The 144179-nt window shown below is 47.5% G+C and overlaps 1 long non-coding RNA gene across 1 annotated transcript; it reads right to left on the reverse strand.

The window, feature by feature from the left end:
• Positions 1–2588: 2588 nt before the first annotated feature.
• Positions 2589–113279, reverse strand: LOC147737411 (uncharacterized). Its single transcript, XR_015297247.1, has 3 exons — positions 113210–113279; positions 77603–77722; positions 2589–2661 (listed from the first exon to the last, which is right to left on the reverse strand). It is a non-coding gene; the product is annotated as an uncharacterized LOC147737411 (long non-coding RNA).
• Positions 113280–144179: the final 30900 nt, after the last annotated feature.

Consider the following 144179-nt stretch of genomic DNA (forward strand, 5'->3'; position numbering starts at 1 on the left):
TATGAATGTATGTATGTATGTATGTATGTGATTGGTGAGGGGTCCCTTAGGGTGGCAGAATTTGTGCTGCAGTCTTTAGAGACCCTCTTTAACAACAAGGCATTTGGTACCAGAGGTATCTTTTACAAGGGACTTATATGTGATCTAATGGGGTGACAATCGTGGAAACGACAGGTACACTTAAGGGAAGGAGATCGGGCTCAGGGGACCTGGTTGGCAGGGACCCTGTGCACTTCCAGTAAATACTATATCATTTTCCAGGTAAAAAGTGAAGGCTAACCATGTCCAAAACAGGCCCTTTCCTACATTGAGACATTTTTCCTAGGACAACAGGTCTTGCTCACAGTCCTTATACTGTGACTGCCACTACTGAACATTAATCTTGAATTGTTAAAGCAGGGCCAGGATCTGGACAGGAGCCAATAAACAGGAGGGCAACTCACCAGAGAATAGAAGTCTTCTGTCTTCACACTCACTTAGAGAGAACAATGCCATCCCGTGTATTGCATGAGAAAGAGACCACAACCCTCAGTGAAACACTCACCTCTCAGATGTGATTCGTTAATAAAATGAACATAACGGGTCCCTGGGGACCCCACAGATACACTGTTCCTACCAGTACCATAAATGCTTGGGGTCCCGCAGGTAAACCTAACAGTGCTACGAAGGCTTAGGGGCCCTACAGTTAAACCTTTCCTAACCCAGTGCTACAAAGGCTATGTGCTCACTGCAGCAGGACTGGGCGCTCTAGGGCAGCAATTAAGTTGCTTGGCATTTATCTACCCTTAGCTAAGCCACGTGATAAAGGCAGTAGATCAGAAGTAGCTCTCACTATCGAAAAGGTGGAGACCCTGGTATAACACAAACGCAGACATGCGGTTAGGCTCTACCAGGACATGTAGTAAACTATTAATTTATGTATATGTAAGATTAGATTGCATTGCAAATTAATTCTTATTTCACTATTTTCCGCACACAACATACAACATAGATTCCTCACATGCGCCCCCAGATGAAGGGAGAACCCCCAAAATGAATTGGGCAGACTGAATTTGAATTTACTTGAGGAACAGGGATTTTGAAAGTGATTCTATGAGAATAACTATGCTTAAACTGGAATACAGGTGGATTTGCTTCCAAGGGAAGGAGATATTGATGCACTTTTACGGGTACAAGCTGTGGAGCAGGAGACACAGACCAGATCTAGTCTGGGCTATATAAACAACTGTAGCCATCCACATCTCCCTTCTGGCACGCGATGAGTGGAATACATAAATACTACAATAATGAATGAAAAATACACGGCATGCATAGACAAGGTTTGCTATGTAACATCTGGACTCCTGTAAACCTAAACAAGCACCAGTATGTAAATGTAAAATGTAAATGTGTGTGTCTTGTAAAGCGCACTGCTACCCGGAGGCGTCCTGGCGCTATAGACCACTGGGGAACCCGTCCTGGCTTTCCCTGTGAGATGTTCTCTCCTGGGTATCTCCAAGGTGAAACCAGGCATCCCCGGCGTTTGTGGGGGGCCGTTGTGGAGATGAGGCAAGCTAATGCCCAGAGTTGCCGAGTGTGATCCCTGGTTAGAGTAGGCACCGAGGCAAGAATTATCGAGTCCGCTGACCCTGGTTCACGACCCTGCCGCGTCAGGAATTGAACCCTGGTCCCGGGCCATCCTCTGCTTCTGGGTCTGCCGCCTCTAACCAGTGAGCCACACCACTCTACTATTCTCTAGTATTCAGACACTAGGGACATCACCTGAAGCTCGTAAGATTTTCCTTTTGTTTGGTATCTTGTTTTTGGGATGTGGGTTTTTAGGATAAGCTATTTTTGGGTGCGTCTGGGGGTGGCGTGTGTCAGGTAGCCCCTGTGGTAGACGATGGGATAGAGGATAAGGAGTGCCATGCCATCCCTTCATATATTTCTCCCCTCCTATATTCACAGTCCCCTTTTACCAGTTGTCCGCTTTGCTGTCATCAAGAAGTGGAGAGAGGAGAATCGGCAGGCGGCCCCTTTAAGCCGGAGCTGAGGCCTGACATCAGAGGATACACACTTGAAGAAGGCGGGTCGGAGAGCACGTCAGGTTGGTCAGTAGTTGGTACAGCTACACGCGGAATGGGAACGCGAGGTGGAGAAACCAGCAGGGGAAGACCGGAAAGACAGAGAAGGACTAACAGCCTTACGAGAGAGAGAACCGGAGCCCAGAGGAGGTCACAGCTTGTCGGCGAGCAGAACACTTGAACCTGGCGGAGGAGGGAAAGCCGAAGCAGATGACCAGACCTCACTGAAGGGCGCGGAGTCACCACGCCATGGCCCCGGAGGGACGTGGCTCTTCCAGGTGCGTCGGCGTCTACGGGGTTTTTGGAAGGGGCTGAGTAAGAGAGGGACGGGAGGGGAGGCTGAGGGGTGAAAGGGACCCAGGGAAAAGGAAATAAGTGAGATGGAAAAGAATGCCAAGAGCAGAAATCATCGGCTACTCTTTTTCTTTTGGTTGCTCCAACCTCTACACCCTCCCTTCACATTTATGCATAGCTAATATTTATCCCTCAAATCCTCCCTTGACTAAACCATGAAGCAAAAACACTTACCTGAGTCTTTTCCTTCTGTCCGAGGGACGACGGCGGCCGAGGCTCACCTAAGGGACTGAAGAGGAAGACCCTGTGGGTAAGAAGAATATAACAGAGACAATCAATCATTGTGATTTCCTGTAGTACTAATAAAAAGTGCATACCAAGAAATTATTCAATGCAGTGTGCTCCTTCTTGACCGACTCTTCCACAACGGGGAGCTACATACTTTCCCTACAGGGAATGGGAGACAGAAACACAGAGACCAACAGACACACACAGACACACACACGGGAAAACATAGTAGGAAAATGCTATATACAGTTTTTATATGCTTGCATATGTACATTGTTTTAGAAAGATGGTGGAACTATTTATTCTTTCAATGTGCTTTTTTTGCTAATTACTTTTATCTGCTTCTATTATCATTGCAGTTCGGGCTGGACTGTTCCCATGAAGCACAGGGTCAAGACTGAGTTGCATATGGCCATGTCTAAACTGGGGTGGCATGGTGAGCAAAATAATGATGGATTTAACCCAGATCTCTTGACTGGGGGTGAATGTTTTGATTTGTTCTGCATTCCGTCCATCAATTGTGTGTCTTTTGCTCTATTATCATTGCAGCACTTTAATTCTATACAAGAATTACGATGGTTAAATTAATAATGAAAATGCTAATGATATGTTATTTTAATTTGATATTGCACATGAATTACCACTAAACAGAAACTACTTTAACCCCTTCGATGCTCATGACGAGCTGAGCTGATGACGAGCTGAGCTCGTCATGAACAATGGTAACTCTGTGAGTGCAGCACCGGGGGGGGAAACCTCTAGCAGCCAAGGTGTTAAGGAGAAATTTAGGATTGGTACGTAGAACCACTCAATCTTTGTGAATTTGGAAGAAAGGCTCTTGTATAGTTAATGCCTGAAGTTCATCAACTCTCCTTAGAGAGTTTATCGTTTTGAGGAAAGCAACTTTCCATGACAGGAATTGTAACGGACATTTGTGCATTGGTTCAAAAGGCGGGCCCTTTAGCCTTGTAAGGACTATGTTTAAGTTCCACTCTGGAGCAGGGGGAATACTTGGCGGTATAACCCTTTTTAATCCTTCCATGAAGGCTTTAATCACTGGTACTCTGAAGAGAGATAGGTGTTGTCTATTTTGCAAGTGTGCAGCTACGACTCCCAGGTGTAAACAAATGGATGTGTAAGTGAATCCACATTGCTGTAAATGCAACAGATAACAAATGATGTTCTGCACGAACGCATCAAGATGATTGATATTGTTGTTGTTACAAGAGGCAACAAAACTTTTCTTTTTGCTGCATAACATCCTCTAGTACTGGCTTTCGAGCTTCCTTGAAAATATTCATACAGTCTGGTTGTAGTTGTAAATAACCAAACTCTATGACTTCAGGAGCCAAATCGCTAGGTTGAGTTCTCTGGGAATTGGATGTCTGATTTCTCCATGGCTCTGAGTGAGGAGACAAGGTGTGAGATTTGGCTTTTGATGTGGAACCACTGAGAGTTCTTAGGATGAGATTACCAAGGTTGGCGAGAACATGTGGGGGCTATTAAGATCAGTGAGGGACATTTGTCTGAGCTTCCGAACTAGTAATGGAATTAGCAGGAGAGGCGGAAAAGTGTAAGCAAATATCCCTGACCAAATCAGCCATAGGGCATTGCCTTCGGATGCTGGGTGTGGGAACCTGGATGCAGAGATTGGGCATTTTGCGTTGTGCACTGCAGATCTATCTGTGGAAAACCTCAGTTTTGAACGTAGGGAAGAAGAACTTGGGGATGAAGTTCCCACTCGTGTATTTGCTACTTGTGTCTGCTGAGCAGGTCTGCAATCTGATGGTCTACTCCTGGGAGGTGCTCTGCTAGGAAATAGATTTTCTGGCGAATCGCCCAATCCCAAATGCTTTGTGCAAGGTGCGACAGCTAGAGAGAGGGAGTCCCTCCCTATTTCTGTAGGTAGTACATTGCTGTCATGTTGTCCGTGCGAACGAAGACAGTCTTGCCTACAAGTTGGGTGAGAAAAGCTGAGTGCTGGGAACACTTCTAGAAGTTCCAGGTAGTTGATGTGGAGACGTTTGTGTTTGTCCGACCGCAGCCCCTGGACTTTGCAATGTTGAAGATGGGCACCCCAACCGGTTACTGTGGAATCGGGTCTATGAAAGGCCGCCCTTTTGCTAAGTTTTGAGGGTTCCACCACTGCAGCGAGCGATGGTTGCCACTATCTACCAACACTAGGTCGGGGTCGCAAATTGCGAGGCTCATTAATATTAATGAGCCTCCCACAATTTGCGAGCCCATTGGGAATGCCGCCCTACCAGGGATGGTACCCTGCTGGGCTCAGCAGACCACCATGTCTGGGACTGCTTTTTAATGAAGCAACTTTTTTTTTCTTTCTTTTTTTAAATGCAGGAAAACTTTTTCGTTTCATTCTTTAAGGGCGGGCAGGCAGTGGTCCCTGGGACCACTGCCGGCCCTTAAAAAATATTTTTAGACACAGTCACAAAGTGGAAGGGGTAGCCTGGGGACCCCTTCGAAATAGCGACTGCAATACCACCCTCTTGAAGAGGGTGGTCATTTGCAAGTCTTTTGCGACCGCAATTGTGGTAACAAAACATTCACACATAGCCTTGCGGACGCAATTAGGAAGGGAATGCCCCTTCCTAATTGCGACTCGCACCTCAGGCATACCTCCAACAATATGTGCAGCGACCATCAAAAGCCGGCCTGGACTCCTTATTGGTACGAAGAAGCATCTGCTCCACTCCTGTTAACGGCTGATTCTTCCCTTCTGCAGAACCCAGGAAGTTATCTGGAAGCGGAAGAGCTCACTCACGTAAGAGGCGGGAACGAAACCTCAGCCAGCCAATCCGAGAGAAGAAAGAGGTCACGATTGGCTGGAAAAGGGGGACGACGCTTCAGAAGGTGCGCCGGACAGTCTAGGAGCATACGTAGGAAACCAGAGCCGAAGACTCGCCCAGCAACCAAGCCGACACCTAAGCAGCGGACCGGGAAGACTTCGCAGCCCACAACGCCGGAGCCTGGGGTCCCCGAGACGACGACGCGGAAACGTGGACAGAAGAGTGGTGGATTCCGGAAGTCATGCCCGCCGCCACAACTCAGGCGAGTTGTGGCTCCTAGCGGTACGTGTTGGGGAAAAGGGCTTAGGGAGGGGGAAGGGAGTGTGTTAAGGGCGGCGGGGGGCATTGGATAGACGCAGTGGTGTATGTGTGCAACCAAGGGTCAATGGGTGATCTTAATGCCTGAATCACGCTCTGTCCGACACTTCCTGTGCACTATACTGCCTGCTCTACCTAGAAGCATTACCTCGAATACCCGCACACCCGCCACTATACCCTCAGTCACAGCTCTTTCCCACTCACGTGGTTCATTTTGGTGACGGTATCCTGATAAGAATAAAACAGGGGAATCTTAACCGTATTCTCTCTTGTTTTTGTTTTGAGACACTCCTGGAGATACAACTGTAGAAGCCCCTAATAGGCTTCTGGGCCACGTAGAAGACCAACCTACCAGGGAGCCCTCTGAAACTTGAAGAAGCTACCTCAACTCCTCTTTGTTTGCAACATTTTGGGACTGCGAAGACTGTTACTTTTGTCCACTTTTGTTACACTCCCAAATAAAACCCTTCCAATACTGACCCCATACGGCCTCCTCGCTTCTGCTTCCGACCGTCCCTCTGACATTTCCTAAATAGCGAGTCGCAAATAAACTGCGACTTGCTATTTTGGAATTGTACATGGCCAACAGTGATTTTGCATGTGCAAGCGGGTTCGCAAACCCGTTTGCGCATGCAAAATCATGTCGTACATCTGGCCCCCTGTGATTGATTCCAATGACTCGCTAGACATTGTGGCAGAGGACGCATATGAAGCCTTGCATGAGGTACGATTGCAACGCAGGATGCCATCATTCCTAGCAGATGCATGAAGACTTTGGCTGGTAATGATTGGTTGAGTTGAAATTGTAAAAGTATGGCCTGGATATTGTGAATTCTGGCTATATTGGGAGCGGCTAGAGCATTGAGTGTGTTGATGGAGGCTCCCATATAAGATTGCACTTGTGCGGGACACAGGTGGGATTTTTGTGCAATTATTGTAAAACCCAACTGGTGAAGTAGATGTACTGTTGTCTGATTGTGTCCTTGGTGAGAAAGAGGAAGACCTGGGTGTCGTGGGCGTAGGATACTATACTGAGTCCGTGCTCTTTGACGATGGTGACGAGGAGGGCCATGTAGATGCTGAACAGCGTGTGGCAAAGCGACGATCCTTGTGGTACTCCGCAGTTGATTTCTGTGGGTTTGGAGAGGAAGGGTGGCAGTCTGATTCCTTGGGTTCTGCCGGTGAGGAAGGAACAGATCCAGTCAAGGGCTGCTCCCTTTGTACCGGCATCGTGGAGTCTGCTGGTGAGTGTGCAGTGGGAGACAGTGTTGAATGCCGCAGGGAGATCGAGTAGGATCAGAGCTGCAGTGTGCCCTTGGTCCAGCAGGGTGTGGATGTTGTCTATGGCTGCGAGGAGAGCGGTCTCGGTGCTGTGGTTGCTTCGGAATCTGGATTGGGAGGGGTCGAGATGGAGTTTTCTTCGATGAATTTTGTTAGCTAGGCATGGACGATCTTCTCTGTGACTTTGGTCATGAAGGGGAGGAGGGAGATTTGTCGGTAGTTCTTGAGGTCGGTGGGGGCGCTGAGGGCTTCTTGAGCAGGGGTCTGCTTTTGGAATTGTTTCCTCTATATCCTCCTCTGTAGAAACCTCTAGAGGAAAAGGATTGGATGCTACCTTTGTAAGAGGAAGCATTTGAGTCTGAGGATGATGCTTTGGACCCTGCTATGTAAAATGAGCGGTGAAAGGAGCCTCTATTGGATGGGGACTGGAGTGCTCCAATGGAATTTGCTACTTCAGTGTCCTTTTTCTTCTTTTCTAAGGCTTGGTCAACTACAGGACCAAACAGGTGTTCTTTGTCAAAGGGAGTGTTCAAAATGGACTGTTGAACATCATGCTTAAACCCTGAGATCCTAAGCCATGCACGCCTTCTGAGGAGAATTCTGGAATTGATCTTCCTAGCTGAGATCGTAAGCCATGCATGTCTTCTAAGGTGAATGCTGGTATTGATCTCCCTAGCTGCGGTGTCCGCTGCGTCTAAAGCACATCTCCTTGAGGAGTTAGAAATGAGTTTCCCCTCTTCAGCTAACTGCTGTGCCTTAGTTTTGTGTGAGTCTGGGAGATATTGGAGCAGTTGCTCCAACTCATCCCAGTGTGCCCTGTCGTACCTAGCTAGTAGGCCCTGTGTGTTTGCAATGCGTTATTGAGTAGTGGCTTGAACAGCTACTCATTTCCCCGAGGCATCTGTAAGTTAGGATTCTTTATCTGGGGGAGGTGCATCCCCATAGGTTTGCGAGTTAGCTCTTTTGCGAGCGTTGTAGAGAGTCAAGAGGTAATTGTCCCATAATCAGTCAGTCAGTCAAAAGCTTTATTATCGGTTGATAACCATACAAAGACAGATTTACATTTATATTATATATATTATTATATATTGGTTCTCTTTTAGATATTCTCTGTTTGCAAACAACAAAGAATATAAATATTCTCTCTCTCTTTGGGGATAGTGAAGGATAGGTAGTGTGGACCTTTGTCCACAATTGTTTGAGATCTTCATTTGTCCGATTATTGGAGGACAATCTTTTTTCGAGAACCGCCCAAGGAGGGGGAGGAGAATAGAGCGGACACCGTATCAGTACAGGGGACAGTATCAAAGGAATCATCAACAAGATTATCAGGGAGGGCAGAGAGTGACCCATCAACACAACCAGGCCCCTCAAGAATATCTCAACAAAAGGAGTCAGAGATATCAACGTTAAATAAGACTGAAACCCAAAAATGTCCTATTATCAACCTTTCAAGTCATGTCCTTAATAAATTAGAATTAGAAGTCCTGGAAAAAGGGTTCACATTTGCACCCACCGCAAATGTGAATAAATTTAGTTTAGAAAAGGACTTTAAGGCATTTTTTCGCAAGATCAGATTAAAGGAATTTTTTGAAACTAGGGAAAACACTCAAGCTATGAACATTTCAGGCCTTAAAGAAAAGTCTACATCCACACCAGCAATTACCCAAGTGAGTAAAAATATTGAAATCTTTGAGAAAGTTGTGGAATTGAAAGTCAGAGAAATGTTAAGTGATGCCAACCCAGATACAAATAACATGTCCAGAGAATTGAGGAAGGCCATGATGGATCTTAAAAACAATTTGCAACTTACCATCAAGCCTGCAGATAAAGGTGGGGGGTGATTGTATTCTATACAGTTGATTATGACACCAAGATGTTACAACTACTGGATGTCAAAGAACACTATCAGAAAGTACTGTCTACTAAATTAGATTCCTTGAAAAGGCAGGTAACTGAAACAATCAACACCGCCTAGGAAAATGGGTGGATCTGTCAGGCTGAACAGAAGTTTCTAAATAATGAAAATGCTAGAATTCCGGCAATATACGGTCTCCCTAAAATCCATAAAAACCTTAACAACCCCCCGATGAGACCTATAGTCAGTTGCATTGGTTCACTACTTGAACCTCTTAGTCAATATGCGGACATGCTCCTTAAACCATTAGTAACCCAACAAAAATCCTATGTTCGCGATTCGGCTCACATCATCTCAATGATTGAGGGCATGAATTTTGAATCGGAAAATCAGATCTTAGTGACCCTCGATATAGAGGCACTATACACTAATATACCGCAAGACAACACCATTCAGGTTATTGGTGATATTCTTGAAAATGCAGACCTTAGGGGAGCAAATAAGGACTTCATTATTCAATGTATTAGACTGGTGTTGAAAAACAATATGTTCTTATTTAAAGATGAGTTCTGATTGCTAAGGGGGAGGGCGACAAATATCCGGAGCTGTGGCAACCCTTCTTGACGCTTTTGGCTTCCGAATTTAGAGAAGTGACCTGCCCTAGATACCTACGCCTGTTGCGGCTGTCTCAGCCGGTTGCTACGACCACTGAGGCCTGAGAGAACATTATTGCGAGTTTGGAACACGGACCTGGAACCGAGGTGGGGGCGGGTAGGCAGGGGGGCGGCGGGGACGGGGAAGTTTTGTTGGATTTTGGTTCCTTTTACTGTATTTTGACACTACTAAGCTTTTTGGACATGGACTTGATCGCAGATACCGCTACCTGGAAACGATGCCCCACCATTCATTGTCACCGTCACAGGTGCTTCCCAGACACTCTAAGGGCACCTGGGCATCGGGGCTGGGATCACAAAGCGCACACGTCCAAGCGCTCCTTTTTCCGTTTTCCCTGTTTTCACTCTTTCTTAAAAGCTGTATTGACACTGGCCGAGCTGAATGTTGATGCCACGGCAGCCTGTGAAGCATTTTGGTATGATGCATTGGTTTTACAGCACAATAAACAAAGTTTATACATAAAGATGAGTTCTTCCTCCAATGCAAAGGTACCAGCATGGGAGCCACCTGTGTGCCGAGCCTGGCGTGTTTGTATGTGGCTAGGTTTGAGGATAGGCATGTTTTCAATGAGGCGGCGCCCTTCTTTGAAAATATAAAGATGTGGCGTCGCTTCATTGACAACATTTTTTTCATTTGGAAAGGAAATATTGATACTCTGGAGGAATTCCTAGCATGGTTAAATCTAGGAGATGGGAGCCTCAAGTTTACAGCAGCATATGACAACAATGCGGCTAATTTTTTGGATATTACAATCAAAAATAGTGAAGGAATCTTAGAAGTAGAATTATACATCGAGTCTACAGACAAAAACACACTCCTACACTACAGTAGCTATCACCCCTGTTCCCAACGTGACAATGTACCATTTGGACAATTACTCCGATTACGGAGGAATTGTTCTAATATGGCAGACTATCTAAAGCATGCAGATAGATTGGGTGAAAAACTGAAGGACAGAGGCTACCCCAAGAAATTGATAAAGAATTCTTGCAAAAGGGCACGATTTTACAACCGTGACAGCATGATACATCCAGATCCCAGCTCCAGTAAAATAAAATCTAATACAGACGCCAAGTTAGTATTTGTGAGCCAATTTTCTAACATCAGCAACAGACTAAAGAATGTTATCCACTCTAATTGGAACATTCTTAATGATGGTAAAGATGAAAAGATTCCTAAACCCATTTTTGCGTTCAGACGCAATCAAAACATCCGTAATAATTTGGTTTATACATATAGAGAGGAAAGCCAGACTAATCAGAGAAACATCACAGGGAACAAAGCGGTTGGCAACTACAAATGCGGCAAGTGTTCGATATGTGACAACTGTCTTGTTACTAAAACACTTACCCACAATGGGTATACCATGACACCTAAAACTTTAAATAACTGCAGGAGCAGCAATGTTGTATATCTGCTGCTCTGTCCTTGTGGACTAGCCTATGTAGGTGAAACTGTAAGGGTGATAGGACTGCGTCTAGTGAGAACAGACCCGTGTTGAAAACTAGTAACATGAATGCCCCTATGGTTGAACATTTTACTAAACTAAAACATAATCACACAGAATTTTCTTGGTTCATTATAGAAAAGATCATAAGCTCAAAGAGAGGAGGAAATGTGGAAACCAAACGTAAAAACAGAGAACAGTGGTACATTTCCATCCTCGACACTGTAAACAAGGGGTTGAACACAAAAGCGGATTGTAGTTTAACAACCCTCTCTTAACTTAATTGAAATCTTTGATCAAAGGTGGCAAAGTCACAACGGTGGTGCACTTCACTATGGTTCGTAAAGACAAAAGAGACAGAATTAATTTTATAATTGAAGTTGTCAGGTTACAAATCCAATACAAATAACATATATATAAATAACTAACAGGCCCCAGTTGTCATACTATGAATCTAGAGCAAGTCAAGTCAAGTCAAATAATTTATATAGCGCGCTACATACCCAGAGGGTCTCAAGGCGCTTTGGGGAAGGGTGGGGATTTACTTATCAGGAAGTTGCCCCTGTGCTTTTAAAGTTTTTTTAAGTTTATAAAATTGGTGCAACATTAAATATGACTTAAAAATTTCAAATGTAGATGGGGTTGTGAAAAGACGTAATCTTTAAATAGGTGAAACTTTGTGGTACAAAAGGGTTTAGAAAGTGTATATGATCTGTTAAGTTCTAGTTTGAAAAGGTACGCGATCCGATAAACAACAAATTGGACGCGATCCGATAAACAACAGATCAGACATGGAATACATAGTGAGTGTTCGTTAAGATAAAAACAATAAAGTTATGTTCCAGAAAAAGCCAGAGCGTATTATCCCATAGCATTGACGCCATTCACCGACGCGCTAAAAAATGGCCCCGTAATGGAGGTTAGTCCTTTTACTATTTTCACGCGATCCCCCATACGCGGAAGTAGCAAGACACGCCGGGGAGGTCTGCTGTAGGAGTAAATAGGTAAGGAAATATTGGATAGAACAGTTTAACATTCAAGAGCAAGTGGAAATGGGCATACTTATGTGGTGCCCTTTGGGTATAAATAAATGGCACCAATAGGACCTTGTTTAGCGACCCTGTGGATATACCAATCATTGCGTTAGATTAAATAATAGGCGGGGGATGCAGAGTACGCCAAACTGATGCGGTCACAATTGTCGGGGGTTAGAATAGAGGGTAACGCAGGAAACGTAAATGTGTAAGGATTAAATTTAGAGAAGACTCAATGATAGACCAAGTTGCAATAGTACACAAGGAGTAAAACTACTCATTAATATTTCCGGTAGCAATATTTATCGTCACGGCATGCAATGCTTTATAATCAGGCATTAGCGTTCGAATATAGAGGTCCAATACACCCTCGAGAAAAATTTAAAAAATAGAAATGAGGTCTAGATAGGAGAATAAGCAGGAAATTTTGAGTTAAGAAGTAAACTTGGAGGGCGGAGCTTCGCTAGCAAACAAGATGGCTGCTTAGGCTCCCAGCTCCGCCGACCCCCGCATCCTGCCAGATGATCCTGTCGATAATCCTGTTTTTACGCCCGACCTCTGTGTAGATGAACAGATGCACACTCTGGTGGTGCAATCCTGAAAACTTAACCGGCTTGGTTGACGGAGTTGTATTGAGTTGAAGTTTGCGGCCTAGTCCAGCGGGAGAGCCGGGGCCTCGGGTTTTGACTCAGCTGGGTTGCAGTTGAACAACATCGGCTGTGAGAATCAAGCAGGGTCCGGTCTACCACAGTGGAGGTCTTTTTGCCCGATTTTGAAGGCGATCATTCTGATTGACTAACATCTAGATAGGAGTGACGTGGCACAATAGTGGCTGTGGGTGGAGGTCCCTGTACCGCGGACCCGGTTTGCCGCCGCCGGGGTTCGGTGGGTCGGGGTCTTCGCTTGCGGCTGCGAAGTGCAGTTTGCTGCTGCAGAAACCGATCAGCCTCCCTCCGACGCCGTCCGTTCCGCTCCTATCTGTTCCCCCGGAGAACCCGGGCTCTCTGGGGGAAGTGAACATGATCGGCACTGAGCGAGGAGAAATGGACCGGACGGAGCATGAGCCGTCGCTGAAGACAGTATTGGCAGCCATCAGGGCATTTCACTCACATATGGATGCCCTGACTCACAAAATGATTACGGGCTTAACTGAGAAGGAGTGTGTGGAACCGGACCCTGCTCCACTGCCAGAACTGCTGCCAGCCACGGTTTACATGACGCCCATTTTGATTCTGGACGAGGACCCCTTGCGACAAGAGGTGCCGAAGCCCTCGGTTGGTACTCTGGAGAATCAGGAACCCGGTGTTTCGGACGTATTACTACACGTACCATCATTGCTGACTTTGGGAGAATCAATTGGCGTTCCCTTCCCGGAGACTCCTGTTGGTGATTGTTCTTGGACTTCTGTTTCATCCTTTCCCTCTTTGGTGCCCTTACGATCATGGAGAAAACAACATTGGGACTATCCGTCCATGAGGGAGCGTTTTTGTGCTGATGGAGTTCTTGAGGAATTACCAACTTTAATTTGTTTTGGACTGACTTTTTTCAGATTCTTTATGCACTTTGATTCTCCTGTAGAAGTAGTGGTCCTACCGGGAGGGGTTCGCATGATGGTTCGGAAGGGCCAAGGCTGAGATCGATTGACCGGGGTTGGTACTATGGCCTTAATGGATGTGGGATTCGTAACTGTTGGTTTCATGAGAGGGTATTGGAGCAAGGGAGAATGGGTTTGGATATGTGCAAGGAAGTTATGGCGCTCTGCGTGTTCCTTTGGTTCTGGTAGTAGCTGTGATAGTGTGAGGTCCGGTGCAAGCAGGTCAGGGAAACAAACCCAACGGAAAATCAGCCCCTGCAAATGTAAGGAGATGCCACTCCTGTACCGTATAACATGAACAAAATCCTGTGCACACGAAAGATTTTAGTAGTCTCCAGGTGGAGATTCAAATTTGAGCAATGTTAGCGAAAAGATACACACGATCTGTTTGGTGAAAATGTGGAATTTTAATCGTGGAATGAATGTTCAGTATATCCAAGTAGCAAGTAGTAGACAAATTAGATGAAGCCGACACGTGTTTCGTCACAGCGTGTAGCGGCTGTGACTCATCAGGGCTAAGGGAAGGAGAGACGGTAGGTGAGTTAAAACCAAATTAAACATGGAATGAAAGGTGTGACGATGTGTATCAGTGGTTTAAGAGTGGAGACCCTAAATAAATTAAATGGAACCAATAACAAGTGTAACGCACCTAGAAGTGGCATGTGTGATAATTGTGTGGGAACAATCAGCACGGCTTTCACGAGAGGCTGGGCGGTGTATCACGGCTCCCCCTAATGTACTTTTTCGGAGATTGCAGATAAAATTGTATTTTTATCATAGGGGATGCCTGTCTCTGGCGGGGGGGGGGGAAGGGGACCGGGAGCCCATACGGAAATGCCCTCCCCCATGCTTTCTCTTTTCTATATTTAGAACCTAGTTAGTCGGGGCGACAGGCACACTGCTAGTTGGGGTTAGGCGATAGCCATATGCAGGGGCGCAGGGTGGGGGGATGGGTTTATTGTTTTCTTTCTGTTCTTGTTCTTATGGTTTTCTTTTCTTCAATCTTCTCTTTTGTCTTTCCCTTATTAGTAATATTAGCAAAATATCCTGATTTTGTTTAGATTCCAGTGTCTGGTTGCCATGCCTTTTCTACTATTCTGATGTTATGGGTGGGCGGGCTCTGAGGGCCTGCGCTTAAATTGTTTGTCGATAGTAATGCCACAGATCCTGCTTCGTACTCACTACCGCAGGCGTTTCAGCGATTCTTCTGTTGCTTCACGTCTATCCTGTCATTGTACCTGCGCACCCTATTATTATGTATGAATGTACGGCACCGGATATGTCTATTCCTTTTTCCTTGTTTTTAAAATAATAAAAAGATTTATAAAAAAAAAAGAAGTAAACTTGAGTTATGCATCTTTAATTAGGTTTAAGCAACGCTTTAATAGAAAAAATGTTTTTGCTTTAACCTTCTCTTCGTACTGACTACAACATAGCCACGAGCAAGGATTACCTGGTGTGGGGGAGAGAAAACAGATCTGGATAACTCCGGCTCCCTAAAAACAAGGTGAGATGCTATGTCATCGAATTGATGGTGGAACGCTCGGTATTTATCAATAAAATACCACACAGATATGTGGAATATAAAACGGTTGTATATTTATAGACTTTTCCTACCTTTAAGGTGAGGGGCAAACAACAGAGACCATCTTTCTGGCTCAAGTGAGGAAACAAGAGGTGAAAGAAAAGACACCTAACCACGAGGTAATAATTATCAAAGCCTTTCGATAAGATGTAATCTCAATCGAGAAAAAAACACAGGATTTAAAATAATTTATTTTCTTATAGGGCGAACAGGACGGGTTCTGACCATTGTGCGATAGGAGACCACGCAAAATCACGTCACTGAGTCCAGTGTTACTAAATAATTCAGTAGGTATCCTTCAAACCACTGACAAAGAGGAAATTTCCTATCATAAAAAGGCATGATTTGATATATATTGCCTTATGTCAGCTAACTAGCTGTATTTCATTATATCTGACAGTATTAGGTTGCGGTCACAGAGAGAGATAACTCCATTCACGAGCGGAACCTAAATAAAAGAGTCTCACCGCTGTGCAATAGCACAGGTGAGTGGTGCCTTTTTTATTTAAGAGGGACCAGTAGGAGTGTATCGTATGGGTGTGGTGCTGAATAAGGGATAGTAGGAGTATAATAAATGGACCGGAGTGAAACACTTACAAGGCAAAAATATATATTTTGAAAGAGTAATGTATAAAAAGTAATATGGAATTGTTATCAACATGTTAAAGAAAATATGAATTCACTTTGGTAGCGAGAAGCAAGAATGATGTATTTACAATGTTTAAAAAGTTTTTTTTTTAATTTACAAAATAAAAAGATGTATGCATATAGGCAACATATTCATGAGGTAAAAGATATGTTTTATGTCTATATTAGGTTACACGAAGGATACGGAGAAATAAATATTTTACTGTCCTGAAGAAGGTGGCTCAAAACAACAAAAGCCCCCGAAACGCGTCGACGCACTATAGAATTGTTAAATTTGGAGAAGTCAACAGTTAAAGGGGGAAAGGGAAGCCCAACCCTGTGTTGCCCAGAGAGAGTCCAGATTAGCAACGATAAGACATAGTTGATTGTCTTTCCCTTTTCTCCCGTGTAGTTTCATGAAACATGTTTTTATTGTTATTCTGCTTTATTAACATATGAGTTTTATATTAATTGTACATTCAGTGGAAAGTTTTTTAACATGATAATAAACAGTCTGTTTTTATATAGTGGATTTTTTTCTTTGTAAGTGTTTCATAGTATTGATCAAGTGTACTGTACACCCTCAGGGAAGAGGGGTGTGTGGATTAAGTGGACTGCCTGAATGAGTTTGTTGCTGTTAGTGGATATACCGAAAGGGAAAAACTCTGCTTTTACTTTACAGTAATTTGGTGCTCCATTCCCTTTGGGTGGTAATAGAGCCCCTCTCATTTGTTTTACGATTATACGTCATACCTATCTTCTCCTCACTGATTGGTAATTGGTTCAGCCTGGACCGTTTATTAGAGGTCGAGGAGTGCACCCCTAATAAGGACATGTATGTAAAGTATGGACTAGTCGCCGTAGCTTATAGTAAACTATGGCATAAACACACTAAGAAATATCGAGAAAGTCAGTGGCCACTGATGGGATCTTTTGACCTCGCTAAAATAGAAGCGTTAGAGAAAGCTCTTCGCGAACAGAAAACTACGCCAACTATGCTTGATAGTCTTGGCATGTGGCGAAAAGAAACAATGCCCTGGAAGAAGAAAGACGAAGCAAGAATAGATAAGGAACTATGAAAATCAGCTCCCCTGGCTGGTAAAAAGTTAGAAAAAAGAAATTAAGGAAAGAGAAAAAGCTAGAAAAGAACGAGAATCAGAAATCTCAGGCCAATGCCCTGCCAGAACACCCTCAGCGCTTTACCCTGAGCTACGATCGAAACAAAATCTAAACGATGATCTACTTTTAGATCCTCCGATCATCCATATGCCCCCTCCTTATGCCCCTACTCATCCTCTAGCACAACCCCAAGAATCCCAGAATATAACTGAAGGTAGTGCCAGGGCATTGGTATCCACGGCCTCTGCGCCGACCGAGCCTCTCACGCCTAATGCCTTGCGACATGACACATCAGAAAGAATTGGAATAAAAGGGCTGGTGAGAATCCCACGATTAAGTACAAATGAGTGAGCAGGTATCAATAGGATAGTTAAAACCCTAGTAGACCGGAAAGAAAGAGAGGATTACATAACAGATATATGTAACTCCTATGCCGACAACCGCAAACAACACTTTGTCATGCGCTTTTGTTATTACACACTCACAGCGTATGAGGAAAAGTATAGGAATAAAGGGCCCGACCGACTTGTGACCCTGTACAGTAAGGTAGTTACAGAAGACGAGAGTGAATGCGATGTAGCAGAACTTTTTTCCTATACATTAGAAATCTTCCGCCCCCTCATGGAGCAAGGGCAGGTAGACAAAAATGCAACATCTGCAATGACGGGACCCCCAATAGAGAGAATAGATAACATGATGCCTATTAAGGAAGCTGCTCCCTATTGGGTCCCCCCTAGAGGACAAGGAACTCACTATGACATAAATCACCAAGACAATATGGGAAGGCTATAATTGGGTATACCAGCCCTGGGATAGACAGGACATTCTGACATTCCAAAAATCCCTGCCGGACTTACGAAAGAATCCTACTGCATTTTACACGGAGTTAAGTGCAGCCCTAGGTTCGACAATTATGACACTAGCCGACATCGATTTGTTCTTTGGGCAATGTCTGCCAGCCGATGTGTGGAAGCAGATCAGGAAGGTAGACCACACAGACCTGTTCGGTCATACCTGGGGACAACTCGATGGGCTGGATAAACAGCGAAACCCTGGACAGAAACCCTTGAAAGCCATACTAGACCTCCCTGACAAAATAGTTCAGAAGGTAAAGACCCTGATTCCTGAGACAAAGATAGATTGGTCTATCGTAACAGCTTGCCGCCAGAAACCTCAAGAAGATGTTTCCGAATTCTTCTCCCGGTTCGAGACAGTGTTCTCCGATTATAGTGGACAAGACATGTCCACTGCGACCGGACACCACTTGTTCGTACAGAACTATGTTAAAGGACTGTTGCCAGAAGTCTCACAGAAAGTACAGACCAGTGAGAGCAGTTGGGGGGCCTCTAAACCAGCGGCCTTCCTCCAGAGGGCCCAGTACTATGAACACCAAAAAAACGAAAATGAAAGGGCCAACGAAAAGAAAAAGAAAGATTTGAAAGAAAGATAGCGCAGCTACAGGGTGTAAATTCAGGAAGGGAACAGTACAAGGGCGGATATCAGCAAAATACCCCTAGAGCACCACCACCACCTAGAAATAGCGTGCCTACCCCATACAACGAACACCAAGACTTAAGAGAAGATCAGTGTGCATTTTGTAAGGGGTACGGACACTGGAAATCCCAATGCCCTATCCTGGCAGAAATAAATAAAGAAAAAGGAACTAGTAAATGGACCAAGAGGTAGAGGACGAGGAAGAGGGTACGCAAACGACGTTAGTGAAGAGAGGCCAGGTAGGACAAATGCTTTTGACCGCCCCCAGCAGAACCAGTATCATTAGCAAGTCTTGTTCTATTATATCAATAGCAGATGATACAATGCTGTCCAAAGAATATATTCTGGAGGGCAGAGTTGTTAACCCATTGTCAACTACAGAAAATTATTTTTCCAAATTAATACGATCAATTTCTCGTATTTTCTCTGCAGTTTCAATCTTTGTTACTTTCCAGGCCTCATTGTAAAAGGCATATATACCGGTCCATATGAAATGTTTTTGACGCTGGTTTGCGAGGTCCCATTAAGAAATCTCGCAAGTCAGCACCTTCTTTAAGTAATGTTAAGTGTTGCTTGATTTCGGGAAGTGTGGATTTCTGTACCCATTCAAGGCAAAGTTTTCCTACACTATAAGTGGTGACCATCCCTGGATGTTGTCTCTGGGAATATCTTGGGTCTGACCTGTTTTGAGTCAACCCCTGTGTTATGTTCAGGAATCTATTTTGACAGTTATTAGTGTCTGTGGGCCAGATCAACCATTTTCTCCAATCAGGATTTGATCTATTTTGGTTCAAAATATGGGATACGTCTATCTCCTCTTCTGTAGTTATGTTGCTGTCAGGGAAGGGCTTTTGTATAGACGGTTTGTTCAAATCTTTTATCTTGGCTAGGCCAAAACATGTTGTTTGTTGAATTGCATCATTCAAAAATATTATTTGCTCTGGGATCATGCAAGCCCTAAATAAGGATTCTAAACGTTGCACTTGCCAATCTTTTGAACCCCAGATCGATTTTGTTTCTATGTTTTCTTTCCAGAATTCAAAACCGAATGTTGATTATTGTTCATAAAATTTAGCAGAATATATCTGTTTTGTATTGGTCAACATATGCTTCATTCAAGTCTTGTTCACAGTTTTAAAATAAAACGTTTCTGGGTCTGTTGTGTTATACCCTAAAAAGTATGGGAATTTCTCATAAAATGTTTTAGAGCTACTTTTAGGTGGTGTTGGACAATGTTCCCACTGATTATACATTAAAACATTTCTAGGATTTGCAGATTTATGCAGATAATGATGACCCTAGTGGTTAAAACAATACATTTGTTCGTAATTAGAACATCCTTCTAAGTAGTCATGGTTAGTAAATTTGGCTGACATTTCTAAATCTGACATCATATCATTAATTGTTTCAAAATCCCAATCATCAGCAAATGTATTTGGTGCTGCAAAAGTCAATTAAGGAAAGTATAAAACGGTGTGGATATCTCAGAAGCTCTACAGGGCCCTATAAGTCATAGTTCGTTTCGTCCCATGCTACACCGCCTGGTATTGGTGTGACTGTGATGTTTACCAATGACAGTTCTCTTTTTTCAGTATGGGATGATTTGTGCGGCTTTAGAACCAAGTTGATGTTCTGACTTGCTGCATCCATTGTACTGTATTTTCCATCATTCATACTGCCTAAAACCAAAACTAAAATGAGCCAAAGCAGGAGGAAAATGAATGCTAACACAATCCACAATTCAATCCATGGTGAAATCAGGTATAAATCTCCTAGTTGATGAAAAAGTTCTTTTGTTTTTTCTTTGAAAGTCTTTGTTTCCGGCTTTTCCATGGATTCACTTGGATCCTCTGAGAAGTCATTGAAGTTGATAAAATAGCCAGATGCAGTTCTGTCAATTGTTTCAATTGCTTCCGGATTGTCTTTGATATTACTGTTAGATTCAATTTTTAAGTCATTATTTGATTTTTCTTGAGAAATACTTGTGTATTTGGACGCCACATCATTGTAGATTGGTGATTCTCTATGTGTTGTTTGGATTTGGGTTTCAAGAGACACAAGTTCCATTGCTTTGTTGCAGAGTCCTTCATTTCTCACTGTAGATTTGTCAAAAGTGGTTATTCTCTCAGTTTGAACCTCTTGAATTGTAGCAAGGTTTGGTCTTCTGCTATATCTTGGGAGTCCACTGGGCCTACTACTTATTATTGGCCACATGATTGCGGTTTAACCAGTTCGATTGATACAACTCTTATCTTTTTTACCAGCAAGTGGCGGTAGTACTACTGATCTTGTTCCTCGAATTTCCAAGACAGGTACGGCTTTTCTGTAAGAAGTCCCAAATTCCTTCTTTATCGCAATCTTTTCTCTGACCAGATACCCAATCTTTGGGATCCAGACAGGTCTTGCTGGGACAGGTGGTTTTTCTTCAGTGGCCGTTGGCTTTTGCTTTGTGTTACTCAGACTTCTTCTTGTTTCATTTAAGTCCTGTAAGATAGCCAAACGATCTTTCACATTAAAAGTCTTTTGTTCCACCACTGAAGTATGACAATCGAGGTCTTTGATCAGCATTCTAGTGCCAAACAGCAGTTTATACGGAGTGATTCCCCCTAGAGAATTTCTTGGCAGATAGTTAAGACTACGTTGGACACTTGTTAAATGCTGCTGTTATGGATTGCTTTCTGTCACGTTTTTTTCTTTCCACTACCGCGTTTCCCTCAGGATGGAAGAGTGAAGAATACCGCAATACAATGCCCAAACTGGCCATGGCTTCTTTGTAAGCTCGAGAGTTAAACGCAGGAGCCTGGTCACAATGTAGCGTGCCAATTACGTATGTGCTGATAAAGACTCGCAGATCCTTTATAACAGTTCTGGCGTCAGCCGAGCGCTGGGGCCACATTTTAACTATGTTCTGTCTAAACATTTATGGGAGCGCTTTTGTCTTTTTGGACATTTGCGTGTACACAGCCTTATGCTATCTAACAGGGGTGTCTGGGCTTGACTGACGATATTGGAGTCAGTAATCTGGTCCGGTTCACCACTGCGATCTCTGTTGCAGTTGTCACAATTATGTCTCAATTTTTTGTGAATATATAAGCTTGTACGCTTATTCCCGGCCACCAGTACAATGTTTGTAATTCATCTCTAGTATCACTAAGCCCTTGGTGACGCAGACCCCATCGTGTGTGTGCTTCTTCTATTAATTTTTCCCTCCATTCCCTGTTTGGAATTACTCTGTCACCCACTCCAGGGAGTCGAGCAAAAGGACCGGAATTTGCATCAATTACGTATTTATTTTCTGTCGGATAGTTGAATGGTAACGCTGCATAGCTGCCTGTCATTGACACGTTTACAGCTAATAACGTTTCCCCGTCTATTTTTTTACTGGTACGCTTTACTGTATCTACGGAAACCGGTTGATTGGCTGTCCTTGTGGCTGTGTAAGCCAATGAATTCCCTCCAACGTGAACGCCATCACGTCGATGACTCAGTGCGTCAGTCACGTGAGCCTTTGGTAGTTCTTTTCTTTAAAAGAACTACTTGTTCCCAAAGCTTCTTATGCTTTATTGTGCCACCTTTCGTATCTTTGAAATCGTTTTGGACCCAATTCTGCAAATCTCTGTTGTAATATTGTGCACAGTAGTACGAATCGCACACTATTAGTGTGGGGAATTCGTGATCGGTACTTTCCAGCGCCATCTTAAATGCCTCTAGTTCAGCTCGCTGAACTGTACAGTAGTTGAGTGTTTCAAGTTTAGTGACCATAGGTCTGAATTTACCATTGTGCCATTGACCTTTAGTTATTGAGCACGTAGCATGACAGGCATATTTGCTTTTTCCCGAAAGTTGTGCTGTTCCATTCGCATAGATTATATTTCTGTATTGTTGCAGAGGCAGAGTCTCAACGGGCATAGTATATTCTTCTTCATATTTTAGATGTTCTAGTTCTTTCAACGTTTGGTCAAAGACATGTTCAACCTTTTCTTTAGTAAGTGAGGTAACCCATTTTAACCATTCTTGATCTAAGACCACTCCCATTCCTGAGTTAGGTCCGGTTAGTGCTTCAAGGGGAGATGTAGGTGAGAATAATCTTATCCTATTCCCCCCAGCCAGAGCTCTCTCACTTTTTACAGCAGTTTGAACAGCTCTTATAATCTTCTCTATTCAGGTAAGCTTCATTTCTTCTTCTGTGTACAAATGTGATTTGTAAGCTATTGGTACCTTTTCTCCATCATTTAATGTTAGGTACATGAATCCACATCTTCCTGGGATGACTTGGATTCTTAGGTCATGTTCAGTATTGAGTTGCTGCAGATTTGTCTTAGTTGACATGTCTGTATGCATAGAACGTAATATTTCAGTGTGTTGTTGTGTCCAATTTTCTAGCTCAAATTCAAGGTGATCTAACTCTTGTAAGTGTGCAAACCTAATTTTATAATTTGGAACGTAATATTTTCCAAAATTCAGGAAACCTAGAATTGATTGTAAGTTTTTCAGCGTTTTTGGTGCTTGGAGCACCGCGCACTTCTCTAAGAAGTTATCTGCCAGACGTTTGCCTTCACTTGATAACTCATATCCAAAAAATAGGACTGTGAGGTGGGTGATTCAAATTGGATTTGTACCCCTCAGATGCGAACCCAAGTATAATGGGGTTCACTCTTCCCAAGTGTGTGTCTAAGTCATCGTCTGTGAGATAGATGTCATCGACATAAGATAACGCTTCATCATCATACATTTGTAGTAACTCTGTTACCCTTGCTGAAAATAATCCTGGGCTATTCTTGAATCCCTGGGGGAGACGACAGAATTGTCTCTGGGGCCCCATACTGGAGAAACCGTTTAAATACCTGCTTTCAGGTGCAATGTTTTGACAAAAGAATCCATTAGAGATGTCTAATGTTGTTTTGTACTTTTTGCGCACAATGTTATTCATTAGTGCTGCACTGCGTGAGTTTTGTACTGCAAATGTCTGGCAACAAGTGTTTAAGTGTCTTTAATCCAATACCAGACGATATGAATTGTCTGGCTTAGAGACAGGAAACAAAGGATTGTTCATTTGTGAGGTGCATTTTTCAATCACCCCCTGATATTCAAGTTGATCCAAGAAATCACTGACCTGTTTTTTAGCTTCTTGCTTAACTGTGTTCTGCCTTTGTGCAGTTGGTTGATTTTTTAATTGGATTTTATGGTGAGGAGAGTCCTCATCCCATCGTACATGATTTTTATATAGTGCTGGAGCCTGTGCTACAGCCCATTTTCTAGCATAGGTGTGTATTTTATGTACTGGAACATGTTTAGAGAAGGCAGGCCTAATTATTTCTTCGCCATGTGGGCACTCCCTACCAAACTCTGGTGATCAATCTTTCTCTGCTAGCAGGATGTTAATTTCTCCCCAAAAAGTGTTTTAATTTTTCTAGTTATGTCCCCTTCTATACGGAATGTTGTTTCATATAATTTATGGGGAACACTCACTCTTGTATCTGCAGTTTCCACTTGAATGTGTTTATTCATGTCCACTGTCTCCAGAAGATTCATCAGGTTCTTGCGAATTATCGTCACCTCTGCTGCACTGTCTAGCATTGTTAGAGCCCATTCTCCGTTCTTGAGTTGTGCCCTCAGAATCCTCAGCATGTTTTTACCTTAACGCGTGCTACCTTCTTTTTTTCAAATTTTATTTTTTTACTTTGTAGAGCAGGTTCCTTGTCTTTGGACTTGACGTGCTCTTCTTTGTGTTCTAACCGTCCCCTTCTTTCCGATTTCTGTGAGAAAGTCTGAAAAGATCGAGAGGAACGTGTATCAGTATCTTGATATCTGTCAGGTTTTTCCAAATTATCCAAATTTCTGGAGATCTATTTCTCCTCCGGGGTGACCTTCCTCTGGCTTTGAACTGTTTCTCCCTGGGACCAGTTTCTTTATTACCTTCCCATTTCTTTTTTGTAGTAGCTGTACTATTTTTTATAAATGATTTTCTGTATTATCAGGTACTTGTGGTTTCAGTGGTTTCCCACCCAAACTGTCTCTACCTAATTCTTCATAGCACATTTCCATTATTCTGCAAAGTTCAAAAGGCTGGTCTGCTATATCTGTTTCTTTTAATTTTTGGCGGATCGCCACAGATGCTGCTTCTCCCCTTACGTTTGCTAATAGTATAGCAGAGACTTGTTTAAAGTCTTTCAGTAATTTCATACCTAGATTTAAAGCTGGTTCTGGACCATATTCATTCTGAATCTGCTTCAGAACTTCTGGTATTACGGCAATAGACAGAACACCATGTGTTTTTGTATAGATTGAAGCAAAGACTGTTCCCCAAGTATCACAGTCCTCCACATGTGGTGCAATCCCCATTGGTAAACAGATTGTCAGAAATCTGTGTTTTTCATGAGGTGTACTATCAGGGAATACTGCCTCTATTTGAGTAATCTTTTGAGCTAACCAAATTGGAATTTATTCCTGTTTTGTCGGTAATTTACCAATGACTGATTGTATATGTATAGTCTGTGGTGTTATTTTATTTGTGTTCCCCGGTTGAGGGGTGTGCTGTGGAATTCTTATTGTCTGTTGGACTGTTAGAGTCCTCGTGACATATTTGGCTAATTGTCTATGTATTTTAATCAGTTGACTTAGCTGGACCATTAGTTCATCTCTTAACATTTGCTCTAAGTCAGGATGTGGTGTGTAGCCAGCTAATACCGGCAATGTTGCTCCTGGTCTGCCAAGTGGACCGAGCCTGGTGATGAGACTGTTGTGTTGTAGGGAGCCATTAAACCACAGCTTGTGCTGCTGGTACGTTAGTGGAATTTCGATTTCCTCATAAGGAACGTACTCTGTTGGAGTTACCCCTGGTTGGTAGTAGTGGAACTCTTGTGTTATAGCATTTGTTGCTGGGAATTGTATCCATGAATAGAATACCTCTGTCTGCCGATACTCATGTCCCTCTACCACAAACACAGCTGTACCACCTCTCAATGATACTCCGCTGTGTTTGAGTTTGTAAGTTACATTTTTCCTTACATTTAATGGGATGAGTTTAGCATCCGGTTTGTTTTGTAGAATAGTGTCGTCACCAGCCATCAGCTGGTTAGCCACTTCTCTTGTTCTGATATCCTCTTCGTCGTCTGTTCCCGTAATTTTTTGGACTGAGAACTTTGCAGAGCAAGTTTCAAGGAAACAAAGATTAGGTGCACAATATTTTGGAACACTGTATCCTTCAACGTTGAATAAACCAAAAACCTCTACATAGGATTCTCATCCTACTCAGTTCTGGCGGATATTACCCTTTCAACCACTCCAGACGTCTATGGAGTTTTACGGAAAAGGGGTCTGCGTGAAAAGCACGACTGAGTTACTCTAGCCTCTAACGTTAGATTATCGTCTTACCAAACCGTTGGGCGCCATGTAGTGTAGTTCCTATATTCCCAATAGGCATCTGCGCATTGGAATATTATAGACGGCAGTGTAGACCAGGGACTGAGGTCGACCAGGTCTCTGCTGACTATATTAGACTTAATTATGAATGCCAGCTAGCTCAGAGGTCACTAGAAACTTTCTTGAATGTACAAGAAGGTTTTATGTTTCCTGAATAGACAAAAAGGGATTAGTTTCTGACAACCATACAACATGACAACTTTGCATCTCCATGAATGAGGAGGGAATCTCCAGAGTCGTGAAAAACGATAGATGGTTATTTTACTGAGTCATCTGTGCATGCTTCGTTTCACCAGAAGTGTAGAGAAAGTGAGAGACTGGCGTTTTCAATAAAAGATGTTATTTATTGAACAGTCTGCTTTCTCATACATGAGAAGTGAATTGCTACAATTGCAATACTTGTCATAAAGTAAAGTGTGTACAGTAAAAAGAGTATTATGAAATAATACTGTAAAAGCATGATATGGTTTCTAAGCCATAAGATTCATCTAAGACGGATAAAATATATGCAATGATAAAATGACTAAACGTACTCAACAGGTGCTTCTAAATTACGCCTACCCCGGTGTACCTAACCTAAGCCTAGTACTGGGAAGAAGTAAGTGAGAAGTACCTTAAGTTAAATAGTTTCCTGCCAAGAATCTAAGACCAAGAATTCTCTTAGAGGCTAATCAGCTCCGTACCTGGTTTAGAATGTGGGAGGTCTTGTATCTCTCTCTCTCTCTCAGAACTCGATCTCCCAGCTACCCACAAGGGTGGCTGGGAAACACTAGAGTTAGATTTCTCGGCAGCAGAAAAGACAGCGTCTTTCTCAGTGCGTCGAACGGGAGGGTCGGCTTCCTTCAGCACTCGCAAACCGCAGGGCGTCAGGCAAGTAGTTAGTCGATCTGCTCCAAACCACCGTGTGTCTAACTAGGCAAACGTGGGCATACTTATACTGAAAAGGAGACGGGTTTGACGTAAAGGGTGGACATATTAACGTCACTAGGAACATGAAGTGCGCAACACGCTCCAGGGGTCTGGGACAAATCAATACTGGAGGCAGGGAATTCCCCCGGAGCTACAGTAGGCTGGTCATGTCTCAGAACCTGTTGTACTTTCTAGGATCTTAGTGGCAGAGGAAACGCCATGTTAGGACTGCGTTGACTCTGTCTAAATATGGTCATGATTCTCATGCCCATATAAGGGTATAATAAGTTAGATCCATATTTGGGCATGAATCGGGAATTTATAACAGGGTCCTAGATTCCATCACAACACTCTCTTCCAACACCCCAGGCACCAATATGGGTCTCGACTTACTGAAGCACTTCCGTGCAACTATTCGATGTTCCACAGACGGAGTGCGAGTCATCTTATATGACAACCACCAGCACCAAAGAGATAGTCCACGCATGTATCCCATTTCCAAAGCAGACACATCCCTACTGGACACTTTACCATTGCACTTGTGGGCTAGGGCTGACTCAGACGTAGGACAAATGATGATTGACCCAGTGCGTGTAACAATACGACAGGATGCGACTGCCAAAGATACCGCAGTAGGAAATCTCACCGGAGGGAGAGAGAGCACTCCCAGACATCATTCACTCACTCGTAGAAGCAGGGGTGGTTGAAGAAGTGGTGAGCAACATTTGTAACAGTCCTATTCTGCCGATCATAAAGAAACAGGGAGAGGGATACGGAAAAGCCTACTGCTTTATCATTGACCTAAGGGAGGTAAACAAGATCGTAGTGCCCCAATATCCAGTCGTTTTGTGGTTCTGAAAATTGTGGGCCCTGCTGTAATATGGTACCGAAGTCCAACACTCGTGTCAGAAAATATCATCATACCATGACGAATTTGGTATCGGTAGACCGGTAATGACTAGGACATTACACCTGCGCATTTGCGTCATGATCGAGCCATGCAATAACCTTAAAACAGTAGTTTCTGTCTCGAACCCTCGGGTTCCATTTTGTGAGCGGCATCCATCTTGTGGTTGCCCTTACATAGTCAATTGACCGAGGCCGAATTCGAGCTGAAAGGACACGTCCACCTTTCCTGACTCTTCTCTGACCTGGGCGAGCTGCCTTCACTGCCTCCAGCCAAACCTGTTCGGGCAGTCCCCAACCCACTGGCCGAGCGAGATTAGCATCAAGGCATAACATGTCATAAACCATTCACTGCTTACAAACCACGCTTTATCATACACACACCTGTCCCTGTTTCTTCTTTATGGCTAGTTTTACAAGGAGGAGGTGCCCGATTTTATTGGGGTTTCATCGATATCTGATGGTAGTTCTGGGCCTGGCCGGGTAATCTATCACGAACTGGACATACGAAAATGTAGGCTGGCCATCATGACTTTGCTTTTTCTTTGTTGTAAAAATATGTATATGGTTGCATCGTAAAACAAAGAATTCTTGCCTGAAGTGTAATATTGTGTATAAAAAGAGAAGGCTGGCTCTGTAAAAACGAACAGTCTCCTGAGAATATACAAACAGTGCTGTTGTACTTCTAGGACGCTTGTTACTTGGTTGCAGCCAATAAAACTCGATCTTTGACATCACCTAGAAGACTCCGTGTTTCTGTGGTCCAGAACAGAAAGAACTCAAGAGGTCTTTGGGTGTTTTCCCCTGGCACCACCGGGTTTCTAAAAACCCGGTACCTCAGTTTGGCGCCCAACGTTGGGCGGTATCAAGCAGTGTCGGTCCAAGCCAGATGTTCGTGAGGAGCTTTGTGTGAAAATTCCAGATGACGGCCAGCCACTTCAGCGACCCCTGTATGTCGACGTGGTTCCGAAGGTCTTTGCTGCGAGGTTCCCGTGTCCCGACGGCTACAAAGGACTGCTGCCCTGACTATCGCCATATTTTGGACCCATCGATACTTGGTAGAGCGAAACGATAGACGAGTCTGCTAGTGACGTCATCGATCATCAATACTTCAGTTAAGTATAAGTGGAGCGTCTCCCAGTCCTTAGTTTTGTTCTTAGTTTTGGTATCGTTGAGATACGCTTTGATTTGGAACTTGCAAGCGCCAAAGCCGAGGGACTCGTGTATTCACGAGAATATCGTATTCGATAATCCTTTGAAGTTTGAAGCTAGACTAGTGAGCGAAGATGCCTGGTTTTAGCAGACTTGGAAACTTGTTTTGTCTTGGTTGTAGTAGGGACTCCTGATTAGAGGATTCATGTCCGGTTCCTCCAATTGGAACTCCAACATATGAGCTCTATGTGAAGCACGGAGTAGGCCCCATCACATACACATACAATGACGTGTGGATAAAATACACCAGAAAAGATGGTGTTTTAAAATGGCCCCAATATGGTAGCTTTGATACAGAGATTTTAGATAATCTAGAGGTGAAACTGTTCAAGAAGAAAGCCCGGCCGGCGATGTTTGACTCTTTTCGCCTATGGCGCAAGGAACCAAACAGAAAGAAATGAAATTAGCAAAGAAGAATAAAAGAGGTATGTCAATGGTACAAGCTGCCGTTGCATACAGGGATAATGAGGAAGAGCAAGAGAGTGAACAAATGCTTAGAAGTAAGAAGCTAGCAGTAGATAAATGCTACCCAGTGTTGCCACGTAGAGGACAAGGATCAACGGAGAAAATTGATAGCGATCCTCTAATGTCCCACTTGTTGAGTTCACCACCCCCCTATGCACAAGATGCTACTGCACCCCCGCGACGCTTTGTTATACCGCGCCCCGGCCCACGAACACCAGTTCTTACTCAAGCACCAGCTCCTCTTCAACTGGTTTCTACTTCTCCGGCGCAGCCCTCTCAAGGGCCGCCGCCTTCGCTACATACTCCATTTACTTTTTCTGCGACTTCACCTACTGCTAGAAATTGCTTATCCTGATCCTCTTTCTGCTACTGCCTCGACTTCTACTTTACATCAGCCTGTCTTTTCTGGCACATCTGCCATTCCGCCAGCTTCTCCTTCTGTTCGACAGAGAGTGCCAAGTATTGTTACTGGTCTTTTCTCACTTTTCTTTGGGTCGCCTAAGACGGCCCCTAAAACTGAACGAAGACAGTTGCGGAGTCAACTGCCTGACTATCAAGAGAGAGAAGTACTGAATGAGTTAGCACGTAATTCGGTTACCAATACTGCAAAGTATGACACTCAGTCCGTTATGGAAGTCTTCAGTCAGTGGGAAGCATCTACACAGAGATATGTATTTGAACAGATGTGTGTATATCTCTGTGAAGATTTGAAGGGAAATGATCCAGAGTACAACGTGAATAAATTATTCCGTATGCGATTCAAGTTTGGGGAAGGCATGATTGTGGGTGCCGATGTTGAACCAGCAATCGACATGTTATTGTCATATAGGAGTAAGGGAAGCAATTCCCGATTACTGTCTGAGTATGACATGCCAGGTAGGAAAAAGGCACGACAGTATCCCATGAGAGAAGTTCCTCCAGTGTGGAGGGAAGGTGATGCAAATGCGAATCCAGCAATTCCGCCGCATTTCCAGCGTGTATGGGTACATGTTCCTGGAAAAGATCTGAAGTTTTAGCCCTAAAACAGACATTGCCAGGGGGCGTGGCTAGCGGCCGAACATGGCGGCAGCTTAGAGGACTAGCTCCGGCAGTGGAGCGGCCTCTCCAACTATCCGCACATTAATCCGTGGCTAAATCTCACCTCAGACGGAGGCACCGAACGCCCGAGACCGGGCGGAACTGGCAGCAAGTACCCGGACAAAAATCGAGGGCCGGATGACGGAGTTATCGCCGAGTGCTGAATCGATCGAAGCGCAGGCCTACCTCCGGTGAGTCCAGTGGCGAGTGAAGCCGACCGGAAGTGCAGTCTGATCGGCTGCCCCAGACAGGAAGTGATCGGTACTGAAGAAACACCCCGTGCAAAGACCAGCGAGCAGGGTCCCTGTCTAGGGACGGAACATTTGCCTTAACTGAAAGTGGCTCGTTGAAAGAGGTGCCCGAGAAACTTCAGGAACACCAAAGAAATAATATTCTACCGGGAAGGCGCTGACCATCTGCTCCGTTAAGATCATCGGGGCATTTCCCCCATTGCTGCGGAAGCTTCTCTTTGAACTAGACTGAGGGCCGCGCTGTAGCGGTGGTTGCTCCTGGTGCTCCCTTGCTCCGAAAAACGGTATAATTTCCGTGACCGAACAATGGCCGGGAAGGGTGTTAAAGGCGGTACGACTCAGACACGTATCGAATGATACACAAACGACAAAACCGCTTCCCCTCCGGCGGATGGAAGGCACTCCTCCACGAAAACAGGCGAAACTATGGGGACAAAGAAGGCGACGCTGGATGATGTTATGAAGGCTCTCTCACAGGTTCAGACGACGGTGGGTTCCATCTCGACCGAAATCACCCTCATCCGAGCGGATCTTCACAAGATGGCCGAGAAAGTAAGTTCATTGGAACTGGTTACGAAATCGCTGGTTGAGGATGTATCGGAACTACAGACGGCCATGGAGGCGGTAATGGCGGAGAACAAAATCCTAAAAGATAAGCTGGACGACCAAGAAGGCCGCTCCAGGCGAAATAATGTACGCATTCTTGGTGTTCCGGAGTCGGAGGGCACAAGAGCGATGGATCTGTACGTGGAAGACCTCATTAAAACACACCTTTAGCCTAAAGGACTGTCGCCCTTCTTTTCAGTCGAGAGGGCACATAGAGTCCCGGGAGGTCAGCCTAAGCCAGGGGCCTCGCCCAGACCGATCCTAGCGAGAATGTTTAATTACCGCGACCGGGACGTCATCCTTCAAGCGGCACGGGTCTCACCACCAGTGACAATTCTGAACTCTGTAGTGGCGTTCTTCCCGGATTACACGGCGGAGGTGGCCAGGCGGCGGAAAACTTTCCTGGACATCAAAAAGGAACTCAGAAAACGGGAACTTCCATATTCTATGATCTTTCCGGCCAAGCTCCGGGTGGTGGCGGAGAACAGGACCTGGTTTTTCGACAAACCTGAGACTGCACGAGACTGGCTGGACGGCTGGCGTCCTGCCCCCCACTCTCGCCGCCCTGGACGGACTAAAGGTGGCCAACATCCGAACGACCGGGACGACGCTGGAGACGCTGATATGAATAGTAGCAGAAGCTCACCAGTTAGAGACAATGTCGACGCGAACCAGGAGGTAGACTTATGAACACTCGACAGGTATGAGACATTATTGTTTGGGACTGCGGCTGGAACCACCATGGACACTGGGCCGAGGGCCTCTGCAGAGGGTATGAGGGGTCGCTAATTCCGGAGTGCTCCTCACCCCCAACGAGCAAGTAACTGTGTGTTTTCTTGCTGAAGGAGCCGGCGGCCATTTTGTCGCTGGACGCCAGAATGGCTTTCGATATGGTAGAGTGGCAATACCTGTTTGCAGTTCTGACCCGGATGGGCTTTGGACCAAAATTTTTATCGTGGGTTAGGCTCCTCTACACGGACCTGGTAGCCCATGTGGCGGCCAATGGCCACATCTCTCGAGCGATTCCTCTGACGCGTGGAACTCGTCAGGGTTGCCCCTTGTCCCCGCTATTATTCGCGCTAGTCCTTGAACCACTCGCTATTGTTATTAGGAGCACACCACTGCTAAAAGGTATTAAATGGACTGATGCCTGGGAAGACAGAGTATCCCTGTATGCTGATGATATGTTGGTCTACTTATCTGATCCCGAATCGAGTGTCCCGATATTGTTGGCACTCTGTGATAAACTTGGCTCGACCTCCGGATATACCATTAACTGGACAAAGTCGGTCCTTTATGTCCTGAAAGGCCCTATACCAATCCTTCCTGAACATTGTCCTCTAGTGTTGACTGATGTCTCCTTTAAATACTTGGGCATACATGTCACTGGTGACGCGAGCGTGTTCTATGATTGGAACCTGGCACCTACCCTCCTTCGCCTGAAAGCAGATGCCCGACACTGGAAGGCCCTGCCACTCACGCTATTAGGGCGCGCTGCCTTATTTAAAATGATGGCGCTACCGCGCCTCCTGTATGCTCTGGAGAACACCCCAGAAGTGATACCGCTCTCCTACTTTCGTAAAGTCACCGCAGTGGTGACTACCCTGTTGTGGGGTGAACATCCACCGAGAATTGCCCACGTTAAACGTAACCGCGGATGGTATGATGGGGGAATAGCACTACCGAATGTACAACTTTACTACTGGGCATCCCAACTTAAAGTGATTAATCAATGGATCCACGCACCACACGATGACCCGGCATATTTGGCTGATAGGACCCAATTGGGGACGCACAGTTTGTTGGCCCCGTTATACAACCCGAGTCTTCTTAAGGGACTGATTGGCCCAGCTAAGCATACAGTTACTTTATGGTACAGGGCGCTCACACGGCTAAAGTGGAAGGGGGTCATTACGAAGCTGACCTCACTTTGGGACACTAAAAAATTGGGCTGCCTTAGGTCCAGCAAGGGGTTCACCCAGTGGGATAACATAGGCATTTCAACGGTGGGAGATCTTTGGACGTCCACAGGGGTACTTCCCTTTTCACAACTGCAACAACAATACGCACTAGGCCCCACTGAAACCCATAGGTACATCCAGATAAGGCACGCTTTGCTAGCGGTACTAGAACCGGGGTCCACCATCCCAGAGTCCTCACCCCGAGAAGACCGGCTTCTTACAGACTTTCTACAAACACGTGCCACTTCACTCACATATCGCAAACTGCTGAATAATCTCCCGGATCCCTTGCAGAGTTTACGAGCGAAATGGGAAAGTGAGTTGGGAGCTATGGACGAGACGGATTGGAATGCTGCTATGGCGTCACCAAGGGAGGCGGGGGTATCGGCCAGGTTTAGGCTCATACAACTAAAAATACTACATAGAGTATATTACACAAGGACTACCCTACATAAAATACAAAGGGCTGAAACCCCACACTGCCTCAGGGGGTGTAGGGAGGACGGTACATTATTACACACACTGTGGGATTGTCCGTCCATAAGGAGGTATTGGCAACAGGTCATGAGGACGATCTCCCAGGCTCTTGACACTTCCCTTACACCGGAGCCACGCCTCTGCCTGCTGAATATTTGGGAGGGAACTGACCTTAATCTTAGACAACAGCAGTGGGTTACTATCGGAACAATGGTAGCCAAGCGCAACGTGGCGCAAAGATGGGGGGTGGCGGAGGTACCCACGTTGGCATTGTGGTGCAGGACTATGGATAAATTAATGTTAACTGAAAGAACTGTGTATAAAATGAGAGCTAACCCAAAGAAATGGAACAAGGTGTGGGAGGCATGGAATAGATACAGAGGAGACATATGTGAACCGCTGCCGGAGGACGAAGACGACAACTCGGAGGATGAGGAGGAACTGGTCGATTGAATCGGGGGGTATTCCGGGGAGGGACGGGGAATGTTCCTTTGCTAATAGAGACTTAGACTTTGTTTGGTGCTTGAGGGGGGAAGGGTATCTACCTGGGTAATTGGGATCGGTACACTTAATTGACATCGTTTTCTGCTTTGTGACTATATACCACAGATGAGCCATCGAGTTTTGTTCTGTTAACCTTTTTACACAAAAAACAAAAAATGGACTAGAAAAAGTAAGATTTCATAAATTCAATTATTGTATCCTGATGGCATTCCACATCATTTCCATCGATCGCTGCCGGGCCGGAGGGTTGTCGGCTGAATAGCTGTGTGACAGTACAAACTATTGCATTACTATATGTAGTTTATGACTGAACAGATGTACTGATGTTATTTTGATGGCAATTGTCAATAAAAATCTTACACCAAAAAAAAAAAAAAACAGACATTGCCTGATCCTCGCAAGAATCCTGCAGGGTATTATAAGGAGTTATCACTGACTGCCAGTTCATGTATCATGAATCTAGCAGATATAGACATGTTGTTTGGAAATGTTGTTCCACAGCCTTTATGGGGAAAGATTCGTCATGCAGATCATGACCAAGATTTAGGTGATACATGGGCTAATATTGCTACTGCTGATGCCAGACAAGTTGGTGGCTCCAAGCCCGAGCCTTTAGTTGCAGAACTTCCTTGTAGAATTATCACATATATGAAGACTTTAATGCCCGAACTGCGTGTGAATTGGGACAAATTGTCTGCATGCAAGCAGAAGAAAGATGAGAATGTGTCTGACTTTTTCACGAGGTTTGAAGAGACTTTCGTCGATCATAGTGGTCAGGATATGGCTACCGAGGGTGGCCAAAGATTGTTCGTAGACAAATTTGTACATAATCTGCTTCCTAAATTATGTAATAAATTGAAAGATTCAGAGAGTGCTTGGGCTGTTTCCACGTCAGCACAGATTCTAGCCACAGCCCAGTACTATGAAAATAGGCGCAAAGACGAGCTAGAGAAGTCAGACAAAAAGACTAAAGATTTGAAAATTAAAGTTCTTCTCCAGCAAGCCTATCCGCCTCGTACTGCTAATCAGCACGATAATCAGCAACCTCAACAGTATTCGAGAAACTCGCAAAGAAATGAGTCCTCTCAGCAGCGTTTACCGTATGGTTCGAATCAGTGTGCGTATTGTAAGGAAGAAGGTAATTTCAAGAATAGTTGTCCAGCTTTATTGCGACGTTTGAATGGTGTTTCTGGTGCAAGACGTAGAGGTGTTCAACAGGCTCCCAGAGGTAGGGGCCGTGGAAATTTCCCCCAGAATGCTCCTTCTTTTCCGCCTCAGAATTCTATGAACAGCTTTGATCAACAGAATAATGCGTCTTCTAGGACAGCTCAGTATTATGCTGATGACTATTATGCAGAAAACGAGAATGAGGGTAAAGATTGCTAGGACAGCCATGTACAGAGAGAGGGAGTTGTTTCAGTTCCAGTAGATCAGAATGGACCCTATGTTGAGGTGATTACATCAGGTGTGTCAGAACCTTTTCTGCTGGATACTGGCGCTACAAAGAGTTCTATTATGCACTCAAAACTTCCTGGCGCACCTTCGTCTGGCGAAATGAACGTTTCAGTAGGTTTTTCTGGCGCCCCGGTTAGGAACCCGATCTCTAGTCCTATGCCCCTTTCTGTTGGGCCATGTGAATTAGAAGCACCCCTCATATGGCTGAGATACCCGCCACCCCCTCTCAACACAATCCCCAAGGATGGGAAGACGGAAACGGTTCTGAACTTTTGGAAGGCGGGAGGGAGTTACCCTCCCGGCCGTATTTATTAAAATATGAAACAAAATTAAAACATTAAATTAACAGTTTCATATCATGTACAATTTCATTTACACATTACGATGTTCTTGGCTGACCTTAACACATCTCTAATACAAAGGTTCTCCTAGCCGATACTAAACATCCTGCAAATGCCTTTTTCCAAATTGAAATTGTACATCCTAACATTACGGGCCAACGGCAAGGTCGTAACCGGTGTCAGATCCCCCAATACAGAACTCCCCCCTCACTTGTGAGGGGTGGTCGCACAGAGGGCTGTACCTCTGTGCCTGCTTCCAATTTCCCTTGTCTTAGCGGGGGCCCTCTGTTAACTCGACACCATCTTAGTGGTCGTCCGAGGACTCGTGTGAGGTGTCTAGAAGGTAGCGTAGACCCCCCTCCCACCCCACACAACTTACCACATCTGCCGTCGCAGATGTCCTGGCCCCGGGAAATTCCCAGGAGGGGCCCGTAGCCCCTCCTCCCCAGGGAGGGGCCCATGGCCGCCTTCCCTTTCGGCGTCCCCATCCTTAGAGGGGACCGCCTCCCCGTTTGAGGGGCCAATGGCCGCCTCCCCCCGGGCGCTCCCATCCGTAATGGGTGACGCCCCCACCTCTAGGGATCTTCCAATTACTGCTCACCGATCATGACCTTACCGCCACAGGCCGGATAGTTGACCGGCTATCCGGACCCCCCACAAAACTCCTACTTAAAGGTCATGGCTGCACAAACTCTTTAACCAAGCTATGAAGTCTCCTATGAGTAAAACATTCCCCTCCCGGGACAAGTGGACCCCATCTTCCAGATACATATGGTCCCCCCTGATACATCCATGAGGAATAGAATGCAATGTACCTGTACGGAGCAACCTACCAAGTTTGTTATTCACTTTCTTCACCGAATGATTTATAGCAGACACTGAATTAGCCCCCCGCCACACCTTCCGTGGAATCATATGTGACCATGCAATCGTGCACCCCGGAACCCTTCTCGCCAACCAACTTACTGTGGATAGTATCAATTCGAGAAGTACTCGTCGACCAACGGTCACCAAATCATTGCCCCCAAGATGCACTATGATTACAGATGGCGGTGACCTTGTCCGCCCTAACAAACCCTCCATAAAAGTTTGAAAATGGTCAATACAGAGCCCGCCCCTTCCGTAGAAGGTCACCCTGTACCCGTATTCCCCAGCCATGTGACTCATATCACCTGCTTTGAATACGTCTGTGGCACGCCTCACGTATGAGTGGCCCACGACCCACACCACTCTTTCCACAGCCGGTGATCTGTGACCGCTGGTTCCCAGGTGTCGGGTCGACTGCACAGTCCGCCCCGCCTCGTAAGCTCGCGAAACTGTAAACCAAACAAAAACAAGAAGCGTGAGTGCATGACATTAGCTTCACAACATGTGCAACCGCACATACCTTTTATAACAATTCGAGGACCAACGCCCCAACTGTTTCACTTTTTCAACACTCAGACCCCTGGCTGTAGCCTCTGTAGCAGCCCCTATCCGGAAGGAATGAGTCCCGAACTCGCAGGGGTTCAAGCCCGCAGCTGTGATTGCCATTGTTAGCACCCGCTGGAACTGAAACCTCGTCAGTGGGGTGGCGTCGGCGTGCCTCAGCAAGCTTCCCCCCCATGATGCCGCCCTCTGCGCCAAATACTCCTCAACGCATGCTACCGGGCACATGGGAGATCACGGAATCCGCTGTACTACTACGCTGTCCCCGATCGCTCTCTGATCGGTCTTGGACCTGGCAAATGAGACTACCATTGTCTCCCCCTTAATTTGAACGTGCTCTCGGCACAGACCTCCCCCCGTATCCTGCTTGTTCCTTGCTACCAGTTCGCTTACCCGCATGGCCCCATGGAATGCTAATGCAAAAGCAGCCCTGAATAGCACAGTCTCTGATTGAGATGAACATGTCGCAGGGAGTACGGACAGTAACCGGGCTAATATTTCTAGACCTATCGGGTGCCTCTCATCAACTCTGCTACCCTCAAGGCGTTGCCACCCACGCAGCGCCTTCTGTACCAGAAAAGACGCGGTGGGGTCCTGGAAGCCATGAGCCCGTGCCATAAAAGAAATGGCGGCCCGGTGTCTATTGGCCGTAGCCACTGATTTGCCTGCCCGGTGCAATGATAACAAAAAGTTCAGGACATGCTCTTCTTGGCCCCAAAGCTCCCCCCTAGCTGAACCCAAAAAGGACCAATAGGAACGGAACGCCCCTTCATATGCCTTCCTTGTCCTGGGTGCTAGACTCTCTCCCACGAGGTCTTGTAATCCGGGGCACCGAGAGACCAGAGAGCTTCGGGAAATGGTGCCGCCACCGGGTCCGCTGAGGGCTGAAAACCCCAGAAGGCCTGCATACGGGAACGAGAAAGCGCATCAGCTGCCTGGTTTAACACCCCTGGCACATGTCTCGCCCTAAAGTGGACGTTCAGTCTCATACACAGCAGGACAATTTCTTTCAGCAATCTCAAGATCCATTTGCAGCGGGCTGCCTGACTATTGATACACTCAACCACGGTCATATTATCAGACCAGAATACCACAGAGCGATCACGAAATCCCTCAGGCCATGTTTCTAAGGCCACCAGAATAGGGAACAGTTCGAGAAACCCAATGTTACCTGTGAGTCCATTCTCGTGCCACCATGCCGGCCAGGTCTGTGCTGACCAATGATTACCAAAGATGGCGCCAAAACTCACACTCCCTGCCGAGTCAGTCCACAACCCCAGCTCCTCGGAAGAAACCGCTGGTTTGTTCCACACGACCCGACCATTGAAATCCGCCAGGAATGCCAACCATATGCGCATGTCCTGGCGAACCTCTGCCGAGAGCTTTGTGCGGTGGTGCCCTTCCTTAAGGCCGACCATGGCTTGAGCAATAGAGCGGGAAAAGGGGCGGGCCATCGGTATTACCCTAAGGGCAAAATTCAGCTGACCCACAGCCTGCTGCAACTGAGGCAGATTTACCTTCACCTCGCTAATGCATGTTTCAAGCGATGCCTTAAATTTCGTCACTTTTTCCTTAGGCAAACGGAAGCACCCCTCTTCGGAATCGAGCTCTATTCCAAGAAACTCGAGCGAAGTAGCCGGGCCCACCGTTTTACCTGGGGCTAATGGTACGCCAAAACGATTCATGAGATCACAAAACTCATTCAAAGCCTGTGCACATTCTCTGTCTCCGGCTGCCCCCAGGAATAGAAAATCGTCAAGATAATGCATCACATGTGTAAACCCCGTTGTTCTTGTGAACGCCCATTGCAAGAAACTACTAAATTTCTCAAAATACGCACAAGAGATGGAGCAACCCATTGGCATACATTTATCCATGTAATAGCGTCCCTGAAACATGAAACCAAGGAGACGCTGATCATCTGGGTGTACCGGGAGTAACCGGAACGCCGATTCAATGTCCGATTTGGCCATCAGCGCTCCGGGCCCCAGGCGATTCAACATGGCGACGGCCTCGTCAAAGGATGAGTACCGCACCGAACAAACTTCCGGGTCTATCGCATCGTTCACCGAAAGACCCCTTGGAGCTGACAAATTATGAATCAACCTGAATTCCCCTGGGTCCTTTTTGGGGACCACTCCCAGAGGCGAACAAACAAAATTAGGAACCGGAGGCATGTCATATGGTCCAGCAACCCGACCTCGGGTCACCTCTTTCCCAATCTTTGCTTGTACCACCGCCGTATTCTGCAGAACCGACATTTGGTTCCTACATTGTGCTTTACCCTGAAAACCCCCCGCCGGGATGCGGAAACCATACGAAAAACCATCTCGCAACACCCCAGCAGAGATATGATCCGGATATTCGTTGAGCCAAGGAATCATTGCCATGATGTCAACCGGGGTAGGGAGAGGCGCCCCTCGGACTATTTCAGACCTGTTTGGCGCCCCCTCTATTTCCCGTATCACCAGTCTTGGCTCTGCACATGGTCTGAGGGTGTGAGGACTGCCCACACCCTGCACATTCATGCCTAAACTTGCAAGCCCCTTGCGGCCTAGTACATTTGCCTCTGTTAAAGCTCCAGCATGCCCCTTTTTTACCTGAGTTGCCATTATTCCTTGTGTGCTGATCATTGCTTGACCCCGCCCGAAAGGGCGCTCTGGACGAATGGCGGGAAAACTCGACCACGTTTCCCCCCAAAGATGGCGACTTCGCCGTGCCTGATTTCTCTATCTTCTGCCAGGAAATGGAGTCGAAACAATCCCACGTCAGGGATGTGTCGTACTCCTTGGACTTACGAAATATGTTATCGTAACAAAACCATTGATTACCACTATATGTCTCATAAAATTCCATGATACGTGTGTGATACACGGCTAATTCCACCAATAATTCGGGCCTTCGTTCCCCCATAATTGCAATGAACATTCCAAACGCTCTGCCCCAATTGCCTATCGTTTCATCAACTCTGAAACCGGCCATCTTGGCGCGCCATACACTAGGATGCAGAAACTCTTTTTGATTCTTTACATGCTCAATCTCATAGTGATCGGTCAGCAAGGAAAACATGTTCACATATTTATCAGCCCATATCCTTTCTTTTACCTCAATTGGGATATGCTGAACAACTTTCTCCCTCCTTGAAGGTACCGATCCCTCCCCTGCCCTCGGTAATGGCTGCTTACCTGAACCGGCGACTGCGACCGTAGTCCCTGCTGAACCAACGCCCGATACTGGTTGTTCCACGGGAGCCTGCGGGGAAACAACAGGACACGATGCCTTCGCAGCATCTTTCGATTGCCGCAACTGCTTCATTATCGCTCTGGCTTCATCAGCCGTGGCCCCCTCGTTCTCTTTGCCCAACCATGCCGCCAACTGGACAGCCAGCTCAGGAGGCATATCCTCCCCGTTCACAGGAGTGATTACCACAGGGATTGGTTGCCCCGCGTTCGGGACAGGAGTCGGGGCCTCGATTGGGGTGACCGGGTGCGCTGGGGGCGCCTCGGGAACCGGGGCCTCCCCGCCCGACACTCCCCTCTTGGCCCTTCTACCTTTCCCGTTAGGGACTACTCCCGGCAATGCTGGTCCGATGACTCTCTTAGGCCCTCCCGCACCATTCATTGCCGCCATTTGCTTCTTCATATCCGCCATGTCTTTCATCAGCATACGAAGCATCTGATCGGTCCCGACCCTCTTTCCGACCTTCTTGCTAGGCATCGTCACCGTATGCTCCACGAGGTCCTAGGCCAGGAAACTCCGAAATCACTGAAAGAATAAACACAAAATTAATTTCTCAAAATTGGCTCTTCGTTCCGTCTCGAGCTCACGTGCAACGGGGAGGTGCAGCTTCAGAGCACAGGAACAAGAGGATGCTTCGTTGGCTTGTCGCTCCTTTTATCCTTCTTCGGGCGGGCGTGGACCCACCTCCAATCCGCCTCCGGGGCGTGGCTAGCGTTGTCGGTGTCTAGGACAACCCTCTCTTGGGCGGGAAAGGGCTCCCCCCAGCTACGCCGCTTCGGGCATACCAGCCGGGACTCGCCTCCCGCCCAAAATGGCTTCCCGGGGGGATCGGGGTACTCCACCATACGTTCGGGGGGACCGAGTGGTCGCCCCTTTCCATTCTTACAACTGGTTGTGGTGAAAACTTGTTAGGATTGGATCTGTTAAAGAGATTATATGCGACTTTGTACTGTTCTCCTTCGGGAGTACAACTTACCCTAGGTAAGAAAGTGGTTTCACCAATGTATTTGTCAAGGGAAAATATTCCAACAGAATTGTCTTGTCTTCCGGATGTACTTTGGGCTACTGGTTCTAATTATGTGGGTCTTTTGGAAATAGCGCCATATGTCATAACATTGAAAGCCAAAGTTAGGTTGCCACGTATTCCCCAATACAAGATCTCTAGCGAAGGTGAAAAGGCGCTGTTAGCGATCATTTACGACCTGATTGAGAAAGATGTCATTGAAGAGACAGCAGGTAATGTTTGTAACAGTCCCGTTTTGCCGGTTTTGAAGTGTACTGATCCCTCCCAACCACCTGTGTACAGATTTGTGATCGACCTTAGAGAAGTGAACAAGATTGTTGTGCCACAGTTTCCAGTTGTTCCCGATATCACTGCCTTATTGACTATGGTTCCAGCTTCAGCCACTTGGTTCTCGGTGATTGACTTGAAGAACGCTTTCTTCAGCATCCCTATTGCCGAGGAAAGCAGAGATATTTTTGGCTTCAATTTTGGAGGGCGAAGCTTCCGCTTCAAACGCGCTCCTCAGGGCTACTGTGAAAGTCCATCTATATTCAGTCAGGCTCTGAAATCACAGCTTGACACAATTGTTCTACCTGATGGTGCGACGCTTATTCAATAAGTAGACGATTTGCTACTCGCTGCAGATACTGAGGAGATTTGCAAACAAGCCACTTTGTCTTTGTTGTGTCATTTATGTGACATGAAGCACAAAGTCTCTCTTTCGAAATTACAATTTTGTCGACAAGAAGTGACCTACTTAGGTCACATCTTATCGAAGGAGGGAAGGAGACTGACCACAGAGAGAATACAGGCAATTGCAAATTTGAGTGTCCCAAGGACACAGAGAGAAGTGCGTGCTTTCTTAGGCATTACATCGTATTGCAGACAATGGATACCAAATTTCTCATTGGTGGCCAAACCTTTGGTGGCATTAACTTGCAAGGATACACCGAAACCCATTCCATGGTCTGAAGAATGTCAGAAAAGTTTTCACGAATTACGTGATGCATTGTGTTCGGCTCCTGTGTTGGGTAACCCCGACTACAGTAAGCCTTTTATGTTGTATGTCCACGAGAGGGAAGGTTGTGCATTATCAGTCCTGACACAACCCTTTGGGGACAAACAGCGCCCATGCGCGTACTTTTCAGCAACTCTAGATCCTGTAGCTAAGGCATTGCCAAGTTGCTTGAGGGCCACTGTGGCAGCAGCTGTCTGTATTCGACAGTCTGCTGGGTTAGTAATGAATAATACACTAATAGTTATGGTCCCACATGCAGTAGACATTTTGCTAAACAGAACAAGGACACAGCACTTAACTAGTGCTCGACTGTCAAGTTATGAGCTGACACTGTTAGCGAGTCACATACACATAAAGAGGTGTGATACACTCAACCCAGCGACCTTATTGCCCATTCCAGCAGAGACAGATGAGGTCGAACGACATGACTGCTGTTTTAGGACAGAAGAAGAGACAAAAGGGAGAGTAGACTTACAGGACACTCCTCTTCCTGAATGTAATGATGCTTTATGGGTTGATGGTTCATGTTTCAAGTTGCCGAATGGTGATACGACTGCAGCATATGCTGTGACGACAAGATTGTAGAAACTGCACGTATCCCACACAATTCTGCGCAAGCAGCAGAGTTAATTGCACTTACGAGAGCATGTGTGTTGGCAAAAGGAAAACGAGTGAATGTGTACACAGACAGCCAATACCCCTTTGGCGTTGCTCACAGTTTTGGACGATTGTGGCGTGAACGTGGGTTCCTGACGTCGCATGGTGCAAAAATACAACATGGTCAGCTAGTTAACGAGCTTCTCGAGTCACTGACCTTGCCACTACAAGTTGCGATTGTGAAATGCAGTGCACACAAAAAGATTCAAGATGATGTTGGTCGTGGGAATGCATTTGCCGATGAAGTTGCAAAAGAGACTGCAAGGAATGTGATGAGTCGAATATATGTTGCGGGTCCCGCGAGGTGGATTGGTGATGTTGGCATGTGTGAGGACACAATTGAGAGTGTGAAGTCTATACAATCCGAGGCCACTGAGAAAGAGGTGAATGAATGGAGAGAAAGCAAGTTTAGATTGGATGCGAATGGTTGTTGGGTCGAATTATCAGAGCATCAGAGATGGCTTTTACCCGACGCGTATGTGCTTGCAGTGGTGACAATGGCTCATGGGATGGCTCACATCAGTGTGAAAGGGATCTGTAAGTTGTTGGCCCCAGTATGGCAGAATAGTGGCATCCCAAAATGTGCAGAGAATGTGGTCAAGAACTGTATGGTGTGTCTGAAGTACAATCCTGGCAAGGGAACTCCAACTCCAGCTGGTCATTTTGCGCCTCCAACGTATCCGTTCGAGGTTTTGCAGCTAGATTTCATCCACATGGAGAGGTGCAACAATCTAAAATACGTACTCGTTGCTGTTTGTGCCTTTTCCAGGTGGGTGGAGGCGTATCCCCTTAAGGACAGTACTGCCTTGTCCACAGCAAAAGCCCTGGTCAAAGAATTCTTCCCTAGGTTCGGAATGCCTCGAGTGGCCTGGAGCGGTAATGGGAGTGAATTCTTGGGACGAGTGATGAAGAGAGTGTGTGAGAGTCTAGGCATACACCAGAAGTTCCACGCTGCAAATCACCCACAATCAGCTGGTTTAGTAGAATGCTATAACGGCACTCTCAAGTTGAAATTAGTCAAGATCCAAGCCAGCACAGGCCTTAAATGGCCAGACGCCCAGCCCTTGGCACTCCTATCCACCAGAATGACTGTTCAATCTAGAATGGGACTTAGTCCCCACGAAATCGTGTTCGGCCGCCCGGCCAACATATGGGGAGTGCCAAGGCCCAAAAAGCTCAGTGAGATAGAGCATCCTGTACTGCTTGACTATTTGCACGAATTGACAACTAAATTGCGTGTTTCACACCAACAGGTCCACAGTTCCTCTCCGCCAGCGTCTGATGATCCAGGACACACAATTGAACCTGGCACCTGGGTCCTGGTGCGAAACTTTCAGCGAACAAAGAACGAACAGACCAGGTGGGCCGGCCCACACCTCGTCCTTCTTTCCACAAGATCAGCGTTCGGGTGGAAGGAAAGAAGAACTGGATCCACAGGATCCATTGTAAACGGATCCCTCTACCTCTGCCCTATGACCGGTGGGTCCAGAAGGGTGTCACCGACTCAGAGACTGAATCTGTGCCTCGTTTCTTACCCTTCAGTGATGCACGTTTGAGAGGAACTGCTACAGAAAAGGAGAGTGATAATATTCTGCAAGGATTTGTGCCACCGTCAATGCAGTTGGACACTACAGAACATGAAGTCTTGTTTGAAGACCACACCATACCAGGAAAACAACGATATAATCTGAGGCCAAAAAAAACGAACTAATAAAAATAAACTAACAAAGTTTTCTTTCCCCCAAGAACTATTTTTGATTGTGCAGCTCTCTCATCTAGGAAACTTGCTCATTTTTGATTTTCGAACCGCCATTCGGTTCTGCTGCTAGGGTCCCGGTTGCCACAGTCTTTGGAGTGCAGCTGGAGACGGTTAGGTTGACAGTTCTGGTTGGTCTAAGGGAATTACCTTGGACTGAACAGAAGCACTCCTTAGCAGAATCAATCTCCCACCGCGGGCAGCAACTTAGAGGATGGAGTTTCCAAAGATGGAGAGACCTGCTAGATCAGCGAACTTTGAAAAGACAATATGCACTGTGATGGCAAGAAAACAATTTTTAATAATATGTATTTTAATGATGTGTAGCATAATGATGTTTTTGATTGGTTATGCTTTATTCACTTTTCAAGTTTCGTTTGCATACACTACGCAGCCCACACCTCCTCCTACTGTTTCCCCGCACTCTTTTCACCCTCGGCCTGAACACGAGTCTGCCAGAAGATTAGAATTTGTAAATAACTCCTTCGTCCAGCTCTTACACCAGCACCAGTCTGCAATGAACACCACGAATTGCTGGGTATGTGGCCTCATGCCACACACGACAAACAAGGGTATACCGTATTTTGTCCTGCCATTTGGCTACCATGGTTCTCTGGGGCATTTCAAGCAATGTTCCTGTTTGCCCTCGAACCATATGTCCCAGGAAAAAAATCAAGCAACAAGGCACTAGTGGCGGGAATTAGAAATATGAGTAGGGATATCGACACATATAAAACAATTCCCAGAGATGAATTGACGCCTTACAGCAGATGGAATATAACCCAATATGTAATTTCCTTGACTGATAGTCAGAAATCGAAGAAATCCTCCCCAATCTGGATAGTACCCCACCAAGGTCACCTATGTCTGCAGGGAAATGGCAAAAACCCTGGAGCTCAGTTAGGGAAGAGTGTCTGTACTGAGACTTACGTTTTCTCGTCTCAGACCTCTCCTTCATTCCTAGCAGCTAAGGGTACCTACTTCGTCTGCCACGATAGAGTGTATACATGGTTGCCCCCTGACTTCTCGGGCACATGTTTTATCTCGTTCCTGCTGCCACCCACCTACATGGCCGAGGCAGATTGCCATCGGACAAGGACAGTTAGAGGTGTTGTGAGTAAAGACGACACTGCGGAACAGGAGTTTGGAGATTTAGCAAAAGGTTTTCTGCCGTTTTGGGGGCCTATGGTGAACAGCAGGAACATTCGCCAACTGACGAGGGTAGTTGAATCCGCCGTGATTGAAACGGCTGGTGCCCTTAGTAACTTGACTGCAGAGCTCCAGTCAGACCGCCTTATGACTCTTCAGAACAGGGTTGCCCTAGATGTCATACTTGCAGACCGTGGTGGGGTATGTAAAGTGATCCAAACCAGTTGCTGCATTTTTATCCCAGATAACGCTCCGACAGTTTACCAGGCCATCTCCAAATTGCATAAGATCTCTGAGTCCCTTCATGTGGAAAAAGGGGACTGGTCCTTACTGGGGTGGTTCTGGGAACTGATATCTGCTTGGGGATGGAAAATTCTGATATTCATTGGAATGATCTTAGCCATTCTGTTTATGTTCTGCCTGTGTGTGCAGTGCGCTCCTGCAATATGTGGCCTCTGTGCTACATCATGTGTAAGGAAGCCTGTGTCCAGGAACGAACTGAGCAACAGGATGATGCTACAGCAGCATCTCCATGACTTCATGAATACAGATTTGGACTCAGATTAGCATGAGTTATTGCTTATATAAGGGCAAAAGGAGGGTCTGTGGTTCTGAAAATTGTGGGCCCTGCTATAATATGGTACCGAGGTCCAACACTCGTGTCAGAAAATATCATCATGCCATGACGAATTTGGTATCGGTAGACCGGTAATGACTAGGACATTACACCTGCGCATTTGCGTCAAGATCGAGCCATGCAATCACCTTAAAACAGTAGTTTCTGTCTCGAACCCTCGGGTTCCATTTTGTGAGCGGCATCCATCTTGTGGTTGCCCTTACATAGTCAATTGACCGAGGCCGAATTCGAGCTAAAAGGACACGTCCACCTTTCCTGACTCTTCTCTGACCTGGGCGAGCTGCCTTCACTGCCTCCAGCCAAACCTGTTCGGGCAGTCCCCAACCCACTGGCCGAGCGAGATTAGCATCAAGGCACAACATGTCATAAACCATTCACTGCATACAAACCACGCTTTATCATACACACACCTGTCCCTGTTTCTTCTTTATGGCTAGTTTTACAAGGAGGAGGTGCCCGATTTTATTGGGGTTTCATCGATATCTGATGGTAGTTCTGGGCCTGGCCGGGTAATCTATCACAAACTGGACATACGAAAATGTAGGCTGGCCATCATGACTTTGCTTTTTCTTTGTTGTAAACATATGTGTATGGTTGCATCGTAAAACAAAGAATTCTTGCCTGAAGTGTAATATTGTGTATAAAAAGAGAAGGCTGGCTCTGTAAAAACGAACAGTCTCCTGAGAATATACAAACCGTGCTGTTGTACTTCTAGGACGCTTGTTACTTGGTTGCAGCCAATAAAACTCGATCTTTGACATCACCTAGAAGACTCCGTGTTTCTGTGGTCCAGAACAGGAAGAACTCAAGAGGTCTTTGGGTGTTTTCCCCTGGCACCACCGGGTTCCTAAAAACCCGGTACCTCAGTTTCTGACATTACCACCATCCTGACCCTCATCCCATCCACGGCCACTGTTTTCACTGTTATCGATCTCAAAAACACATTCTTTTCTATACCCATTTATGAGGACTGCCGCTATCTTTTTGGATTTACACTCAGATCCCGCTCATTTAGATTTTGTAGAGCACCCCAGGGGTACACAGAAAGTCCGAGCATCTATAGTCAGGCACTCAAAAGACAGCTGGATGCCATACAATTGCCAGACGGAGTAGCACTGATACAATACGTAGACGACAACTTGCTAGCAGCAGACACCACTCCAATAGCGGCCACTGCCACCATTCAGTTACTTCATTTTCTCGCCAAGAATGGTCACAAGGTCTCCTGCAAGAAACTGCAATTCTGCCAATCACAAGTGACGTATTTAGGACACCTTTTGTCAAAAGAAGGGAGAACGCTCACACCAGACATGATCCAGACCATTCTAGACACTCCTGCCCCCAAAAACCAGAAACAAGTCCGCTCACTGACAGGCCTCACCTCATTCTGTCGACAATGGTTACCAAACTTCAGCCTCATCGTCAAATCCCTTCTCTCCCTCCTAGCCAAAGACACACCCTTTCCACTCCCTTGGACACCCGAATGCCAGTCGGCATTCAAGGAATTACGAGATGCCCTTTGTTCAGCACCTGTTCTAGGGACACCAGACTACTCAAAACCGTTTTCCCTCTACACACACGAAAGGGAGGGATGTGCATTATCTGTCCTGACACAATCAATTGGCCACAAGCAACGCCCCTGTGCGTATTTCTCTGCCACCCTCGACCCAGTAGCTAGAGCTCTGCCCGCGTGCTTGCGCGCTGTAGCAGCTGCAGCAGTCTCCATACGACAGAGCGAGCAAATAGTACTCTCCAACCCCATCACCGTGCTAGTACCACATGCAGTCACACATTGCTAAACCAGACTAAGACGCAACATTTGACGAGTGCCCGGCTGACTGGATACGATGCATGGTGTGCCTGCAACACAACCCGGGAAAGGGGACCATCCCTTTGAGATCCTCCAAATGGATTACATACAGTTAGAGAGGTGCCATAGTCTGAAATACGTCCTAGTTATTGTGTGCACCTTCAGCAAATGGGTGGAAGCATACCCCACTCGTGACAACACCACCACAGCTACTGCAAAGGTGTTGTTGAAGGAATTCTTCCCCCGATACGGCCTCTGTAGAATTTTATGGAGCGACAATGGCCCCCACTTCGTAGCCGAAGTTATCCAACAGATACTGAAAGGGTTGGGAGTAAAGCAAAAGTTCCATGCCGTTTTTCACCCCCAATCTGCAGGCTTGGTAGAAAGACACAACGCCACACTGAAGTTAAAACTGGCAAAGATAGTTGCCACCACTGGACTGAAATGGCCCGATTCCCTCCCACTGGCCTTGCTATCAATGCGCTCCACCCCAACCAGACACCAATTGACTCTGTACGAGGTTGTCTTTGGCCGGCCTATGAACATTTGGGCGGCGCCAAAGCCAACTTTCATCCACGATGTCCCGGACATACTAATGTCCGATTACTTGCACAAATTAATGAACGAACTAACTGTTATCCACCAACAGGTGCAGCAAGCCATACCAGACGCGTCCAGGGGTCCCGGACACAACATCAAACCTGGAGAATATGTCCTAATTAAAAACTTTCAGAGATCGAAGAGTCTGGAACCCAGGTGGACGGGCCCCTGGCAAGTCTTGATCACCACCCGAACTGCGCTTCGAGTGGAAGGAAAGAACAATTGGCTACATGCACATCACTGTAGGAAAATATCACCAACACTGGCAACAAATGAAGACGTGGACACCCAAGAAGAGCTCCAGACCAAAGACCGACCAGCCCTGAGTTGTTACCCTGAAACAGAGACACTTGAACTAACTGAGTTTCCAGACCCCACAGTGCCATCCAGAAAAGGGTACAGCTTGCGACGAAAGGAGAGTGCTCCAACGAAGCAGACCACTAACTAAGTCAAAAGTCTCAGAGCGGTAGCCAACACTACAAAGGCTACCATGAGAAACACTAGACAAAAGTATGTGGTCCTGCCAGTCACCGAGCATCTTGAAGGCGATGGAAGCTCCTGGACATCGGAAGAACCGCCGTAACAACACCAAGACTGCCAAGATCCACAGCATAAAGACAATCATACTCCTCAGAGCATCTCTTGCCAGTCTCTTACTAATGGTCACAGTCTGGATCATCGAAGAGAGTGCTCCTGCTTACCAAAATGTAAATAAATGTAAATGTAAATGTCAAGGTATTTGTAGAGCGCACTGTCACCAAGCGGTTTCCTGGCGCTATTACTCATACCGCTGTGGAACCCTTCCTGGCTTTCCCTGTGAAGTGCCCATTCCTTGGCACCCCCAGGGTGAAGCCGGGCATCCTAGCGCTGTTGGGGCCGGTGTGGAGGTTAAGCAAGCTACAGCGTGGGACCCATGATTAGAATAGGCACTGAGGCGAGAATTATCAGGTCCGAGGAAATTGAGCCCAAGACCCACCGAGGCGGGAATTGAACCCTGGTCCTGGGCCAGAACTCTTCATCAGGGTCTGCCGCTCTAAACATTGAGCCACACTCCTCCACATACCAAACGCTGACACCAACCGTGCAACCCACCACGGAAAAAGAATACTATGTGGTATCACTGTCACCACATCTCCGAGAACGACGCAAGGAGTTCTGGGACAACTCCTTCGTACAATTACAGCACCAGCACAATCTTGCCACCAAGGCCACAAACTGTTGGGTCTGTGGGCTGCTACCTCATGCAACTGAACACTCCATCCCCTTCATCCCTTCACCCTTCTCAGTTCATGGGTCCTGCCTTGCCTCCTGCAAGAGAGCTATTTATTTATTTTATTATTTATTTACAGGTTTATAAAGCGCTGTGAATAGACTCCCGAAGGAGTATCTCCGCGCTGGTGACACCTGGTAGAGAACCTGAGGAGAAGCCACATGGATTAGAAATTGTGTCAGGAGGACTATTAAGATCCATCAGGATAGGAGTTAAAATGAGCTAAACAGAAAGGTTTTCAGACATTTTTTGAATTTAAGGTGATTCCTACATTGTTTTAAAGAGAGCGGGAGAGAGTTCCAGAGGTTAGGACCTACCACGGAAAAAGCCCTACCCCCTAACCTAGATTTGGTTATCTTAGGAATGCTTAACAGCAGCTGTTCACTGGACCTAAGGGTACGGGTAGGAGCCTATGGAACAAATTTATTGGCCAGATACTCTGGTCCCAATTCATTAAGGCCTTTATGGATAATACAGCAGGTCTTAAACTTCACTCGTTGCCGTATTGGCAACCAGTGTAGTTTATGCAGTAATGGTTTAGAGGGGGACCTGGGAGGTGCATTAAGCACCAGCCTAGCTGCTGTATTTTGTACCACCTGCAGGCGGTCCAGAACCTCTTCGTTAGCTCCTGCCAGGAGACCATTGCAATAATCAAGACGGCTGATAACAAGAGCCTGAACTAAGGTTTTCCTGTAGGAGTCAGGGAGGAAAGGAAAAATCCTACGGAGGAGACCTATTACGTGGAAACATGATCCTACAGTAGTGAGGACATGATGTTTCATGGTCAGCTCCGGTTCCAATCTGACTCCCAGATTCTTGATTATTGTTTTGGGCTCAGGAACTGGGCCCAAATCAAGAGGCCACCAGTCAGGAGACCATTGGACCTTCGCTTCCCCGAAAGCATCACCTCCGTTGCATTGGAGGAAATTGGAGGACATCCACCTTGCAACTGCCTTCATCCCATCGGAGAAAGATTGTATTATCTCCGGTGTAAGATGTTTAAAAGGGAAGAGCAGCTGCGTATCATCAGCGTAAGACACTGGATGGAATCCAAAAGCTCTGGTTACATCTGCCAAAGGGGCCACATAGGTGTTAAATAGGGTCGGGCTCAGGCATGAACCCTGCGGGACCCCCTTGGTGATGTTAACCTCCTCTGACCTAAAGTCACCCATGGTGACAGATTGGGTGCGGTTGGAGAGAAAGCTTCTGATCCATTCCAGTGCTGTATCGCCGATTCCACTCCCAGACAGGCGTTCGATAAGGATGTTATGGGAAATGGTATCGAACGCTGCCGATAAATCTAGCAGCACCAGGACAACAGAATAACCTTTGTCCTGGTACAGCCGAAAATCGTCTGTTATCGACAGCAAGGCCGTTTCAGTACTGTATTTTGGCCTGAAACCTGACTGTGATGGATCAAGGCTGCCAGATTGTTCCAGATAGGTGGATAGATGTTTATTAGTATGCTTTTCGATGATTTTCCCTAAGAATGGCAGCAGGGAAATGGGTCTAAGATTAGACAGATTGGTCCAGGGAAGTGATGTATTCTTCCTGATAGGTCTAACAAGAGCTTTTTTCCAGCATTGTGGGACTACTCCAGATGTAAGTGAGAGGTTCACCAGCCTCTGAACGTCAGGGCCCAGAGTACTCCCTAGTGGACCCATAAGTCTGGCTGGAAGCAAGTCCGTCGGGCTTCCACTTTTAATATCCGTGAATAGTCTTTGGACCTCACTCAGTGATATTTCCGGAAAATCATTAAAGGAGTGAGAATTCGTAGCTTTAGTAGATGCTATCTGCACCAAAGCAGAATTATCTTGGCTGCTTTTGTCAATGTTAGATGTCTCTATTTTCTTATAGATGGTATCGATTTTTTCAGTAAAGAAACTCGATATACTATCACAAAGATGTTGTGAGGCCATGTCTGCACTTTCGCAAGCTATGGGCTTCAGAAATTGTAGGAAGGTGGATATCTGACTATGGTTACCCCCAAACTTTTTGCCTGGTGTTTAGCTGGTTTTTGACTTAGTTGGCCTGGGATCCTGCTATTCAGGGCCCCAGGCTGATTGCTCTCTCCTTAAAATGGACTCCATGTACCTTAGGTGCATAACACAATTGGAATTGGTTCACCTTATAGGCCCCTGTAACAGTGTACCATAGGTACCCAGGGCATAGGTGTAGCCAAGGCCTGCCAGGGGCTGCAGCATGTATTGTGCCACCCCTGGCCTGGCCTCCATCTTTGACACAACTGGCTGAACACTCAGCTGGGGTAAGTCGGTGTAACCACCTCTTACTTAGGTACAGTATGCCTGTGCCTAACCCTAAACTGGACACATGTGTTCCTATCAGCCACTCCTATGGAAGGCCTCATCAATCCTGGAGGCAGAGTGCTTGGAAATATGTGAGATGGTGCTCTAGCATGAGCTGAGCCTGTCTGCAGCTGTCGGGAACCACTCCCTAAGCTGTTCCGGGATATTGCCATACCATATACTCTTAAGTGCATTATAATCCTCGCGGTTAAATGCTATCTTTGGTTTGGCTTTATCAAAACATGTCGAGTAAGGTGTCATACGAATTGGAATACTATCCCCTCGCCAGTTCTGGCGACGGGGATAGCATTCCACCCTTCTAGAGGGACACGACATGTGTGTAGCCTTAACCCCGGTTAAAGTTAAACAGAGCCTCAGCTCCACAAAATGGACGCTGCCACCACAGACACAAGTCTGGCCTCCTGCTGCTGACCGAAACTCGGCAGATGGTGGCCTGGACAAAGGGTTTCCTGCCTTGGGAGGTGCGAGCACCACCCCAGACAGGATTTTGTGTATTAGGTAGGACAGGGCTGAAAAGAATCAGACATGCCCGGGGCACACAAGGTGTCCCCGTGCATAGGCCAGCCCAAACCGGTTCTGGGGCCTTCCAGCCCCAGTCCTGGCGCGGAGCTGGACAAAGGAAAGGGGGTGTAACCGCCCCCCTTCCTGGTTCCTCCCAGAGGAGGGACCTAGTAGGTGATCCACCCCCTAGATTGGAATAAGAGGGGGAGCAGTGCCATTGCACAGCAGATCATCCCGAAATCAACTTAAACTAAGAAGAAGACTGGACTTCGACATTCTGCTGCACAGAAGACTGAAGAAGAATCTCCCTTGTGGCCAAGGAGTGACCACCCTGTGAACACAGGTACCAACCAGCAACTCGACGTCTGCTTTGCCGCCGCCTCCCGCCGGAGCCCGAGCCCAGAGCCCGACAAGAACCAGATTCCCAGACCTCTCAGAGCCCGATCCACAGTCCCTGCAAAGAAGGGACCCGTGGAGGCACCGAGTGACGTGGGACCGGACCTCTTGAAAGACACCCGAAAAGCTGACTGCGCAGCTTCTGAGGCATCCTCGACGTTGTGCTTTGGGGATTGAGAACCCCCACCACCGAGCAGCCCTTGCACCGAAGATCAGCCCCCCAGCATCTCCACGATCTGCGTGGGGCCCTTTTGCACTGTGCCACTCGACGCGCCATCCCGGCCACTAGCCACGCGGCCAGCGGCCATCTTGGCGACGAACCCGAAGATTTAAACAGCAGGTCTGGTTGCTCCAGACCTACCCAAGCTCCTGTGAAAAGGAGCACCCGCTCTGACCTTGCTGGTCCGAGTGAACAGCATCTTTCAACTCCTGCGTGGCTTGCATTTGCCAAGGCCTGTTTGCTCCGATCAGGTCGCCGACACCGCCAACAGCGAGAGGCCTACGTGGGACAGCTCGTGACCGACTCCTGGACGTCCTCGACCCCGGGTATCCACGTGGCTGCAGAAAGAAGCTACCCGACAACGCCTGTTTGCACCCGACATCACCTGGTTCCACTCTGGTTCCACGGCAGTCACTGGCTAGTGACTTTGAACACTGTCCCCTCTGCTTTCAGGTCTTCACATCTTCAGATCCACCCTTGGATCCACCGGAACTCTTCTCATCGAGCCGCCTGCAGCATCTCCTGCTCCAAGCACCATCGACCAGCGTGACGAAACCCGACACATCTTCGACCCTGTGCACCCGCTTCCTGTGGGTGAGGTAACTCAGCTCCGCCGGTGCTCCTGCACTGGTACACATCCCAAGGGCCTGTGTTTTAAGTTTCAGCTCCGTAGGTCACTCGGAAGGTTCCTAACTTTCTAACTTTGTGCTTTTTACGCACCATAGACTTTGTATTGAGAAGTGCGTGCACTTTGAACACTGCACCCGAGTCCCGTGGGCCTTTCCCGACTTAGTTAACTCCAGTCTCGAATAGCTCCAGCGATTCCCAAGGCCCTAGGCCTCTTCACTTTCCTCCTGGTATCTCTTATACCACTTATTTAGTATATGGTTTAGGTGGCCCCTAGGGCTCATCCATATTGTGCAACTTTTGTGTATTTTAAACTGTCTTGTGATTTTACGCTTGTGCTTCTGTGCTCATAAAGAGTCCAGGGGATTTTATAGTTAATAAATCAATATATATTTTCAATATATATCTGTGTGGTGTCCCTTTCATTTGGTATTCAAGGGGGTTGTGTATGGTATAACAGCTGGCTTCACATGCCTTTCAGAGTTTAGCCTAAGACTGCTTTGTCCACGTTACCACTAGGATAACTGGTCTACAAGGTTGAATTACAACCATCATCATAAGGGTTGCTTGGCATGGTACAAAGTGATCACTAGAACTAGTGAGCATTATATACCAGGCCAACTTCTCACAGAAATGTATTGACAATCTGGTACAGGTATAAAGACAACACCACATCCGATGGAACAATCTAACAGTTCTACGAGTTCTGGCTGAACAAAACTAGAAGAACGTCCGCTCCCTTTTGCCCTCTGACCTCAAATGCAACCTTTCAAATGAACATTCCGGAAAAAGAACGAATCGAAATACAAGTGTTCAACAACCCAGCCTGACCCACCTTCTCATATCTGCGAAAATGAAATGCTGCAAATCTGACTGTGGCCTTATCTGTGGCCTTATATATGGTAAACGTCTCAGGCCTTGTCTGCATCGAGGGCCACGGGACGAAAATAGTGGGCCACAGCTCCTGCTCTATAAAAAGGACAATGAACACTGCCGATCCTCCATCATTTGTTGCATTACCAAACATGTACTTTGTCTGCAGTACAAAAGCCTACACCTGGCTCCCAAGAAGCTGGGAGGGCACATGCTACATCGCCTTTGTTCTACCTCCAACGTACATAGCACCGGCAGGCCATCACAGAGAAAGGCGCTCTGAAGACCCAGAGCAAGCAGACTCCACCGCATCGCAGTTCCTCGATGCAGCAAAAGGACTTGTCCCTCTGTGGGGTCCGATGGCAAACAGTCAAGCCATCTGACATCTGACCCAAGCAATAGAAACAGCTTTAAACATCACAGCAGGCATCCTCACCAACAACACAGCTGAGCTGCAGGCGGTCCGTCTGGTGGCTTTACAGAACCGTCTCGTTTTAAACGTGGTACTAGCAGACCGTGGAGGAGCATGCCGCATCATCGGTGCCAGCTATTGCACCTTTGTCCATGATAACTCACCTTCCGTCTACAAGGCACCCGAACACCTTCACAGGCTGGCATCAGAGATTCATCAAGAACACGAAGGTTGGACACTTGGAAGCTGGTTTTGGAACATTTTGAAAGACTGGGGCTGGAAACTGTAGATGATAATATTGGTGCCAGTTTTCGTAATATGTGGTTGCTGCCTAGGCATACAATGCATACCGCCCTTATGTTCTCTTTGTATAAACTCTATTTGCCCTAAGACTCTGGACACTAAATTTAAAAAAAATATGAAAGCACTGTATGACAGAGAGATACAGGATATTATGGACATTGATATAAACTGACAAGCTGGCTAGGATATGTTGAAAGAGTGCACTGTTATAAGTTAGATTACGATGTGAACATTACCGGCGCCATCTTGTCCAACTTAGGCCTCTACGAGCGCGTAAGCAGCAACCATTTCAGGATACCATGGCCATTTCGTACATTGCCGATCACCTACACGTCTCCCTGACCTCACCATCATCCCCCGCACGCTGGCAACCCCCAAGCACACATGCTAGATTCATAAAGCATCCTCAGCGCGACCCTGCCCCGGAGCCCCTTCCTGTGCCAAACCCACATGCCCTTTCATCCTCGTGCACAAACAGGCCCCTACGATAGCCTCTTCCCCTACACCTGGCTGTTCGATCCGATCCCAGGCCCTAACCAACCCCTGCAGATACAGTTTATTGCCCCCGTACAATAAAATCTCATCTCCCATCAAAGGGGCCGGATTTGATCAATGCCGCGACCCCAAGAGATCCGACTGATTGCGCATATTTCAGCTCCTGCCGGAATGCCCAGCTGCGCGATAGCAATCACCTGCTGAGATTGGGGTAAGGGACATTTGCTGTTGGGTATGTGTGGGAACGGGCCCGAAGCGGGGATTCCAAAGATGTTTTACGATGCATTAAAGTAATGTTAGGAATGTGTTACCCTGCAATAAAACGATACAAATGTGTATAAAGGGCCAAGCCACGGATATACAGTCAGAACACCTCCTGAAGACATCCCTTGTGTCAGACCTGACGTGTTCTCCTCCCGAGAAATAAACCTGTTCTTTCTTTCCAGTTTCCAGCGCCTGCCTCTTTATTTTGGTAACTATTATTGGAGGAAATTAGAGGCATCTTGCGCCTAACAACCTGGGCATTCAATAGAGATTGGCTGTTTTTCCACAACCCCCCTAAGATAACCGTCCTCCAGTAAACCAGCTGTAATCTAAACAGCTGGTCGGTCGTTGAAATCTTTGCCCGGAATCCTGCCTGAAGAGAGGTTAGGATGTGTTGGTCGTCCATCCAGCTCTGGAACCTAGTTAGGAGGACACGGGCAAAGAGTTTCTGGAGGACGTCAATCAAACTTATGGGGCGGTATTTTGCCAGGTCAATCAATCAATCAATCAATGCATTTGTAAAGTGCACTACTCACCCGGAGGGTCTCAAGGCGCTAGGGGAGGGGGGGGTCCGCTACTGCTCGAACAGCCAGGTCTTGAGCTGCTTCCTGAAGGCGAGGTGGTCCTGGGTCAGGCGGAGGTGGGTCGGGAGGGAGTTCCAAGTCTTTGCGGCGAGGTAGGAGAAGGACCTTCCCCCTGTGGTGGCTCTTTGGATGCGGGGGACGGCGGTGAGGGCGAGGCCGGTCGATCGAAGCTGGCGTTTGGGAGCGTAGAAGTTGAGGCGGCTGTTGAGGTATCCTGGGCCTTGGTTGTGTAGGGATTTGTGTGCGTGGGTGAGGAGACGGAAGGTGATTCTCTTGTTGACCGGGAGCCAGTGCAGGTCTCGCAGGTGTCCGGAGATGTGGTTGCGACGAGGGATGTCCAGGATAAGTCGTGCTGAGGCGTTCTGGATCCACTGGAGTCTCTTCTGGATTTTGGCGGTGGTTCCGGCGTAGAGAGAGTTGCCGTAGTCCAGACGGCTGGTGACGAGGGCCTGGGTGACCGTCTTCCTGGTCTCGTGGGGATCCACTGGAAGTTCTTCCGTAGCATGCGCAGGATGTTGAAGCACGAAGAGGAGACGGCATTGACTTGTCTGTTCATTGAGAGGGAGGAGTCCAGGATGAAGCCCAGGTTGCGTGCGTGATCTGTCGGTTTGGGTGCGGTGCCCAGGGCGGGGGGCCACCAGGAGTCGTCCCAGGCGGAGGGCGAGGAGCCCAGGATGAGGACTTCCGTCTTGTCTGAGTTCAGTTTCAGGCGGCTGTTCTTCATCCATTTGGCTACCTCTTTCATCCCATTGTGTAGGTTGGCTCTGGCGGTGGCTGGGTCGTTGGTGAGGGAGAGGATCAGCTGGGTGTCGTCGGCGTAGGAGATGATGTTGAGGTTGTGCTGGTGTGCGATGGCGGCGAGGGGGCTCATGTATACGTTAAAGAGGGTAGGGCTGAGCGAGGAGCCTTGAGGAACACCGCAGATGACTTCGGTGGGTTCTGATCTGAACGGGGGGAGGCGGACTCTCTGTGTTCTTCCGGCGAGGAAGGAGATGATCCACTCCAGTGCCTTCTCCTGGATTCCGACGTTGCTGAGGCGCTGCACTAGGGTACGGTGGCAGACAGTGTCGAAGGCCACGGAGAGGTCCAGGAGGATGAGGGCCGCTGTTTCTCCGTTGTCGAGCAGGGCTCGGATGTCATTGGTTGCTGCGATCAGGGCGGTCTCGGTGCTGTGGTTGGCCCTGAAGCCAGACTGCGAGAGGTCGAGGGATCCGTTAGTCTCGAGGAAGGCGGCCAGCTGTTTGTTGACGGTCTTTTCGATGACTTTTGCAAGAAACGGGAGCAGCAAGATGGGGCGGTAGTTCTTGAGGTCGGCCGATGGCTTCTTAAGTAGAGCGCTGAGTTCGGCGTGCTTCCAGCTCTCCGGGAAGGTGGCGGTGTCGAAGGAGGCGTTGATAATGCCCCGTAGGTGGGGTGCGATGACCGCGTCGGCCTTGTTGAAGACGTGGTGCGGGCAGGGGTCGGTCGGAGATCCGGAGTGGATGGAGTTCATCGTGCGGACGGTGTCTTCGGTGCTGATCGGGGTCCAGGTGTGGAGGGTGGTGGTGGAGGGCGGTGGTTCAGTCGTGGCGTGCGTCGGTTGAGTGCTGAAGCTGTTGTGTATATCCGCGATCTTGTTGTGGAAGTAGGAGGCGAGGGAGTTGCAGAGGTCTTGCGAGGGGGTGATGTCGTTGTTTCCGGCGTCGGGGTTGGAGAGCTCTTTGACGATGTTGAAGAGTTCCTTGCTGTTGTGTGCGTTGTTGTCCAGTCGATCCTTGAATGCAGTTTACTTGGTGGCATGGATCAGTTGGTGGTGTTTCCGGGTGGCGAGCTTGAGGGCAGTCATGTTGTCCGGTGTTGGGTCTCTGTGCCAGGCTTTCTCGAGGGCTCTGCAGTTCTTCTTAGAGCTCTTGAGTTCGTCGGTAAACCAAGGGGCTTTCTTGCTGCCGGGTCTGTTAGGCGGGGTCTTTAGAGGGGCGAGGTCGTCTGCGCAGTCGCTGATCCACTTCGTGAGGTTGGTGGCTGCTTGGCTGGGGTTGATTGCGCTGGTGGGTGGGTTCTTGCTCAGGGAAGTCGCGAGCTGGTCGGCTGTGATCTTGTACCAGCTTCTGCGTGCAACCTGTTGCTGGTGGTGGTGGATCGTGATCCTCCTGAAGCTGAAGTGGACAGGTCCAGGGGAGAAGCTTTCTTAAAGATGGGTAGAATTTCTGCTCCCAGCCAGGTCGAGGGAATTTCCAAACCCTGCAAGATGGCATTAAAAAAGACGCAAATATATGGGGCCCACACCTTCTGCTCGCCCCGGTAGAGGTCACCAGGAATCCTATCGAGGCCCGGTGCCTTCCCCAGGGTCGGGCTACTGAGAGCCGCCCTGATTTCCAAGAGCGTACAGGGAAAACATTCATGATCAATACCCTTCAGATGGACTGGTTCTGGCATACTTAATTGCTCGGGGAATACCAGACGAGGATCCGAGGGTCTAAGTGAGTAGAGGGGCTTAAAAAGGCCAAGCCAAACCTCTTCACTGAGATTAGGAATAATAACAGACGACCCTACCCCCGAGCCTCCCCGGACCAAATTCCAGAAACACCTGTAGTCCCGGGCGTCAAGTGCCACTCTGATTTTTTCCCATCTATCGTCCTCCCACTCAGACCTGGCCTCTCTAGTCAATTTCTTATATGTTTGCCTGGCGTTTCTTATACTTGTCTGGGTCCCCGTTTTCACCTCCTTTATCAGGGTAGTTTTCGCCTCCCTACAGTTATTGTTAAACCAATGGTTATGGTTGGTTACCCTAAGCCTACCAGTCTTGGTTGAAGAAGAAAAAAATCGGCCAATGAGCTAATAAGCGTATTGTGAGGAGGGTTCACGTTTGCCACTGAGCAGGTCACTTACCACTACTAAGGCCCCTGCTACATGGTTATATATCTCAGCTAACGTGTCCGGCGCTTGCGCAACCTTCGCCCACCTGATGCGCCTACCGCCCGCCGCTTGCAGCAAGTTCAAATTAGTGGAGGCCTCTGCAGCACCCCATGCTTTTTGGTACCCAAAAGAGTTAACCAATTCCATTGTTAATAAATTATGGTCACTATCGACCCTTCATATTACAGAAAAGGCTTTTGCATATCCCCAAAATTCCACATTAACCAGAATGTAATCAATTGCTTTTCCCTGGTCTATTGAAAGTACATAAACCCGGAATGTCTGGAAGGAGTCTGCCATTGCAGGTCCTTAAAGAGTGTGTTACAACCACCTTGTTGATTGCAAGGGGCAGGGACAGCAACCGCTTTTCCGGATACATGGAACATTCTGGGATGAGCCAAGTATCATCCTCTTCCGAAGTGACAGAAGGGATCCCCATGAGCGGTTCAAAATGGCAGTTAAGATCCGCACCAATGATTTTGTGGTAAGACGAAGGGAAGGAAACTAAGAGCGCCTCCAGAGCCTCTAGGGTGGGTAGACCTCACTGATGGGGGTTGGGGCGTAAGTAGATGTTAATCACTGCCACTACCATGCCATCCTTAAATGCGGGTGTAATGCAAAGGATGTCCGGGCAATTGGATTCAACTACCTTTACTGAGCACCCCAGATGTACTGCCACCCAGACACCCCTCCTTGATGGCCTTCCCCTAGGTCCCTGCAGTGCCTAACAGAGGCAGACAGGAGCCAGGTCTCTTGGAACAGACAAAGATCGTAACCATCCATCAACTCTCCCCACTGTGGATTGTGTAACTTTGTCCCCAACCCAGCCACATTCCAAGACACAATCAGTGAAGAGCGGGGCGCCGCTTGTGCTGAAGGAACCTCAAGGGGTTGCAATGCACCAAGGGAAATAGGTGTTATGTGTGAATGTGTGGCCAGCACCCGTTCTCCTCCTAGAGATGTAGAGTTTTGGGATGATGGAAGACTCGATGTGCTGTGCACCTTTGGGCTGGTGACAGGTTCCATAGGCCCTGACGCACCAATTGTGCCTCCCGCCACATATCTCTTGGGTCGGTTCAGGGCCATTATGTCAGCGCCCCTGGTTTTCAGTGGTCAGTCCACATTGCTCAGGGCCCTATATCTGTTACCCACTGGGATATTATACTCTGGTTCGTAATCACCGTAAAAGGAAAGGAGTTGTTCAGACCTGGCTGGTGCCAGAGTTCGTGAGTAAAAATACCCCAAGTGGCTAGTGAGTATTGTACCCACAGGGCCAGACCCACCACTGCCTAATATGTATTTTACCAATATAGGATCCCTGAGGTTACTGATTACGCAATCACCACCGATATCTTTAGGTCTAGTCCCCAACCAGCTAACCCTACGTACAAATATAATCTCCCCCTGGCCAGATCCCGTTAACGGTCTGTGCCTGTTTAGCCAGAAGGTGACCTTATTCTTTAGCTCGGGAAAGGTTTCACCCCGAGGACTGGCCAAAGGTGGTACTCCCGTAAGTACCACCACATATGGTGCTGCCTCTGGGGGAAGCTGGGGGCAGGGACAGGGTCTTTTTGAGCTAGTTTTGTGGGATTTCGGTAGAGAAATAAATTCAGGTCTACTCCTGACTGGGTGCGGGTTTCATGGTACAATCAGGTCGGGATGTGGATCACACATTGTCGGACCTGGTGCAAGTAAAAGTGCGTTATAACAAGCAGAAGCCCAAGAGTAGGATGGTACTGTAATAGGTTTCTGCGCAATTACAGGAGCCAGGGCATTTGAGGGTTTTGCAGGGAGAGTACTGTCACCTGACCTCATACCTGTGGGGGCTGTCATGGTAGAACCCAAGCCGGCTCTAATGTCTGAGTTCCCCGATGCACTGGTTGTCTGGGCTCTCCCTAAGCCTGTGTTGTTAATAAGTGAGGCTAGCCTATCAATCCTGGAGGACACGGATTTGAAATGGGAGGTAATGAGCTGGTCCATGTGGGCCTGGAGGTCAATTAATAAATGGGTTGCCCACACTGGAGGCCCAGTGAAGGGAGGAGAATGACCTGGCTCGGACTGTGAACAAGTAGGTGGAAATGCTTTTTTATTAGCTTGTTTTCTTGCAGGTTTCGACTTTTTGCGTCTAGAGTAGGGCACTTTATAGGGATGAACCACCTGGACATAATTTGTATACAAGAGACCCATTTGCCCTGGTCTAAGAGACATCTTCTAAATGTTAAGGGGTTTGATGCACTGGTATGTTCCGCACAGACCTCCACTGTCAGGGGGGTCGCAATTCTAGCCAAAAGTAATCTGGGTGGTAGTAAGCGCGTTTTAGCAGACACTCTTGGAAGATGGGCAATTGCGGAATTGAAGATAGTGGTAACCTTGTGCACTATTTATGGATCTAATCAAGACGAACCAGATCTTTATTACAAACTAGAAGTGGAACTCTTGGACTGGCCTCAGCCCCTAATAATATGCAGGGATTTTAATATCTCAGCGGAATTTGTGGGTGGTAATAACAGGCTAACTTATACTGGGCGGAAACCTAAAGTGTTTAGAGCCCTGCCTGCTATAATTGATTCACACAGCTTGGTGGATGTCTGGGGAGGATAAGGAGCCCTATAACCCGGGCTTTACGTACTTCTCATACCCCTTTAAAAAATATACTTAGCTAGACTACTTTTTTATATCATCTTCAGAGGTGGCCAAGACTGGGATTATTAAACTGCCAAAGACAGTATCAGACCATAACCCCTTGATCCTAAGCTACGAACATCATTAGGCTACTGTCCCCCCATCAAGATGGACATTTGAGAGAAGGCTGTTAATGGACCCCGAAGTTGTAGACCATCTCAGGAGCTGGGCTCAAAGTTATTTCGATATTAATAGGTACAGTGCCCCCCGGAATTGTGTAGGGGACTCCATTAAGGCAGCCTTACGGGGGAAACAATTAGCTTCTCTGCTAGTCAGAGAAAAAAAAGTAGACAGGCACAGGAGGCGTTAATGAAACAGCTAGCCCAGGCAGAAGAAAAGCATGTAAAAGATATTACAGGTGGGAAGGATGCTGGAGAGAGCTTATCCAAGATCGTGGCTCTTAAGACGGAAGTATACAAAGGGATAGCTCAGAAAAGTGCTGACGATTATCAAAGGCAGAGGGGCAGAATGTATGAGACAGGGGAGCAGGCAGGAAAGCTCCTAGCGCTAAGATTTAGACAAGGATTTAGTAGGAATATGATAGATAACATTTGAATTGCCAACCAGGAATATACGGAGGTAGAAGACATTAGAAGAGCGTTCAAGAACTTTTATCAAAAATGATATCAGGAAACGGATGGGGAGGATTACTCCAGCTTGACCGAGGAAGATCTGGGCCATAGGCTCTCTGATCTGGAGAAAGTTGAATTAGATAAAGAACTGGAGCTGACTGAAATTAGCCAGGCGCTGGAGAATCTAGCTGTAGGTAAGGCCACAGGGCCTGATAATATTCCACTCGAGATATATAAATGCCTCCAGACAATTGTAGCTCCGATTCTACTAGATCTATTTTCTGGCATAATTTGTTCGGGGGTAGTGCCAGATTCTTGGAAGGAGACAAATATAGCTGTCTTTCACAAGAAGGGTAAGCCCGGTTCATATTGCCCGATATCCCTCATAAATACAGACACCAAAATCTACGCAAAGGTGCTGGCAAATCGGCTTGGAGGGGTCATTGGCGGTTTGGATTCCCCGTGGCAATATGGGTTCATTCCGGGACAAGGAACAACAGATCACATTAGGCGAGCTATCACGCTCATTGATGCACATGCTGTCACGGGGGCCAGATCGCCATGATCCTTCTTAATGCCGAAAAGGCCTTTGACCGAGTCACCTGGCTGTATTTGTGGGGGATACTGGAGCGATGGGGTTTCGGTCCAATAATAATAAAGGCAACAAAGGCAATGTATTTGGACCCCCGTGCTAGGTTTCAGTTAATGGGTGGAGGATCGGATGTAATCTATATCTCCCGGGGGACGTGCCAAGGGTGCCCCTGCTCCCCAATTTATTCGCCCTCTATATCGATCCGTTAATTAGGATGATACTGGGGCATGAGGGCATCAAACCAATCATTTGTAATGGATTTGAAACTAAAGTACTGCCATATGCCGATGATTTTGCAATAATGACTCCAGACCCGGATGCGGCTATGCGGGTGCTAAGGGCAATAACTACTGAGTTCAGGCGGTACTCGGGGTACCTCCTGAATGAAAATAAGACACAAATAACATCCTCCCGTAATATAACTAGATAGGATGACAGATATGTGGACTCAGCAATATATCTAGGGGTCAGGATCAGCTCTCCTATAGAGTCTATAATTAAAGAAAATTTCGAGCCATTGATTGACTCAATGTCAAATGAGTTAAAAAGAATAGACTCCATTCACCTGTCCATAATAGGGAGAGCAAACGTGCTAAAAATGTTAATGCTTCCTAAAGTATTATATCTCTTTCGTGTTATCCCGCTTATGGTGAGTGAGAGTGTGTTAAAGTCTATCGAGTCAGTTTTTACAAAATTCATTTGGCATTATGGGAAAATAAGAAGATCCCTCAAATATTTGTCTTTACCGCAAGAGAGAGTGGGTTAAGGGGTCCCAAATATCAGGCTATATTTGGTGTCCTGTCTCTTTAGCCAGATGTGACGTATGGTGTCCCTGGGAATATATATCCGCCTTCTATATTTGAATTATTAGTGGGTAAAGAAGCATTTGGGATCCTATTGCGTAAAACAGATCGAAGATACTATAACAAAAAAGGTATAAGGTATTTGACAGCGTTTGGAGGGTATTGAAGGAGATCCAGAAAATGTTAGGAGTTCCCAAGATCAACTATTATACACCACTGTGGAAATCAAATCTTTTTCCCCACTGAGTAGCGATGGATCCTGGGCATTCTGGGAGGCCCAGGGGATCAGGAGCATTGGGCACATCTGGGAGGAAACGGCACTGATGAAGTTTATAGATAAACAGTGAAGATTCGGTATAACATCGAACCAAGGCTTTAAATATCTACAGGTATCTCAAACCTTAATCAGTGTTAGGCCCTGCATTACACCAGGAGGGAAAAATAATATCTTAGAATATATTTTAGCAGGGGGCATGAAGATTGGTACGATATACGGAGGCCTGATTTCTATGATGCCAGATGATATGGAGAAGGTGGAGGCCTACTGGGCTCTGAAACTACGAGATCCGGACATCGATTTAGATAGAGCTTTATTGATGGCAGGCAACCTATTTCGTTCCTCAAACCTCAGGGCCCAACATTATATGACTTTATATAATTTATATTATACTCCAGCTAAGCTATTTGTGTGGGGGGAAAAGATGATGTCAAATGCCCAAGATGTCTCCAGGGCCCGGAAAACCTGGAACATATGTTTTATCAATGCAAGGCACTAAGGAATGTACAGAGATTGAAAGATTCTGGGAGGGGCTGCTAGGAACTAAAATCACCCTATCCCCTGCCCTTCTGAAACTGGGCATTGATTCTAGTTTGAGATTAAAAAAGGAGGAGGAAGCTTTGATATTTATTTGTGTGGCCTTTTTAAAAATAATATTGGCGGCCGGCTGGAAAGACTCCATGGCTCCTTAATTTCAGATGTGGCTATCAAGACTACTGGGGATCCATAATATGGAAGCAGCACTATATCCCGGAAGGGGTAAAAAGATGCGGGAGCTGGGTCAGAACACCTGGGCCCCCCTCAAAAAGTGGAGGGAAGCTAGAATATAAACTCCTTTTTTAATGTCTTTTTAATCGAGTATGGATAATGACATTTCTGAGGCTTTTTACTGTATATTGTTATGCTTCTATGGCCTATTTGAAGAATGTTGTATGATATACTTTCAAATGTATAGTATTGAAACCATATGGTTATGTAAATGCTATTTGTCGAAATGAATGAATTCTTCTTTTGTATGCACCAGATATATATTAATAAAAAATAATTTAAAAAAGAGATGGTTGTGTTCAACACCTCAAGCAAAATTCCCACCAAATTGCAGGCTTTCAATATGATCAACACGCATGGCCAAGTGTGCATAAAAGGACTGTGAATCCGGGAGGTAGGAGTCAGTGATTGCGCAATAGTCAGTCCACTGAATATTACCTCACCACCACTCCTAATCGCTTCTCCAAATACTTATTTTTTTTGTGGACAGTCTGCTTATACCTGGCTTCCAGGAAATTGGTCAGGGGGTGTGTTATTTGGCCTTTCTTCTTCCCCCTACCTTTACTGCTGTTGGGACACATCCCTTGACCAATCCCCAGCTGCACCATCGTATGCCTAGGGGAGTAATTGAGGCCGATGACACTGCAGGACAGGAGGCGGGGGACTTCTTCAAAGAGTTCCTGCCGTTCTTGGGTCCTATGGTCAACAGCCGCAACATACAACATCTTACCCGAGTGGTGGAGGCAACCATTAATGAAACAGCAGGGGCATTGGGCATTGGGCAACATCACCACAGATCTTCAGGCGGACCGCTGACACTACAACATCCAATGGTACTTGACATCATCCTAGGCCTCCTTCCTACCACTAGCCCTCTTCTTAGAGATGACAGTCCTGAGAGAGGAATCACTCTCAACATCTTGAGTTTCTGTAACCACAGAAGTAGACGTCCCTCTCTGGCTCTTAAAGTCTTTTGAGGAAAAGTCCTGCAGATTTTACAATCTCTCACCTGATGTTCAGGGTGGAGGCAGTAGATACACTTTTTGTGGGGGTCTTCGGAATGAAACCGGAGTTTCCCACAAGACTCACAGTGTCTGATGAGTGACCTCTTTGTAGTAGACAAAGCAGTGAAGATATTCTGAAGAGTTTCTGAAGAGAAAAGGTAGAGATACTGAGCAGAGCTCAGGGAGGCTCCCTTCACACGACGTGCAATAGAAAGTCTGAGAGCCCGAGCCTCTGAGGAGAAGGTTCCAGAGGGTGCTGTTGCCTGATTGGCTGGAGTTTGTACCACATCTAATGACTTGGACAAGTTATTAAAGTGACAAGTGTTTTCCTGTAAACGTCCATGTTACAATACTTCCTATTGCTCTTTTAGCTATGCTTTCGGTATGCTATTGCTATATTTCTATTCTACGTACCGTGGGAATCCCACTTCGCCGACGGGAAATGATTCAAGCATGTGAATCTATGAAAGATACCCCATTAGTGGAGAACAGCAGATTTCTCACTTCTGAAGCTCTTACCCAAGTTGCTTTAACCTTAGTCATCTCTCACATTGACTACATTAACTCTTTACTTTGGCATTCCGGCATATCAATCTAAAAGGATAGGAGAGGGGAGAGGAGTTGGCCTAACGACTAGGGCGCTCGGCTTCAGACTTGGGGATCTGGGTTCGCGACTCGGTAACGACGCCAAACATCCTGCGATTCTGGGCAAATCACTTAATCTCCCCGTGCCCAACAAAAAAAAAAAGAATGTGTGTCTCATGTAACGTAACTGGTGCTATGTAAAGCTCTCTGATACCCGATTCGGTTCGGGTCAAGTTTGCGCTATATACAATTCTGCAAAAAAAAAAAAAAAGACTGCAACTCGTGCCAAACCAGTCTGCTAGATTAATCTATCGCCAGCCGAGAATGCAGAATGTCACCCCTCTTATGAAAAAGTTACATTAACTTCTGGTAGTCGAACGCAGTGTATTCAAGTTAGGATGCCTCCTCTTTAAAGCGCTCCATGGCAACTGCCCAGTGTCTGTATCTACTCGGGTCCAGAGATATATACACACTCGGGATCTTAGGTCTTCCCATTTGAATCCCCTAGCTACTCTGTACTTTAAATGCTAGAAATTGGGGGGACTAAGATTTGCGGTTCTGGCCCCTCAGTTTTGGAATTCTCTCCCTCAGGACATTAGATCGATGATATCATATCCTCAATTTTGCAAACTCTTAAAGACCTGGCTCTTTCGCCAGGCTTATGAATGAATTACTTAGCGGCAGGACTCCCTTGTCCGCAGCGCCATGAAACCTTGTGGTGTGCGCGCGCGCGCTTTAGAAGTATTTTTAACATAACATAACATTTAACATCGTCTAAATGGGACAACCTGGAAAGTCCATCTGCATTGGCATTTCCAGGTCTCTGTTTCACTTCAAAGTCTATTCCCTGTAGGGAGATGGACTACTTTAGCCGTTTGGGATTTTCACCTTTCATTTGTATTAACCATTGGAGAGGCCTGTGGTCGGTTTGAACTAGGGAGTGAGAGCCAAACAGGTTTGACCTAAACTTCTCAAGGGACCAAACCACAGCAAAGGCGTCCATCTAAATGGCACTTCAATGCTGTTCCCTGGGGATTAGCCTTCTACTGATGAAAGCCACTGGCTGATCTTGTCCTCGGTCATGTTTTTTTTTTGGGATAGCACTGCTCCTACACCATGTTCAGAGGCATCAGTCTGCACAATTAATTGCTTGACATAATCTGCAGCTTTCAGAACAGCTGCAGAGCACATTGCTCCCTTCAGCGTGTCAAAAGCCTTTAGACAGCTCACAGTCCAGTTCACTAATTGTGGCATTCTTTTGGAAGTCAGTTCTGTGAGGGGTGCCACAATGGTGCCATAATCCCTCACAAACCTCCTATAGTACCAGGGAAGCCAAGGAAGGCCCTCACTTGAGTCTGGGTCGTTGGAGCCACCCAGTCCAGAATGGTCTAGATCTTGGGTTGTAAGGGTTGAACCTGGCCTCCACTAACAAGGTGACCCAAGTATACAACCTTTCCCTGCCCTATCTGACACTTGAATGCCTTGATAACGAGGCCTGCACTTCTCAGAGCCTCATGTACTTTCCTAAGGTGGTTCAGGTGATCCTGCCAGGTGGAGCTAAAGTCAGCAATAGTGTGTAGAAATGCTGCACTCAATGATTCCAATCCAGCAAGGGCTTAGTTCACCAACCTTTGAAAAGTGGCAGATGCATTTTTCAAACCAAAGGGCATTACAGTGAACTGATAATACCCATCTGGGGTTGAAAATGGAGATATTTATTTAGCTCCTGGAGTCAGACCTATCTGCCAGTACACTGATGTGAGATCAAACATACTCAGATACTTGACTGCTCCCAACCTGTCAATAAGTTCATCTGCCCATGGAATTGGTTATGCATCGCTTTTGGTCACAGCATTAACGCCCCAATAGTCCACACAAAACCTCATTTCTTTCTTACCCTCCTGGTTATGAGGCTTGGGGATTAAGACAACTGGGCAGGTCCAGGGGCTCTCAGAAGGCTTTAGAACTCCCAATTCCAGCATCATGCTTACTTCAGCTTTGATGCTCTCTTTCACATGTTCAGTCGGCCTGTATGTTTTATTCTCGAAAGGTAGGCTTTCATCAGCGTCTACATCCTGGATACACCAGCTAGTCTGGCGAGAGATCAAAACGAAGAGCTCAGCAAACTGATTTAGGTCTTGCCTGCAATCAGTCTCCTGATGGGCAGGTAGGGTGTCTGACAAGACCACACCTTCCACTGACCCATCTTTTTTAATTGTTGGACAGGTCAGGGACAGGGTCACTCTTTGCTTCCTGATCCTCATCTGGAACCATGAGCACGGTCACATCTGCCATGTCATAGTTGGGTGTAAGGCGGTTGACATGGACAACCCTCTTATGATTCCTGTCTGAGCCAGGGTCTACCAGGTAGGTGACCGCCCCTTTTCTTTCTAGGACAGGGTAGGGTCCACTCCACTTACCTTGCAGAGCCCTAGGAGCCACAGGCCCCAAAACCCATACCATCTGCCCTGGCTGGAACTCAACCATAGCAGCCTTTTGGCATTACCAGAGCTTCTGGAGCTCTAGGCTGGCCGCAACGTTTTTGCTTGCTTTTTCCACGTACTCATAAATCCTGGAGCAAAAGCCAAGCACATAGTCCACTATATCTGCTAGTCAAGTCAAGTCAAGTCAATAGATTTGTATAGCGCGCTACATACCCAGAGGGTCTCAAGGCGCTTGAAGAAGGGTGGGGAATTACTTGTCGAATATCCACGTTTTAAGTTGCTTTCTGAATGCTAGGTGGTTCTGAGTAAGGCGAAGGTGAGTGGGACGTGAGTTCCAGGTTTTAGCTGCGAGGTAGGAGAAGGATCTACCTCCCATGGTGGTTTTGTTGATGCGAGGTACAGTGGCAAGGGCTTGGTTGGAGGATCGTAGCTGGCGGGAGGGGGTGTAGAAGGACAGTCGTGTGTTGAGGCATTCGGGTCCGATTTCGTAGAGTGCTTTGTGTGCGTGGGTTAGGAGGCGGAAAGTAATCCTCCTATTGACGGGGAGCCAGTGGAGGTTTTTCAGGTGACCAGAGATGTGTTCTTTACGCGGGATGTCTAATATGAGTCTGGCTGAAGCGTTCTGGATGCGTTGGGAGTTTTTTCTGGAGTTTTGCGGTGGTACCAGCGTAGAGGGTGTTTCCGTAGTCCAGGCGGCTTGTGACCAGTGCGTGGGTGACCGTTTTTCTAGTTTCGGTGGGGATCCAGCGAAATGTTTTTTTGAGCATGCGAAGAATATTGAAGCAAGATGAAGAAACGGCGTTGACTTGTCTGTTCATCGAGAGTGAGGAATCCAGGATGACGCCCAGGTTCCGTGCGTGGTCCGTCGGGATGGGTGCTTTTCCAAGGGCCTCTGGCCACCAAGAGTCATCCCAGGCGGAGAGGGAGGTGCCTAGGATGAGGACTTCTGTTTTGTCTGAGTTCAGTTTCAGACGGCTGTGCTTCATCCATTCGGCTACTTCTTTCATTCCTTCATGCAGGTTGGTTTTGGCAGTGTTAGGGTCTCTGGTGAGTGATAGGATCAGTTGAGTGTCATCGGCGTAGGAGATGATGTTGAGGTTGTGTTGGCGTGCGATGAGCGCGAGGGGGCTCATGTATACGTTGAAGAGGGTGGGGCTGAGTGAAGATCCTTGTGGTACGCCGCAGATGACTTCAGTGGCCTCTGACTTGAATGGTGGAAGGCGGACTCTCTGGGTTCTTCCGGTGAGGAACGAGGTGATCCATTCCAGTGCTTTTCCTTGGATTCTGACGTTTTTGAGGCGCTGTAAGAGGGTGCTATGACAGACTGTGTCGAAGGCTGCGGAGAGATCGAGGAGGATGAGGGCGACTGTGTCTCCATTGTCCAGTAGAGTTCGAATGTCGTCTGTTGCTGCGATGAGGGCGGTTTCAGTGCTGTGTTTGGCTCGGAAGCCGGACTGTGAGGAGTCGAGGGATTTGTTGGTTTCGAGGAAGGCAGCAAGCTGGTTGTTGACAGCTTTCTCGATGACTTTGGCCGGTAGTTTTTGAGTTCGGTGGGGTCAGCTGTGGGTTTCTTCAGGAGGGCGCTGAGTTCGGCATGTTTCCAGCTTTCCGGGAAGGTTGCGGAATTGAAGGAGCAGTTGATGACGTCTCGGAGGTGCGGTGCTATAATGGAGTCTGCTTTGTTAAAGATGTGGTGAGGGCATGGGTCTGTGGGGGATCCTGAATGGATAGAGTTCATCAGACGGATGGTGTCCTCAGTGGAGATTGGGTTCCAGTCATTGAGGATGTTCAAGGGGGGTGGGGGTCCTGCAGAAGGTTGGGTGGGTTGGTCTTCGGGTCGGTTGTCGAAGCTGTTGTGGATGTCTGCAATTTTGTTGTGGAAGAACGAAGCTAGGGAGTCGCAGAGGGCTTGAGATGGGGTGATGTTGTTGGAGTTGGCTGAGGGGTTGGTAAATTCCTTGACGATGTTGAATAATTCCTTGCTGTTGTGGGCGTTGCTATCTAGTCGGTCCTTGAAAGCGGCTTTCTTGGCATTCCGATCAGTTGGTGGTGTATGCGGGTGGCGTTTTTGAAGGCGTCCTTGGTGCTGGTATTTGGGTCTTTTTTCCAGGCCTTCTCAAGGGAGCGACAGAGCTTCTTGGATTTCTTAAGATCATCGTTGAACCAGGAGGCCTTCTTGCTGCCTAGTTTGATTTGTCGTTTTTTCAGTGGTGCTAGGATGTCGGCGCTGTTGGATAGCCATTGGGTGAGGTTAGTGGCTGCTTGGTTGGGGTTTGAGGAGTGGGCGGGGGGGGGGTTTGAAGAAGCGATGAGGAGATCTGGTCGATGGTGATTTTGTTCCAGTTTCTTTGCAGAGTGGGTTGGGGGTGGTTGTTGGATGTGGACTTGTTGTAGGTAAAGTGAACGCAACTGTGGTCAGTCCAAAGGAGAGCTGTGGTGTGGCTGAAGGAGACATGTTTGCTGGAGGTGAAGATAGGGTCGAGTGTGTGACCTGCGATGTGGGTGGGGGTAGTGACAAGTTGTTTAAGTCCGAGGTTTGCGAGGTTGTCCAAAAGCGTGGTGGTGTTGCGGTCGTTGTTCTTTTCAAGGTGAAAGTTGAGGTCTCCCAAAAGGATGTAATCCTCGGAGGGGAGCGCGTGTGGAGTGATGAAGTCCGTGATGTCTTCACTAAATTGTGCGCGGGGTCCTGGTGGCCTGTAGAGGAGGGTGCCTCTGAGTGTGGTCTTGGGGTCGATGTGGATCTGGAAGTGAAGGTGTTCAGTGTTGGCGAGATTGACGTCTGAGCTGGTTGAGATGCGGATGGATTTCTTATGGACGATAGCGATGCCTCCTCCTGTTTGGCCGGTGCGGTCCTTGCGAATGATCTTATAGCTTTCCGGGATGGAAATGGTGATGTCTGGGGCTGATGTGGCGTTCATCCATGTTTCTGTTAGGAAGGCGACGTCCGGAGAGATGGTGTCTAGTAGATTCCAGAGGTCGATGGCGTGCCTGTGGACCGAGCGGGTGTTGAGCAGGATGCATTGTAGGTGGTTGGGGTCGGATAACTGTTGTGTGTTCGTAGATGAGGAGTTGTTCTTGGTGCCGTCGAACTTGCAGGAGTTGCAAGAGAAGGGTCCATGGGTGTGTCCAGGAGCGGCTTGGACGCAGTTGGGGGAACGGCCGGGGTTAAGGGGTAGGAGGGTGGTGGCAGTGTAAGGAATGCGGGTGGGGTGGGCATTACGAGGACCAGGGGGTCTGGCGCTGGGCGCGGTCCAGCGCGCGGCCGTAGCGCGTGGACGCTGCGCGTTGGAACATCTGACATAAATGGAGAGTGGAGGGGGGCGGAGCGTGGGAGGGGCAGCAGGGAGGCGGTAGTGTGGCTGAGGGGCGGGCCAGGGGAAATCAACAACAACAAAATGGAGGGTCAGAGGGAAAGGCAGTCAGGGGCAGCAAAAACGGAAATACAACGAGTGAGCAGCACAATCAGAGCAAATGCGCAGTGTAAATGAAACACAATGACAAACTATCGAGTGAGCAGTGCTCTATAATTAAATGCACAGAAAGCCTACAATGATACCAATAGCCTGAGCGAGGTCGCGCTGAAAGAGGCAGATAGTAGCAGTGGCGCTATGGTGTGAGGCGCTATAAATCAAAGGAAGCAGCAGTCCTGTGTAAAGCGCGCTATTACGATACCAGGGAGAGTTAAAGTTGATGAGCAGGAGGAGCGTGGTGGAGCGACCGTTCTGAAGCAGGTCCAGGTGGTTTCTCCAATTCCTCCTTCACAAGGCACAGTGGAACCCGACAGGAAGCCCAAACATAAGCTAAAATAAGGAGGACCCCACTCCCTTCTGTGGCCCTTCCCAATAGGCAAAAGGCAGGCATGGAAGTAAGACAGCCCATCTTCTTTTGAGTTTTTCAGGAAGTCCAACGATCATGCCCTTCATGGTCTTGTTAAATCTTTCAACAAGGCCATTACACATAGCAGAGTGGCTTTGGCCACACTGACCAGGACTTATGCAGCGGGGGATTGGAGGTTCCACATTTGGACCCCTAATATTATGCAGTTCAATTGCAAGACAGTACAAAAGGGGGTGGTGATGGAGGGAGCATCTGAATCAATCAAACACTCACACCCAGTCAAAAGATCTGGGTTTAATCCATCACCGTTTTTAGCCCACTCTGCCACCCCAGTTCAGACATGGCTATGTGCAAATCAGTCTGACCCTGTGCCTCATGGAAACAGTCCAGCCCGAACTGCCAAGCCATGTCTTCCCTGGACCGGAAACAAGCTTCCAAGGACCGGTTTCTGGCATTCCAGCCATCTTCAGCAAGGCTTGCTTGAATCCAGTGGCAAAGTGAGCAAGGGACTCACGTCTGAGCATACCCTGCCAACTTATGGGATCCTGTGAAATAGTGCGGTACCTACCGTGTGATGTAAATAAATTACATTGCTAATATACCATGTGGGGTGAGTGTTATTAGGGCCTAAGCCTTGCTGATTATAGCAGCTACACAGGCCTTGGGCATTGATCCTATTGAGGATAATATGTGACTGGCCACTGGTGACTGGAGCGGGCTAGCAACAACGCTAGCCTCTGGTATTCATGACAAGCAGGGTAACAATACATGTCAATATGACTGGATCTGGTTGGCAGTAGAGTTGACCTCTGGTTTTGAATATTTGCAGGATTTAAAGATACAGGGGTCACTACTGACTGGAGTTACTAAGCAGGATAATAGGTCTCAGGGAGCCAATACTGACTGAAGCTGGTTAGTATGATCACTAGTCCCAAGGCGCTACTAATGACTCAAGTTGGCTAGAATGATAACAGGTCCCAAGGGCCAGTACTAACAGGTGCTGACTAGTAGGCTTACATACAGGTCCAAGGCGCCACTGATGACTGGAGCTGGCTAAAAGAATAACAGGCCCAAGGGTGGTGGGGTGTGAGTGGCACCAGTGACCGGTGTTGGCTAGAAGCATTGACGACCTTTGGTATTGATTAAATGCAGGATTCCAGGTCACAGGAGGCACCGCTGAATACGGCTGCTTAGCAGCAGTGGTGGCCTCTAGGAAGAAGGAATTGAGAAAGCATAACCGGATATACTGGTTTCTTTAATACTGATAATTGGTTACACATGAATGCCACAATGTGCATTGATATATTACATTACCAAATTACAATATTCTTATATTAATTTGATGTGACTGTTCGCCTTAATATGCCTGCAAAGTTACATGATTCTATTAGGGCCCAGAACCATTTCATTTAGTGATGTCCATCTGCACACTTCCCTGCATCTTGTAGTCAATTGAACATTGACAAACAGAAGTGTTATTTCCAGAAACAGTGAATTCTGCAGCTTGTCTGTGTATCTTTGATCTGCACCTCACGGACTCCTCACATTCCCCTCGAAGGAAGATCCTGCCTCCTACTCATTAGTGTCGTTTCAGTAACTGTTTCTATCACGTGTTCATGTTTCATTGACTTGTATTAGGAGAAAAGTGTATAAAATATATTATGTAGCATTAGCATTATATACTCCAACTTGCTTTAGGGTGGATGCTCTCGTCCATTGCAAAGACAATTGTCACTTGTTAGTTTGCTTGGCCTTTTGCTATTTTTGCATTAAATGTATGATAGATTTGTTGGCCTCCCAGGGTGTTGTGTTTTATTTTACATAGCACAAGAGATGCTGAGGAAAACGACAGTCCAGTATAAACATTCTTCATATAAATCAACTTACAGTATATTGTTCTGGAGGTTCAGTCCCACAGACATTATCTCTAACTGAACGCTGGCACCCTAGGAAGCATGTGCTTTTCAAACCAGTTGCCCTCTGATGCGGCGTCCTCACTATTGGATAAGTCAGTATGTCCTGACCCTTAGGAGGGTTACCGTATCCAGTGCCCCCTGTTAGACAGTGCTCACCTGTGGTAGTAATATGTTAATAGGCACCTTATCACCTATGCACGGTGCAGGGCTTTGAGTTACAGAGCTCCTCACGCTATGGAGAAGATTAGGTCACATTTACCAATTTTCCCATATTTGGTCCTGATGAAATGCCAACAGATTGCTCCATGACTACACACGGCATAAAAAAAGTTGACCTGAAGTATAGACCCCAGCTTACCAGCAGGTCCATAGGTGTTCGATACTTTCACACAGAGATAGGGGCCATTAGTTATTCAATTTCTCTGCCACTGTTTTTAATCTCAACATGGACCAGGAAGATCACATTAACTATATTGTGGCAACTGGTTGATGGTTGATCTTATATTCAGGCTTTCACCTATCTCACATCTTATGACACAACATCCTCTGTCCTACTATGCTCATCCCGAGTACTTAATAAAAGATCTGCAACAAAGTGCCCTCTTGTGGTGCCTGCCAGACACTGTGGTACAAAAGGGGGTGGTGATGGACGGAGCATCTGAGTCAATCAAACACTCACACCCAGTCAAAAGATCTGGGTTTAATCCATCACCGTTCTTTAGCCCACTCTGCCACCCCAGTTCAGACATGGCCATATGCAAATCAGTCTGACCCTGTGCCTCATGGGAACAGTCCATCCCGAACTGCCAAGCCATGTCTTCCCTGGACCGGAAACAAGCTTCCGAGGACTGGTTTCTGGAATTCCAGCCGTCTTCAGCCGGCTTGCTTGAATCCAGTGGCAAAGTGAGCAAGGGACTCACGTCTGAGCATACCCTGCCACACTTATGGCGGCCAAAAGCGGTACAAAAGGGGGTGGTGATGGACGGAGCATCTGAGTCAATCAAACACTCACACCCAGTCAAAAGATCTGGGTTTAATCCATCACCGTTCTTTAGCCCACTCTGCCACCCCAGTTCAGACATGGCCATATGCAAATCAGTCTGACCCTGTGCTTCATGGGAACAGTCCAGCCCGAACTGCCAAGCCATGTCTTCCCTGGACCGGAAACAAGCTTCCGAGGACCGGTTTCTGGCATTCCAGCCATCTTCAGCCCGGCTGGCTTGAATCCAGTAGCAAAGTGAGCAAGGGACTCACGTCTGAGCTCACCCTGCCACACTTATGGCGGCCAAAAGCGGTACAAAAGGGGGTGGTGATGCACTGTAGGAGTATAGCCCAGTGATGACGCATGTCACCTTCAGGTGAGTGATTGCTACTTGCCTTAAAAGCACATGCTTCCTAGGGTGTCTGCGTTCAGTTACAGATAAAGTCGCTGGGACTCAACCTCTGGAACAGTATACTGAGATTTAACAAATGTACGTAGCAGATATTGGCCCTTCCTTGTTTCACAAAAATGATCGGATACCTGCCTCAGAGCGCACTTCTTACAGACGAGTATGGGGTTATCATGTTGCGCGACAAGCTCCTTACCTGTGCGAGTTATCGGGAACGATGCAGGGGGCAGACCCAAACCAGCCACACATGGAGATCAATGACAAATACTGAAGAATTAACTGAGCTTCCAAGCTGGTGACCATCACTTAATTGACCCTGAAAATAAAAGACACATTTTTAGTATTCTGGTAACTCAGGACCATAAAAAACAAAGGTTATAAATTAAATATTGTGTGAAATACTTAAAAAATTGAACTGGATGTGCTGAATCGGATGTTGCCCCAGGTCATGCGTGACACCTTCCACCACTACTGCTTACGGGACTTGTAGTTTTGTAGTTTTGTTTTTCTCATTAAAAGGATGGGTTCTAAAGTCCCAGTGATCTAAGTGATGTTAGTTAAAATCAGAGGCCTGACGGAGGATGAAGCATGACACTGCCCTGTTTAGCAGTGAGATGAATGACAGTTCCCCAGCCCTTCGATTCTTTGACCTACAGAGGCTCGTTGGCCATTCATATTTTTTTGCAACGACAAAGAAACTTTTATTGTAGCTTCTGTCAACTGAAGAGATAAAACCCCTGGGCGTGTTTCATTAACTACTGACAAACATGAACAATCAAGAACATGAGTTTCTGGAAAACTATCAAGCACCCAATCAGAATCAGCCGCCCTTCACACCCAGGAATTCTAGAGGCTTCGGAGAGGATGAATTGCACGTGGTATAAGAGGAACACTACATCGACTCAAAGCTCACTTATCAGGGATGTACTGAACTGCCAGCCTCATGGCACACTTAGCCAGCTCTTCACCTCCTCCTCCTCAAACTGTTGACCAGCTATCAGGGCAAATGAGCCTGCAGCAAAGCATCGCTGGCTTGGTTCCACACCGGACCAGGCAATGCGGTCAACTCCATACTCCTCCAAGTCAGCAAGCACTCTGGTCGAGCCAGTCCTAACCCCACATGAATGTTCCCCATCACAACTATGTTAATGGTACTAAGTTATGTTTCTGCCAAATGATTGAGTCAAAAATTGAAAGGTTTTACTATGAAATGCTGAAAGAGAAATCATGAAGTTTTTCAATATTTCTGAGTCTGCCACAGTACACAGGAGCATTATTTCTCTACAGCAGCAAATCATGAATGCGCCCTGTAGAAAGCATGTTTGAATGAAACATGGAATGCATTGCAGCCAAAAATCCATGCAACAACATAGAGTGCAAGATAACTGATATTATTCCAGCAGAACAAAATGCCATTCCTAATGTGTACGTCATTTTAAAGACGGTGCCAGGAAATGTATGGTCAAGTGTTGTTCTTCTGCCTGTTAAAAGACAATCTCCATTAATGTGTCAGGAAATAAAATACTATGAGAAATCCTACTCTATGGCAGGGTGCTGCCTGCCACTATATTGCAGGTTACTTCCATCATAATCTGATTTATACATACATACTCCAGGGTGCTGCCAGCTATCGGGTCTGCACACAGTAGTCTGGAGCCACTCAGGAAGGAGGTAAGCTCTACATTTCATCTTAAGCCCTTAGGTTACATTCACAGCCCGATGGGTCCGGAGAACGTTATCCTCGCTCTAACTGCGCCGAACAGATGACGTATCACATCATAGTATGTGTTGTGTGCTGGGTGATGCCTGACATGTTATTATAATTGCAAAAACAACAAGTGATGGACCGAATGTGGATCAATGTCACACACTCCCCCAGTCAAAAGATCTGGGCCCAAATCCATCGTTTTTTTGCACTCCACACCACCCTGGGTTAGACAATGTCGATATACAAATCAGCTCTGACCCTGTTGCCCCATGGGAACAGTCCAGTCCGAACTACAAAAGCCATGTCCTTCCCAGAACGGAATCAAGCATCCGAGGACCGGACCGGTTTCGAGGTAACACCTCTCATCAGCCCGGCTAGCTTGACTCCAAGTGGTGTGGAGTGCCTGGGACCCACGTCTGGGCATCCCCAGCGCACTTAGGGCGGCAACTGCAAAAACAACAAGTGATGGACCGAATGTGGATCAATGTCACACACTCCCCCAGTCAAAAGATCTAGGCCCAAAAACATCGTTTTTTTGCACTCCACACCACCCTGGGTTAGACAATGGCGATATGCAAATCAGCTCTGACCCTGTTGCCCCATGGGAACAGTCCAGTCCGAACTACAAAAGCCATGTCCTTCCCAGAACGGAATCAAGCATCCGAGGACCGGACCGGTTTCGAGGTAACACCTCTCATCAGCCCGGCTAGCTTGACTCTAAGTGGTGTGGAGTGCCTGGGACCCACGTATGGGCATCCCCAGCGCACTTAGGGCGGCAACTGCAAAAACAACAAGTGATGGATCGAATGTGGATCAATGTCACACACTCCCCCAGTCAAAAGATCTGGGCCCAAATCCATCGTTTTTTTGCACTCCACACCACCCTGGGTTAGACAATGGCGATATGCAAATCAGCTCTGACCCTGTTGCCCCATGGGAACAGTCCAGTCCGAACTACAAAAGCCATGTCTTTCCCAGAACGGAATCAAGCATCCGAGGACCGGACCCGTTTCGAGGTAACACCTCTCATCAGCCCGGCTAGCTTGACTCCAAGTGGTGTGGAGTTCCTGGGACCCACGTCTGGGCATCCCCAGCGCACTTAGGGCGGCAACTGCAAAAACAACAAGTGATGGACCGAATGTGGATCAATGTCACACACTCCCCCAGTCAAAAGATCTGGGCCCAAATCCATCGTTTTTTTGCACTCCACACCACCCTGGGTTAGACAATGGCGATATGCAAATCAGCTCTGACCCTGTTGCCCCATGGGAACAGTCCAGTCCGAACTACAAAAGCCATGTCCTTCCCAGAACGGAATCAAGCATCCGAGGACCGGACCGGTTTCGAGGTAACACCTCTCATCAGCCTGGCTAGCTTGACTCCAAGTGGTGTGGAGTGCCTGGGACCCACGTCTGGGCATCCCCAGCGCACTTAGGGCGGCAACTGCAAAAACAACAAGTGATGGACCGAATGTGGATCAATGTCACACACTCCCCCAGTCAAAAGATCTGGGCCCAAATCCATCGTTTTTTTGCACTCCACACCACCCTGGGTTAGACAATGGCGATATGCAAATCAGCTCTGACCCTGTTGCCCCATGGGAACAGTCCAGTCCGAACTACAAAAGCCATGTCCTTCCCAGAACGGAATCAAGCATCCGAGGACCGGACCGGTTTCGAGGTAACACCTCTCATCAGCCCGGCTAGCTTGACTCCAAGTGGTGTGGAGTGCCTGGGACCCACGTCTGGGCATCCCCAGCGCACTTAGGGCGGCAACTGCAAAAACAACAAGTGATGGACCGAATGTGGATCAATGTCACACACTCCCCCAGTCAAAAGATCTGGGCCCAAATCCATTGTTTTTTTGCACTCCACACCACCCTGGGTTAGACAATGGCGTATGCAAATCAGCTCTGACCCTGTTGCCCCATGGGAACAGTCCAGTCCGAACTACAAAAGCCATGTCCTTCCCAGAACGGAATCAAGCATCCGAGGACCGGACCGGTTTCGAGGTAACACCTCTCATCAGCCCGGCTAGCTTGACTCCAAGTGGTGTGGAGTGCCTGGGACCCACGTCTGGGCATCCCCAGCGCACTTAGGGCGGCAATTGCAAAAACAACAAGTGATGGACCGAATGTGGATCAATGTCACACATTCCCCCAGTCAAAAGATCTGGGCCCAAATCCATCGTTTTTTTGCACTCCACACCACCCTGGGTTAGACAATGGCGATATGCAAATCAGCTCTGACCCTGTTGCCCCATGGGAACAGTCCAGTCCGAACTACAAAAGCCATGTCCTTCCCAGAACGGAATCAAGCATCCGAGGACCGGACCGGTTTCGAGGTAACACCTCTCATCAGCCCGGCTAGCTTGACTCTAAGTGGTGTGGAGTGCCTGGGACCCACGTCTGGGCATCCCCAGCGCACTTAGGGCGGCAACTGCAAAAACAACAAGTGATGGACCGAATGTGGATCAATGTCACACACTCCCCCAGTCAAAAGATCTGGGCCCAAATCCATCGTTTTTTTGCACTCCACACCACCGTGGGTTAGACAATGGCGATATGCAAATCAGCTCTGACCCTGTTGCCCCATGGGAACAGTCCAGTCCGAACTACAAAAGCCATGTCTTTCCCAGAACGGAATCAAGCATCCGAGGACCGGACCCGTTTCGAGGTAACACCTCTCATCAGCCCGGCCAGCTTGACTCCAAGTGGTGTGGAGTGCCTGGGACCCACGTCTGGGCATCCCCAGCGCACTTAGGGCGGCAACTGCAAAAACAACAAGTGATGGACCGAATGTGGATCAATGTCACACACTCCCCCAGTCAAAAGATCTGGGCCCAAATCCATCGTTTTTTTGCACTCCACACCACCCTGGGTTAGACAATGGCGATATGCAAATCAGCTCTGACCCTGTTGCCCCATGGGAACAGTCCAGTCCGAACTACAAAAGCCATGTCCTTCCCAGAACGGAATCAAGCATCCAAGGACCGGACCGGTTTCGAGGTAACACCTCTCATCAGCCTGGCTAGCTTGACTCCAAGTGGTGTGGAGTGCCTGGGACCCACGTCTGGGCATCCCCAGCGCACTTAGGGCGGCAACTGCAAAAACAACAAGTGATGGACCGAATGTGGATCAATGTCACACACTCCCCCAGTCAAAAGATCTGGGCCCAAATCCATCGTTTTTTTGCACTCCACACCACCCTGGGTTAGACAATGGCGATATGCAAATCAGCTCTGACCCTGTTGCCCCATGGGAACAGTCCAGTCCGAACTACAAAAGCCATGTCCTTCCCAGAACGGAATCAAGCATCCGAGGACCGGACCGGTTTCGAGGTAACACCTCTCATCAGCCCGGCTAGCTTGACTCCAAGTGTTGTGGAGTGCCTGGGACCCACGTCTGGGCATCCCCAGCGCACTTAGGGCGGCAACTGCAAAAACAACAAGTGATGGACCGAATGTGGATCAATGTCACACACTCCCCCAGTCAAAAGATCTGGGCCCAAATCCATTGTTTTTTTGCACTCCACACCACCCTGGGTTAGACAATGGCGATATGCAAATCAGCTCTGACCCTGTTGCCCCATGGGAACAGTCCAGTCCGAACTACAAAAGCCATGTCCTTCCCAGAACGGAATCAAGCATCCGAGGACCGGACCGGTTTCGAGGTAACACCTCTCATCAGCCCGGCTAGCTTGACTCCAAGTGGTGTGGAGTGCCTGGGACCCACGTCTGGGCATCCACACCACTGGAGTCAAGCTAGCCGGGCTGATGAGAGGTGTTACCTCGAAACCGGGCCGGTCCTCGGATGCTTGATTCCGTTCTGGGAAGGACATGGCTTTTGTAGTTTGGACTGGACTGTTCCCATGGGGCACAGGGTCAGAACTGATTTGCATATCGCCATTGTCTAACCCAGGGTGGTGTGGAGTGCAAAAAAACGATGGATTTGGGCGCAGATCTTTGGACTGGGGTGAATGTGTGACATTGATCCACATTCGGTCCATCACCTGTTTTGTTTGCAATGTTATTATCATTGGCGGGAGGATGAAGCTCTGATAGGAGCTGCTACAAGAAGAGCAGAGAAACAGGACCACAGGTAGCCACAGAGCGACAACTGCCCAGAAGCTTATGAAAGAACTCTGGAACAACAAACCTCCTCCACCCTGGAGATTCTCCAGGATAAGCAAATGATGGTAATGAAATGCAAACTGCAGCATTAAGGTCACACACTACAACATCTTTCCCTTTAAACCGAAGATAACAGCCTACAATAAAAAAAAACGAACCAAAAAGCAACAAAATTAGAAAATGCATTTCCAAATGTTTCAAAAGAGAAACAGTTAATACGAATGAGCAATATTAAACTTTGTTGGTACCTTAGTAATGTGCTTGCTTCTGGCTTCACTTCATCTGCAGCAATAGCGCTCTGAAAGGAGAAATTACTGCTATGAGTCTCAGAGTCTTCAGTGTTACTGGTCTCAGTCACGAAGACTGCGATGTCGGAAGATAACTTTCTCTTATTTGGCTTTATAGTTCCCACAGTCACGTCATCGCTTTTAGCAGACATGCTACTGTCGGCAGCATCATAACTTCAGGCAGACCAGCAATGCGGATATCACCACTCACATTGGGTGAACAGACTCGTCTCTGCTACATACATCCACCCTGTTTTCAAATTTGCTTGTGGCTGTCAAAATGCAAAGAGCTGCAATATATTTGTCACACTCTCCTGACTACCTTGTTTTAAAAAGTTGTGACATTCAAGCGTGATTCTTGGTTCATCTGTAAGCTGAATTTTTTTAGAGGTTCTATTGCCACACAATACTATTCCCATATTCCAATTTGTCCACAGGGTGTTTCAACCCTGGTAGGTTATCAACGGCCTGTTTTGCAGATAATTTCAGATCGTTTCTGTAAGAAACTGAATTTTTATTTGTGGTAGATGAGGAACAATCACAACCGTTGTCAGAGTGAACTTTCAAAGCCATTCAATTAACCTAGGATCAACCCCCTGGTACCTAAGCACCGAACAGGCAGGCTTAACTTCAGGTAAAATGTAAAACATTTATGCAGAAACCAAACAAGTAAAAATCAAAATGCAAAACAATAAAAAAACCAAACCGAAATAGAAAAATAAAGGAAAATGTATTGAACAAAATGACACTAAAATGACAAAATCCAATAAGGGGAATTAGATATGAACTATAACACTGTAAGAATCACAAGGTGTCAATGGATGATGGGCCCGGGCATGGAGTAGTCTCTCTGGAGCTGACTGCCAAGTCAGAGGAAACCGGAGGCCACGGCCTGCAAGCACATAGTGCAGGAATTAGCCGCAGTGGTCCAAGAAGACATCTAGTGCTCCAGGCTCAGATAGGGCTGCTGGCCTACAGGGGGATGGATTCACTGCAGGTTTGGGTGCAAAGTGCTTAGAGTATTGAGAACAAGCAGCAGATGCCCAGCAGGGCAATAGCAGATGGTTGAAGGCAGCAAGGCCCGGAAGAGACTGAAAGGGAGTGACACCTCTGGCCCTCACCATCATGCAACAGCGTAGTGGAGCTCAGCTGGAGGACAACCGGGAGACAGCCACCCATTGGGGCTGGGACCCCCACGACAAGGCAGGCCGGTCTGTGATGTGGTAAGATATATAGCAGCCATGTCCTCAGCGAGAAGCAAGAAGAATCAGAATCTAAAAAAGATGCTGACCAAGCTCCCGATGACCGGCAGCGGAGAAGGGACGCTCTCCCCAACGACACAAATCAGCCAAGATGCAGACACCTCTGAAGCCCAAGTTACCCACGCCTTTTTAGAGTCGCTATTCGGTGTATTACGAGGCGACTTGCCGACGCTTGCAGACGCTGAAAAGCGAAATAGCGGGGGAAATGAAGGAGATAACCGATGGAGGCCACACGTTCCCAAACGGCATCAACGTCCCGCCTCCATTGAGGATCAGGGGCAAGCCCGGGAAGAGGAGGTGGAGCATCTACAGAAAGAGATACTCCAGCTCAAGGCTCAACAGAGCGATCTCCAGGCACACACAGAAGACCTGGAGAATCGGTCTTGGCGAAACAACATCTGCGTAAAGGGAGTTTCACCTAAAGAAGAAGGGCCAGACATCACGCAATACCTGCAGGGTCTCTTCAGGAGCACACTGGGCGCCCTCATCGGATATTTTGGCTTACATTCCAGACTTTTAACTAAAAGAGTGTACACTACGTACTGCCAGGGACAAGCAACCACTAAGATATCAGGACCACTCCATAGCTTTGTACCAGGACCTGGCTCTAATACCCCTTCAAAAGTGTTGGGTGTTCCGAGTGACAACCACGCGTCTTTGAAATCAAGGAATACCGTATTCTTTGGGTGACCCTTTCTGGCTGATTTTCATATTGCAGGGCAAACTCCTCCAGCTCAGATCCATGCAGGACATTTGCCAGGTTCTGGGCATCGAGAATCCAATCCAGGAGGAGACAGAGGGCCCACAGAATAAAACTCCGTGAGAAAGATGGCATAAGGTCTACGGGAGGCGTAGCATAGAGCGAGCAACGAGACCGGACCCCAAGACCATGGCACAAGAAAGACTGGCAGTTCTGAAGACATTGTCGAAGGAGACATTCCCCCATGATGACACCGTGAACGACTGTAGGACAGATAAGTGGCATTTGCAAGGCTTGGTGGGCGGCGAAGAAGTCTGCGGGTAGCGTAGAGACACGGGGAGTATAGCGACATGTGGAACAGGCCACACACATTTCCAACTATTCCGACTTCCAAGGATGTGCACGTACGAATGGCGGGTCCTAGACAATTTGAGGTTAATGGGTTTCTAAGTTTGGGTTAGGGAGCGGAGGGTGGAGAACTGATATGCAGGTTAAAGGCATTGAAGAGAGGATCACGGGGCAATGGAGACCGGGCAGACTTTGGGAGCTCAGGGATAAGAGGGATCACAGGGACCCAAATACAGGAAAAAGCTGGTGCACTCACTATGACACACTATTTCCCAGCCCACACTGAAAATTCTCACTCTCAATGCGAGAGGTCTCAACAATCCCAATAAAAGGAGATCCATCCTTTCCTACCTGGATAACATGGAGGCAGATGTGTGACTCCTCCAGGAGACACAGCTCCTCTCCAAAGATTGGCATAGAATGAGGTCACAACTCTTTCCCCAGCTGTTCTCTTCATCTACCTTGGATAAGAAGGCAGGTGGCTATTTTAGTAGAAAAAACATTTTAAGGGGACAGTGGGGGGAAAAGGTGGCCGAAATCAAAGAGGTTGATGGGAGCAGGACTTTTGATAGTGTAGGTGTTGGTATGAGTATTTTTGATGCCGAAATTGTGTTGCAAACCGCCAGAGTTACTGCTCCCGCAATCACACTTCACCCGATAGACGATCAATCCAGGGGCTGCCTCAATTGCCCATAGATAGGAATGGGTCCCCCCATACCCCTATACCAATAACCATTTCAAATACCAAGGGATGGTGCTAATAGTTTAAACAGGCCCAGTGGCTCAAATCAGAACAGGCTGTCTAGTACCTTGTGCATTAATGTTCCTGCCGCCCCAAGTATGAATGGCTAATCAGGATGTCCTGAGTCTGCTGCCCGCTGCTTGCCCTTATGTGTTGGTACTAGCAGGAGTACCTACTTTAAAGAGGGATCAGTATAAGTCATGGGACCAGCTACGCAATAAATGGGCGGACTGGCTATCAAGGCATAGAAGCTTCCATATATCCGAAATATAGGATATTAATATGCCATGCAGGGTTGGGTGAGTCAGTGCATCTACAAAAAATATCGAAAGGTAAAGTATTCTAATTAACTTTCGCAGACCTTCTTTGGTGAGACACCTATTAAGGGGTTGCGAATTCATAACACCTAATAGCACTAACATAAGCGCACTACCCCTTGGTTATTTCTACAAACCAAGTCATGCTCCTTTCACCAACTATTCCTCTTGAATTACTACCTCTAATAGGGTCCAGGCCTTATCTGGATTAGAGACCCAAGACTGACTATCAACTTTTGGGGAAAATACTGATCCTGAGATTAGGTTACCTCATGCCCTGCCAGTAACTGAGTGTACTATTCCCACAACCCACTTATCCCCCCTATGCAAACGAAGGCCTCAGCAAGTTCAGACCTCCTCATCTTAAGCTGGAATGTTGCAAGGTTGTACTCTAAACTGGTTAGTGGAAACATGAATCTTATTAACATCTATTTAGATGCCCTGTTGCACACCCAGCAAGCCTTTACCAAACTCAGTGGAGCCATTAAATCATCGCTGTCAAACCCATTCGTACAGTACTGCGCGAACCTAGATGGTTCAATCAGAAGTGCTCAATTGTCAACTGGAAGCTCCGCAAGGCCCTATCTCAAAGCCCTAGGTGTAGTTTAGTTCATTTTATTGCTTGATTAATTAAAATTCTAGCAGTACACACAACAATATAAAATTTGTAAACGAATACATATATATGACATAATTTCATTTTGTCTTAAAAAGCGTAATGGATATACTTTAAAATCGAACGATATCCTGGTTACAAAGTTCATACAGTTTGTTTTGCAGTGAAGGTATAAAGTTGAAGTAAGGCTAAGGGTGTGTCCCCGTCTGGGGGTGACGCCAATGTCCGTAAATCTAATAGTCTATTGTGAGGGCGTGAACAACTGACTCAGAGTCAGAACGTAGTGGAAGTCTAAGGGAGTTGCCGGTTAAAAGAGCTTGGGTGTGCGCTACTGTGCTCAGGCAGTGGCAAAAAGCTTTATTTGGGCGGTTTTCATAAAGCGGACGAAGCTGCAGGTTAGTTTTACATTGGCCCCGCTGAAGCATGCCTTCACTGCCTGTCTGCACGTCCGAATGTGCATTTCATTTATATGCGGTTTTAACAGTTCTCCCCTCTCCCGGTCTAGGCCCTTACATATGCATAGGAGATGCAGCATATCTTCTTTGGTTTCTCTGCATAATCTGCATTGGTTAGATGTAAATGAACGTTTCCAGGGGGGCAAATGGGGTTTAACAGGAAGGATCCCCATCCTCAGGGCCAAGAAACCTTCCTTAGATGGCCCAGGCCCTAGGTGTAATGATTTGGTCAAGTCCTTAAGGTTGACATATAAGCAGGCTATTGCTAAAAGGAAGGAACAGTTATTAGGTGAGCACTGGGATGCGCTCATTAATGCTGCCAGCTTAAATAATGGGAATATATTTTGGACTACCATTAAAGAGTTAAGATCAATGGGACAACCGTTCACTCCCATCAACTGCAACATAATGAGCGCTACCTGGGAAAGTCACTTTTTCACTTTTTACCAAGAGCCTGCTTTTTAATCCGACCCTTTTATTAACAGGGTGCCACCTGGAGTCTCATTATCAATAAACGAGGTTGAGGAGGCTAGGAGGTCAGAGTGCGGGCAATAAAACTCCTGGCCCTGATGGGTTGTCCATCGATCTTATTAAATATAAACCAGATTTTTGGGCCCCACTGTTGTTAAATATTTTTAATATTCTAACCAATGCCCCACTACCTAAGACATGGTCTACTAGCACGATCGTTCCCATTTTTAAAAAGGGCGATTGCACACAACCTTGTTGCTGTAGACCGATCTCCCTCATAGATAACACCCTTAAAATTGTAGGCAGCGTTTTACACGCAAAAATGTTAACCTGGACAGAGGACAATCAGATTTTAGAACAATGCCAACTAGGTTTCAGGGGTAAAGTTTGCACAAACGAGCAAAGTCTTAATCTTAATTTGATCATAGGGAAGTACACTATTGCACAGCACTCGCCACTTTACTTTTTACTTTTATGGACCTGTCCTCAGCTCTCAATGTTGTCAATAGGTCCCGTCTATGGTCCATCCTTTTAGAATATGGACTGGATGAGGCCCTTGTTCATTTTTTGGCCTATCTCCATACAGACCTGAAAGCGCGGGTCAGGATTGGTGGTGGGGAGAAGTTTCCAATTACATCAGTGTAGATAGAGGGGTCAGACACTTATAAGGTCCCAAAGGCGAGACCTACTGGCTATGCCAATGCTTGTTTACCTGAAGGGCATTGGCTGACCGCTACCTGGTTACTGAGGGCCTAGTGAGGTTGAGACATATTAGGGGGAGTTTTAGCCACATCAGATGATGCTGTGCACGCCCAAGCCTAGGTAGCAATGAGGCGCAGTCGGAAGTGCTGACTGGGAGTGTGTTCTTTCACTTTCAATTGATGGGGCTGCCCCCCTTTACTCTGGTGAAAGCCACAAACGGGATTCAAGTCGATCTTCTCATCACACAGACTTTTCAGGTGAAAAAATTGTCAATGGTTGCCGAGGCCCTTCAAAATAGTTACCCAGCTCCAAAAATGAGGGTCAATGAACATTCATTGCAAAGACAGTTTTGGTAAGATGCACATCTTTTTGTTGTTCGCTTCTAGCTTTCTCCATATTCATTCATGTTCAACCTTTGTTCGGCATGCAAGCTTGCTCCGTGCTCCGCCCAATTGCGCTGCAATTGTGAAACCAAACTGAAGAGGAGCCAATTATGACCCCGTCAAGCTCAAATAAGTCCAATAAATCAAAGTCATGTTTTACTTCCGTTAATCCATATTTACTCCATTTTTATCAATCTTTTTATTATTTGTTTTCTTCGATTTATTTTACTCATTTCATTTCTTTGTCAACGTCTTTTCACAACAACACAGGAGAATAGTGTTTCCACAGGTCACAATTTATTCAAGAACACCCAATGCATTTCCGGATTACCCTTCATCAGGGGTTTATCAGTGCTATCTACTACAACAGTCAAACAGTGTGCAACATTTCATTGCTCATTTTTCAAACTCCACAGCTCGGTCACAATACCCGCCTCAATTTAATACATCACGTAGCTCCCTTTTTGATGTGGAAAACTAAACCGTTAATATAATTTACATGTTAGTGGATTGGCAATCGCATCCTTTGAGGAAACTTTAAAGTACATCAAGACCCCCGGTTTCCCCCTGAGCCCTCCATCTAATCTCTGTTCCAGTTTAAGCAATCGAAGAATTAAACCTCATACCCCGCTTACCGTGACTAGTGTTCGTTGGCTATTTAAAAGCATCATTATAATCCACTTTACGCGTTTTATCAAAACTTTCCCGTACCATCTCACGGTCTATCTGCGGTTACCCCCGCACTCCTTTACAATCAGTGTCATAATTAGGGGTGTCCATAGATAGAGGGCATACAGAATCGTATTGGTAAAGAGCCGGGTCTTCAAGGCCTTACGGAATGAGTTTCCAGAGTCGAAATTGAAAGAGGAAGGGAGTTCAACAATTTGTCCGCAGCAAGCGAAAAGGACCTCCCCCTATCTAGATTTTCTGAATCTAGGCACAGTCACCGAATTACTTTAAACTCAATTCCCGACCCAAAGGAAGCCAAAGAAGGCTATGGAAGGTAGCCGCAACAGAGTGGAATTTAGGAAGGCCCATCACCAGCCTGGCAGCAGCATTCTGCACAAGTTGGAGTCGGTGTAGGAGACCCTTATTTATGCCTACAGAAAGGGCATTGCAGTAATCCAATCTGAACAACACAAGGGCCACCACTGCCTGTTTCCGCGTGGAGGGGTAGAGAAATTGACATATCTTTCTGAGAGGTCTTATCATTCCGAAGCAGGACAGACTTCTATTTATTTGGGGGCCCAAAGAGAGGGAGGTATCAACTATGATGCCTAGATTTTTGCCACTGAGGCCAGGGCGAGGGCAAGATCCAAGCATATCTGGCCTCCAGGCCCTGGACCAAATCTCCTGATTGTCTCCGAAAATTAAAATCTCAGTTTTGTCCCCATTGAGTCTTGGATAGTTCTCTGCTGTTGGACAGGCCTCAGGAAGGGCTTGCTCCCTCCCTGCATGACAGAGCCCAGACACCGGCTCTCCAGGTGCTACCCGAAGAACAACCCCAACAACCCACAGAAGCAACCCGCAACCCGTCCCCCACGGGACGCCTGCTCCCGGACATCTCTGTATCACCGGCCCGGGCCACCGTCAGCACCATTGCCCGGCCCAGCCGCCATCTTGGACACTGCACCACGAGGCCGCGTGGCCTCAGCTCGACCCCAACCCTGGGCCTGGCCAGGCCCCGACATCCCGGCACCACCATCCACCCAGGAGGTGAACGGACCACTTGGCAGGTCAATGGGAGAGAGGAGTGTCGATGGCTCTCCCCCGCCAGGTGCCGATCGCCCCCAGCCTCCTCGGGCGCTGGCTCCACCCCCCTGCTGGGTGTCTGGACTCCCTCATCCCGGACCTCCCGACCTCCAAGTGCGAGGGTCCGGACATCAAAGGGCGCCAGACCTATAACTGGGGCAGCTCCAGAGCAGGAAGGCAGTTGTATCCTGGAGTCGAGAGACACTGTGAAGAACTCATCCTTGACGGACTGCTGGCGCTGCCGCAGCCCTGCCTTGTGAACCATCGTCCTGCCTGCTGGCGCTGCCGCGGCTTTCTGCAAACCTTCATCTTCATTGGGACCTGCTGGCGCTGCCGCGGCCCTTTGCAACCTACATCCTCGTCGGGACCTGCTGGTGCTGCAGCGGCCCTTTGCAACCTACATCCTCGTCGGGACCTGCTGGCGCTGCAGCGGCCCTTTGCAACCTACATCCTCGTCGGGACCTGCTGGCGCTGCCGCAGCCCTTTGCAACCTACATCCTCGTCGGGACCTGCTGGCGCTGCCGCGGCCCTTTGCAACCTACATCCTCGTATGGACCTGCTGGCGCTGCCGCGGCCCGTTGCAACCTACATCCTCATCGGGACCTGCTGGCGCTGCCGCGGCCCTCTGCAACCTACAGCCGCATTGGGACCTGCTGGCGCTGCCGCGGCCCGACCTTCTAGAACTCCGAGCTCGAGGATTGTGAGCTACCCATCATTCCACCTCAATACCAGATTGGTACCAAGACTGTCCCGCTACCCCCTTTCCCTTTCAGAGACTAGAGTTGAGAGGACCCTCGTGTCCTGATCTCACTGTACCGTGATACTTTGCTTCAAGAACTGCATATAATAAGCGTTAACCTTGTCCTTGTGTGGTGTCCATCTGTGGGGGGGAAGTTACTTGTCTGTACGATCGCTGGAGACGGTCCTCCCCGGAGGCCTCTCCTCTTGTCCTCGGCCGACCCTCCAGGTCCCCGTCTAACATTGGTGGCCAGCGGCGAGATCCGAACCGACGCGTAATCGTACAGAGAGTAACTCACCCCACGACTCAACCACAATGACAACAAAAGAGAGCGGATCCACAGAGAAATTCCAGATGGAGAAATTAGAAGAGTACAGCCATCGAGAGCTAAAACAATTTTGCATGGAACTAGGCATTGCTACCACCGGGCTGAGCACGAAAGAGGACTTCAAACACGCCCTAGAATCTTGGGCAGAAACAGGTGCAGCCGGACCCCGGAACCAAAACCTCGAGGCACCAGAGACAAACACCACTCCGACCGAAGAAAGGAGAGCGGGTCTCTCCCTGGAAGAGATCCAAGAACGAGAGAAAAGCAGACTCCATGAATTAGAGTTGGCACGGCTCCGGTTGGACGGAGAGCTGAAACTGGCGGAACAAAAGATAAACTTAGAACACTTACGGCTCCGAGAGGAGCAGGAAGAGAAGCAAAGGCAGAGAGAACTCGAAGAGAAAAAACTGGCATTCGAACACGAGCGCAAACTAGCCGAAATAGAAATGCGGAAACAGAACAAAGATCTTGGGGTGCCCGAGCGCCCGCACACCCCAGGCACTACCGAACCAAAAGTCCACATCCCCAAGGATGTCGTCCGAGAATATTATCGGAACGACAACATACAACAGTGGTTCAAGGCCTACGAGATCGCCATGACCTCCCACCGGATTGATCGAAGTGACTGGGGAGCCGGTCTATGGGGGAGGTTAGTCAATGAAGGCCGCGATGCCCTGCTACAGCTCCAGGACCACCAGATGACATCCTATGACCACATGAAGGCCATCCTCCTCACTCGATATGGACTCACGCCCGAGATGTACCGCCAGAGGTTCCGCGACTGCAAACGGATCCCGGGTACAACTTGGGTAGAATATGTGAACTATTTCAGCCGAGCCTTCGAGGGGTGGATCAAGGGCAGCCACGTAACAACCTGCGAGCAACTCTTTAACCTCATTGTGTGGGAGCACCTCTCCAACAATTGCTTCATCGAGCTCAGGCAGCACCTCCTCAACAGTAAATTGACTGAACCTCGGCAGCTCGCCGCTGAGGCTGACCGATGGGAAAGCACCCGAGTGGCCCGGAGTGGGCCAAGTGAACAAAACAGAACCAACCAAGGTCCCCATATCCCCCGAGGAGGAGGAGGAGGCCAGGGACGGGGCAGAGATGCCGTCCCGGCAGCTCCCGCCAGCAACACCCCGCCCCCGGCCGGTCGGGGAAACCCCCCGATGTGCCCAGGGTTCCGAGCCAACGTTACTTGCCACCGGTGCCAGCGAATCGGCCACTATGCCAGCGACCCAAACTGCCCAAAGAACCAGACTCCCGCGCCCCGCCAGGTCGCTGCCGCCACCCTAGGAGAGGAGCAAACTTCCGAAGAGTATGAAGAGTACGAGCAGGAACAGCCCGAGTGGGAACCTGCCGCCATGGTCCTGGCTTGCCTAGGGGGAAGAGACATGATCCCGCGGGCTCCCCTACCCGCCAACACCAGAAAATACAGCCAGTGGGTGAACATAAATGGGCGCAAGGCCGAAGCCCTGCGCGACACTGGGGCCAGTGTGACGGCAGTCCGCTGTCACCTGGTGACCCCGGAACAAATCCTGCCAAACGTTCTTAGCCCCGTCCGATCGGCCGACAATTCAGAGAGCCTGTGTCGGATGGCCTGCGTCCCCTTCGAATGGGGAGGAGTGTCCGGCATGCTAAAAGTGACTGTCCGCGATGATGCCCCAGTGGACTGCCTCCTGGGAAACGATCTTGAGAGTTCCCTGTGGGCGGCCGTTGAAAGAAGAGAGGACCTGGGGATGCTGGGCCTCCCAGACTGGGCGTGCGTAACAACCCGGTCCATGGCCGCCCACGCCATCCCCAGATCCGAAGAACCCGAATGGCCAGCACCTCCTCCCCGATCACTCCAGAAGAAGACACCCTCCGTACTGACCCCCCAGAGCAAACCCCAGAAGGGCCCGCTCAGCTCCAAGACCTTCCAGAACTGGCTCAGTGGCGTCAAGAGGGGGGACCCACCCAGGAACAATTCCGGCAGGAGCAAAAGACCTGTCCCTCCCTCGAGGGACTCCGACAGCAAGCCCTTGCCCAGAGCGCAGGAGACACCGCAGGGGCCCACTGGATCTATTGGGACAATGACCTACTATACAGCGAGCAAAGAATCGCCGAGTTGGGAGCCAGTCGGGTGCTGGTGGTGCCCCTCCGCTTCAGAGACTTCCTTTTGAACTTGGCACACGATGTCCCCCTGGCTGGGCACTTGGGGCAAGACAAAACGTATAACCGCCTGGTAACCCACTTTTACTGGCCCAAAATGCGAAATGACGTCTCCAACCACTGCCGGGCCTGCCCCACCTGCCAGGCCAGCGGGAAGAGCGGCCGAAAACTCAAGGCACCCCTGCAACCCTTTCCCGTCGTCACCACCCCGTTCGAAAGGGTGGGAATAGACATTGTGGGACCCCTGGACCCCCGAACAGCACAAGGGCATCGATTCATCCTGGTCCTGGTGGACCACGCCACCCGCTATCCCGAGGCCATTCCCCTTCGAACCGTAACAGCACCAGTGGTAGGCCGAGCCTTAATGGGGATCTTCTCTCGAGTGGGCTTCCCCCGGGAAGTCGTCAGCGACAGGGGCACGAACTTTATCTCCAAATATATGAAATCCCTCTGGCAGCAGTGCGGAGTTACGTACCGGTTCACGACCCCCTATCACCCGCAAGGAAACGGACTGGTCGAACAGTTTAACCGCACTCTCAAGGGGATGATCATGGGATTGGAGGAACCCCTACGCCGCCAGTGGGACGTGCTGCTCCCGTGCCTCCTCTTCGCCTACCGAGAAGTCCCCCAGAAATCCCTCGGTTTCAGCCCCTTCGAGCTCTTGTACGGACACCCTGTCCGAGGGCCCCTCAGCCTGGTTAAAGAAGAATGGGAAATGGCCCCCCAGAAGACTCCTCCGGACGTGTATAAGTACCTCCTGACCCTCCGCAACCAGACCCGGCGATTCAGGGAAATCGCTAAAGCCAATCTCGTGGCCAGTCAGGAGGACATGAAGAAATGGTACGATCAACATGCCTCCTCCATCGAGTTCGAGCCTGGTCAGCAGGTATGGGTGATGTCTGCCATCGAGCCTTGTGCCTTGCAGGACAAATGGACAGGACCCTTCAAGGTGGTCGAGCGCAAGGGCCCCGTCACCTATCTCATCGACATGGAGTCCCCCCGGAACCCCCTCCGGGTCCTTCACGCCAACAGACTCAAACCACACTTCGTGTGCTCGGAGCTCAGCCTACTGATGGCTACAGACAGTGGGGCGGAGGAAGACTCCGAGCCCTCCCTGACCTACTGAGGACCCGTGAGAAAGATGGTTCGGTGGACGGGGTCCGACTCTCCGATGCCCTGACCCCGGAGCAGCGCCAAGACTGTCGGGCTCTCCTGCTGCAATTTGCAAACCTGTTCTCCCTCACCCCCGGGGTCACCCCCTGGTGCCTTCACGACGTGGAGGCACCAGGGGTCCCCAGTACGACTGGGGACAGTCCCCCTATCCGACACCGGGCGTACCGAGTACCAGATCGGGTGCGCGCCTGCATCCAAGAAGAAGTCTCCAAAATGCTCACACTCGGAGTCATCGAGCCCTCAGACAGCCCCTGGGCCAGCCCAGTCGTACTGGTCCCCAAAGCTGCTGCCCCGGGCACCACCCCCGAGCTCCGATTCTGCGTCGACTATCGGGGTCTGAACGCTGTCACCCGAACCGACGCTCACCCCATTCCCCGAGCAGATGAACTGGTTGACCGCATGGGGGCTGCCCGCTACCTGAGCATCTTTGATCTGACAGCGGGCTACTGGCAGATCGGCCTCACCCCCAGGGCCCAAGAACGATCCGCTTTCTCCACCCCGGATGGGCACTACCATTTCAAAGTGATGCCATTCGGCATGAAAAACGCTCCAGCCACTTTCCAACGACTTGTGAACCAGGTATTGGCGGGCCTCGAAGAATTCAGCGCCGCCTACCTGGACGATATAGCGGTATACAGCCGCCACTGGACAGACCACCTTCACCACCTCCGAGAGGTCCTGCACGCCCACCAACGGGCCGGCCTCACCATCAAGGCCAGCAAGTGCCAAATTGGCCAGGGGTCCGTGACCTACCTCGGACACCAAGTAGGGAGCGGGCTGGTGGCCCCCCTCCAGCTCAAGATCGCTGCCATCCAGTCCTGGCAGCCGCCCGTCACCCAAACCGAGGTCCGAGCCTTCTTGGGGCTCACCGGATACTACCGGCGGTTTGTGAAGGACTATGGCAGCATTGTGGGGCCCCTCACGGAACTCACATCCAAGAAACACCCAAAAACAGTCAACTGGACCCCAGACTGTCAAGCGGCCTTCGAGAAGCTGAAGGCCGCCATGTGCACCGCCCCTGTGCTCCAGGCCCCCGACTACAGCTGTGAGTTCATCGTCCAGACTGATGCCTCAGACCATGGCATTGGGGCCGTCCTCTCCCAACTAAACCCAGAGGGAGTCGACCAGCCAGTGGCCTTCATCAGCCGACGCCTGCTGGCCCGAGAGCAGCGCTGGAGCACCATCGAGCGGGAGGCCTTTGCAGTAGTGTGGGCCCTTAAGAAGCTCCGGCCCTACCTCTTCGGTACCCACTTCCGGGTACAAACAGATCATCGCCCCCTGCAATGGTTGATGCAGATGCGGGGGGAGAATCCCAAACTGTTGCGATGGTCCATCTCCCTGCAGGGGATGGACTTCACTGTGGAGCATCGCCCTGGCCAGGACCACGCCAACGCGGATGGCCTGTCACGCTTTTTCCGCCTCGACGAGGAGAGTCCCCAAGAGGATGGGTGACTCTCCCCGCCTTCAGCTGGGGGGGACGCATGTTGGACAGGCCTCAGGAAGGGCTCGCTCCCTCCCCGCATGACAGAGCCCGGACACCGGCTCTCCAGGTGCTACCCGAAGAACAACCCCAACAACCCACAGAAGCAACCCGCAACCCGTCCCCCACGGGACGCCTGCTCCCGGACATCTCTGTATCACTGGCCCGGGCCACCGTCAGCACCATTGCCCGGCCCAGCCGCCATCTTGGACACTGCACCACGAGGCCGCGTGGCCTCAGCTCGACCCCAACCCTGGGCCTGGCCAGGCCCCGACATCCCGGCACCACCATCCACCCAGGAGGTGAACGGACCACTTGGCAGGTCAATGGGAGAGAGGAGTGTCGATGGCTCTCCCCCGCCAGGTGCCGATCGCCCCCAGCCTCCCCGGGCGCTGGCTCCACCCCCCTGCTGGGTGTCTGGACTCCCTCATCCCGGACCTCCCAACCTCCAAGTGCGAGGGTCCGGATGTAGTGTAGTTCCTAGTTTCCCACTAGGCCCTGCGCATTGGAATAACATAAACAGTAGTATCGACGTGGAACTGCAGATATTCCAGGCCTCCACTGACTATGTTAAACTTAATTGGGTGTGTTACCAACTAGCTCAGAGGTCACTGGAAACTTTCTTCTCTGCATAGGAAGTGATCAGCTTCCCTGGCACAGACAAGAAGGGATTCAGTTTTCCAACAACCGTGCAACATGACAACTTTGCTCCTCAGATCAAGAGTCAATCTCTAGGGTCGTGTGAAACAATAGACATGTATTTCACTCAGTCAGTCTAGTGCAGTTTACTTTCACAAGATGTAGAGAATAGAGAGACGGGCGTTTGTCAATAAAGGGTTAACATTTATTGCACAGTCTTTCTTCTCGTACAAGAGAAATGTATTACCACAATTGCAAAGCTTGTTATGATAAAAAGTACGTACAGTAAGATAAGTATTGCGAAATAATACTGTAAAATCATTGATATGGTTTCTTAGCCATACAATGGTTAAAAGTAATAAAACATATATACAGTCATATATACATTAGGCTAAAATACTCAACTGATGCTTCTAACTAAGCCTACCCCAGTGTGCCTGACCTAAGCCTAACACGTGGAAGGGGAGTAAGTAAGTAGCTTTAAGTTAAGTTGGTTTTGCCAAGGTTTGTTTCAAGAATTCTCATTTAAGGGGTTAGTCAGCACCATACCTCTGAATAGAATGATGGAGGTTTGGTATCTCCTTCAGGGGAAGCTCGATATCCCTGTCACCCGCGAGGGTAAACCGGAAACGCCGGAGCTGGATTTCTCTGCACGAGAAAGGCAGCGGCTCTTCTTCAGCGCGTCGAGAGGAGGAGGCGGGGGACAGCGTCCGCGGGCAGCTGGATCTGCTAGGCTCTTCGCAGAGGGACGGCTGTTCAGCTCCTAAGCGTACTGCACCATCGTTCGCGCTTTAGCAGCGATAATGGTATCAGTAGCTTCACCACCAAGGGACAGCAGCAGCAGCGTACTGCCTGCAGCAGCTATGGGATGCACAACAGGGTGCACGGCAGCATACAACAGCACGACAGCTATTGCTTAAGGCAACGTTGGTAATATTTATACCTGACAGGTGCCGGGTTTGACGCAAGTTTGCTGGACATAAGACGTCAATAAAAGATGTCACTAGGAAGTGATAGTTATCAGTTGCTCATTAGAGTTCCATTACTAATCAAAACACAGCAAGCGGGGATTTCCAGGTTTGCTGAGTTTTTATCTTGTTGAAGAACTCGGAGTGTTAATCTAGGAATATCAGATAGTGACTCCTGCTCTGTCATTGCACTAATCGGTCGCAAAGGAAGTGGCAGAGAACTATGCTGGAATGTGGCTCTGTTTGTGTGAGGCCAGAGATGACTTTCTGAATATCGCACTTGAACGGTTATGCCAATATAGGGAATAAATGGATTTATAGCCGAATAGGGGCATAAGGTCACAGTATCGATCAGGAACCTAGATAAACACGCAACACCCACTCCACGTTTTCATGTCCATCAAATTACTAAAACTAGAGCAATTAGATGCATGTGTAACATTGCCCACCCCAAAATACATAAATGCATTCGAAATAGGCGTATTTGTCATACGAGAAATTTTAGGTACTGTACGTTTTTTTAGCATAGAAATCATTCAAAAATTATTGCATATGAAATCAATGAACGATTAAGCAAAAAGAATTAGACATGAAGTATCTCTGGCAGAAGAAGGGCGAGATAAATCATCACATATAAATGCATTGTAATAACATGTGCTAGAGGCTGATGTAATGTTGTTATGTCTCTAGATGTGTTTAGAAATAGAAGTTTGAAGCTTCTGTTCTCTAAGAATAGTTTTTATGTTAAGCAAAGAATTTTCCGAGCCAAAAAAGGGTGAATATTAAAAAATGTCCAATTCAAAAGAATTAATGCTTGAACGGGGAAATAGAGTTCCAAAGCTTTTTGCAGTTTTTGTTGATCAAAACTGAAGGCCGAATTCAGAGTTCATGGGAACGCTGTGTGTCGGAAAGCTTCTCCAAAGTTATTGTTTCTGTATGGGTGGGAACATCATATCAGACAGGCTCGCAAAGAATTGGTCTACAAATTCAGGTGACAGTTCAACCAAATTTGATAGCGCTGTAACTTGGCAGGTGTGAGAATGATTGCTGTCATCGTAGTCAGGAGCAGCAATGCTCACAGAGGGCCGTACCTGGGTGATGTTGCTTTTGTCACTTGCTCTACTGTTACCACTTGGCTGTAGTACAGGAGTCTCCACAAATGCCATCATCAGGATTGGTAGCCGCTGGGGACAACACAATGCGTGAGCCGTTATTGGACTGAGCAAAGTATCGACGTCCATTGGTACTGCTGATGGAAGTGAAAGACAGATGTCCAACACGCATTCATCGCCGCAAAGCATACATCGTAGCACAGGTAAAATGCAATTTTGCCATACAGATCTGAATGAAAGGAACCAGGTCATGTTTAGATCTCTCAGCCTGGCCAATCCGAGGACGTTAGTTATCCTGTCCCGGTAGCGCATTGCTAGGATTGTCTCTTCCATTCCCATGGGAGCTATGTCTGAGCTGAGGCTCGCCATAACGAAGTAGGAGTGTCAAAAATAAAATCCCTGCTACAAGTCCCAAAAATAATGGTATGCCGCCAAAAACAGAATGCACAAAATTAGGAACGATTCCCAAAATTGCTTGAAAAGGCGTTAGCAGTCCCGTAAAGACTGTCTTGAATATGCCTGGGATGCTTGTGGCACTAGACATGTTAAGGAGTTGGCTTAGCATTTGTACGAAATGCACGGGGCAATTTGTTGATAAAAGGTCATGAACTTCAGTAGCTGTCCTTGCAACTAGAAGATCATACGTCTCTTTTGATGACGTTATAGGCACTGTTGTCTGTAAAAGTACAGATTTAACTTTGCTTAAAGTATCAATTCGTATAGAATAGAGATTCAGACGAGGCCAGATGGGAGTCACTGAGTCTGCAGCCCCACTCGGAAACAATGCTTGCATACAGCATTTGACCATGGATGTTACTTCTACTAGATAACTTTTCCCTGGCACGAGGCCACAACATCTGTGATCCGTTCTAAGAATGTAACTCCCGTTTGCGAGTTGCATAAAGAAGGGCTCTATCTGAGTTGCAGGTGTGACTAGCTGGTGGCATGAAAGGTTGTTAGAATTTCCATCACATGCTCCGTGTAAATTAATACCCTGACACAAAAGTATACCGCTTAGTGAATGTCTACAGTTATTACCACTAAGAAATACATTTTTGTCGCTGTCACTATAGCAAGAATGAGTGTATGGTAATTTCCATTCAGATTTTACATATCCTTTACCCAATTGTTCATATTGGCCAGCAGGTATGTACTCAAGGCACTTTTTAAATCGGAAAGTTGTTATCGGAATTGTGATAATTCTGTGTATTATCCATTCAATGACAGGACTTTCTGACAGTGTCAATGGTAATCTCTCGAGTTTTTCGATGCTCAGGATTGTATAGTCTGCTCCTTTCTGTGCCAAACTGATCTGTTTATCAGTAAGGTTAAAACTGGAAAATAATGACGTTGTGCTGATTAAACGCCAAGGCACATAGCCTGAACGAAGATTTTGCAGCGTCCAGCCTAATTCTATAATAGAACGTAATTGAGACTGGCCATGTTGTAACATTAGCAAATCTCTGTCTATCACATCAAAGGCAGAGGATACAATATTGTCCAACGAATATATTCTGGAAGACAGAGTCATTAACTCATTGTCTACTACAGAAAGTGATTTTTCCAAATTAATACGATCAATTTCTCGTATTTTTTCAGCAGTTTCAATTTGCTTTACTTTCCAAGCCTCGTTGTAAGCAGCAAAGATACTGGTCGCTATGAAACGCTTTTGACGCTGTTTGCGTGGTCCAAGAATGAAATTGCGCAAATCAGCACCATCTTTTAGTAGTGTTGCTTAATTTCAGCCAGTGTGGATGTTGTTAGCCATTCGAGGCAGAGTTTCCCTACACTGTATGTTGTTATAATTCCTGGATGTTGTCTCTGGGAATATCTCGAGTCTAATCTGGTCATTTTTAACCCCTGTGTTTTATTCAGGAATCTATCTTGACAGCTGTTTGTGTCAGTAGGCCAGATTAACCATTTTTTCCAATCAGGATGTGTTCTGTTCAAATTAAAAATTTGTGTTACGTCTAACTCAATATCTGCAGTTGCATTTTCAGGTATTGGCTTTGGTATAGACGGTGTTTTAAGGTCTTTGATCTTAGCTAGGCCAAGACAAGATGTTTGGTGTATTGTGTCATTTAAAAACAACATTTGTTCTGGTATCATGCAGGTTCTAAATAGTGCTTCAATGCCTTGCACCTGCCAATCTTTTGTACCCCAGATTGTTTTCGTTTCAATATTATTTTTCCAATAATCAAAACCAAATGTCATCATTTTGTCATAAAATGCTTCTGAATATATCAATTTAGAATTTGTCAGCATTGTTTTCATTCCTGTTTTCTCTAACAGTTTATAATAAAACGTTTCTGCATCACTGGTGTTAAACCCTGAGAAGTATTTGAATTTCTCAAAAAATGCTTTAGAACTGCTTTTAGGTGGTGTTGCACAATGTTCCCATTGATTATACATATAAACATTTCTAGGCTGTGCAGATTTATGCAAGTAATGATCCCCATAGTGGGTGTAACAGAATAACTGCTCATAACTAGATGAACCTTGTAAATAATCATGATCTGTGAATCTAGCTGACATTACTAAATCAGACATCATGTCATTAATACTGTTAAAGTCCCAATCATCAGAGAATGTACTTGGTGTCACAAAGTCACTTAAGGAAACCTTCAGTTGATGAGGATACTTCAGGATTTCGACCGGACCATAGATTTCATAGTCTGTTTTCTCCCATACTACCCCACCAGGTATTGGAATTGCTGTGACATTTACTGTTGACAGTTCTCTTTTCTTCACGTGGGATGATCTGTGTGGTTTCAGGACTAGGTTGATGTTCTGATTTGCTGTGTCCATTGTAATATATTTTCCTTCAATGAATTTTCCCAAACACAGTACCATGATGAGCCAAAGCAGGAGGAAAAATACACCTAGACCGAACCAGAACTCTAGCCAAGGGGAAACAAGGTAGATTTCCTTCAGTTGATGAAAGAGTTCCGTTGCTTTTTCTTTAGAAGACTTTTTTATTTCTGGCATCACTTCGGGGTCATTTAAATCTTCAGAGAAGTTGTCGAAGTTGATGAAATAACCAGAGGCAGTTCTGTCAATTGATGGGATTGTTCTTTCAATCTGTCTCTCGGTAGCACTTTCTGATGCCACATTATTGTAGACTGGTGTTGTTTCTTGACGAACTGTTTCAATCTGTGTCTCAAGAGGCACGAGTTCCATGGCATTATTGCATAGTCCTTCATTGTGCACTGTAGGCTGATCGAATGTGATGAGTCTTTCAGTTTGAACCTCTTGGATTGTTGCAAGTTTGGGTATTCTGTTGTTTCTTGGGAGTCCACTGGGCCTACTGTTGATTATAGGCCACATGCTTGTGGTTTTACCAGATCGATAGACACGACTCTGTTCTCCTTTTTACCAGCAAGGGGCGGTAGCACAACTGATCTTGTTCCGGTGACTGCTAAGACAGGTACTGCTTTTCTGTAAGAAGGCCCAAATTCCTTCTTAACCGCGATCTTTTCTCTGACTAGATCCCCAATCTTTGGAATCCAGACAGGTCTTGCTGGGGCTGTTGCTGGTGGTGGTAGGTGGCTGTTGCTTTAACTTTGTGTTGCTTAAGGATTTTCTTGTTTCGTTCAGTTCCTGTAAAACAGCCAAACGATCCTTTACATCAAAGTGCGTTGTTTCTTCTTGTACCACTGACATCTGACTATCGAGGTCCTGAACTTGCATTCTAATTCCGAACAATAGTTCGTATGGGCTGAAACCTTTTAGAGAATTTCTTGGCATGTTGTTAAGACTAGTCTGGACACTTATTAAATATTTGACCCACCCAGCGCCTGAACCTAATACCTTCGCTGTTATAGATTGCTTTATGTCACAGTTTTTTCTTTCTACCACACTGTTCCCTTCGGGGTGCGACGGACAAGAATACCGCAACCCAATTCCCATGCTGGCCATGGCCTCCTTATAGGCTCGAGAGCTGAAAGCAGGACCCTGGTCAGAATGGAAGGTGGTAATTGCGTATGTGCCGAAAAAGACTCGCAAATCTTTTATAACCGTTCTAGCGTCAGCCGAGCGCTGGAGGCCTCATTTTTTAAGTGCTTTTCGTCTTAATGGTGTACACTGGGACGCGCTTCTCTTCTTTGATTGCGCAGATAGACCGCCTTATACTGTCTAGCAGGGATCCTGAAACTACACTGGCCTGTTCATTACTGTGATCTCTGTTGCAGTCTTCACAATTTTGAGCAAAACATTGGATATCTATACTCATTCCTGGCCACCAGTACTCTGATTGTAATTCTTTCAGAGAGGCTTTGATTGTTTGGTGTCTCAGACCCAATCCCATGTGTGCTTCCAGTAAGAGGAAGCCCCTCCTGCTCCTGTTTGGAATTACTCTATCCCCCACTCCAGGGATTCGAGCAAAAGGAACGGAGGGAGTTTGCATCGATTACGTATGCATAATTGAGTGGATAATTTATGGGTAGTGCTGCACAGTCGCCTTTTACGGTCGTTTTTACTGCCAGCATGGTTTCCCCGTCAATATATTTATCTGTACGCTTTTTTGTGGCTACGGAAGCCGGTTTAGTTTAGTTGCTTCCGCGGTGGCTGTATTAGCCAATGAATTCCCTGCAACGTGAACGCCATCACGTTGAAGACTCTGTGCGTGAATCACGTGAGTCTTTTGTAGTTCTTTACTTAAAAGAGCTACCTCGTTCCAGAGCAATTTATGCTTTATTGTGGCACCTGTGTCATCTTTGTAGTCGTTTTCAATCCAACTCTGCAGTTTGTTATTGTAAGAGTTGACGCAAAAATGAGAATCGCACACTATAAGTGTCGGGAATTCGCGTTCTGCATTTTCAAGCGCCATCTTTAAAGATCTGATTTCAGTTCTCTGAACCGAACAGTACTTTACTGATTCGGTTTTTGTTACCTTCGGTGTAATTTTACCGCACAGCCAACAACATTTAATGATCGCACATGCTGCATCGTAGGATTTTCTCTCTACGTTGAAATGCTGTACAGAGCTATCTGTATAGATTATACAGGCATATTGTGGGAGAGGCAGAATTTTGATTGGCAGAGGATGTTCTTCTTCATATTCTAAATCATTCAGTTCTTCGTATTGCGGGGCGAAATAGTATTTTACGTCTTCCGCTCCTAGAGAATCTATACACTGTATCCATTTCGGATCCAGTGACACTGTAGGCAGGTTTACTGGGCTGAATAGCGCTTCGAAGGCAGATTCCGCTGTGAGGATGTTAATCCTTTTGCCGTGTGCTAGTTCTCGTTCATTTGCTAATGCGATTTGCACTGCGTTCACAGTTCTTTCTGTGTGACTGAATGTTTTTTTTGCTTGTGTGTACAAGTGAGATTTAATTGAAATTGGTACCTTTTCTCCCTCATTAGAGGTTAGGTATGTGAATCCGCATCTTCCTGGGATGACTCGGATTACAAGATCACGTGTGTTGTCACGTGTATCTAATTTTGTTTTTGCTAACATGTCTGTTTGCAGTGATCTCAAAATTTCTGTGTGTTTTTGAGTCCAATTGATTTGTTTAAAATCAGGTTTAATTAGTTCGTAGAGAGGTTTAACCCTCTCTGCGTAATTTAGGATGTAAGTTCTTCCGAAATTCAGAAAACCTAGTATGGATTGTAAATTCTTCAGCGTTTTTGGAGCCTGGAGTACAGCGCACTTATCTAAGAAGTTGTCCGCTAGGCTTTTCCCTTCATTTGATAATTCGTACCCTAAGAATAGTACTGTCAGATGGGCAATTCGAGACTTTTTAAAGTTGAATTTGTAACCCTCTGCTGCGAACCCAAGTATAATGGTGTTCACTCTTTTCAAGTGAGTATCCAAGTCGTCGTCTGTGAGATAAATATCATCTACGTAAGATAATGCTTCATCATCATAGATTTGTAGTAACTCTGTTACCCTAGCTGAGAATAGTCCTGGGCTGTTCTTGAACCCCTGTGGGAGTCGACAGAATTTTTTCTGCGACCCAAATGCAGAGAAAGCGGTCAAATATCTGCTTTCTGGAGCAATGTTTTGACAAAAGAAACCATTAGATATGTCTAATGTCGTTTTATATTTTTTCCTAACTATATTATTCATTAGGGCTGCACTATGCGAGTTTTGTACTGCAAAAGTTTTGCAACATGTATTAAGATGTCTGTAGTCCAAAACTAGACGATATGAATTGTCTGGCTTGGAGACAGGAAACAAAGGATTGTTCCTTTGAGAGGTGCATGTTTCAATCACCCCCTGGTACTCAAGTTGATCTAAGATCTCCCTGACCTGTTTTTTAGCTTCTTGCTTTATGGGATACTGCCGTTGGGCAGTTGGTTCACTATTTAACTGGATGTTGTGAGGAGGAGAGTCCTCATCCCATCCTACATGATTTTTATACAATGCAGGTGCCTGGGCTACTGCCCATTTCCTTGCATATGTGTATTTTTTGTGAATCGGAATGTGATTCGAGAAGGCAGGCATAATCACCTCTTCGCCACGAGGGCACTCCCTGACAAACTCCGGGGGCCAATCTTTTTCAGCTAACAGAATATCATAGCCTTTTGAGAGCGTATCCCAAAATAGACCCTTAATTTTCCTAGTCTTATCACCCTCCATACGCAATGTTATTTCGTATATTTTATGGGGCTCGCTAAGTCTGGTGTCGGCAGTTTCAACCTGAATGTATTCATTCGTGTCCACTGTCTCCAGATCACTCATCAAGATCTTGCGCGCTATACTGATTTCTGCTGCACTGTCCAACATTGTCAATGCCCACTCCCCGTTTTTCAACTGTGTCCTCAGTATTCTCGGCATGGTTGATTACTCTAATACTGGCTACCTTCTTTTTCTGAAACTGAGATTTTTTACTCTGAGCAGGTTCCTTGTCTTTGGACTTGGTGTGCTCTCCTGGGTCTGACCGTCCTCTTCTTTCCGAATTCTGTGGAGAAGATCGAGAGGGACGTGTATCAATACTTTGATATCTATCAGGTTTTTTCAGATTATCCCTATTTCTAAGGTTATATCTTTTCTCAGAGGGCTCCCTCTGGGGAGACTGGCGTTCTCGAGTCGGAGTTCTTTCCCTCCGTCGAGGAGACCTTCCTCTGGACTGGAAAACTTTTTCCTTGGGAGTGGATTGTTTATTTCCATCCCAGCTCTTTTTAGGAGTATTTAAATTATTTTTAATAAATAATTTTTCAGGACTTTCGAGCAGTTGGGGTTTTACTGGTTTCCCACCCAAGCTGTCTCTACCTAATTCTTCATAGCATTTTTCTATGATTTTTGCAAGCTCAACAGGATCTTTTATAACTGTTTCCCTCACCTTCTGGCGAATCGCCACAGATGCTGCTTCTCCTTTTATGTTGGCTAATAATATAGCCGAGACCTGCTTGAAGTCTTTCAATAATTTCATACCTAGATTTAAAGCGGGCTCTGGACCAAATTCATTTTGAATCTGTTTTAGCACTTCTGGTATTACCGCCATAGACGGAACACCGTGTGTTTTTGTGTAAATGGAAGCAAAGACCGTACCCCAAGTGTCACAGTCCTCCACGTGTGGTGCGATTCCCATAGGAAGGCAGATGGTCAAGATTCTGTGTTTCTCAATAGGGGTAGTATCAGGAAATACTGCCTCTATTTGAGTGATTTTCTGTGCTAACCAGAAAGGAATTTGTTCCCGTTTTACGGGTGTTTTACCAAGACATGACTGTATGTTCTGTGGTGTAATTTTATTTGTGTTCCCCTGATGAGGGGACAGCTGTGGTGTATTAACAGCTGGCTGGACTGTTGCAGTCCGCATTACATATTGGACTAATTGCCTATGTATTTTTATTAATGTGTTTAGCTGTACTAACAGCTCTTCTCTTGACATTCTTACAATATCAGGATGTGGTGTGTAGCTGGCTAGAACCGGCCACGTGGCTCCTGGTCTACCTAGTGGACCGAGCCTAGTTATGTGATCATTGTGTTTTAGGGCGCCATTAAACCAGAGCAGGTGCTCTTGAAATTTAAGTGGAATTTCAATCTCCTCGAAAGGAGCGTACTCTTCCGGAGGTTTCTCTATTTTGTAATAGTGAAACTCTTTTGTTCTAGCGTTTACCGCTGGAAAGTTTATCCATGAATAGAATACCTCTGTCTGCCGATACTCGTGAGCCTCTATCACGAAAATTACTGTACCACCTTGAGGTGTCAGTCCGTTTTCTATAAGTTTTAAAGTTATAGATCTTCTTAAGTGGACCGGGATGATTATAGCATCCGGGTCTGCTTCTAGGAGACTCGAGTCTTCCTCTATTAGTTGGGCTGCAAGTCTAACTGCTTCCCTTTCTTCTTCACTGTCTGACATTTGTTAAAATGCAAGGTTTGCAGAGTAGGTCTCCAAGGAGACAAAGATTAGGTGCACAATATTTTGGAACACTGTATCCTTCAACGTTGAATAAACCAGAGCTTTACATAGGAATCTCTTCCTACTAAGGTCGGGCGGATTTTAACCTTTCACCCACTCCAGACGTCTATTGGAGTATTTACGGGAGAAAAGGGTGTGAAATATGCACGACTGAGTTACTCTAACTGTCTTGCGTTAGTTTATCGCCTTACCAAACGTTTGGGCGCCATGTAGTGTAGTTCCTAGTTTCCCACTAGGCCCTGCGCATTGGAATAACATAAACAGTAGTATCGACGTGGAACTGCAGATATTCCAGGCCTCCACTGACTATGTTAAACTTAATTGGGTGTGTTACCAACTAGCTCAGAGGTCACTGGAAACTTTCTTCTCTGCATAGGAAGTGATCAGCTTCCCTGGCACAGACAAGAAGGGATTCAGTTTTCCAACAACCGTGCAACATGACAACTTTGCTCCTCAGATCAAGAGTCAATCTCTAGGGTCGTGTGAAACAATAGAAATGTATTTCACTCAGTCAGTCTAGTGCAATTTACTTTCACAAGATGTAGAGAATAGAGAGACGGGCGTTTGTCAATAAAGGGTTAACATTTATTGCACAGTCTTTCTTCTCGTACAAGAGAAATGTATTACCACAATTGCAAAGCTTGTTATGATAAAAAGTACGTACAGTAAGATAAGTATTGCGAAATAATACTGTAAAATCATTGATATGGTTTCTTAGCCATACAATGGTTAAAAGTAATAAAACATATATACAGTCATATATACATTCGGCTAAAATACTCAACTGATGCTTCTAACTAAGCCTACCCCAGTGTGCCTGACCTAAGCCTAACACGTGGAAGGGGAGTAAGTAAGTAGCTTTAAGTTAAGTTGGTTTTGCCAAGGTTTGTTTCAAGAATTCTCATTTAAGGGTTTAGTCAGCACCATACCTCTGAATAGAATGATGGAGGTTTGGTATCTCCTTCAGGGGAAGCTCGATATCCCTGTCACCCGCTAGGGTAAACCGGAAACGCCGGAGCTGGATTTCTCTGCACGAGAAAGGCAGCGGCTCTTCTTCAGCGCGTCGAGAGGAGGAGGCGGGGGACAGCGTCCGCGGGCAGCTGGATCTGCTAGGCTCTTCGCAGAGGGACGGCTGTTCAGCTCCTAAGCGTACTGCACCATCGTTCGCGCTTTAGCAGCGATAATGGTATCAGTAGCTTCACCACAAAGGGACAGCAGCAGCAGCGTACTGCCTGCAGCAGCTATGGGATGCACAACAGGGTGCACGGCAGCATACAACAGCACGACAGCTATTGCTTAAGGCAACGTTGGTAATATTTATACCTGACAGGTGCCGGGTTTGACGCAAGTTTGCTGGACATAAGACGTCAATTAAAGATGTCACTAGGAAGTGATAGCTACCAGTTGCTCATTAGAGTTCCATTACTAATCAAAACACAGCAAGCGGGGATTTCCAGGTTTGCTGAGTTTTTATCTTGTTGAAGAACTCGGAGTGTTAATCTAGGAATATCAGATAGTGACTCCTGCTCTGTCATTGCACTAATTGGTCGCAAAGGAAGTGGCAGAGAACTATGCTGGAATGTGGCTCTGTTCGTGTGAGGCCAGAGATGACTTTCTGAATATCGCACTTGAACGGTTATGCCAATATAGGGAATAAATGGATTTATAGCCGAATAGGGGCATAAGGCCACAGTATCGATCAGGAACCTAGATAAACACGCAACACGGACATCAAAGGGCGCCAGACCTATAACTGGGGCAGCTCCAGAGCAGGAAGGCAGTTGTATCCTGGAGTCGAGAGACACCGTGAAGAACTCATCCTTGACGGACTGCTGGCGCTGCCGCAGCCCTGCCTTGTGAACCATCGTCCTGCCTGCTGGTGCTGCCGCGGCTTTCTGCAAACCTTCATCTTCGTTGGGACCTGCTGGCGCTGCCGCGGCCTTTGCAACCTACATCCTCGTCGGGACCTGCTGGCGCTGCCGCGGCCCTTTGCAACCTACATCCTCGTCGGGACCTGCTGGCGCTGCCGCGGCCCTTTGCAACCTACATCCTCGTCGGGACCTGCTGGCGCTGCCGCGGCCCTTTGCAACCTACATCCTCGTCGGGACCTGCTGGCGCTGCCGCGGCCCGTTGCAACCTACATCCTCATCGGGACCTGCTGGCGCTGCCGCGGCCCTCTGCAACCTACAGCCGCATCGGGACCTGCTGGCGCTGCCGCGGCCCGACCTTCTAGAACTCCGAGCTCGAGGATTGTGAGCTACCCATCATTCCACCTCAATACCAGATTGGTACCAAGACTGTCCCGCTACCCCCTTTCCCTTCCAGAGACTAGAGTTGAGAGGACCCTCGTGTCCTGATCTCACTGTACCGTGATACTTTGCTTCAAGAACTGCATATAAAAAGCGTTAACCTTATCCTTGTGTGGTGTCCATCTGTGGGGGGGAAGTTACTTGTCTGTACGATCGCTGGAGACGGTCCTCCCCGGAGGCCTCTCCTCTTGTCCTCGGCCGACCCTCCAGGTCCCCGTCTAACATCTGCCATCCATGCAGCTACCGCCTGAGAGCTTCTTTAAGAGAGGTTTAACCACGGCCGTTTTCCAGGCAGTGGGATACTGGCCAGAAGTAATAACGGCATTAAGAACTACGGTCAAAGTAGAAACAATAGCCTCCATTCCTAGATTCAGGAACTTCAGGGGACAGGCCTCCGTGGGGGTGCCAGATCTAACTCCACTTAACATCCGCTCCTTATCTTCTTGAAGTATAGGGGGAAAGGCGCTCAAGCGGCAATCCTTTGGAGGAGCTACCAGAGAATCCGAAGGACAATCGGCCTTTGACCCTCCGACATTGGATATCTCGAATATATGTCCTTGATTTTGTCATACAAAAGCATGCCCTTTTATCATGTAGCTCCTGGGAGACCTCGGTGTTGGCAGAGGCCGAGGGGGCTAGGAGGGAATTAATCACAGTGAAGAGTTCCCTCTGGGATTTTATGGATTCCGTCATTTTGGAATAGTAGATGACCTTTTCCTCATTAATAGCTAGCCTATATTCCTTCAATCTGAGTTCATGGAGGTCCTTTTCGGCAGGGATAAGCTCACGGCGCTATATTTTTTCCTGCTGTCGGCATACCTGCCTAAGGTTTCTCAACCTTTCGGTGAACCAGGGCGCTGAAGGGCATTTTCTGGCCACATAATGGTCCTTAAGAGGTGCAAGAGAGTCCAGAGCCGCCAAGAGCCAGTTGGAAAAATCATCATAGATTGAGTTAACAACCAGGTGGGGGAGACAGCAATAATTACTAAGCTTAATTAGAAGACCCTCCTTATTTATGCGGCTACAGTTTCCCTTCATCTCCACCCTGTTCTTAAAATTGGGATCTGGGTGGGATTCTGCTATTCGTAGAAAAAATGGCTTAATGATCAGACCAAGAGAGTGGGATGGGATCATTCACCTCTATCCTCGGATCGTTAGAGAAGATCCCGTCCAGAATGTGTCCCGTTGTATTAGAGGGGCTCCTCACCAGCTGAGGAAGGCCACAGGAGTCCATAGCTTCCAGGAAAACCTGTGTTTCAGAGCACAGAGTTTTCTCCAAATGGAAGTTAAAATCACCCAAAGAGTGACATTGCATCTAGCCAAATAAGGCTCAATCCGATTGCTGAAGTCCTGATTAAACATTCCTCTGCGTCCGGGAGGCCGGTAACTGACACCTCCCACAAAACTATCAGTGGGTAGGATCTTCAAGGAGAAATATAGGGCCTGATAAGGATCTGAGGGAGTTGTGAGGGTCTCAGTGAAGCACGAGAAGGTGTCTTTATAAAGTAATCCCAAACCCCCCTATCAAATCTGGACAGAGCATACCCTGAGGGGATGGCCCCCACCAGGTCAGGCTCTGAGCAATCTCTAGCCCAGGTTTCAGTAATAAATACCCAATCAGGCCTACGGGAGGAGACAAAATCATTAAATTCTGCTCTATGTTTAATCAGAGATCAGGAGATACCCTTAAAAGGACTGTTTCATGGGTAAGGGTAGGGCTGACACGTTTCCCCTTGGGTTTTTTAGCTACCCCCAATGAAATGACTGTCTTACAGTTAACACACTCATATAGCCCAATGCTCACAGTTCATCGACCTGCAGTGCACATCCTTCTATCCTTCTATCCTTGAAACTTCAAGAGCTGTCCTCTCGGGTAAACAAGGGGCTTACCCGGGTCTACAATAAAAAGGACAGCGTCCTTGGCACCAGGCGTAAACTTGGCCAGACGGACACAGACAGGCGTGCCTTTGGCGCGCCTGCTGCGTGCGTTCACTGTGCGTCCGGCCCGGCATTCAGATTAAATAGCTGGGCCATTTAGGAACAACTAGAGCGCTGCACATCGATCTGGGACAGGAAGTGGAGTAGAGCAGCAAGAGTAAAACACTCACTTCCACCCATACAGTTGGCGAGCCGTGGTGGACCGGGGAAGGAGCAAAAGACCCCCACAAGCCCCCCACCCCACTCCCCGAGATGAAGAAAAAAGCAGAAGAGTGCCTGGAAAGAATGCAGTAACCGCACACAGGTAAGCAATTATAATAGTTTTTAAAACATTCCCCCCATTAGAACGCACACAATGATTCAATAAAATCTTAAAATCACAGTCACTTTCTAAACGCAGTAGCAACGCAACAGCGTGGCAACTCTAATCAGGGTGAACCACCATCACGTGATGTAGAGGAGGAGACAAATGTGATAATAGTTAAGGAACTACTGGGCAAAACTGACCTAAAAAGGAACTTGGCCTGCACTGCACCCCCCAACATGTTCCAAGAGTGGAATGTGGCTCCATCATATTATTATCAGAAGTTTGATAACAACAAGAATAGTGCACAGAGAGAGTCAAAAGTTGAAGTAAAGAGACAAAAAAAACAGAGGTCAAGAAAGGGAAGAGAGAAAGAAGAAACAGGGGAAAAGGAAACATAGAGTTATAGGAATCCTTACCAGACAATTATTTTTTTTGTTCCCCCAAGGGTGGCAGCCACGCTGCACTGCCTGTCATCCCAGAATACCTTGAAAGGAAGTAAAGAAATAATTTTGCATCAGACGACAATCACATTTCATCATATTTTACAAATAACCGTCCTGGATTTACAAAACAACCGAGCCCAGGGAGAACCAGGGGCTGACTTCAGCCTCCTTTAACAGCTATTGCTGAGAATGTTCAACAATTAACCGCCGTGGTCCCGCATGCGGCTGTTAACTGATCAAGTTTCACAGCAACAGCTTTGAAACAAAGGTTTCAGAGTACCGGAGGTGTTTCAACCCCCTCGGTCTCTGGGACACCGTTGTTTTATTGATTAACACATTCTGCCCTCATGGGGCAAACATTGTAATGACCTTACAGTCAGCCGTCGCAGGCAGTACAGCCCCTTAAAGGACCGTTCCCTTGGTAAAGACACTTGCCTTTGGAGCTACAAAAAGCTTCAAAGCTATATTAAAGGTTTCAAATAATTACTGAAGGCATAAACATGGTTACTCAGTCAGAGATATAATGATCATAATATTTGCAGGAGACTCACATAAAGGTAACCTCTAAAGTATATGAAAAGCCAGAATCAGAAATAACTCTCGATGTAAGGTCAATAGACAGACCACCACAACAAATGTGGCTAAGAAATAAGAAAACATTTTTTTAAAAAAATAATAGCAAATAGCAAACTGACATAGAATGTGCTCAGTTAGGAATCAAGGAAAAATTCCAAGCATGCAATCCTTCTCCCGTCTCAGGCACCGTCATTGAGTCTGATTCATTCCAGTAGAAACTCCTAGTGTAGGAGGAAGTTGTGGAAAATCCTTATTAATCACTGAAGGATGTTGAAATACTGAATTTGTTGGGAATTTGGCGTTCTATTCTGCACTGGGCTGTGGGACCATCGGGACTGAAGGCTTGTTCCAATATATCTGCCTTTGATTCTGCATGCTCGGCACAGAGGCCAGTTGGATTGGGACCATTGACTGTGACATCCCATTCTGGCCATCTTATTCATGTTCCAGTTTCCCAGGTTCCTGGAAACATCGCAAGGAGCGTGTCTTATTCTGCACACTATTAGTGTTTGAGGTATTTCAATTGCCACTGCCAGTAAAACCTACACCCTGAGCAGGGCCGGGCTGGCCGTAACGGGCTTCAGGTGTTTCCCCGGGGACTGGAAGAGTGGGGCTGATTCTTCAGTGCTGGGAAACATATTTGTTACTGGGGGCTGGTTTTGCTCTGGTGCTGCTATATCACCCCCAGCCACAAAAGAGGCAGGGGCTGGTCCGTCAAAATTGTCAGGCCTGGTTTGGGTTCCCAGTCTGGCCCTGACCCTCCACTGCACCCCCTGAACAGGCCCCACCTCCTCTGCACCCCTGGACAGACCTCACCTCCTTTGCACCCCTTGGACATTCCTAACCTCCTCTGCACCCCACTAGACAGGCCTCACTTCCTCTGCACCCCCATGGACAGGCCTCACCTATTCTGCACCCCCCAGCTCTGGACAGGTCTCACCTCACCTCCTCTGCACTACCTTGGACTGGCCTCGCCTGCAGCACCTCCCTTCCCTGACAGGCCTCACTTCCTCTGCACGGCACCACACCACAGAACAGGCCTCTTCTGCAACCCCCACCAGAAAAGCATCACCTCCTCTGCACCCATGGGCAGGCCTCACCTCCTCTGCACCCCTGGACAGGCCTCACCTCCTCTGCACCCCTGGACAGGCCTCACCTCCTCTGCACCACTGGACAGGCCTAACCTCCTCTGCACCCCTGGACAGGCCTCACCTCCTCTGCACCCCCTCAGGGCAGACCTCATCTCCTCTGCACCCCCAACCCTTGCAGGACATGCCTCATCTCCTCTGCCCCCACATGGACAATGTGAGAAGTTGGCCTGGTATATGCTGTCCACTAGTTATAATGGGCACCTTGTACCAGTCCAAACAACCCTTATTGATGATAGCTATGGAGAGCAGCCTTCAGGTTAAGTCTTGAAGGAATGTAAAGCAGCTTTTTTTTACCAGTCTATAATCTCATGAATGACCAAATGAAAGGAGAACCACACCAGGTATATATATAAAATATATGTATTTATTCTAAAACACACCCCCTAGTCTCTTTATGAGGCTAGAAGTCGAAGTACACAAGTTACAAGTCAAATACTCACAGTAAATAGCACAATAGGCCCCGGGGGGGACCAAACCATGTTCTAAAATAGTGATATAAGAACCACGACTTCACTAGATATAAGGCCTAGAGCCTGTAGAATCACTGGGCCCCTTCGGAACCACCCAAGGTAGTGACACAGGGGACCACGGGGACACGTGCAGTGTGGGAACACAGCCGCAAGCGCTGTTAGCTTCTATGGGGAAAGTCGCAGTTGGAAATTTAAAGTTTCAGGACACTTAGGAGAGGACTGGGAACAAACCTTTTGGAATTAGACGGTTCTAGGGCCAACACCCATGGGAGCACTGGAGTACTCTTGTTACCTAAACCAGGAAAGCCGGGAGCATAGGTGCCAAATGGTGTCGGGTCGCGTCGTCGTTTTCAATGGCGAGTTGCTGCAAAGTGCTTCTGACATGAAGAGGAGAAGTGTCCGAAGAGATCCAAGTCTGGATCGAAGATGAGAAGAACCTGAAAGCAGAGGGGACAGAGTCTCAGTCACTAGTCAGTGACCATGGGCACGAAAGTCGAATGCCCACCGATGTCGGGTACTTCAGGTGAGATGAGGGGAAGCTTGACTCTTCAGCCACGAGGACCAGGAGGCGTCTACGACAAGCAGAAGCAGGATTCAAGCTCACCCACAAAGGATGTCAAATGCTGCAGCGTCAGTGCCCGGATTGGACACAACAAGCCTTGGCAACAGCAACCGACACAGAAAGAAAACAATTGCTTCGGAGTGGACCAGCAAGGTCCAGGCGACTCACCAAGCGATGGAGAGTCAGGGCACGTCTGAAGCAACCAGGGAAGCCCAAGGTAAATCTAAATTGCCTTCTCAAGTACCCAGAAGTCAACGGACAAGGGATTGTGAAGGTACCTCGAGCTGAATCACAAAATGGCAGCCCTCGGTTCACTCGGAGTGGGTAGGCAAGCAATCTTCAGTGGATTCTCTGCTCGGGGTCGGGCTACAAGGTATCCAAAGCACAGCTTTGAAGAACGTCGAGAAGCTGATGTACTTGCAAATGTGCATGGTGTCCAGGAGTTCCGGTTCCACATTACCCACGATGGCTACAGGTTTCGGCTTTGCTGGGGACTCAGATCAGCCTCGGGGAAGTCTGGAAATCCACCTCTGGTGTTGCAAAGTCTTTGGCTTCTGGCGGGAGCTTCGGAGATGCAGACCAGTCAGATGCGTCTTTGGTGCCTGCCAAGCAGGGGAGTAACTCTTTTACTCCAAGGGAGATTCTTCAGTCATCTGGCGTTGAACAGATCGTCGAAGGTCCAGGATTCAGTTTCAGAGTTTCGTCCAGGGATATCTAAAGTTCTGGTTACAGAGGTTCCTTCATTAAACCCAAGGAATGGGTTGGACTAGCTCTAGGGACCCACCTATGGGAGGGTTTGGAAAGAGGAGGGGCTACACCCATTTCCTTTGTTCAGTTTTGCACCAGAGCAGGGGCTGGTAGCCCCTGGGGCTGTTTTGAACTGGACTATGCACAGGGACACCAAATGTGCCCCAAGTGCAGACTTCAAAGCACTCTTGGAGTGCTCCCACCCAGTCCCAATACACAAAAGCCTGTCTGGGAGGTGGTTACACCTCCCTGTGACCGGAAAACTATTGTCAAGGCCTCCCCTGCCGGAGTTTCGGTCACCAGCAGGAGGTCAGACTTGTGTCTGTGGCTGCAGCATCCATTTTGTGTTGCCAGGGCTCTTTTAAGCTGGCACAGGGTATACCTGTGCTGTCACGTCTCTCCCTCTAGAAGGGTGGGATCAAACTCTCACACCAGTTTCTGGTGTGGGGGTATGATTCCAAGGTGTTTGACACCAAACACGACATGTTTCCATGCAGCCAGTCCAAAGTTAGCATTTACCGCAAGGTTAGAATGCACTTAAGAGTAGATAAAGCCAGGCAGTGGTATTTGATTTAGGAAACAAAGGGCCACATTGAATAATTACAGACATTATTTTAAGGAACCCAGTATTTAACGGTGCTAAAGGGTGAGGAGAACCACCCCACTCCTCAGGATAGGCCTCTGGCTTCTAGAACAAATGACACTCCTTAGCACACGTCTCACTTATAAAGTAACATAAGTATGTAACACGTTTCCACAAATTCAAAATTAAATAATGTGCAAAAGATTAGGCTTCCTTCTTCTTTGTTGGTCACTTTATTATGTGCAAGTCTTCCCACAAATTCTCTACAGCCAACACGTGTTTCGTCGTAAACGGGAGGTCGTCCAGCGACTTTCTCAAGGCTGTGTGATTTCAAAAAAAGACACAAGAAGACCAGTATATATATTGGGAAAAACAGTCCCATTGATAACAAACAAACCATACTATATCAGTATTGGGAAAGTCACCAATCAAGTGTAACTAATGCTTGTCGTGGGATAAGAAATCAATACAAAAATCCAACAACACAATAACACAGAATATACCTCTGTGAAACAGTAGGTCTCTGAACTTAATAGCGAAGGAGAGACCAAGTAAGTACGCTTAGTATAGTAAGAGCCAGCTAAAACTCTCCCACACTAAACTAAGTGAGAACTTTCCGCTGTTAGAGCGATCGTGAGAAGTGTGAATCATTACGAGGGCTAAGGGTCATATTAAAAGAAATCTGAAGCGTGCACTGAATAGGTAAAATAAAATAGTGATGTGAGTAAGGGAAACTTAGACACTAAAAGCAAGTCTTATTTGAGGTTATATAAATACCTATCGCCTGTATGAAAACTGATTCTGTAAAACAAGCAGAAAGATTTGTATATATCAATCCATAATTTGAAATTCAATGTTTGAGATTAGCTTTAAAACTATTGCCTTTAAAATGAACCTACTTATTATGCAGTGATAATTCCAAACCGCAATGGGTTTCAGGTGTGGTAGCGTCTATGATTCCGAACGATTTCACTGGTTTCTCTTTCTTCCAGTAACAATCTTCTTAGTGCTGCAAAAATGTGAAATCACTAAATAATGCTTATTTGGAACCGTATTTCCTACTTAAGTCACTAATCATTACTAGCAAAAAAGTCCTTGCTATTCTTTATTAAAAAGGCTTCAGAGCAACTGACGTGTTGTTTAAATATTATAGTTTGCTTAATGAACATGCAGATTGACAACTCAATCGAAATGAAGTATCCTAACCCAAAAGAAATGCCAACAAAAACCCATGCAGTATACTGTTTGTAATGAATACCTGCATATTTGGGCCATAGTTACCAAAATCTGCCTTCTTATGCTATGTGCAAAGAAGCATATTGTGAGCGGCATAGTCTTAGTTTACCGTCGTATCGCAACCATAAGTTGGTGGATGTGAAGAGCCGGTTTAGTTAGAATGGCCGCCAAGTTTGAATAGAACGCTAAGACATCCTCTCTGTTTATACCATGAGAGTAGGGAGTGAATTCACAAACAACGTGAACACGCTGTTTACACTTCTGGTATTCAAACGAGTTTGGGAAACGTCTTCGCACAAGCATACTCGGCATCGAAGATACATGGTGGCATCGCGGATGATTCTCTTAAGAGTGGAACAAGGTAAAAAATAATGCTAATGCTGAGGTGGTAGCACGACTCAGGGATTCTAGATTCTTCTAATGTTCAGTTTGCGATAACATTAACATCGTTATATGTCTTCATGACAACTTTTAAATATTTTGTTTTTTTAAGGGGGCATACTATAACAGTTGGTGTTTTTGAGCCGCATACATAGGTACATTAAGAATAATGTGTACTTTTACGTGTCACCTCTTGTTTTAACATTAACAAGATGTAGCTCTCAGAGTGTTTAACATTCTAACTGAACCGGCACTTCACAACCACCAACTTATGGTTGCGATACGACGGTAAACTAAGACTATTTTTTGGTTCCTCTCGAGGTACCTTCGCGATCCCCTGTCCGTTGACTTGTGTGTCCCTGAGAAGGCAGCTGTAACTTTCTTTGGGCTTCCCTGGTTGCTCCAGACGTACCCTTACTCTCCATAGCTTTGTGAGTCCCCTGGACCTTGCTGGTCCACTCCGAAGCCATTGTTCTCTTCCTGCAAGGGTTGTTGTTGCCAAGGCTTGCTGTGTCCAATCCGGGCACCAATACCTTGTGGGACAGCTCGAATCCAGCTCCTGTTTGTTGTCGACACCTCCTGGTCCTCGTGGCCGAAGAGTCAAACTTCCCCTCATCTCACCTATAGTATCCGACATCGGTGGACATTCGACTATTGTGCCCCTGGTCACTGGCAAGTGACCCAGACTCTGTCCCCTCTGCTTTCAGGTTCTTATCATCTTCGATTCAGGCTTGGATCTCTCCGACACTTCTCCTCTTCCAGGAAGCAGCACTTTGCAGCAACTCGTCATTGAAAACAACGATGCGACCCGACACCATTTGGCACCTATGCTCCCGGCTTTCCTGGGTTAGGTAACACGAGTACTCCGGTGCTTCCGTGGGTATTAGCCCTAGAACCATCTAAGTCCAAAAGGGTTTGTTCCTAGTCAACTTCTAAGTGTCCTTAAACTTTAAATTTCCAACAGCGACTTTCCCAATAGAAGCTAACGGCGCTTGCGGCTGTGTTCCCACACTGAACGCGTTCCCCGTGGTTTCCCTGTGTCACTACCTTCGGTGGTTCTGAAGGGGCCCAGCGATTCTACAGGCTGTAGGCCTTGTGTACAGTCCTGACGTGGTTCTTATACCACTATTTTAGTATATGGTTTGGTCCCTCCCCCCCCTGGGGCCTATCAAAAACTGTGATATTTACTGTGAGTATTTGACCTGTAACTTGTGTACTTCGACTTCTAGCCTCATAAAGAGAGTAAGGGGTGTGTTTTAGAATAAATACATGTATTTTATATATATACTCGGTGTAGTTCTCATTTGGTCATTCAAGAGATTATAGACTGGTAAAACAAGCTGCTTTATATTCCTTCAAGACTTAGCCTGAAGGCTGCTCTCCACAGCTACCACTAGGACAGCTTTCAATAAAGGTTTTCTTTAATCTATCATCAATAAGGGTTGTTTGGACTGGTGCATGGTTCCCACTATAACTAGTGGACAGCATATGCCAGGCCAACTTCTCACACTCACCTCCTCTGCATCCCTGGACATGCTTCACCTCCTCTGCACCCCCTGGACAAGCCTCACCTCCTCTGCACCCCTGGACAGGCCTCTCCTCCTCTTCAGCCCCTGGACAGGCCTCACGTCCTCTGCCCCCTTGACAGGCCTCCCCTCCTCTGCACCCCTGGGATAGGCCTCACCTCCTCTGCACCCCTGGACAGGCCTCACCTCCTCTGCCCCTGGACAGACCTCCCCTCCCCTGCACCCCTGGGACAGGCCTCACCTCCTCTGCCCCTGGACAGGCCTCTCCTCCTCTGCACCCTGGACAGGCCTCACCTCCTCTGCCCCTGGACAGGCCTCTCCTCCTCTGCCCCCTGGACAGGCCTCTTCTCCTCTGCACCCCTGGACAGGCCTCTTGGTGCTTATCACAGGTCTCTCAGTGAAGGATTCATATTAAGGACAGAGGAACCCAGAGTTCATTCCCCCCCATACAGCGCCTCTGACTCCGCCCTGAACCTCGGGGCACCATGCACAGGGCCGATGAGAGACACTGCTCCCCTGGACAGGCCTGACCTCCTCTCCAACCCCATGGACAGGTCTCACCTCCTCTCACCTCCTCTGCACCCCTGGACAGGCCTCGCCTCCTCTGCCCCTCCTATGGACAGGCCTCTCCTCCTCTGCACCCCTGGACAGGCCTCACTTCCTCCTTTCCTCACTCAGGCTCATCAGCAGGAAGAGCTGAGCTCTCCTAACGTCACCATGAATGTCATGGGTGGTTGGGGGGGGAATCTGATCCATGGATTCATAAATTGCAGCCAAGTGAGTTAGCAGCTCTCCTACCTGAGCAGAAACCTGTCCAGGCTCTGTCCTCCTCATGCGGGTCGTAGATCTGGGGTCTGAGGGGGAGGGGGGGAGCAGGTCTGGGGTTTGAGGTGGGGCAGGGGCCAGATCTGGGGTCTGTGTGGATCTGAAGATGGAGGTAACTGCCCACCAGACAGGGCTCCTTCCTCCTCTGCAGCAGGCTGCATTCACGAGGAGAGGCTGGAAGTGATGTCACCACCGCTGCTTGTGCTGTCTCTGCCGCCGCTGACCCGGAAAAGGAAACCCTCCTCCTTTTCATTCAATGTGTGCTCAGTGGCTTTCATCGTCAGGCGAGAAGCGCCCTCTGGTGGCCGCTGACGGAACCGCCGCCTCCAGGCTCCAGCAGTGAATACATTTCACACAAACAAGCACTTATACCTGTAAAGACCTGGGATTTCAGATGTCACAGACATGAATGTTTTTAAGGGTCAGACAGTTCAAGTACAGGGCCTCAAACATGGCTGCTGCTGTGGAAAAGTATTCATAGCTTCACTTCAGATGAGCATCTTCCAAACACTGACGTAAAGGACTTGAGAGTGTTTACAGAAAGGTGACAACTGGAAGTGCCAGTCTGTATTTCAATGAATATATCTGAATTTCAATGAATATATCTGTATTTCAATGAATATATCGGTATTTTAATGAATATATGAGTATTTCGGTCAATTTTGCAATCAAGCTGGATAGCTTATTTATTCTTTTAAATCATTTATTTGCAGTTTTTCAAATCCACAACGTGCTAGATAGCAAAGTAAACAGAGGTAAATACCATGGAGTTTTAAACACCAGATCAAGTACAATGTGGCATAGGTCATGTGTCAAAGCGACAATTGAAGGAACAGCTTATTTCTAATTTTCCTGTGTCTGTGGCCTATTCCTTATATTTGATACAGTTTTATATCCTCGAACAAGACTGAATTGTAGGTTCTAATTAGGTTTTGAGTTTCTGGTTTGAGAGCACAACTGTCTCCTAAAATATTAAGATAGCGTCCTCTTCCAGGCTTTGTTGTTTTGTTTACAGTAACCACCATCCTCTCTCAACAAAGATTGACTGTCAAAAAATAAAGCAATTTATCTTTGAAACAACTAATTCCTAAGATAGAGATATCAAGTATGAACCAGAAATTTCTCACACAGTTTGCATTGTATCATAAAAATGAGTGGGTGTTACTGGTCTGAGGAACAGGGGAGGGGCATTTCATTACTCGAAAATATTCTACTCCTTCACATAGGCCCCTATATCATAGTTAGGGCTCCCGGTTTTATGGTATTTATTTTTATGCCATTTTTTCTGTATTTATCCACATTTAATTTTGCCACAAGCAAAAGACGACCCTACAGCTAGTATTTTTCCACATTTATTTAAATTGACAATTTTATTAGTTTTCTAGTACAATATAGTATATATTTAGGGCTCCCGGTTTTATGGTATTTATTTTTTGAACATTTCCGTCTGTATTTATCCATCTTTATTTTTTCATCATTTTATCTGTATTTATCCACATTTATTTTTGCCGCAAACAAAAGAAAATGCTGCAGCTAGTATTTTTTCACATGTATTTAAATAGACACTGCACACTTGCGCTCAGTTGTTATAGGTTTAGATATATTTATATATACCTAAAATCAAATAAACACAATATATTCATCTGAAAACTTAATAATTTAAAGAGAACATAGGCCTAAACAGACCTTGAGTAACTTCCATTAAGAAACCTTTACTGTGGGTCTGTATACTAGGGACCAGAGGGAGGATAGAACTAGCTTTTTGTAAACAGCTTTAAATCCTGTCAACTTGTCACATTTGCTGTGCATTCAAAGACAGAGGTCAAATGACAAGCTGTGTCTATGAGGAAGCAACCCATTCTTGTTTCTCATTGCAGAATAACTTGTCTGGGATTATTTAGACCTACATAAGAATTCTTTTGGCAGATTTTTCTACTATTTTGTTTTTCCAGTGTACACTATTTATGCCTTGCTAAAACGCAAGGTGACTGTTCATATTTTTGAGGGCAAGTGTGAGTGAAATGCTTTTTTTTAAAATCAGAAATATTCTTCCCCTGGAACAAACACATGGAACTGGCCCTGGAGGTCTTGCAGTGCTTTACCCGAGCACCAGTTAAATGTACGTGTTCATATGCATTGTTTACAGGAATGTGGAAATGAAGTGATATTCCCAGAATCACATGAACGTTTTCGGATGCAGCATCCTAGATCACTCAATGAAAGTATTTAAATTGATTAACTGGCCTAAAGTGTTTCACCCTGCAACAAAAGGGCCTCAAAATTGCGTACACAATAAAGCCATGTACTGCTCGCCCTCCCCCTTCCGCTCTGAAGCAAACCTAATACAAAGTGGTTGGGGTACCTATTGCAGTCAGGTAGGCAGCGTTACCAGGTCCACTATAGACATTTGTGTACTTCAGAGGGAACCAGGCAGCCAGGGGCTCCTCTGGAGAGTTCAGTTACTGGAATAGTACGGGTGCCTATGAGATGGTAGTGTGGCCAGACCCAGTTCAGTGTAGTGCTGTGAGACAGCCAGTAGTGTCAGGTGGCAGTCATGTGGAGTACATAAAAGCTACAGTGGATGAGACATCGCTTCAGTCCTTGAGATGTCTGTCTTCCTGACAGACTCGAGGTTCTGACGGCGCTCAAAAGGCGCGCGAGGCAGCTCCCGCACTGTAACGAAACCTGCTGCCTCTCCCCGGAGTTTAGTCCCTTCTCTCTGTCTATTCTCATGGAACCCTGTCTCGCCTATTGAATGTATGAAGGATAATTTCAAATAATAAAGCGCCATTATGCTGGTGTGCCAATTCTCTATGCAGCATGGCAATTGCGTTCATCAAATAACAATGTTTTCAACAAACAAACCTGAACGCAGACATGCCCCTGAGCAAACATAAATAAATGGTGTTTTCTATCCAACTGTTTCAAAGATTGAGAGACAAACTGATTCCGAAGAAAAATTATTTGTGTTGCGGGTCTCGCTATTAGAATATCAAAACCACAAAGGCAGTCACTATGGAAATCGCTGAGAAACAATTGATCTAAAGGGCATTTGCAATTTAGCTCTACCTGGTGGGTCTGATATCTGCGTATGCGAGAAGGGAGAGTGTCGAGGTGAGATTTAATAGTCCTTAGTCTTGAAAGAAAGCCATCATTATGCCGCTGTACCAATTTTTGTATATTGCAACAAGGTTTTTATAGTTGTCAGTGCGACGGAACAGCCTTGAAAAGGGAGCAATTTTAGGTTGCTGCAAAACAAAAAAATCTTTAAGCTGCTGTTTGCCTCGGGAAGGAGAAGTTTGGTCTAAAGACGAAAAATGATGGCATTGGACCATCGGAAAGTATGTTCAAATCCCGGCCTTGACCCAACATCATGTGATTCTGGGCAAATCATTTAATCTCCTTGTGACAAAAAAGTGACATAGTCTGGTTCTTTTGTAAAGCTGTCTTATACCTGTGGGCCAGGTTTGCCCTATAAAGAAACTACATGTTAAGAATAGTTGCCAAATGCTTTCTGGGAGATGCAGTTTGGGTTCATTCTAGTGCTCTCGTTGAACTACGGTGATGCAAGAGTATGGCAGGAGGCATGGTGTCTTTAAACCCTCCCCCTCCTGCTACCAGTCTAGGGGGCGCAGGTCCTTCAGCTGATCGGAGGGGCTGCTCTAATTGTTATTCACCAGTCTGTGAAGGTAGCCTGGAAATGTGACCTCTGCTTGGTGCATTTCCAGCCTGCCTTTCACACCTCATTTACAGTGATGGAAGGGGAGGGGCAGGAGCAAATCACAAGCCCTGCAGCCAGCGGTGCAACTAGTGCCACATTTAGTGGGTGGTGGGGGGCTGGGAAAACATTTCGGGTCTCCCAGCAATAGCTAGATTGGAGATACAGAGGCTCTAGAAGTGGTGACAAAACAACAAAGCCTCATTAACAAGCTAGAGGTCTTTTAAAGACCTGTGAAGTACTCGGGTGCGGCTGTGCCCAGGAAGCTGACTCAGGCCAGGCAACCACACACGAGGGGGGGCCTGTCTGCAGCTGAGGGACGTGGCAAGTCACCTAGGCTGGAGCATGTCCCTCAGCTGCAGACGTATCGGTTCAAAATTGTAGTAATGAATTGTAAACAGAACAAGATAAACGATATAAACCACAATGCCCCAGGAACTAAATCATGGGACTAACATGAAGTAATAATTGGTTTAAATACAGGAAGTACTTTGGGGGCGGCACCGTGATCAAGTTTAAGGTTAGAACGAAACACGTTGGTGTTTGTTTGTTATGGAAAAACCTAATAAAATCTGAGATTTACCAAGAAGTTTGCTGTGGTGCGATCCGTTGCTTTTCATCAGGAAAGTGTGGAGAACATAGAGCGGGTTGCTCACCCGTGGGACACCACACGGCTGTAAGCAGCGCCAAGCCGCAAAATTGAGCAAAACGTGGAAAAAAAATTAATATATATATATATATATATATATATATATATATATATTTGTCTTTTGATAAAGTATCAAGTTTCATGTGAGGGGCAAGTCAGTAGAGCCGCACATTTTGAAAAGAAGACACATGGGCTCCATTAGCATCATGCCGCGCTGGGCGAAAAAAATTGTACAATGTTTAAAAAATGAAGTTGGGTGAGACACGAGCAACAAATGAAAAGTCGAGCGGCCTCCATTATTAAAGTACAAGCAGAGCATGCTGCATTGCAAAAAAAAGTCATTACATTGCGGGTGAGCGTGTTGTGCCTACAACAACAGGTTGGGGAAAGTCTTTTAGGGAAATAGTGCTCCGGATTGTAAATACAACATACAGCGCAGCAACACATGTAAGGGGGCAGTCACAATGGGAGGTTACAACATGAGAAAAGGTGGCTCTATGGGAGTATTAATCCTATTATTTATAACTTTTATATAGCGTAAGCTAGACGAAAAGGTATCAGAGCGCTTTACATGAAAAGAAATATCATATTGCAGCTTTACATAGGATGCATAAAATGAGAAATAAAATAACGTAGTTCTCCGTCGGATGCTATACACTTAGATTAACGAGCAAGGATGAATTGAGATAAAGAGAATAAGGCAAAAAAAGGTGTGTTTACAGTGAGCGGACTAATTAGAACAGCATAAATTATAGAAGTGAATGACATACTTTATCGCTGAAACAATCAAATAACTAACTATCCCAAACCGTCGCGTAATGGAGAGAATGAGCTATTGGAGCCTAGTTCAGTTGGCGTGTGTGGTAAGGTATTTGTTGAGGAGGAGTTTCAGGTTCCCTTTGAAGCAGGAGAAGGAGCAGTGGCATCAGAGGTCAATCAATCAATCAAAGACATTTATAGAGCGCACTACCTACCCGTAGGGTCTCGAGGCGCTTGGGGGGGGGGGGGGGAGGTGCCGCTACTGCTCGAACAGCCAGGTCTTGAGCTTCTTCCTGAAGGAGAGGTGGTCTTGGGTCAGGCGCAGGTCGGCCGGGAGGGAGTTCCAGGTCTTGGCGGCCAGGTAGGAGAAGGACCTTCCTCCTGTGGTGGCTCTGCGGATGCGTGGGACGGCGGCGAGGGCGTGGCTGGCAGATCGGAGGTGGCGTTTGGGAGCGTAGAAGTTGATGCGGCTGTTGAGGTAGCTCGGGCCTTGATCGTGGAGAGCTTTGTGTGCGTGGGTAAGGAGGCGGAAGGTGATTCTCTTGTTGACCGGGAGCCAGTGTAGGTCTCTTAGGTGTCCGGAGATGTGGCTGTGTCGTGGGATGTCGAGGATGAGTCTGGCTGAGGCGTTCTGGATGCGCTGGAGTCTCTTCTGGATTTTGGCGGTGGTTCCGGTGTAGAGTGTGTTGCCGTAGTCCAGTCGGCTGGTGACGAGGGCCTGGGTGACGGTCTTCCTGGTCTCTGTGGGGATCCACCAGAAGATCTTCCGCAGCATGCGCAGGATGTCGAAGCACGGCGAGGAGACGGCGTTGACTTGCCTGGTCATGGAGAGGGAGGAGTCCAGGATGAACCCCAGGTTGCGTGCGTGGTCCGTCGGTTTGGGTGCGGTGCCCAGGGCGGGGGCCACCAGGAGTCGTCCCAGGCGGAGGGCGAGGAGCCCAGGATGAGGACCTCCGTCTTATCTGAGTTCAGTTTCAGGCGGCTCGTCGTCATCCACTCGGCTACCTCTTTCATCCCTTCGTGCAGGTTGGCTCTGGCGGCGGCGGGGTCGTTGGTCAGGGAGAGGATCAGCTGGGTGTCGTCAGCGTAGGAGATTATGTTGAGGTTGTGTTGGCGTGTGATGGCCGCGAGGGGGCTCATGTAGACGTTGAAGAGAGTAGGGCTCAGCGAGGATCCTTGAGGGACGCCGCAGATGACTTCGGTGGCCTCTGACTTGTACGGTGGTAGGCGGACTCTTTGTGTTCTTCCGTCGAGGAAGGAGACGATCCATTCTAGTGCCTTCTCCTGGATTCCGACGTTGCTGAGGCGCTGCACTAGGGTGCGGTGGCAGACGGTGTCGAAGGCCGCGGAGAGGTCTAGGAGGATGAGGGCCGCTGTTTCTCCCTTGTCCATCAGGGCTCGGATGTCGTCAGTGGCGGCGATGAGGGCTGTCTCGGTGCTGTGGTTGGCACGGAATCCGGACTGTGATGGGTCGAGGGATCCATTCGTCTCGAGGAAGGCGGCCAGTTGTTTGTTGACGGTCTTTTCGATGACTTTGGCTGGAAACGGGAGTAGAGAGATGGGGCGGTAATTCTTGAGTTCGGTGGGGTCAGCTGTAGGTTTCTTGAGTAGAGCGCTGAGTTCGGTGTGCTTCCAGCTCTCGGGGAAGGTGGCGGTGTCGAATGAGGTGTTGATGATGTCCCGCAGGTGGGGTGCGATGACAGCGTCGGCTTTGTTGAAGACGTGGTGAGGGCAGGGGTCGGTCGGAGATCCGGAGTGGACGGAGTTCATCATGTGGACGGTGTCTTCGGTGTTGACCGGGGTCCAGGCGCGGAGGGTGTTGGTGGGTGGCGTTGCTGCGGTCGTAGCGTGCGTCGGTTGGGTGCTGAAGCTGTTGTGTAGGTCTCTAGGGAGTGTGTTCCATATACTGAGTGAATTCTATTGACCAATGAAAAGCCACCATTTACAAATGACAGTAACATGAGACAATTAAAACAAGCATTTACAATGCAATGGTTTTGCCTTTGTTAAAGTTAGAGCTATTGGCATTGCTCTTGACATTATTTTTATTTATGTTTTTTTTAACATAAATAAATGGCATTGTCATTTACAATGCCAATAGCTTAATCTCTCGCAAATGCCACACACAAACACCCACAGAGAGCCCCCCCACAAACACACACAGCGCCCCCCCACACAACCACACAGCGCCCTCCACACATACACCCACACAGAGCCCCCCCCACACAGAGCAGAAGTATGCTACATTTAATGCGAGTCACAGGGCTTTAGATCTCATCCACAGAGGATACCAGACCCTTCTGGTGTGCATTAGTTATCATTCTGCGCAGTCTGTATTCAATCCATCAATCTCGGCGTCACTGGAGAGCGCGAGATACCCGGAAAAATAAACTGCGCGCGCATGACGCAGCCCCCACCTCCCAATCCTGACAGGAGCCGTTCAACACCCCCTTCGTACGCTGCGCTAGCCTCCGCAAGAGGCTGATGTGGCGTAAAACAATGCAGCATTGCAGCTCTGGTGACCCATAATAACCTCCTGGCTTGCAGGCTAGCGAGGCAGCTCAGCGGGTCAATGCGCCGACTTAAAAGAGGTTGGCGCAACCGGCATGCGAAAAATTCCAGGCCCAAGGCCCGACTCACTCATTATTTTTAATGTAGATGAAATAAGTAAACGCCTGATCAGTTTTACTGCTCGAGAGTTTGATTTTGGACTTGCTTTACAAAACCGGGGAAAGTGCGTCTATATTTATGATCGCTATTTATTGGCCGAAAAATTTTGTTTTGCTAATAAATCTGAAGCCATTTGACAGAAATATATAATTTTACAACAAACACAACCAAACTGTTGTTGTATATGCAGTCAAAGCGACCACGAGTACGGTTACTACGCTTCAGAGCGCTGTGGAGGCAGGGTCAGAGACAAGGACCAAAAAAAAAAAAAACTTTTTAAACATATTCATCAAAGCGCAGATTGCTACAATTCCAATCCAACCCACATAATTCCAGTACACACCACATGCATACACTCCATAACACAATGCTAAAAGACATTGCAATTTACAATGCCATTAGCTCTTACTCAAATAAATCCGAGACCTATTGCATTTCCAATGCTTGTTATTCATGTACTGCAGAAGCAGTTAACCTTCTCTTGACAAAGCTCATTCACCCCTAAATCAAGGACACTAGGAGTTGTTCAATGTATCCATTGTGTTGGTGGAAAAACAATCACGTATAAAGGAAAAAGTCTTAGGAGTCACAGGGTGGGGGTGAAGGGCAGAAAATCTGTGTGCACAGCGACCTTGCAAGTATTGACTGTATGTTTAGCATTTCCGTACGTGTAGAGATGCATGTATTTGTCCGTCAGTGCAGCAGTTTCTGGGGTCTGTAGTATAGCTTGTGGTTATTTGTCGTGTGCATTATAGCATACTTTTGTTTGTACATAGTGGGGGCCCCGGTATTTACCCATTCATGTAGCAAAGGTTGTGTGAATTTGGCCCCATATGCAACAGAGGCAAGTGATTTCTGGAACTTCTAGTTATTGGTCAGTTATGTGCAGCAGAGCTTGGAGAGGTTTGTATGTCTAACTTAGCTTGTATGCATAAGTCTATATAGCGGAGTTTGCGGTTATTTTGCCATGTGTACAGAGGAGCTACTAGCCTTTGTCCATCTGTGCCGCAGTTTCCAGGTACTTGCCATTGTATATAGAAGAGCTTGCGGGTATTTCACAGTGTGGGCAGCGGACCGACACACATTTGGCACACCATCTCCCATGCCAGAAAAATGGTCTTGTAACACACGTCCGCCCTGACAAGTCCAGACTCAACTCCTCTCTCTATAGCAGCCTCTGCTCCGTCTCCTCCCTGATATAAACTTAACCTTGAAAGAGCTTTGTGAGAGATGTCTGTATACAGCTTGAAACCACCAACTACAAGCCATTATCTGCGACAGCTCACAGACTACAACACCTACCACCTCGCTGCTCTCTCCTTCTCCAATCCTCTGTCTCTCTCCCTCCCTCCTCTTCTCCACTCTCCTACCCAACCATCAAGTCCCTGGAATCATTATCCTCATCACTACAGCCTCCTGGATGCGAGGCCCAGTCTACTTTACAACCGCCACACAGCTCAGGATCCCAGAAGCCCAGAAGAACTGAACGTTGCTGGGGATTTTTGTAGCATTTGCTGCAAAACAAAATGCATGTGTGCGCACTTCTACACCGATTAAGTCAGAATAGAAGTAACTGCCAGAATGCTCGGGCAACGGAAAGTGCCACGGGCCAACTTCCATGAGACTGGAGTGCACATAGCGCTTTGAAGCGCACTATGGAATGACTTGGGTATGGGTAATTTTTTTTTTTTAATTTGCCTGGTACAAAGGTTTGAAAAAAATACAGGTAAAACACCAGCAGTTTGAAAAAGAAAACCTTTAAAGCCCCAAAAAAGCCAGCAAGTAAACACAAATTAAGATGCACGAGGGTGGTGCTTACAGTCTAAATTTGACTAGCATACCTTTTGAGGGCCACGGAAAGCGAATACATAATGTATTTCGACGCGCTCGGCTTAAAGCTCAAGGCAAAAGGAAGCGTGTAAGCCACAGTAGTTTTATTCATGTTCTGGAAGACTGGACACCCACAAAGCCCGCAATGACGTCCAGCATACACAGTGAACAAGTGACTATTTGAAAGCTTCTCACCACAAAATACACCTACAACACAGAGACTTTCCTCAAATTAGCAGATCCCCAAGCACACACGGGCATATAGCTTAATAATATACTGTATAAAGTAGTAGCTACCAACATAAAATAAAAAAGGCATCATATTTTAAAGAGTAAAACACCCACAACTCACGTGAACAGACGAGTCTCTCAGACAACGCACGTACAGCACAAGCAGGGCACAGGCATACACAACACTTACAGGGCCACACGACTCTCAAACACACAGACAGTGCAACACTCGCAGAACATAGACAGACACCACAAAAAACAGCACACCCCACAGACCCACATACAGGACCATCAATATATTACACCACCTGGTGACACGTAGGAAACAGGACATAGACAAAAAACAGCACAAAACACACACAGACAACCCATCCGATTTAGAGGTAGCATATACAGACACAACACAACGAGATGCACACTAGACACACAAATCAGCAACATGATGCAGACCCCTGGTAGCGCTCTTACCTGGCATGGCCGGCCGGCTAGCTGTGCTGGGTGGGCATGATCTTGAGCCCGTTAGCGCTGGGTCGGTTAGCGCTCGATAGTCAGGTGCTCTTCGGCCATCCTGGGTACCTGGTGTGGCCATGATCCAATAGGAATGGTTTAAAACAGTTTCAATTCCCTGCCTTTAAATGTCCTGACAAAAGTACCTGAGTGGCCAATATTCTTGCCCATAATTTTAAAAAAAATTAACAAAGAATGTTTTTACATATAATTGAATTTAAGGTGGTCTCAGTTTATTAAAGTGAAGCGATTTGCCTAGGATCACACAACGCGGTCAAGTGTTAAAGTGGGGATTTCAAATGCGTTTCGGGTTACACTGTTTTTCAGCGACTAGATTCATTTCTCTTCCATCCCATATTGTGAAAGGACATTGCTTGGAGTTCATATTTCATGTCCTTCATTTGTGCATTATGTTTACTCAGTTTAAGTACTGCATTTGTATTCAGTCAGAGCCCATCGATGCATAACATGTGAAACCTTCCTTGGACGTTAAGGCATGAACTACACGTATGTTAATAAGACTGCCGAACTCCGACCTAAGCAGTATGGGGTGAGCGGATCAGCACCCCAATCAGCGGCAATTGCAATCAGTAGGACAGCCATAAATTATGCATTGAAGCTCAGCTCTGCTGCAGACAAAATGTTTTATAGATGTTATGCGCTTAACTTTATACGTCTAGTACTTTTGATATTAAAACTGTAATCCCTTCCGGCTGCCTAAAATAGAAAAGTGGAAATGTAGCGCCTGGGTGGGCCCGGTTTTGGCTCGCCCCATTTGTAGTCCAGCTAGTGCTTGCCACAAACTAGTGACGCATCAAGGAGGTGGACGAGCCGACATATGAACCAGGAGAGCCGAGGCACGAGCCCGCTCCGAGCTCCCGGGCACGAGCCCAGCAGGCGGAGTATGTGGCATGTGAATCATGCAACAACCATCTCATTATAGGTCTTCCCCATCGTGGGGGTTCTCCACAGGCCGGGTCTCCTCATAATTCCCGCCTCACACCCAGGCCTGGTCCGTCTCGAGAGAGAGACTCGGCCCCATCCTCGTCCCGGCATCTTCTCTCGGCCCGGCCCGGCCCCGCTCCGGGCCCTTCTCCCGGGCCATGCTTGTCACTCAGCTGAACCGGGAGTGCCTCCTGCACGTGTTCTCCTTCCTGGACAAGGACAGCCGGCGGAGCTTGGCGCGCACCTGCCGGGACCTCCTGGACGTCTTCTCGAACCCTGCCCTGTGGCCGCTGCTGAATTTCAACTCCCCGGCGGAGCTGCAGAGGAACAATTTCGTGCTGGGGCCGGCTCTGAGGCACCTGAACATCCGCTGGCACTCGAGCCGGGTCAAGGTGTGCAACGTGGAGGACTGCATGAAGAGCGCCTTCCAGCGCAACATCTGCAGCCGGCACGAGCAGCTCGTCAACCGCTTCCTGGAGCGCGTGAGCCGCAGGTGAGCAGGCGTCACTGAGGGAATTCATGATATCTGCTAAATAATGGATAACTTCCTACATTTACCTTAAGCCCCATCTTGATGTATCCTATTTCACGAGAACAGGAAATCCGCAATGCACGCTGGCATGACCAACAGCAGCCGCACGGAGCCCTCCCCAGCCCTTCAGACTCACCGGGCTCTCTTGGGCGGGCTCCTCCGGGCGGCGGCCTCTCTGCTGGGCGGCGGCTCGGCGGCGGGTCTCCTCCTCATAATGAAGCACCGCCTTCTCCTTCCGCCGTCGTCCTCCCGAGTGGAGCCGCCAGGCTCCCGATCCACTTCTCCTCCGGGGCGCCGGGAGCCCCCAGCAGCGGCGACGCGACCTCTCCTCTTCCCCGGTCTCCCTCTGGGCACGGGAGACCGGCAACTCCCGCAAAGGCTTCCCCCAGGCAGGGGGAAGCGGAACAACACGTCCTCCCGGCCCCGCCCACAACCAGGCGGCGGGCCGGACCTCTGCTTCCGGGGAACAGCCAATGGCTGCGCGGCAACTCTCCCTGGGCCACCCAATGGCAGCGCGGCCCTCCTGACGAGCCCACTGGCTCTGGTCGCGCTGTCGAAGCCACGGCGGCGGTTTCAGCGATTGAAAGAATGGGGAAAGGGTTTCCCAATACTAAGGACTAGTGGACTCGCCATAAATCCTCATTAGTGCGCAAGAGGGCAAAGTGGTAGGATGCAGTAGTGCCGGCAATGCCGGACCAGACACGGGGGCGTTCCCGGCGTCCCGTGACGTCGGCAAAAGCCAAAGAATGTCGGGAACGCCCCCGTGTCTGGTCCGGCATTGACGGACAGGCCCCTCGTCCAATGGCAAGGCTCCGTTTACGGAGCCAGCCAATCAAGGACGAGGGCCGAACAAAGCCACCCTACAGTTCTCAACAGGATTTCGCCTGCGCCGAAAAGATGCGCAGAGCGCATCTTCGGCGAGGCAAAACCTAAAAATGGGCAGAAAGTGGGAGGAGCTACACTCCCATATCCTGAATACAGCATGTCTCAAAGGGATAGCACAAGCGCTACCCAGGCGAGACGTAATACGGCCCTTGAATAGGAATGAAAGCCCTTGGTAGCCTAATGTTATCTAAATCTGGAGGCTAGTCAAATGTAGAAAGCATGTTAGACTCACTTCCCAGCCGGGATGAGATGAAAACTGTAGATCAATGTTTTGTCCACGGGGCAAGGTAACCTAATTGGGAAAATCAATTAAATTAGGATCGCTATACAAGATATAGTGCCAAAGTTCATAATGCCATCTTTGATGCAATCTTTCCTAGCTTTTCAGTGCAGGACAGTAGAAAAACGAATTTGCCGGGAGTTGCGCTGAGTGTGGCACTTCTTTACGATCCCAAAGGGATTCTATAAGGACAGTATCCACTTGTCCTTGCTAAAATTTACATTTTGTTACAATCAGTCAGGGAACAAAGGGCCAGATGTAGGTGGTCCTTTACCGGTCGGTAAACCCGAAATTCAGTCAATTTCAGGTTTACCGACCAGTATTGAGCCATTTGAAATGTAGGGGAGATACCGAATCGGTATTTACCGATTCAGTATTTACCGAATCATCATTTACCGATTAGGTATTTACAGAATCGGTAAATGATATGTAGGAAGCACTTTGAAGAGTGCTTCAGTGCTTTAAGGATTCGTTATTTACCACCAACTATTAGTTGATGGTAAATAATGAATACCTCTGTAAATGCAAATCTGTGCATTTACACCAGTGCAATATGGCAGCCATACATGCCCTTAGGCCATGTATGTGTGCCACATGTGCACACAAGCACTATTCAGGGGTGCAACAGGGTGTCAATGTGACACCCTGCCACCCTTGAATGTTTCCCTATTTTACCGCATCGGTTTTTACCGATTCGGTAATTGGCATTCATTCCTATGGGCCTCCAGGCCCATAGGAATGAATGGCAATTACCGAATCTGAAAATACCAATTCGGTAAATACCGAATCTTAACGATTTGGTAATTTTTACCGAATATTTACCTACATAGCATTTACCGATTCTAAAATACCGAATCGGTAAAATTCTGTATTTTAGAATCGGTAAATACTATTTACCTACATCTCGCCCTTAGAGTCTAATAACTTAAAGTATAAGTAAAAGATTCATATATTCATTTGAAGTTGTAAAACTCCACGTTCGATTTCTGAAGAACGAAAAAAATCATTGTGGCTTCTCTCTGCGCTTCTGGTTAACGAAATACGGCAGAGAAGACCTACAACATAAGCGGGATGCAGCTGGCAGCCCCAGCGTGTACATGCACGTTTTTACAGTGTTTAAAGATGGCCAATCAGTTGGGTGGCGGTTTAGCTGCCGCTTGCTGTATGGTACAAGTGGGATGATACGAAGTATGCATCTCAGACTACCCAAGGTTACAGTCCTGTTTTTAAATCACAAACTTACTTCAAATGTTTAGTTTGATTTAAGTTATTCCTGTAACTGTTAAAAACAAAGAGATAGATCTTGAGAACACAATTTGTCACAAGGTGAGGCTGAAAAACAAATCTCCTGGTTTTCTAGATTCCATCTTGTTTGTTACACAACGTGGATGTCACGGTCTGTGATGGTGAGACCGGGACTGTTCTTATCAAGGAAATGCCACGGAGTGCGAGCTGCCCAGACCTTTAATAGAGAGTTCTCAACCACAATATTTTGGCAAAGAGGTCAAGCCAGGAATAAATGGGTGAGGTTTGTGGCTGCCCAGGATTTTTTAAAGCACTCTGTACTTTAACAGAGCCCGTTACCAAGCACTCAAAGTGTTTACAGATAATAGACTAAAGGAATAAGGAGATAGTGATGCCTAAGAATATATTTCATACCAATCAAGTTACAGCCTGTGTAAACTTGGCTCCCCAAATGCAGCAATAGTAGGCAGAAAAGGCATACTTTAAGATCCATTACTGTCTAATCTATGTTTCTTCTAAACATTAGGGGATTCAACAAAATGTATCCGGTTTTATAAAACAAAAAAAACATAAAAGTCATACATATGAAGTTTTTTTGCAGCAGGCTGCTGGGGTTCTGGACAAGGAGATGGAATTGGCTATTAGACGATTATCTCGCTCACCTTCCCACCCTTCCCTAGTGGTTTCGTCTGCTGCTCCATATGCCGGTTCCCATTCTCAGCCTCAGTCCCCTCAAATAGGCTTGGTGAACATACCTCAAGATATGCCTCAAAACCAGGCTGTGGGTATTAACCCTCCTTACACCAGTTGTTGTCACGCGGGTCGGTGCCCAGTCGCCAATTTTTAGGTCAGCCCCTGACATGACCCCTGGCAATGGGTTGGGCCCAGGAGGCGCTAAAAGGAAGCGTTCCCCGGTTGGGGGCCCTTGTAAACGCAGAAAGAACATTGGATCACAGTCATCTTCAGCAGTCCACCCAGTAGTGCCTAACCTGGATGCTATTCAGTTAGACATGCTCAAAGCCGCCTTACTGTCAGCACTTGGAACTAAATTGGACCACATCCTACTACAACTTTCTGCACTGGAAAGCAACCTGTCTGCACTGATCGCCTCCTTGCAAGGGGACCATGTCCTTCTCTCCACAAGTATCCCTCCTACAAGGCGTATGATCTCAACCACCATTTCCAGTCCAAGTGGTAGTGGCACGGGGGTAGGAGACAGAGCAGTGTCTATCACAAAGCAGCCTAGTCACATGGTAGGAGATACAACGCCACCTATTATGCCCAGAACTGACCCTAAAGACCGTCCAGCCAACCGGAGGGGGGCAGGGGTCGCCCTGAACTCAGTATCTTTTCAGTGTCTGCAATCTCAGGGTTTCAAAGTGGGTGGATTGTACAGTTCCAATGATAGGTGGGAATGCTGGAAGCCATGCCCCCGGGGACTAGAATAACTATTCTCCTAGTTTGGGCTCTGTTCATCTCCTACCTGAGTCCACTCCGCTTGTTGTGGTGTTAGCTAGAGTACCATGCCTCAACCCCGGGACCAAGGAAGACTTTTACCAGCTGAACAATAAGGTGGTGCACTGGCTCAATTCCAACACTGACCCTGGGCTTAGGGTGGAAAACAAAATTCTCATGGTGCGCTGGACACAGTGGGTTGGTAGCACCAAGAAATCCGGGCTAGGGGACTGCATTATCATCAATTTTAACAATCCAGTTATGGTAAGCCGCATCTTAAGCACGGTTGCCCAGTCTAACTACAGGTGTTGAAACTGAGCAATCTTGACACTTCTACAGACCCAATTATTACCAACTACGGTCCCAGCTTGAGCTGCTCCAAGATGTGGGCCATAGGGGTCGTGCAGAGGGGATTACAGGGGTAAGCACAACAAATAAACTAAACTAAACTCTGAGCTCATAGGAAGATTGCGATTGACGATGGGTGGGTCCCTCTGACCCTGTGGCACCCACATCCCAGGGAAATATATCGCCCTCGGAACAGGTATCGAGTGTGAATGGAGGGTATACATTTCTTTCTTGGAATATCGCGGGGCTGGAGAGTAAGATCGAGAACACCGAATGGTTGGCCCTTGTTAAGAGCTTTGATGTGATATGCCTCCAGGAAACTTGGACTGTAGACAATGATTATCACCAGGATGGGTATTAAACCCTCTTCATTCCAGCTACCCTGTCCAGGTCAGGGAGAGCCAAGAGGGGCTTATCACCTTTGTTATGTTATGTTATGTTACGGAATCTTGTATAGCGCATGGCTACCCCAGCAACGGGGCGTCCCAGCGTTTGCAGACAGACCTGACACTAGTGCGACAGAGGATGTGCTAGATGGACGCGAACAACCAAGTTTTTAGAATAGCAGATGGTTTGAAGTGGCTCGAGCTTTTAGGGGGATGGAGTTACAAAGCTTAGGGGCCAAGTACCTAAAGGAGCGGCCGCCGGCTCTGCTCCTCCGAATCTTGATGGTACGTGCTAAGGAAAGATCCGCTGAGCGGAGTGCGCGTGTAGGGTTATAAAAGGAACATAGTCCTTGAGGAGTTTGGGGGCCAGCGCTATACAAGATTTTGTGGGTAAGACAGAGGGTCTTGAATTGTAAGCGTTGCTTTATAGGTAACCAGTGTAGACGCCGTAGAAAAGGGGATGTATGACAGGTTTTGGGTAGAGCAAACAGAACACGGGCAGCAGCGTTTTGTGCTCTTTGCATCCTGTTAATTGTAGTCGTGTTAGAGCCTAACATGAGGGAGTTGCAGTAGACTAGATGGGAAAGGACTGACGCCTGGACTATGAGCTGGCGGGTGGGGGGCTCAAAAAAACCCAGAATGGGTCTGAGAGAACGCAGAAGCCCGTAGCAGGTGCCCGCCACTTTTTTGGCATGGGATTCCAGATTGAGCGAGTTGTCAAGCATCACTCCTAGATTTTTTACTAGCTCCTTAGGTATAGGAGCTAGTCCCAATGCAGGAGGCCACCAATGCTCATCCCATGTCTGCGTGCCATTGCCAATCAGGAGTATCTCTGTTTTGGAGGAGTTTAATTGAAGACAGTTGTTAGATAGCCACCTAGATATGGCCAGAATGTCGTCTTGGAACTTCATTTGGTCTAACACATTGTTATTAGAGAAATTAAAAATTAGTTGTGTATCGTCCGCATATGATATTAGTTGAATCTTACGTTCCCGGGCCATCACGGCCAGGGGGCGGACGTACACATTAAACCATGTGGGACTGAGCGCAGACCCCTGAGGCACCCCACATTCAAGGGGGAGTCTGCTGGATGAGTACGGAGGGGTGTGCACCTGGAAGGAACGGTCAGATAGGAATGACGCGAACCAATCCAGGGCCATTTCCCTGACTCCAATCTCTCACAGTCTCTCAAGCAGTATCTTGTGGGAGACGTGTCAAAAGCAGCACTCAAGTCCAGCAGAATCAAAATAGAGGTTGCGCCCATATCCAATGAAGCTCTTAGATGTTCAGTAACTGTTAGCAAGGCAGACTCCGTGCTGTGGTTCGCACGGAAACCGTTTTGGGATTCATCTAGGATCCCATTGGACTCTAAGTAGGCAGTCAGAGTGAGATTGACATGCGCTTCTGCCATTTTTGCAAGGTAGGGAAGCAGTGAAATGGGCCGGAAGCTATCAGGCCGAGAGGGATCGAGTGATGGTTTCTTCAAAAGGGGCACTACTTTGGCATGCTTCCACAATTTAGGGATGGAGGCTAGCTGAAGTGACTTATTAATCAGCACCCGGCCTTCCTGCAAGGAAGCTGTCCTTGGCATCTCCGCTACCTGTAGGAAAGTGGGTTTCTGTTGCAGTAACACCCCACTTTCTGCCAGACTACTGATGCACTTTTTCTTTGTGTACCCCGGGTCCCTGCCAATTAGGTTCCCAGGGCCTGAGTTCTTGCCCCAAAACTAACCCAATTGACATCTCTGGCTACATGTCAGCCCCTGGTAAATGGTACCACAGGTCTCCAGGGCACTGTGACAGAGAACGCCTCTAATGGCTGCAGCACTTATTGTGCCACCCTTAGAGGCTCTGTACCCTGACACTCACACACTGCCTTTGCAGGCTGCGTGTCATGATGCAGAACAAAGTGAAGAGTCGACATGGCACCAATCCTTGTGTGCCGTGCCCACAAACCACTGCCCTGTCATACATAAGTCACCCCTCCAGCTGGGTGCCCTATGCCAGTGGTGAGGGTACAGGTGCATGAGCCCTGTACCCCTACAGTGCCCAAGTCTATTCCCGGGCACTTTAAGTGCAGTGCTGCCATTAAGAGTATATGGTACTGGGAGTTTGTCATTACGAACTCCACAGCACCATAATGTCTACACTGAAGACTGGGAAGTTTGGTATCAAACTTCTCAGCACATTAAACCCACACTGATGCCAGTCTGGGATTTAATGTAAAATGCACAACAGAGGACATCTTAGAGATGCCCCTTGAAACTCGACCAACTCCTAGTGACCTGACTGATTGGCTGCTTAGGCTGCCACCACCAGACATGTTTCTGGACCCCTGGGTCGAGAGCTTGATGCTCTCGGGAACCTGAAACAATGCACATCCTGGGATGAGGTGCCATGCCTCCACCCCCAGGATGGGCAGGGTTCATGAAGGGGAAGCTTCAAAGGCATGCCATGCAGCCTTTGTGAGCCTCTCCAGACCATATGCCACTTTCAGCAACTGTTCCCCACTGGTTCTACCCCCCACTTTGGGCGGGAGAACCCGCAGGAAAAACAAGTGAGGAAGAGAGGTGTGCCACCTCTGCCAACTCCACCCCTAAGGTGGGGGAGGCGAGGTGAAGCACTACCTCGAGTCCCTGCCATCTTGAGGATGGGGGACCCAGCCAACCAGGGACAGGCTTCAGCCCCACTCCCACTGGAGAGTGGCAGAATAGGGGGTGTACCCACCCCAGGGGAATGGACCCATTAGTCCCTGCCCTTTACCTACCTTTAATGCCCCTAAATTTCGTATTTAGGGGCACCCTGAACCTTCCTTCCTCAGATCCAGCAACAAGAAAAGAAGAGAAGAAGGACGAGAATCTGCACAGAGCTAATAAGAGGACAATGCCCACTGACTTGGCCCAAGCTCTACAGGCCTGTCTCCCCTAGAACCTGCTCCTGCGAAACCCCGGCGTGTCCAGTAGCCAGCTACCTCACAAACCCCGGAGGACCTGCCTTCACTTTCAAGACTGTTTCTCTTGTGAACACCGGACATGTTTAAACTGCAGCTTCTGGTGCCAGCCACAAACCGAGAATCCAGACCACTGTGCACCTGCCGAACCTGGCACGAGCTTGAGTGAAACAACACCACGAGATGGTCCCCCCGGCAATCCTGACTAGAAATCCAGCGACCCCTGACCTGTCTCAAGCCTCCAGACGACGCCTGCAGCCTCAATCCAGAGGTCCCCCCTACCGCGACCAGAGCAGGTAAGAAAAACTGATGTTGAAAGGGCCCCCTGCACTCCACGCCCCACGGCCTTGTGTGCCCAACCAACCCTCAACATCCCAACTTACCCCTCGAAGTGGTGGTCGCTCCTCGAAGATCCTCGTCCCCGAGCCTGCAGTGTTTTGTTTGTCCCGAGAATTTCCATTGAAATCAACAGGGCACCCGACCTCAAAACAGCCCCCTGTGCCCGGCCGCCCTAGTGCCGCGGAGGGTCCACCTTTGGTCCCCAACTTGCCCTGAGCAAAACCCTAAGAGCTTTACTCCCACAATCCCGTGGCCTGCTTGCCAACCGCACAAACCGGTGCTCCCCTATCCTCCATAGGATAACATTGGGCCTCAACATTCTGCACCCCGCTGTCCTAGTGCCGCTGAAGGTGTAACAACAGTGCATCATTGACCCTGGGCGACCCCTGAGTCTAACCCTAGAACCTGAACACCCACAGTTGATTACTTACCTGAAAACCGTTATTCTGTTTTCCCTACATAGGATAACATGGACACTTTTTCTCCAAAATGTTATTAAGTGTGGAGTTTTGAAACCTCAAAATAGTCTTTAAAAATTGCACTAATAACCAAAACATGTTTACTTACCTGTTTCTAGGGAATGCCCCAGTGCTGAATCTAGGTATCCAGCATTGAGTTAGAAAAGTAATGCAACAAGTAACTTACCTGCAATTTATTGTAGAAGACCATTCATTACAATGTGCTGCTCCAAAAAGTTTCCAAGTGTGGTGTTTTGAAAACTGAAAATATTCTTTAAAAATCATGTGAATAACCAAAACGTAATTACTTACCTGTTTCGAGGAAATGTCCCAGTTCTGAATATAGGTATCCAGCACCGAGTTAGAAAAGTAACGTAAAAAGTAACTTACCTGCAATTTACTGAAAAAGCCTATTCATTTCAATGTACTTTATTTGCTAAGTGTTAGATACTACTGCTCCCCTGTAATTCAAACAAAGTACAATTTCTACTGCATATTTGAACTGTGTTCATACTGTTATTGTTATTGTTATTTTTGATTTGTAACGCGCTCAATCACCTGCAGGCCTCTAAGCGCTCGGAAATCGATGGTACTAACAACAACTTTAGCAATACAGAGAGGCATCCACTAGCCTAGATGGCACTCAAGGACCTCCTAAACAGCAGCGTTTTGAACCCCTTTCTAAAGCGTAGGAGGTTCTCTTCCCTGCGCAGCGGCTCAGGTAGTGTGTTCCATAGCTGAGGAACCAGCACCGAGAAGGCTCTTCCACCCTTGGTGACAAGTTTGTACCGAGGGCAGACCAATAATTGAGAGTCTGAAGATCTGAGAGTTCTCCTTGGGCTGTACACCGCCACACGATCTTTGATGTATGCGGGCGCCATGCCATAGATGGCTTTGTGGGCTATACACAAACTTTTAAATTCCACTCGCTCCTTAATGGGGAGCCAATGGAGGCTCTGTAACAGGGGGATGCTTTGGTTCGTCTTGGCAGTCTAAAAATGAGACGAGCCGCATCGTTCATCACAACCTGTAGCCTATTTGTCAGGATTTTTGGCAGGCCAAGGTAGAGGGCATTTCCATAATCTATCCTTGAGATCACGGTGGCTGCGACAATGGAGCGTAACATACAAGTAAATTATTACTGCAAAGTATTTTTATGCTTACCTGTGCCAGACTTGCATGGTTCTAGAAATAAAACAGTATTTTTTTAATACAAAAACAATTGGCCTAGAGTTCAGTTCTTGAGTATATGAATTCATTTGCTGACTGAGTGTGTACATCAAATGCTTAACACTGTCCTCTGATACTGCCTTACTGCGCGACCAACCTACCACTTTAAAGAGTAAGGTTCTATCTAACTTTAACCTCTATCTACCGCTGGAGAACTTGGACTCTATTCACACTGTACCTCACTTTAGTGCAGTATACAGAGCCAGTTTCTTACACTACCTCACTATATGTCTCTCCCAATTCACATGTGATGTTGTTGTCCAGTGGAAAGAGCAAGCTACTTCTGGGTAAACTATTACAACGGGGGAGTTACACACCCGGATGAGGGCTGTATAACTCTGCTGGGGTCTGTATTTCAGGATAGCATCTTGAAAGTTCAGAGTTTTTTTTTTTTTTTTTTTGGAAGACCTTTATTGCACTTGATACAAGTACACAGCAGCGTGCCTACAACCCATAGAGAGGGCCGGCTGCATCCAACGAGATAGAGAATAAAATGAAGCATACAATCAATGACATCTGGCATTACTGTGCGATATATGCAAAAGCAAACGATAAACCTTGCTCCAGGTACCACTTGTATCTTGTAATAGCATCATACACATTAAACGCGGTCTCATTTTGTAATTTTATATAACTAACAATACAGAACCCCAACATCCCTCCACCCAAACATCCCAGTATTCAGGTCATAGCATTGTCATATATTACAAAAGAGCATAGGTCAAGCAACGTACAATACGCATTTGATCAGGAAATCAGGTGATCAAACCTCGTGGCCCGTGATCGCCCACCCCAGCCTGTAGCACAAGTCATTGGCACACGGTTGAAAGGTCAGAGTTATCACTACATTTTTCTAACAGGGGATTTTAACACTCATGTGTGGGGACATCAGGCAAGGAGGAGTGGAAGCTATGGGCTGTGCACGACAAGCAGGCTTACACATGGAACATACTCCCCAGGGTATTGAGCTTAACTCCATGTTGCTTGAATTTGATCTGACATCTGTAATGAATAAGCTGCCTCTGGGAAAAACAGACATTACTCCCACCTTTATTGGGAGAGGGTGTGAGACCTTTATTGATTTCACCTTTGTATATACCCCCTTTTACTCACTGGTTACCGATTTTTCTGTGGATGCGAGTGAATGTAGTGTCCACAACCCCATTTGTGTCTTAACAGGCTGGACCCGAACACTCGGACACACCAAGGTGGGCGTGGGGGGCTGGTGTCCCCCTTAAAGCGGTGGAAGCAGGAAGGAGCGTAACGTGGGGTTGTATTGTCCCACAGCTACTCCATTAGTCCCTTTTAACTCAGTCTCGCAGTGAGTTTGCCACCTGTCTTGATGATGATGCAAGTGCTCCGGAAATCATGGGTGCATTTGGATCCATATCTACTGTCATAAGGAAGTTACTACAAGCTCCGGGTGGGAGCCGTAAGCAACCAGGTTCACGATGGTTTGACTCGCGTGCT

The sequence above is a fragment of the Lissotriton vulgaris genome, chromosome 1_1, assembly GCF_964263255.1.
Source record: "Lissotriton vulgaris chromosome 1_1, aLisVul1.2, whole genome shotgun sequence".
NCBI classification, from domain to species: domain Eukaryota; kingdom Metazoa; phylum Chordata; class Amphibia; order Caudata; family Salamandridae; genus Lissotriton; species Lissotriton vulgaris.